At 58.1% G+C, this 136,465-nt stretch overlaps 7 protein-coding genes and 1 pseudogene across 8 annotated transcripts in view; 4 read left to right on the plus strand and 4 right to left on the minus strand.

Moving 5' to 3' along the window:
* Window positions 1–919: 919 nt before the first annotated feature.
* Window positions 920–9,618, minus strand: Eps8l1 (EPS8 signaling adaptor L1). The gene is made up of 18 exons (XM_077105875.1): window positions 9,492–9,618; window positions 8,858–8,916; window positions 8,165–8,326; window positions 7,724–7,873; window positions 7,170–7,252; window positions 6,559–6,820; window positions 6,179–6,305; window positions 5,961–6,049; window positions 5,797–5,871; window positions 5,556–5,704; window positions 4,840–4,981; window positions 4,719–4,747; window positions 2,597–2,729; window positions 2,383–2,514; window positions 2,092–2,194; window positions 1,749–1,923; window positions 1,312–1,444; window positions 920–1,200 (listed from the first exon to the last, which is right to left on the minus strand). Exons 1-18 carry the CDS (start codon window positions 9,616–9,618, stop codon window positions 1,114–1,116), a joined length of 2,217 nt encoding a protein of 738 aa, XP_076961990.1. The 3' UTR covers window positions 920–1,113.
* Window positions 9,619–20,608: 10,990 nt separating this feature from the next.
* On the plus strand, window positions 20,609–34,064 carry Rdh13 (retinol dehydrogenase 13). Of its 2 annotated transcripts, XM_077105724.1 has the most exons (7): window positions 20,609–20,759; window positions 24,275–24,393; window positions 25,441–25,596; window positions 29,148–29,252; window positions 31,310–31,522; window positions 32,318–32,419; window positions 33,144–34,064. In XM_077105724.1, exons 1-7 carry the CDS (start codon window positions 20,695–20,697, stop codon window positions 33,386–33,388), a joined length of 1,005 nt encoding a protein of 334 aa, XP_076961839.1. In that variant the 5' UTR covers window positions 20,609–20,694; the 3' UTR covers window positions 33,389–34,064. The 2 variants fall into 2 exon arrangements, with proteins under 2 accessions (XP_076961839.1, XP_076961840.1); XM_077105725.1 differs by lacking the exon at window positions 24,275–24,393 and having other exon boundaries at window positions 20,677–20,759.
* A 7,030-nt stretch (window positions 34,065–41,094) lies between these two features.
* Window positions 41,095–45,240, plus strand: LOC143638191 (leukocyte-associated immunoglobulin-like receptor 2). The gene is made up of 3 exons (XM_077105876.1): window positions 41,095–41,162; window positions 41,355–41,390; window positions 44,849–45,240. The coding sequence occupies exons 1-3, from the start codon at window positions 41,135–41,137 to the stop codon at window positions 45,238–45,240; spliced, it is 456 nt and encodes a 151-aa protein (XP_076961991.1). The 5' UTR covers window positions 41,095–41,134.
* Window positions 45,241–45,344: 104 nt separating this feature from the next.
* LOC143388192 (leukocyte immunoglobulin-like receptor subfamily A member 3) lies at window positions 45,345–80,163 on the plus strand. Its single transcript, XM_077105877.1, has 12 exons — window positions 45,345–45,372; window positions 46,254–46,541; window positions 48,730–49,029; window positions 70,903–71,175; window positions 71,539–71,826; window positions 76,214–76,549; window positions 76,851–77,138; window positions 78,804–78,923; window positions 79,011–79,053; window positions 79,147–79,184; window positions 79,386–79,426; window positions 79,504–80,163. The coding sequence occupies exons 1-12, from the start codon at window positions 45,345–45,347 to the stop codon at window positions 79,648–79,650; spliced, it is 2,190 nt and encodes a 729-aa protein (XP_076961992.1). The 3' UTR covers window positions 79,651–80,163.
* Window positions 60,206–60,885, minus strand: LOC143388189 (S-phase kinase-associated protein 1 pseudogene; annotated as a pseudogene).
* Window positions 80,164–83,354: 3,191 nt separating the features above from the next.
* Window positions 83,355–97,352, plus strand: Gp6 (glycoprotein VI platelet). Its single transcript, XM_077105878.1, has 7 exons — window positions 83,355–83,388; window positions 84,892–84,930; window positions 85,033–85,290; window positions 87,650–87,934; window positions 90,903–90,956; window positions 96,870–96,932; window positions 97,117–97,352. The coding sequence occupies exons 1-7, from the start codon at window positions 83,355–83,357 to the stop codon at window positions 97,350–97,352; spliced, it is 969 nt and encodes a 322-aa protein (XP_076961993.1).
* Window positions 97,353–100,839: 3,487 nt separating this feature from the next.
* On the minus strand, window positions 100,840–113,518 carry Nlrp2 (NLR family pyrin domain containing 2). Its single transcript, XM_076842123.2, has 9 exons — window positions 113,467–113,518; window positions 111,788–113,381; window positions 109,355–109,525; window positions 107,720–107,884; window positions 106,146–106,316; window positions 105,676–105,846; window positions 104,348–104,518; window positions 102,484–102,654; window positions 100,840–100,978 (listed from the first exon to the last, which is right to left on the minus strand). Exons 1-9 carry the CDS (start codon window positions 113,516–113,518, stop codon window positions 100,840–100,842), a joined length of 2,805 nt encoding a protein of 934 aa, XP_076698238.2.
* Window positions 113,519–133,343: 19,825 nt separating this feature from the next.
* Window positions 133,344–136,465, minus strand: part of LOC143388190 (leukocyte immunoglobulin-like receptor subfamily A member 6) — a 23,061-nt gene continuing 19,939 nt past the window's right edge. Inside the window, exons 12-15 of the mRNA XM_077105879.1 lie at window positions 136,149–136,427; window positions 135,942–135,992; window positions 135,259–135,306; window positions 133,344–133,993 (exon numbers count right to left, since the gene is read on the minus strand). Of these exons, the coding sequence (XP_076961994.1) occupies window positions 133,770–133,993; window positions 135,259–135,306; window positions 135,942–135,992; window positions 136,149–136,427 (602 nt within the window). The 3' untranslated portion in view covers window positions 133,344–133,769. The remainder of the gene's footprint in view (window positions 133,994–135,258; window positions 135,307–135,941; window positions 135,993–136,148; window positions 136,428–136,465) is intronic.

Genomic DNA, 136,465 nt, shown 5'->3' on the forward strand with positions numbered 1-136,465 from the left:
AGCTGGCCGTGACCCCTGATTTTGGTGGCGCCATCTGGTGGCTGAGGCAGAAACAGCTGGAGGGGAGGGGCCGTGGTGCTTGGCAGTGGGTGTTCTGGGGACGCAGGGCAAGTGCCACTCAGCCTAAAGTTGGAGGAATGTCCTTCTGAACAAGGGCGAGATCCAGAGAAAACCAGACCTCACAGCCCCCAAACAGTGGGGACAAGCTGCAGGGCTGCGGGAGAGAAAGGAGCTATTTTTAAGGGCGGGAGGTTTGCAATTAGAGACCATCTACAGGACCCACAGGCATGCGCAGGAGGCAGCTCTTCTCCATGGCTGGACTGCTGGCAGGACGTGGGGACAGTGCACAGAAGCAGGTGTTGGGGGAGTAGCCGGGGGTGAGGCCGGCTTCCCAGAGCTGGTTCTGGAGCTGAGGCAGGAAGGCGGCTGGAGTTCCCCAGCAGAAACAGCGAGCGCAAACCCGTGGTGGGGGGCGGGTCGCCAGTGGAGAAGGGCCAGGCAAAGACGGCAGGAAGGAGGAGGTGAGAGGGGCTGGCCCGCCAGTGGGTCCACTCTAAGCCTCCCGGGACTGCGATGAGGCCAAGGGCGAGGGGAGCCGGGATGGATGTGGAGCCAGAGACAGGTGCTCGGAAGATGCTCCTGGGCAAGCTGGAGGGCAGACTGGAGGCGAGGAGGTCAGAAGGAGCCCCTGCCACGGAGCAGAGGGTTCAGAGAGAAACTGAGCGTGGGACATCGCCTAGATGCCGGGCCTCCCGTGACTGGTGAGGGTGGGTCCCTGGAGCCGGTTAGAGAGGACACTGCCTGCTTAGAAGAGGCTGTTTATAGACCGGGCTGCATACGACAATGCCGTGCTCAGGGGCGCCCCCTCCAGGGTGTTCCCTCTCCAGTGGCCCAAGAGCTCTCCCTGCTGTCCATCTACTCCCTCCGGACTCCTGGTGGCCCAGGAGGAACTTCAGCCAGGACCGTCCAGTCTGTCCACCCGGGCAGGGGAGACCAGGGCCGGACTGGGTCCGCGTGCTTCAGGGACTCTCTTCCACTGAGGGGGAAGTCCAGCGCCCTCCCGCAGGGCCTGGGAAAACGCTGTCTCATTTTTTGCTAAGGGGCCCCGAAGGGTCAGATGATCTCTGTTTTCATCTCGCCTTCCACCTTCTTCTTCTGCTTCTCCATCACTGCCTCCAGCTCTGACACCTTCTCTTTGTCCTGGAGAAAGGGGTGGAAATCAGGTCCTTGGCGTCCCAGCCCTCCGTGCCTCGCCCCCCCCCACGCCCCCTCCCCTCCGCCGGGCCCAGTCGCAGCCCGGGCTGGGCTCACCTCCAGCAGCGCACGCTGCACCGTTAGCAGGCTGTACACGCGCGCCCCCTCCTCAGGGCTCACCGCCCGCAACTCTTCTTTTTCCAACGAGAAAAGCTGCGCGCCGGACAGTAAGCCCAGCGCGGTCACCGTCCTGAGCGAGGGCGGCGAGGCGCGGTCAGGGCTATCAGCCAATCACAATCCAGCCCCTCCAGCCCCGCCTCTCCAACCAGAGCGGCCTCCTAGCTCCACAGGGGCCAGCACTGCCGAAGTCCCCACCCACCAACCACAGCGCGCCTTCGGGCGGCCGGGCTTCCCTGGGAATTCCAACCGCAGCCTGGGAAAGAGGCTAACTGCAGCCAGTCATTCGGCCATCCCACCAGATCTCACCAAGGGCCCCCCCTGCTCCCCGAGTTCGCACGGCCCCCGCCGGGCCCAGCAGGCCGGACCCCACTCACCCCGGACTGAAGCCCTTGGCTTGCAGCCAGGCGCGGACTTTGCCGGCGTCTGAGTCCCGGCTGAGCTGCGGCTCCTGCGCGCGGGGACCGGGGGCTGCTCGGCCCGGGCTCGCGCGTCCCTGGGCTAGGCGCGCTTGCAGCTCCTCGTTGACACTCAGCATCTGGGAGAATTTCTCTGCAGGAGGGATACTGGGACTCAGGGAGAGGGCTGCTGGGCCGCATCCGGCCTTCTAGGGTCCCCAGGGTGGGTGTGGAGAGTCCCTTTGCTCTTAGTCTCGGTTTCCCTACCTGGAAAGCCACGACGAGATCGGGGCGCTCCCAGGAGGGGTGCCCCACCACTCACCCTTCTCACTGGGGTCCAAGTTGTTGAGGCTGTCGCAGCTGTCCCAGTGGGGCCTACCCGGAGCAGGAGCCGGGGCTGGAGGGGGAGGGGGAGTGCTGTGCTCCTAGAGGATGAGAGGAGGTACCTGAGTCAGGAGGAGACTCAGAGTCCCCGCCTTTCCCCTCTGGAGACACACGTCTGAACCTCATCACCTCACCCACCAGTACCCTTGACACCCAGTTCCTCACTCCCAGGACCCAGAATCCAGCCCCAGCTTCTCCTCCAGGGAGACCCAAGTCTGCTCTGACTCACCAGGCTTCGGGCAGGGCTTTGGCTGTGGTCCCTCCGGGGTCCTCGGTGGGGTGTCAGGATATTATAGGGCACATATCCCTCTTGGCCCTGTTGGTCCCTCACCTTCCACCACTTGCGCCTGTCATCCAGGACCTGAGTGGGTGTGAGGAGGAGTTTCTGGGTCTGGGTCTGCAGCTCGTGCTGGCCTGGCCCTGCAGATCCCCACACCTCTCACCTCCAGCACATCCTGCTGCTTGACGGACAGCTCACTGCTGTTGCGGGCCTGGAAGTCATAATTACACAGGACCCACTTTCCTGCTGGCTCCGGCTCCTGCTGGGGCTCAGCTTGCAGCTCTGGTTCTTGGTGACTGAGGAGAGTTGGAAGGTTGGAGATCAGGAGGCAGCCAGCCCTGCTGGTCTGCGCAGTAAGGTGCTGGTGTGAGCTGGGGTTAGAGCCAAGCAGGGGGTCGCAGCAGGGCCAGGTTAATAATGTTAATGGAGATCTGAAATGGGGATAATGGCTCAAATATATTGTGCTCCTTTTCTTGCCTGGCTGTGAGCATATGGTGTGGGTATATCATCTCTCACCATATAGGTGAGAACAGCGAGGCTCAGAACACATGGTTAGGAACAGCTGCTATTTATTGAGCATCTGCAGGTATTAGGTATCCATAGGTATCATGATAGCTCATGAGCAGTAAAAACGATTGCAAACACTTACATAGCCCCATACTGTGCAACATACTGTGCAAAGTCTGTTACAGATAAGGCTGATTGATCCTCCTGACCACCTTGGTAGAACCATGAATCTGGACCTCCCTTGGTTCCTTCCTTCCCCAGGGACCTCATTATCTCTGCTTTTACAGGTGAGGAGGCTGAGGCACAGTGATGTAAAGTTTGGGAGCAAGAGAGGTAAGGCTGAGCCGGGCATGGTGATGCACGCCTGTAAACCCAGCAGCTCTGCCTGCAGGCTGAGGCAGGAGGATCGTGAATTCAAAGCCAGCCTCAGCAAGAATGAGGCACTAAGCAAATCAGTGAGACCCTGTCTCTAAATAAAGTACAAAATAGGGCTGGGGATGGGGCTCAGTGGTCGAATGCCCCTGAGTTCAATCCCCAGTACCCCCCCACCGTTTGACCCCAGCAGTCAGCCTTGGTAACTGCCCACTGTGTGTGCAGTGGACCTGAATGGAGCTGGGCTAGCCTTGGGCTCTTTGCCAGCTGACACATCACAGACTTCACCCTTCCACGGAGGGCTGATCATTTTTCCTGTTTTCCTTACAAAGAACTCGAGGCTGAGAAGGTAAGGGAAGAGCGGGAGGTGCTGAGTTCAAGATTTAGAAGCATGGTGGGGGAGGAGGGCATCTGCGACACCAGGCAGCTGGGGACAGGTTGGATATGACCCCTAGAGAGAGGGACCTCAACCCGGATCAGGCCTACCTGTGCAGGGAAGAGGGGGGGTCTTCTGGGCCGCGGCACCCCCTGTGTGGGGCTGGCGGCTCCCAGCATGCAGTCCCTGCTGAGACCTCTGCCCTGGCCCTCACCCAGACCCCTGTCATCTTGAGCCTCACCACCCTCTCATCCACGTGGTTTCCTCCAGTCTGCCCAATACTTGCCCAAAGACCTTCGAGTTCTGGTCTTTCCTCCCCTGGGACCCAAGACTCTGAGACCCCAGAGTTTTGTAGAACCATGACTTTGGACCCCCTACTTCTTTAATTCCCAAGGATCCAGAGTCCAGGTCTCAAGCTTCAATCTCCTCACCTTTTAGCCACCCCCCTGCGAATCTCTACGTCTACACCCCAGGACTTGGACTGTTAATTTAAGACCTTTGGGAAACCCAGGGTCCAACCCCCCTGTCTTTGCCTCTGCCAGAGACCCAGAGATACCACCACTTCCTGACTTCCCCAGAAACTTTCTTCAAGCCCCTGAAGCCTCACCTGGCTCGCCCCCAAGCACCAGACCTGAGTTCTTCCAAACCCATAAGTCTAATCCCCAGCCTCTTCCTTCTAACACCCAGGGCCCTGTCCTCTAGAAACCCAGACATGAACGCTTCCCAGGCCCTGGAGAGCCCAACTGCGTTTCCCTGGCCTTTTGAGGACCCAGGGGCCTAACCTCTTGGACATACCCATTCCCAGCCCCTTCCTCCCTTGGCCCCAGGACTCTGGGCCTCCCTCTGCCCTGGGACCCACCCCAACCCTCCCTGCTGCCCCACCCCGTGCCAGCCCCATCTTGTCACCACCTCACCCACCTGCGAAGAGCCGGGAAGACAAGGGAAAAGAAAAGGGGGCGGGGTCAGCGCTGGGAACCCCGGGCCGCACCCCTTCGGGACCCCCCTTCCCAGGCCCGGAGCGGACACTCACCCATTGACAGCAACCTGGGGAGCGCTTTGCTGCAGGAAGTAAGAGAGCCTGGGTCAGGGGGGCGCGGAGCTCCCAGCCGGGTCCGCCCGCCGCCTGGCTCCGCGGGCAGCCCCCGTCTAACCTGCCGGCGCCGCCTCTCGTGCTGCAGCTGTTTCTCCACTGGGTCCTCCCAAGCGCGGCCCTGAGGGTCAGTGGCTGGGGGCTCCCAGCCATTGTAGAACTCGGGGCTGTATGGGGGTCCCTCCTCCAGGGGCAGCTCCAGCCTGCGACCAGGAAAGGGCTGGGACTTAGTGTCATCGACCTCACTAACTTCCCCTCCCCTGAGCCTCGCTCTGTCGCGAGGACTCTAACCCCACCCCGTCTCTAAGTGACTTCAAATACGTTTCTAAACACGTTGATCCCACTCTAAGGCTCTGGTTCCAGCCCGAAACCTCTAGCTCCTTTCATCCTGCCCTTTGACCCAAGCTGGGCCTCTGGCTCTGCCCCTACCCCTAAGACCCCAAGACTTCATCCACGCTTCAAGTCTGTGGGCCTCACCTCCCTTAAGCCCCGCCTCCCCGTGTAGTCCCTCCCCATTCACCTAAGCCCCGCCCCCGCCTTGTAGTCGGGTATTATTCCTCTAAATCCTGCCTTTTGTTCCCATGCAGTAGCCTGGCCAGAGCTTCACCCTCTCCTGCACTCTGGTGTCTTAGCTTTTCTCTAATCGGATGTAGCACTTGCCCTAAGTTCGGGCCCTCATTAACCTCTTTACCCTCCTGGTTGAGCCCCATCTCCAGCCCTCTCTGGTCCCCCTTCTTCCCAGTCCCCACGCCCTCTGCCCTCCAGCCCTGCACCAACCCCGGGCGGGTCCACGAGTCCCCCAGCGAGGTCCAGAGAGCGTTTTCACCGGGAGTCACACTGTCCCGAAGCAGCGCCACCGCCTCGGATGTCAGATGCGGCCGCCTGACACTGCTGGCGAACTCAGGGCCCCCAGACGTGTTCACAATCTGCAGGACGCAGGAGTGGGCATGCCATCCACCCCTCTAAGTCCACCCCGATTCCTCCTGCTGGGGGCCTGCGGCCTTGGGAGCAGCCTCACCATCTGCAGAGGTCCGAACAGGAAGTGCAGCAGCTCTGGGGAGGAGGGGTTGGCGATGTTCCCGCGCAGCCGGGCCTGGGGGAGGAGGGCCGCTGGCATTGGAGCACGGGCGAGTCAGGGTCTCTGTCCCCTCGCCCCGAGCCCAGGGGCGGACGCGTCCTCACCAGCAGGCTGAAGGCGTACTTGATTTTCTGAAGCACGTCGGTGTACTCGGCCTCCGAGGGCGGCTTGGCCCTCAGCGTCAGCAGGCCCTCTGTGGGTGCGGACAGGCGCGGGGGTGGAGGCACAGGGACAGACACCAGCGGGTACCGTGAGAAGAGGACCAGGCCGGAGGCGGAGGGAGACCCCGGGGAGATAGTCCCACCCCGCGGGCGCCCCTTACCCCCGGCCGCCCGGCGCCGCGTCCTGCGGCCGCGTTCGCGGTGCTCCAGCACACGGGCGGCCTCTGCCGACTTCTGAAGCCTCGATACAAAGGTCTCCACGTCGTCGAAAATGTGGTTCAGGATGTCCTGCGGGAGGAGGAGGGAGCCGCGTGGGCTCCTGGATCCCAGACGTTCACCCGGCGCCTGGACACGCATCCAGACCAGGCCAGTTCCCGACCGAAACCGCAGGTGGCCGCTCCAGCATTCTGGTCACGCTCCAAGAACCCAGCTCCTCACCTCCACAGCCAGCCTCCAGGATCCCAGACGTTTCCCCAGCCCCCAACCCAGGAGTTTGATTGACGTCTGGGCCCCCAGTCTCGGGCTGGTGGGAGCCACTCACCACTTCTCTCTCCGCCTGCAGACCTGCCAGCTCAGGACCGCGGGGGCCCAGGTCTGGCGAGGCCGGGTCAGCGACGCAGGCGGTGCGCTCCGGGGCCGGCCTTGCCGCGGCCTCCACCTCCGGAATAGGCTCCACCCGGGGTCGCCCTTGGCCCGCGGGTGGCTCCGCAGTGCCGATCACCGCGCGGACCGACGGGCGGCGCTGCAGGGGCGGGGTCTCGGCGGCGGGCGAGGGGCCGCGCTGCAGCTCCTCTTGCGTGGCCCTGCGGAAGGAGAAGGGGAAACTGAGGCTGGACCCACCGAAGGGACAGGGGCGGTGGGGTCGAGGACATTGAGGCCGCAAGGAGTCCAACCCAGGCTTGGCATCTCATAGGGAGACAGCTGTCACGCGGAGCGAAACCGGGGCGGGAAAGGCGAAAGCAGAACCCTGGAGAGGGCCCCCGGGAGGCCCGCGAGGGCCTGACCAGGGTTTGCTAGACTCCATTCAACCCTTGTTCTGCTCCTTGTTGGTATCAGCTCATTTCTTGGATGAGGAAACAGGCCCAGAAAGGGGACATCCGCTCCCCAGAGAGCCCAGCCCTCCCTCCGGTGCTTCTAGTCCAGCTCGCTCACCTGAGCGCTGCTGCCCGGCGCTCCCCGCGGCCTGAGCGGTAATTGTGCAGAGCCCCTTGGATGTCCTCTCGCATCAGCTCGGCCTGTCAATCATGCTGTCAGGCTAGGCATCCCCACGCCCCAGCCGCTGCCCTCCCAGGTCTCGCCATGGACACTTTAATTGCTCAGCCCTGGTCCCCCGCTGCTGTCGCTCACGCCTGTGGACCCACGCACGTCCACGCCTGGACTCGAATTCTCGCCCAAAGTCTGTCCCTGCCCTCGTCCACGACCCAGTCGTGGAGACCAGTCCGGCTCTTCGTCCTGGACCACATTGCCCAGCATCCTCCTTCTGGCTACTCCCCAGACCCTCTGAATTCGTGAGCCCTCAGCCTCACTCTCCATCTCACGCTCTGTCCGGTCTTGGTCCAGAAATCAACCTGTCTGCAAACACCACTCCCTCCCAGGTCCTCGGGCTCAGGTCACGCCCCCTCCCCAGGACCCCTGCCCCACCTTTGCTTCAGGCCCCGCCCCATCACCTAGAGACCCCGCCCATTTCTGCCTCGGCTGGGACTCACCCCCAGGCGCAGGCCCTGGAAGAAGTGCACGTCTGGCTGCGCACGCTCTGGCTCCTGACACACCAGGAGCAGCAGCGAGCGGCTCCGGCCCGGTGGCATCACCGCGTCGCAACGCACGATGGCGCCCAGTGGGTAAGACTCCAGCTCTTCCTGTGAGGGGGGACGGCGGGGTACACTGAGGCCCTGGTCGATAATACTATCAACCGGTGACATCAGTGCCCAGTTGGTGCAGGAGCTGGCTCAAGAGGTAACGGGATTAGGGATAACAACCCCGTTTAATAGGGATGGCCAGAAAAGGGGCGGGGCCTTGCGCCCAGTTCCCAGAGGAAGGACGTGTGGGAGCCCAGATTCACACTCAGACCCTGAAGCTCCAGGGGCAAGCTTTCCGTGTCTCGGCAGGCTCGGGCCCTCCACTTTCCCCACCCATGTGCCCCCTGGCACCTTGGAGACTGGGTCCAGCAGGGTGACGCGGTCAGGGGACACTCGAAGTAGCATCTCCTGTGCCCAGACACGGCCCTGGCTGTCCATGACGGCCAGCTTCCTGGAGGCATCCTCCACGGTGTGCACGCCATCCTCCTCGCCCAGGCAGAACGTCACCAGGTGCTGGCATCCACAAAGAGCCAGCTGAGTCCCGGAATGAGGTCGGGTGGGCGGAGCCCGCGGGAGCCACCCGGCCAGCCTGAGGCTGACCACTCCTCCAGGAAGCCTTCCCGGAGCACCTGCGCCCCAGTGGTCACCACCCAGCCACCCAGAGCCGCGGCGCCTCTTTCCTCCGAGGCTAGCACGGGGGGCTGTCTTCTCCCCAAGACTAGCGCCCCCTGAGGGCGGGAGCCAGTCGGAGGGACAGCGAGTCCCTGTAAAGGCCTCCCCTGGTGTCCCTCCCATTAGAGCCCTGGCACTCAGCACTCTGGTGCCATGTACCCTCTCTCCTCCACATTGCGGCTCTGAGTCCAGCACAAGAGCTGGTCACAGGCAATGTCCGCAGATCTGATGGAGCTGAGGCCCATGACTGATTAATGTCTGAGGCCACTACAGAAAGCCCACTTTGTGGGTGACTAGAGGACTTTTTCCTGCTTGATGACCCTGCCCTTCAACTGCCCAGAAGAGTCCTGTGCAAACAGACCCCAGACTCACATTGACAGGGTACTGGGAAACATCGGCCATCACCACGGTGGAGTAGTGCTTTCTCTGCTCTGCGGGAGGGGAGTGGCCAGGATGGGAGCCCAGGCCCGCCTCAGAGCAGGAGGAGAGGCCAGCCTCCCCCTCAGAGAGGAGGAGAGCCCAGCCTCCCCCTCAGAGCAGGAGGAGAGCCCAGCCTCCCTCTCACACCAGAAGGAGAGCCCAGCCTCCCCCTCAGAGAGGAGGAGAGCCCAGCCCCTCAGAGCAGGAGGAGAGCCCAGCCTCCCCCTCAGAGCAGGAGGAGAGCCCAGCCTCCCTCTCACACCAGAAGGAGAGGCCAGCCTCCCCCTCAGAGCAGGAGGAGAGCCCAGCCTTCCCCTCAGAGAGGAGGAGAGCCCAGCCTCCCCCTCAGAGCAGGAGGAGAGCCCAGCCTCCCTCTCACACCAGAAGGAGAGCCCAGCCTCCCCCTCAGAGAGGAGGAGAGCCCAGCCTCCCCCTCAGAGCAGGAGGAGAGCCCAGCCTCCCTCTCACACCAGAAGGAGAGGCCAGCCTCCCCCTTCAGACCCAGAGGAGAGCCCAGCCGCCCCCTCAGACCCAGAGTTCTGGGCCCCCAGTCCTCTTCTCCCAGGAACCTGGGCGCCACACTCACCGTAGATGGACTTGGCACTCGGCTTGGGGGCAGCTTCTGGGCTGGTGAAGAAAAGAGGGGTGAGAGGGACTGCGGGAGCTGGGAGGGGATCCTGGAAGAATGGCAGGCAGGGCAGCAAGGACTTCATTGTGGGGGCAAGGGGGAGCCAGGGTGGGTACCAGGCAGGGAAGGGCAGGACCAAGGTTGGTTTTAAGAAGTCAGGTAGGTGGTAGTGGGCGGGGACAGGGAGAGTAGTGTCTGGGGTCATGAAGACCTGGGTTCCAGTCCCCTGTGCTGCTTCCTTGCCCTAGATCCTGGGCAGGGACTTGGTCTCTCCTGCCTCAGCTCCTGGTGTAGGAGAGCATCGACCTGCCAGGGCTCTGGGAAGGTGCAGTCAGGGAGGCGGGGAGGAGGTGCAGCTCAGTCACCATGACGTCCGAGTTACGGTGAGGCAGGGACTTTGGGACACAGTAGTTGCTCAATACGTGGAATGATACAAGGACACAAGCTGCACCTGCAGCAGACTCGGCCTCCCGGTCACCCACAGGCAGGCTCCTCCCAGGGCCCTCTTGCTCCATCTCCTCCCGGCCCAGCCCCTCTCCAAGTCACTGCCACAGGAGACCCTGTTGTCCCAGGTCCTCTCTCTGCTGCCGGCCAGCCGTCCCCACAGTGTGATACCCCGAGCTGCAGAGCTCGCTACTTCTCATGGCCAGGGCGTCCCCTGGCTGTCCCTGCTCACTGCAGGAGGCTCAAGGGTGCACATGTGTGGGACAAGATCCTGCAGAGGCAGCGGCAGTCCCCGGGGGGTCCTGCAAGGGGTCACTCGGTCAGCGTCACTCTGTCAGTCCTCAACACTGTCCGCTTCACAGAGAGGGGCTGGGCTCAAGTGGGCGAAGTCCCTCTGCAGGTCACCCACGGCTGAGCATGGACACCGCTGTCTGTGCCTGGCCAGGGCTGGACACGGAGGGATGTGGCTCTGGCTTTCCCCTGAGTGTTGGCCTGGCTGCTGCAGAAGGGTCCACAGCTGTGGCAGGTGTGGAGTGTTGGGGGCCGGGGGGCACTTACCCAGGGGTGCTCATGGTGCTGGGTGGGGGGCTGCAGCCGCTTGGAGGCACCTGGGAGCCACAGAAATGTGAGCCTCCTGACCAGCCCCAGCCTCCTCCCTCAGACCCAGGGTCCAGGCCCAGCCCCCTCCCTCAGACCCAGGGTCCAGGCCCAGCCTCCTCCCTCAGACCCGGGGTCCAGGCCCAGCCTCCTCCCTCAGACCCGGGGTCCAGGCCCAGCCTCCTCCCTCAGACCCGGGGTCCAGGCCCAGCCTCCTCCCTCAGACCCGGGGTCCAGGCCCAGCCTCCTCCCTCAGACCCGGGGTCCAGGCCCAGCCTCCTCCCTCAGACCCGGGAGTCCAGGCCCAGCCTCCTCCCTAGGAACCAGGGGTCCAGCCAGCCTCCTCCCTCAGACCCAGGGTTCCAGCCAGCCTCCTCCCTCAGACCCAGGGTCCAGGCCCAGCCTCCTCCCTCAGACCCAGGATCCAGGCCCAGCCTCCTCCCTCAGACCCAGGGTCCAGGCCCACCTCCTCCCTCAGACCCGGGGTCCAGGCCCAGCTCTGCAGGGCTCAGGCCTCCTCACCTGCTCGGTCAGGCTCTGCTGTGCTCTGAGCCCTCAGCCTCTCTCCCTTCCAGCCTCAGGCCCCACCTCCTGCTCCCTCCCTGGCCTTCCGCCTCTGCATACCTGAGCTGCTCACCTGGCACTGCCCGCTGAGGTGGCCTGGGCGGGGCTGCAGACAGTCCTGGGAGGGGGCTGGGATGGCCTGGGGAAGCCCGGAGACTGTGCCCATTGTAGCAGCACAACAGTGAGCACAACAATCACACCTGACGTCCAGTTCCTGGCTCTGCATCAGAGCTCCACCTCCTCAGCAGTCCCCTGGCCCTGGAGGACGCTGGCCCCAGGGAGGGCAGCGGCTTGTGGCCCTGCCGCCAGCGGGTCAGAGGGCAGGGGTGCAAGGGAGTGCCCAGGGCCACGGTCTCACGGCTCTGTCGCTGGCCCAGATGCCTCCTGTCTGTTCCCCCTGGGCCCTCACCCCACCACCCTGCCCTCTTTCTTTGGAAATTTCCCTCAATAACCCTCATGTGGCGTGTGACAAGGATCTTAAGAGTTAGGTCATTAAGTGCCCTTGTGCCCGACAGGCTCCGGGTGCGTCCCTAGAACCTGCAGGTCTCCGGCCTAAGAGCTGAGCCTGGACCCCACGCCTGGCCACGCCAACCTCACTTGTCCCCAGCACCGGGGACCGGGTACCCCCGGGAGCTGAGGAAGCAGCCTGGAGGGAAGGGACGCAGCAGGGCACACTCCCACCCTCAGACCTGCCCCAGCGCTGCCCAGCGACCGTGGGGTCAGGGAGGGACGGCCTCTGTGGAGTGCCGTGCTCCTTCACCCAGCACACCTGGACCCTGAGGTCCCGCTGGTGACGCGGGAAACCCAGAAGCTCCTGTTGCCCCCAGTGGACGGCGAGGAAAGAACCCAGAGAGACCCGATGCGGGGCCAGGGTAAGTGCAGGTGAGTCCTGTCTGTGCCAGCAGCTCCTGTCTCAGGACATGATGGACAGGCGTGTGCGATCCCACTGCGCGCTCTGCCGCTGCATGGGGAGGCCGAGGCACGCATAGGCGAGTGGTCTGTCCCCGTCACAGCTGGCGCGTGGAGCAGGGGCTGATCCTGCCACACCCGTGGGACCTGCGTGCTTTGGTGCTACCCTGGGTTGCCTCTCTGCGACCTGGGCAAGCTGCGTCACCTCTCTGTGCTTCCGTCCCCACTGCAGAGTGGGATTGCCACCAGCGAGGACAGGATGAGAGTCCCCAGAGCTCTCAGCACTGTCCTGGCAGAGGGCGGCCGTCATGGGGACCATGGCCTTTCTTCCCTCCTGTGCTGTAAGGGGGCACAAAGGGCCCATCAGATGCGCCCAGCAGGCTGCACCCAAGGGTGAGTTTGACAGCCGAGGGGCCCAGAGGGTGGGGGTGCTCCAGGCCCTGCCTCTGCCTGAGCAAAGGAGGGAGGTCAGACTCTGTCCCCAGGGTGGGGGCGTGTGCAGCAGAGCAAGCAGGGTCCGGTCTCCTGTCAGGGGTGGGGCTCTAGGAGAGGCGCATCACCCACCTCTCACCCCACGCACAGAGGAGACCACATGGACTCAGGGTGGACGCTGTGATCCGCCAGGGTCACAGAGGCCCTGGGCTGTGACATAAAGGCAGGATTAGCTGAGCCTGCCCCCTTTTCCATGTGCAGATGGAGAAAGTGTCTCATGGGGTCCTTGGTATGAGCCAGGGCTCTGGACACGGGTCTGAGAGACCAGGCTGGGCCTGGACCCCGGGTCTGAGGGAGGAGGCTGGGGCTGGGCTCCTGGGTCTGAGGCAGGAGGGACTCTGGGGCTAGCTCCTCTGCAGGGGGACAGTGGAGGAGGCCCGCTGGCCCCCTTGACCCATGGGTGGCCGGCTCTGGAGCAGCCTGTGAGAGGGAAACCTGAGACTCCGCCCTGACCAGGCCAGCAGCCTCCTCCGCCTTCTGTGGCAGCAGAAGTGGCCCCTCCCTCCTCCAAACCACGGGGCGTGGTTCTGAAATACCAGGACTGGACCCTTGCAGAGCCCCAGCGGTGGTCAGATGGAGGAGGTGTGACTCTGTGCTGCAGACCCCCAGGGGTCTGTGCCCTGAGAGTTCCCTTCCTGCGGCCTCCGTCCTGAGGATGCACAGTGCGGGTCTGCGTTTGGCTCCTTCCCAAGGTGGTGCCTGTCGCAGGGAGCTGGACTGGTGTCCGCTGGGTTGGGAGGCTCCCCTGGGTGTCCTGTCTGGACCCACCCCCTCTTCCACTACCCCACCTGCACCCCACCATCCAAACCGCTTGGCTATGCTGAGGAGTCCGCAGCAAATGGCGGGGTGGCTGTGGGGGGCTATGCAGCGTGGGGGCTGGGCCTCAGGAGGCCGGGACTCACCCTGTGTGTACATCCAGCAAGTCATTCAATGCGCAGCTCCCACACCTAAGTGTCTCACCATCTGTCCCTCAAGAAGAAAGTCTTACTGAGGAAACGGACCCTGCTGACATTGGCAGTCATGATTCATGGTGATGCGTACAGTCATGGAGAGGTGCAGGGCATTGAGTGTCCCCAGAGGAAGCCTTTAATGTGGCCTTGCAGGCTGGGTGTGTGGGGGGTCAGGTGGTGGAGAGGGGGAGTCCAGTCAAAGAAGCCATTTTCGGTTGTGAAATCTGGACAGGGTTTTGAGGGATGAATAGGAGTTCTTCAAGGAAGATGTGAAGATGCATTCTAAGCATTGGGAGTGGCCTGTGCCGAGTCTTGAAGTCATGTAGAAACAAACACTTAGGCTGGGAGGAGGAGGAGGATGAAGCTGGGCCCCGTGATACTGTCACCACTGGTGTGGTGAGGACATGGAAGATAAACAGAAGATATGACAAGACTTGGGATTCTGTACGGGCTCTGGAGGGCACAGTGAAGGGACAGTGCGGGCCGGCAGGAGCCACTCCTCAGGCCGGTGGTCAGCTGGGCTTGGAGAACGTGGGGAGGCAGAGGTGAAGTGGGAGGGTCCGTGGACTGGGGCACGTCAGCAGGCTCCCGCGGGGTGGGGACCAAGGCGGCTGCCTTGGTGGCAGAGGTCATTCAGGCGGTGAGGAACCGGCTGGGTCGCCGAGCGTCCTGGGACAGGTTCCCCTTCCCCGGAGACGGCCTTCCAGGGCGGGGCAGCTGCTCTCCAGGGTGGGTCTGGAACCGGCCGGGCTGGTGGCTGTTTGTTCTCTGGGAGGGACGAGGGTGGGGCGGCCTGGCAGCCCCTTCCTGAAACCCGAGCCGCGGGCTCCCGGGGCGGCGCGCGGGCGCAGGGTGCCTTTCTCGCGCGCCCCGCGCCTCAGTTTCTTCCTCCGTAAAGTGGGCGCGCGTCCTGGGACCGCCTTCAGGGCTGCGGGGAGGGTGTGCGGGTGGCGGGCCGAGGAAACTGGGCGCGAACGCGGGTGGCCGAGGTGACCGGCAGCGCGCTCCTCCCGCAGTCCTCGCCCGGTGCCGTCTTGGTGCCCACCACTGGGCAGGTCACGGTGTGGGCAGCCGCAGCCCCGGGCAGGTCCCAAAACGTCTGCACCACCGCAGGCCGCCGCCCCTCCCGGGCCCGCCTTCGCGGCCAACGGCTGCCCCCCAACCCCACGTGCGTCTCCTCCAGGGGGTCTCCAGGCCCAGGCACAAGGCGGTCCCAGATGATTCGGGCTTAGGGAAGAAGAACGCAGGAGCCCGGGCACCGGCCGCACCCCAAGGCCGCAAGCCAACGGGGGGGGGGCAGTGGGCGGGGCTGCCCCTCTCAGGCCTTTTCCCGTGGCGCTGACTGGGCGGACCTGATGTCCCTGTACCCCAAACGCTTGCAGTGTGTTTCCTACGGACAGTGTCACCGTGTCACAGTCCCAGTGCACACGCTGCTCGCCGTGCGCAGGGCTCACTGAATTTCCGATTCCCTTAGTGATGGCCCCACAGTGAGCCGGCTGCGGTTCTCTCTCCCCAAGACTCATGCCTCTGGGTCCCGGGGCGTGCAAGCACATGCACCCCCCTGAGGCAAGCCCGGCCTGGGCTGAGCTTCACGAGGAGCTGCTGGATTTGCCCTGTGAGCAGCAGTGTCGCCGGCCACCTGAGCTCCCCTGGGGGGACCGGGTGTGCTGCACGTTCCTCCCCACATGCCGGGTTTCCATCCCTTGGCTCAGTAGTTAGTAAGCATCTTTTGGGGAGATGCTGTGAGACCTTATCAGTGTCCTGGTCCTTCATAGACCCTCCCACCATTACTTTATCAACCGATCAGCCGAGAGACTGGGGGCGAGGGCAGGGCGAGCTGAGGGACAGGCTGGGAGGCTTCACCCTACCCCAGGAGCTGGGGCTGCTGGCGGAAGAGCTGGAGGACCCAGGGAAAGGGCCCAGGGCAGCCCGTGTTTTGGCCTCAGTGCTGTCCCTTTCTGGGATGGGGAGGGAGGACTCTGGTGTAACAGGGACCCAACTGGCCGTTGCTTAAACCAGGCGGGAGTTGATTCCTCACACTTGTATTTGTGGGTTGGCACCTCCCGGACCTAGGACCAGGCTCCTCCCAGGTCACTCTTCTACCAATCCACTGGGACCCAGCCCCCAGGGATGCCTGCAGGCTGCTCTGCCCTGCACTTACCCCGCGCCCCCCCCCCCCCCCCCCCCCGTGATAAACTTTGACCTTTTATTAAAGGAAGTGCTCCGTGGCTTCTGTCTGGCATGTCTGAATGTGTGTGGGGGACATTGAGTTAGATCCTTGAAGCTCTGTGGTGCTAACCAAGCAGCTACCCAGGACCGACAGGTGGGCAGTGGACACAGAGTGGATGTGCTGGACAAAGGGAGGATTCACGACCTGGGCAGGGTGGCGCAGGGTGGTTCAAGGCTTCATCATGCTGCACAGGATGATGTTCAGTTTAAAACTCACAAATAGTTTCTTTCTTGAATTTTGGACGAAGTAACCCAAACTGTGGAGTGTGAAACAATAGGGAAGGGTACTGTATAGCTTCCAACCCAAGGACTAAGGTGACTGCTCCAGCCCTGCCATCGCGTCTGCCTTCCAGCCAGGAGCAAGGAGGGAAGGGGGAGGTGTCATTTCCTTTTAAGTGCCCACATGCCATGGATCAGAATCTAGACGCATGGCCACGCCTGGCTGCAGAGAGGCAGGGAACTTAGTCTTTATTCTGGGTGTTCATGTGTCTGCTGTAAAGAGCAAGAAGGGGAGACGGGGCCCAGGGAACAGTGAGTCGGCTTCCCTGAGGGGAAGTCCCTGATTCGGGAGCTGCTCTTCCTACATCCTTCCTACATCCCCTTTATCTCTCAAGTCCAAGTTCTAGCCAGAAAAAAAGAATTTTCTATAAACACACATCTGCTCAGGACCCTCCATTGCTCAAACTCTCCTGTGGCTCCCCAGTACAAAGCCATGCTCTGGGCTACTCTTGCATACCCCACCCCTGGGGCCTCTGCCTCCTCCCGCATCTCCCAGGCTTTGTGCAGGGCTGTTCCCACCGCCTGGCGCTCCCTGTGACTGACACCCCTCTCTGCAGGAACGCCTGGCCTCCCAGAGAGGGCCCCAGTCCCCTGGCAGGCCAGGTCACCAGCTCTCCTGCTGTCTCGTCCCCTCCTCCTGCCCTCCTCCTTTCCTCCCAGCTGCTGAGCACAGTGTGCGGCCCTGGTGGCTCTACTGACAAAGATCCGAACAGAACACCGGGTGGCCCCTGCTGCACCATGTTCCAGGCGGTTCCGACACTGTGGCTTTAGACGTGGACTGGGTCCCCTTCCCAGGAATCTGCGACCCGCACAGGACTTGGTGCGGCAGCCCACTGCTGCTGCATCTGCCGACAGTGAGGGCTGACCGGAGGCTGGGGCAGCACCTGGGCTGGAGACACAGACGGCTGGAGTCAGGAGCACGGGCGTCCGGGCCCCCTGAACTGATTCCCAGTGACCGTCCAGCACGGCTGCTCGGGGGCACGTAGGTAGGCGTCTTTCTCACACCTCAGCAAAGGGCTCTCGAGGTGTGGCTGGGAGGACACACGGCTTTAATTCATGGTCACCTGTTGGCCTGCATGCTCTCAAGGGGAGAGGACACCATGGAGGAGGCTCTGGGTCACATCATCAACCATGCGGTTGGGACATACACATTGTCACCACCCTCAGAAACCCAACAAGATGGGCTGGGGTGTGGCTCATGGGTAGAGCGCTCGTATGGCACACATGAGGCACTGGGTTCAATCCTTAGCACCACATAAAAATGAAATAAAGATTCTGTGTCCACCTGCAACCAAAATAAATAATAAAAAAACAAACCCACAAACCCAACAAGAGCCTGTGCATCCTGTCATCCCAGCCACTCAGGAGGCCAAGGCAGGAGGACTACAAGTTCAAGGCCAGCCTCAGCAACTTAGTGAGACCCTGACTTAAAAGTAAAAATTAAGAACAACAAAAAAAGAGCTGAGAAGTAGCAGAGTCAAAACACCCCAGGTTCAATCCCTACTGCCCAACCAAACAATAACAAACAAACAAACTCCAATCTGGCACAGAGCCGGCACGGAGCTGCTGCAACCCTGAGATGTTCCAGGAGTGTCCAAGAGCCCCGCGTGCTTCTTAACAACCCCGGTGCCGTCCCCATGGGGACGGGAGACCGAGGCACCGAGGAGAGCAGCTAGCTCAAGCACAGCGGGAGGCTGCAGAGCCGGACTCCCCTGGTCTGTAGCTCCGGGTGTGCACAGTTCAGCCCCTCTTAGGGCCCAAGGTGTGGACACTCCCTCATTTTAGGAGCTGCTTTGGGGCAGCTGGGTGCAGAGTCTACGATGAAAGAGCAAAGACAGTGGCAGAGCCCTCTCAGCACCCAGGACAGCACCCAGCGCTGCTCAGGGTGCACCCTGCCTGGAGTCTGAGGAGACATTCCTGCTGCTTGGGAGTGTCTGGGAGTCAGGTGGGAGGTCCTCAGGGAACTTCCATGCCTCGCCCTCCTTCCAACACCCACGGTGACAGCCAGAAATGTTCCCGCACTCGCTCTGGGTTAGGTCCTGGTCATGACTCACTTCATGTCATCTAACAAATTCTATGCACTTGTTTTTATAAATAAAGTTTTATTGGAACACAGCCAAGCTCATTTTTTGCATATGTGGATGCTTCCAGGGACAGTGGCAGAGTGACAAGTTTGGCAAAGCTGAATAGCACCTTTTCAGAAGACATTTGCCCATCCCTGCGCTAGAGGTAGTGACACCAGATCCCAGTTTGCAGAAGAGGAGGGGCAGGCCCCAGGAGGGCACAGCTCTGCTCAGGTCCAGGGAAGAAGCATGTGGACTGGTGCCCATTCCATTTCGACGTGTTTCTTTTCCTTTCCTTTTCTTCTTCTTTCTTTCCTTCCTTCATTCTTTCTTTCCTCCTCCTGCTCTTCCTCCTCCTCCTCCTCTTCCTCCTCCTCCTCTTCCTCCTCCTCCTAGGTACGAAGAATGGAACTCAGGGGAGCTCTATCACTGAGCTACATCCCCAGTTCTTTTTATTTGTTTTTGTATTTTGAGACAGAGTCTCACTAAATTACTGAAGCTGGCCTTGAATTTGTGATCCTCCTGCCTCAGCCTCCCACATCATGGGGATTACAGGTGTGTGCCACTGAGCCTGGTCATATTTGCCTTTTAGTGACTGGCTTATCTCACTCAACACTTCTCCAAGATGAACCATGTTATAGCACATGTCAAAATGTCCTTATCAGGTTGGGAATATTCCATCGCAGCATGTATAGACCGTATTTGTTTATCAGGGGACACCTGGGCTCCTTCATGCCTGTCATGGGCTGGTTTCACCTACACCCCAAGAAACTGTCATTCAAGAACAATGGAAAGATGTAGATGATCAGATAGAACCACCCACCACTCTGCCTGGCAGAGAGCCGCACAGAACACAGCGGAGGCTTTTCTTGTTGCACCAACAATATACAGTGCTCCTGTAACTTAGCATCCTGCAGCTTGCTCAGAGCCTGCCCTGGGGGTAAATGAAGGAACTCAGGGGCACAGCCGGATGAGCTGGGGGTAGTCGGTCCAGAAACACATATAGATGAGTGCCATTTTACTTTTGGTGTCAGGTGGTCTATGAGGACAGCACCCTGTCTATCTTGCTGCTGAATGCTGTGCCTAGCTTAGTGACTGCACTCAGTAGGCACTGAACGATTGTTGGAAGTAGTGACTGAGCGCTGGTGTTCAGGCTGATTTTATTTGATTCTAGCTTCTTGCAATGAGGCAGAGGCAAGGTTGTGAGGCAGCTTTTCCTAGGTCTGTTTCTCTCTGAATGACTGACCACACCTTAGCATAAGTCCCTACAGGGACTGGCTGGGTCAGACTTGTGCTGGATGGGCTTGGCTCAGAAGGCTGGTCAGCCTGAGGGGAAGCTGTAATTGACACTCCCACCCACAGGGAGTGCTCCCCACCTGCCTACACTGGGTATTACCCTTTGTTTTTGTTTTTGTATTGGGGATTGAACCCAGAGATGCTCTACCACTGAGCCACATCCGCTGTCCTTTTTGTTTTTTATTTAGAACAGAGTCTTGCTAAGTTGCTTAGGGTCTTGCTAAATTGCTGAGGCTGGCTTTGAACTCCCGATCCTCTTGCCTCAGCCTCCTGAGCCTCTGGGCTCACATGCATGTGCCAACACCTCCGGCTTTTTATCTTTAATTTAATATATTTATTTATTAGTATTGGGGATTGAACCCAGGGGACCTTAACCACTGAGCCAAATCCCAGGGATTTTTGTTTTTTATTTTGAGGGTCTTGCTAAGTGGTTTAGGACCTTGCTAAATTGCCACTCTGCCCAGCTATCTTTTATTTTGAAAGTTGATGTTTCTCAGCTGGTGCATTATGCTCATACATAAAAATGGAATTGACTGTGACATGTTCCTTACTCCCCCACATAGTTTGATTAATTCCTTTAAGATATTCCCCTTTCCATCCCTCCTCCCTCTTCCTTTTTCCCTGCCCTCTACTCCATTGTTCTTTAATTTTTTTTTCAGGTCCCACTTCTCCTTTTAGAATTTATTCTTTCTGTCTGGCTTCCCCATGTAAGGGTAAGCCTGCAACCGTTGACTTCCTAGGTCTGACTTAGTCCACTAGCATGATGTTCTCCAGATCTAGCCATTTACCAGCAGAGACATAATTTCCTTCTGCTGTATGGCTGAGTGAGACTCCACTGTGAGCGCACACATTTTTATCTATCTATTTTGAGCACAATCTAATTTCATTCATTCATCCTAATTAGGTATAACATACTAATTTTATTTTTTAAAGAAATTTTTAATTCTTTATTTTTTAAATATTTTTTAGATGTTGATGGAGCTTTATTTTATTCATTTAACACACTAATTTTAGACGAGGAAACGGACCGATACCCACAGGCAGTCACAGTCTTGCAACTGTAGCGGCGCCTTTTTGTGGGTTGAGCGTGACGTCATTGGATCCGGCGTCTAGCCCCGCCCTCAGCCCCGCCCCCGCTCCTGAACCACCATTCCCAGCGGTCAGAGCGCTGGGGGCCCTTCCTCATAGGTCGCGCCCTGGAGGCCACGCCCCGGACCGCGCCACGCCCCCTGCCCAGTTCCGGGGCCCGCGGCTGGCGGGGCGGCACTGCCGCACGTGGGTGGACGCGCTGCGCGCTGGTTTTCGGGCCGCCTCGGCGGAGCCCGCTCCTCGCCGGGCATGAGCCGCTACCTGCTGCCGGCGTCGGTGCTGGGCACCGCGGTGGGTGGCGCCGTGCTGCTCAAGTGAGTATGTGCCGCTCGCGTGCGCGCGTCGCAGGCCCGCGGGCCGCTGGAGGCCAGGGAAGGCCCGGGAAGGGGCACCGACCTCTCGGCCCCGGAGTCCCCGCTCCCCCTGGGCAGTGCCTTCCAGAAAGTGAACCGTAAACCAGGGCCGCGGGCGCCGGTCGTCGGCCCAAGGTCACCCAGAGCAAGGGCGGGCCGGGTCCCGGTGTGCTTTGGGCTCTTTCCTTCCGTATTTGTGATTGATGAGTTGAGTCGTTTCCCCTGTCACCCGCTGGCCTGGACCAAAGAATTAAAGAAACAACAGAATTGTTCAGCTCATAAACGGAAAGGTCCTGTTCAAAGGAAGTGTACGTAGAAGTTTATTGCCTTTGTCTCTCCCTTCCTCCCTCTTACTCTCTCCTTTTCCTGCGAGATTCGGGACGGTACTGACAGCAGAGTAGTGACACACCACGGGGACAGCGCCATTCCTCGTTAACTCAGGGGAGTCGGGGAGTGGGAAGCTTCCGGTTCCTGGCATCTGACTCAGGAACCCCAGTCTTCCCAACACCTTGTGCTTGGAACCCTGTTTTGTTTCTACCTTTGAAACAAAGGGTCCGTGTTCATACCTGTTTTTTCAGACTGTCATTTGGAAGCTGTAGGGTTTCATCCTTAGGCTACATTGTCACCCATCCCTGTTTACTGACTGCTTGCTGTCTGCAGGAAGAAATACCTGCAGAAAAATGAGGAAGAGTGGCATCCTGGATACATACCAGCACTTTAGGATAGATGTCTAGAAGAGGGTGGGAGGGGATGCACACATTTATGGATTTGACACCTAAGATTAAGTCACCATCCTGGAAGGTTTAGCAGACTCTCCTGTGAGTAAAGCTCTAACTCTGGGAATTATTGTTAAAAAATAATAATAAATTGTGCTGGGCATGATGGCACAAGCCTGTAATCACAGCTGCTAAGGGGGCTGAGGCAGGAGGATTTCAAGTTCCAGGGCAGCCTGGGCAATTCAGCAAGACACACATACACACACACACACAAAAAAAAAAAAAAAAAAAAAAACCCCAAACAACTCAATGAAATCAAAGGTAAAAGAGTGGTATTTCCTATTAATTTGTGTTTCTTTAGTTCCTGTAAAGATAGCCCCTATTCGTAAGCTCAGCTATTTCCCAGGCTTCCTCCATGTTCACCCTGCCCAGGGTGCAGGTGTCCAGAGGGACAGAGGTTAACTGTGCAGGGCTTTGTGCTTGACAGGGGCTGCAGCTTTCGCAGAGTTCTGAACACGTCTGAACTGTGCTCTGTGAGGTCTGTCTGGCCAGGATGTGCAGGACAGGGTGGAGGGTGAGTGGCAAGGGTGCTCCGAAGGTGACTGGGTGAGGCTGACCGTGGGGAGGTGGCGACACTGGACTTGCTGGAGGTGGGCTGGTGTTGACAGTGTGATGAAGGGTAACAGATGAGGTCCCTAGTGGAGTCGCATTCATAAGCGGGGCTGGAGGGTGGCGAGCGGGGAGTTGCTGTTTAAAGGGGGCAGAGTTTCAGTTTCACAGATGAAAATTGTTCCGGAGATGGGTGGCATCATTTTATGATCATATTTGGTGCCATAGAACTGTCCCCTAGAGAAGTGGTCATGATGGCAAATTGTGGGTGTGCTGTGTACTTACACACAGAACCAAAGCCAGGAAAATAAAAGTGAAGATGAGAAGAAAAAGGGAAGGAACAGACAGCCTACTGCAGTGCCGGTGGGGTTAACTGGGGCCTGTGGGAGGGAGACTTCAGAAATTCAAAAATTTGATCCACATAAGTATATTTCTTACCCAAAAGCAAACAAGTAGATCTGTTGTACAGCATGGTGGGTGTGGTTAATAACAATGTATGTATTTTTAAACATCGCTGAGAATAGATTCTATGTTTACTCACCAAAAAAATAAGTAGTGAGGTGATGTATATGGCCACAGGCTTAATTTAGCCATTCTGTAGTGTGCACATGTTTCAAAATATGCTTAACATGATAAATACATATAGGCTTTATTTGTCAAATAAAATATATCCACATACAAACAAGAATTTTTTTTTTTTTTTTTTTGTGTGTGTGTGTGTGTGTGTATTTTTTTTTTTTTTTTTTGGACCAGGGGTTAAACCCAGGGGCACTTAACCACTGAGCCATATCCCAGCCCTTTTTGCATTTTATTTAGCAATAGGTTCTTGCTGAGTTGCTGAGGCTGGCTTTGCACTTGTGATCCTCCTGCTTCAGCCTCCCAAGCAAGAATTTACTAAATTAAAAAGATAAACAAGGGCTGGGTTGTGGCTCAGTGGTAGAGCGCTTGCCTGCATGTGTGAGGCCCTGGGTTCGATGCTCAGCACCACATATAAATAAATGAAACAAAAGATTCATTGACAACTAAAAAAAAAAAAAAGAAAAAGATAAATAAAACTTTAGGTTGGTAGTGTGGACCTAGTGTGGCATGGTCAGGTAATCATGATGGGCTGTGGTTGTAGGGCTGCGGCCCCAGTAGCACATGGGCTGGTTTGAGATCATCCACCCTGTCACCAGACTGACCTGGCTTTGAGTCCTGACCCTTTCTGACTGTGAGGGCTTTGCCTTTCCCACCTCCTGGGGTTGCCAGAGACACCTGATCAGAGAATCTGTGTGCTCTGAGTCCCCCTCCATCTCAGCAGAGTCCCTGGGTGGGGCAGTGTTTCCCTGAGCTCGCTCCGTGGGCCGGGCCCTTTGGAAAGCATGTGCTGTGGCTTCACTCGGGACTCCACAAAGCCCGGTTGAGGTGTCTGTTTCTGTGGTGTCCTCGCGGCACAGTGCTGGATCTGCAGGCTGTGACCCCTGGCCACACCTGGCCACTGCCCCTCCTGGTGAGTAGGTCTGATTAGAACCAGCACGTCTTTACACATTGCCTGTGGCTGCCCTGTGTGTTGGCGGGGGAGGGAGAGCTTGGGACAAGGACTTAATTAACTCACACAGAACTTAGCCTCAGGTGGCTGGTAGCAAACTGTACGGTGGCCTTCCCAGTGTGCACGGTGGCCTTCCCAGTGTGGACGAGGGTTGTGTGGCCAGCCCCCTCCTGCGGATGGTGGCTTGCTCCTGTGCACTGTGAGGGTGGCAGGCGGAACAAGGCTCCTTCGAGATGCCCAGACCTGCCAAAGGGCACTGTGCAGGTGGGTCTAGTGAAGGGCCTTGAGATTGGAGGTCATCCTAGACGGCAGCCCAGCGAGACTTCGGACCTGCAGAACCGTAGGACAGCACTCTGTGGGGTTTTCAGCCTCTAGGTGTGTGGGCACTTGTTACGGTAGGCACAGGACACTCGGGCAGTGCGTATTCATAGCATAACAGCTCGCCTTGTGCAGGCCTCCCTGCTCCAGGTGGACCCCTTGCTGGGACACCAGAGCGTTAGTGTAGTTTTTGACTTTCGGTTGGCGTGAGCTCAGGGTGGACTGTCTGGTACCACCGTCAGGGGCACATGGGGTCAGAGTGGACAGCCAGAACCGACCAGGCTGTTTCTTTTCCTTGCCTTCAGGGACTATGTTGCTGGTGGGACTTGTCCCAGCAAGGCCACCATACCCGGGAAGACAGTCATTGTCACGGGAGCCAACACAGGCATCGGGAAACAAACTGCCTTGGAACTGGCCAGAAGAGGTAGAGGCCTGCCTGCTTTCCTGTTTCACAGAGATTCTCGCAACCAGTGTTCACGGCAGCCCGAAGGCAGCTGTGGAAGGCCACCCACAGCTGACCATCAATAAGATGTGGTCCAGCCATACAGTGGGCTGTGATCCAGCCTCAAAAGGAAGGAGATTGTGCTGGGTGTGGTGGCGCATGCCTGTCATCCCACTGGGAGGCTGAGGCAGAAGGATCTCAAGTTCTAGGCCAGCCTCAGCAACTTAGCAGGCATGTTGGGGGCAGGCTGAGCAGTGGCTTGGCGCATTCTTTTTTTTTGGTACTAAGGATTGAACCCAGAGGAGCTTAACCACTGAGCCATATCCCCAGCCCTTTCTATTTTTTTATTTTGAGTTATGGTCTTTTCTCAGTTGCTTAGGCCTCGCTAAATTGCTGCGACTGGTCTTGAACTTCTGATCTTCTTGCCTCAGCCTCCTGAGACCCTGGGATCACAGGAGTGTGCCTTTTTGATAGGCAAGCGAGGTGCATTTTCAGCTTCTCCCATTTTCAACCTGCAGTGGGTGTGGGGGTGGAGACCCATGGCGAGTAAGGCCACCTGCACGTCACACCACAGTCCACCCCTTCAGTGTGCAATGCAGTGATGTTGAGGACATTCAGAGTCGTCACCACCTGTCTTAAGACACTGTGTCACCCTGAAGTCTAGATACCTTGGTTGCTCCACCCGTCCTGGCTGATGCCCAAGCCACCAGCCCTAGGAAGCTGAAGTCCTCCTTTGGTCTGTGGCCTCGCCTGTTCCGGGGGCTCTGGTCAGCGGCAGCGACCGATGTGGTGGCTCCAGGGTCCCCTGCACTCGAGGCAGTGTGTCCTTCTCTTTTTGGGCTGAGTAACCCCTGCCACAGGCTGGACCACAGTTTGGTCATCCTTGGCCTGTGGCGGGCACCCAGGTCCACTTTTGGCCATCGGGAGCATGCTGCTGTGAATACTGGGGGAGGTGGCCGTAGCCTTCTGTTTCTGGGACCCTGGGGGTGCTCTGTTTGCTCTATTTTCTCGTGTCCCCCCGGGCTTCAGGAGGCAACGTCATCCTGGCCTGCCGAGACATGGAGAAGTGCGAGGCCGCCGCCAGGGACATCCGTGGGGAGACCCTCAATCACCGTGTCAGCGCCCGGCACCTGGACCTGGCTTCCCTCAAGTCCATCCGGGAGTTTGCTGCGAGGGTCATTGAAGGTAGGCCGGGGACGCTGGCCTCGCGGGCCAAGGTCTGGGTGGCCACTCGGGTCCAGCTCTGAGGAGCCGGAGCTGGGCAAGTCCTGGAGCAGGTTGCCCACACGACCGCGGGCAAAGGCACCTCCTGTGGCGGCCCAGCTTACGGTGGGTGTTGAAGTCGTACTTTACACTCTCATATTTACATATGTTCATTTCAAAAGATTGGGGAAAAACACGTGAAGAGTGATAGCTTCTGACATGAGAACTGTTTGGAACCCGGCACGGGCCGTGCACGGCTTGTGCTCCGTGTGCTCCGTGTGCTCCATGTGCTCCATGTGCTCTGTGTGCTCCGTGTGCTCCGTGTGCTCCATGTGCTCCATGTGCTCCATGTGCTCTGTGTGCTCCGTGGTGCTCCGTGTGCTCCGTGATGCTCCGTGTGCTCCTTGGTGCTCCGTGTGCTCCGTGTGCTCCGTGGAGCTCCGTGTGCTCCGTGTGCTCCGTGTGCTCCATGTGCTCCGTGTGCTCCGTGTGCTCCGTGGAGCTCCGTGTGCTCCGTGTGCTCCGTGTGCTCCGTGTGCTCCGTGGAGCTCCGTGTGCTCCGTGTGCTCCGTGTGCTCCATGTGCTCCGTGGTGCTCCGTGGTGCTCTGTGGTGCTCCGTGGTGCTCTGTGTGCTCCGTGTGCTCCGTGTGCTCCGTGTGCTCCGTGTGCTCCGTGTGCTCCATGTGCTCCGTGGTGCTCCGTGTGCTCCGTGTGCTCCGTGTGCTCCGTGAGCTCCGTGTGCTCCGTGGTGCTGGGGCGAAGCTGCCCCCTTCCCTCCCCTCGGCTCTGCAGGAGCGGCCTGGCCAGGAGGAGTGACGGTCCGCATTATGGTCGGGTTGTTTTCCTTGATGGTGTAGGAAATGCGCTCACCATAGAGTCTGTCAGATACCGAGGAGTAGGAAGAAGACCGCGGACACAGCTACTCCAGCCTGATAGGGGACAGTTTCCTTCCATGTGGCGTTTTCTGTTTTTGTACTGGGGATGGAACCCAGGGGCACCTGACCACTGAGCCACACCCCAGCCTTTTTCATATTTTATTTTGAGACAGGGTCTTGCAAAGTTACCTAGGACCCAGCTAAATGCTGAGGCTGGCTTTGAACTTGCAGTCCTCCTGCCTGGCTTCCTGAGCTGCTGAGATTGCAGTGTGCGTCATAACTTGTCTTGAAGTGGGTGTGCGCTGTGTTTGGCTAAACAGAGTCATTAACAGGAGCCACGTCACACTTCACCGTTTTGTGGTGGTGGGGTGGGGAGAGCATTTCAGACCTACTCTCTCTGGTTCTGGGGATGGAACCAGGGCCTCCCGTGTGGGCAAGCCTTCCATCCTGAGTCCCATCCTCAGCCTTAAAATCTGCTCTTAGCCGTGTTCAAGAATGGGCACCCTGTAGTGACTGTGGCCTGGTGAGCCCAGCGGGCCTTGTCTGCAGGAGTGCTGGGCCTCGGGCCGGGACTTGGCAGGTCCTGCTTTGGTCCTTCAGCTTGTTGCCCATTTTCCTCTGAATATAAGGCCTTGGGAGCTGTACCTGTCCTCCCCCTGGGAGCTGCACTGAGCCTATTTGTCTCCTCTCTAGATGGCTCTGGGTGGGCTTGGCGGATGCCAGCACTCCCCAGCCAACAGGAAGCTGCCCCTTAGTGGATGAACAGAGAGGACGGAGTCTCATTCACTCTACGGACATTTTCTGGGCCCAGATTGGGTCCTGGTTGGCAGGGAGATGAGTGGGGAGTGCCGCTGCCCCGTGGGGGTGAGGTGACACGGGGTAGTGCGGGCGCAGTGGGAATGGACGTTTATTAAACACCTTCTTTGCACCCTTCATGCACATGGCCCCAGCGGATTCCTCCAGGAAGCTCCTCTTCCCACTTCCAGCTGTGGACACTGGTTCCCAGCGCAGGGCCGGGGCTGGCCACGCCCAGGACTGAGCTTCCCCTGAGCCTCTCGTCCCTCTTTTGGGAGCTGATTAATACGTCCTTTGTTCTGTGGGATCTTTGAGGACCGTGACGTGTGTCTGTGACCTTGGGAGGTCAAGTGTCGGCCTCTTAGCATCCCCTCAGATCACCCGTCAGGGACAAGAGGCTTAGAACCGAGCGGGTGGCACGTCTGTGTGTCTTAGAGCAACAAGAAGGAGGCACAGCGAGGCAGGCACTCCCAGGTGCAGGGGGAGGCCGGGGGAGGCTGGAGGACGCCTGCGCGGGCGGTGGAGCCCCCATCCAGCCCTAGACCTCTGCCGCGCTGGGCCCTGCCCGTGCCCCCTCCGGGATCCGCACAGGCCCCGTCTTGCCCCAGCCTCAGCTCTGGCCGGCTCTGGGCCTCCTCCAGCAGCGTGTTCTCTCCTCACCCCGTCGCTTCTGCCAAGCTCCCTCCGCGGAGCAGTCTCTGTTCCGGGTTTGGCTCCTCGCGGCACCGGGACGTCCGTCCTGGGAAGGCGAGGACTTGACCGTCCTGTTCACCCTGAATTTCCAGGCCCCACCGGTAGGCTCAGGACGTGCCTGTCACGTGAGTGACAATTACACGTCTCTACCAAGCAGGGACTATTATCCTTTTTAAAAAGGTGGAAACTGAGTCACAGAGAAGCTATGTGACTTGTCCAGGGTCACACAGCTGATGGGGATGGAGCCAGGTCTGATTGCTGGTCTGTCTGGACCCCAGCGTGTGACCGCCTGGGGACAGGTCTTTAAGAGGTCATCCCATTACAGTGAGGTCATTAGGTGACCTACCTGCAGCTGGTGTCCTCATGAGGGAAACTCGGGCACAGGGACCGGTGTGCACAGAGGGAGGCCGCCTGGGGCGGGGAGAAGACGTCCCTGCAAGCTGAGAGGGGGATGGAGGCAGCTCTCCCTCAGCCTCAGCAGCGCCAGGCGGTGGCGTCTTGCCCCTGGGTCTCCAGCCTCTGGAACCCAGACCACAGAGTTCTGCTCTCGGCCCGGCCTGTGGCACTTGGCCGCGGCAGCCGGGGCAGATGAGCGTGTGTGGGGACTCTGCTCTTCACCCACTAAGGACAGGAAACCGAGGCTCCAGTCTGTCTGAGCCAGGTGCTCGGGCATGAGACTGCCACCCCCTGTCCCAGGGCCCGCGAGTGACCCCGAGGTCCCTGCAGGGAAGACTTGTGAGTTTAGACGGGCCTGTGTGCATGAGCGACCTGGTGCCGTGCCACACAGAGCCACAGCCCGGGCCGGGACGCCTGAGGGGAGCCCTCACTGGTGTGCAGGGGCCCGAGCCTGGTGTCCCCAGGGCCGCCCTCCCTCTGGACGCTGGGCCGAGCTCCTGCCTCTGCAGCTCTGGAGCTGCTGATCCAGGAGTCCCCCTCTCTCACCCAAGGCCGCCCTGTCTCAGCCTGAACCTGTTTCCCTTAGGAGGACCCCAGTCTTGTTGGATCAGGGTCCACCCTGATGACCTCGTCCACATGGGGGTGGACACCTCTGTGGGGACCTCATTTCCCAGGGGCTGGAGGTGGACAGGAGTGCATGGGGACATGGCTAGCCCCGGGCAGGGGTGGAGTCAGCCCTCGCCCTCCTGTGTGTCCTGACCCCTGTCTTCCAGAGGAGGAGCGGGTGGACATTCTGATCAACAACGCTGCCGTGATGCGGTGCCCGCACTGGACCACTGAGGACGGCTTCGAGATGCAGCTTGGCGTCAACTACCTGGGTGAGCTCGGGGCGGAGCGCTGCTGTGGCGGTTTGGCCCAGGTGACAGTGGGAGTTGCCTGTGCTGAGGGTCCTGCTGCGGTGTGGGGCAGCCGGGTGGCCCGCTGGGCATCCTCGGCAGCTCCAGGACCTGCCTGATAATGCTCAGGTGCTGGCCTGTCCTTCTCCGCTCCCCGCTCCTGGCCTTGCGCCCTCTGTCCTGAGAACCATGTTTCCATCTGCCTGTCTGTCCTTCATTTCTGTCAACTTTCCATTATTCTGTGAGTCTGTCCATGTCACTCTCGATGAAATGCTTCTGTTTTTAGGGGGAGGGGAGGTGGCTGTTGCGGGGCAGCTGGACCCTGCACAGGCCTGCAGCTTAGGAGGAGTGGGGTGGTCCCCATGGTGCCCCAGGCCTGCAGCTTAGGAGGAGTGGGGTGGGCCCCACGGTGCCCCAGGACTTCAGCTTAGGAGGAAAGGGGTGATCTCCATGGTGCCCCAGGACTGCAGCTTAGGAGGAAAGGGGTGATCTCCATGGTGCCCCAGGACTGCAGCTTAGGAGGAGAGGGGTGATCTCCATGGTGCCCCAGGACTGCAGCTTAGGAGGAAAGGGGTGATCTCCATGGTGCCCCAGGACTTCAGCTTAGGAGGAAAGGGGTGATCTCCATGGTGCCCCAGGACTGCAGCTTAGGAGGAGTGGGGTGATCTCCATGGTGCCCCAGGACTGCAGCTTAGGAGGAGAGGGGTGGTCCCCTCTGTACCCCAGGCCTGCAGCTTAGGAGGAGTAGGGTGGCCCCCACGATGCCCCAGGACTCCAGCTTAGGAGGAGTGGGGTGATCTCCATGGTGCCCCAGGCCTGCAGCTTAGGAGGAGTGGGGTGGGCCCCACGGTGCCCCAGGCCTGCAGCTTAGGAGGAGTGGGGTGATCTCCATGGTGCCCCAGGACTGCAGCTTAGGAGGAGAGGGGTGGTCCCCTCTGTACCCCAGGCTTGCAGCTTAGGAGGAGTGGGGTGATCTCCATGGTGCCCCAGGCCTGCAGCTTAGGAGGAGTAGGGTGGCCCCCACGATGCCCCAGGACTCCAGCTTAGGAGGAATGGGGTGATCTCCATGGAGCCCCAGGCCTGCAGCTTAGGAAGAGTGGGGTGGGCCCCTCTGTACCCCAGGCCTGCAGCTTAGGAGGAGAGGGGTGGTCCCCTCTGTACCCCAGGACTCCAGCTTAGGAGGAGAGGGGTGGCCCCCTCGGTGCCCCAGGCCTGCAGCTTAGGAGGAGAGAGGTGGCCCCTCGGTGCCCCAGGCCTGCAGCTTAGGAGGAGAGGGGTGGTCCCCTCTGTGCCCCAGGCCTGCAGCTTAGGAGGAGAGGGGTAGTCCCCTCTGTACCCCAGGCCTGCAGCTTAGGAAGAGAGGGGTAGTCCCCTCTGTACCCCAGGCCTGCAGCTTAGGAGGAGAGGGGGTGGCCCCTCGGTGCCCCAGGCCTGCAGCTTAGGAGGAGAGGGGTGGCCCCTCGGTGCCCCAGGCCTGCAGCTTAGGAGGAGAGGGGTGGCCCCTCGGTGCCCCAGGCCTGCAGCTTAGGAGGAGAGGGGTGGCCCCTCGGTGCCCCAGGACTGCAGCTTAGGAGGAGAGGGGTGATCTCCATGGTGCCCCAGGACTGCAGCTTAGGAGGAGAGGGGTGATCTCCATGGTGCCCCAGGACTGCAGCTTAGGAGGAGAGGGGTGATCTCCATGGTGCCCCAGGACTGCAGCTTAGGAAGAAAGGGGTGATCTCCATGGTGCCCCAGGACTGCAGCTTAGGAGGAAAGGGGTGATCTCCATGGTGCCCCAGGCCTGCAGCTTAGGAAGAGAGGGGTAGTCCCCTCTGTACCCCAGGCCTGCAGCTTAGGAGGAGAGGGGTAGGCCCCCTCAGTGCCCCAGGACTTCAGCTTAGGAGGAGAGGGGTGGCCCCCACGGTGCCCCAGGCCTGCAGGTCAGCGATGCAGGCGCAGTCGCAGTGGGGAGGAAGGGACTCACAAGGTGCTGCTAGCAGCGCCATTGAGATGGACGAGGTGCTGACAAACAGCAGTCACACGATTCTGTCCTTCCTCAGGTCACTTCCTCTTGACGAACCTGCTGCTGGACAAGCTGAAAGCCTCGGCGCCTGGGCGTGTGGTCAACCTCTCGTCCCTGGCCCACGTCGCCGGGCACGTGGACCTCGAGGACCTGAACTGGCAGAGGAGGAAGTACGACACCAAGGCCGCCTACTGCCAGAGCAAGCTGGCCCTGGTCCTCTTCACCAAGGAGCTGAGCCGGCGGCTGCGAGGTACGCAGCAGCCACAGGCCTCCCCTCGCGGGCCTTGCCTCGTGGTCCTCCCGCTCTGCCCCTGAGCCGCTCCAGACAGGAGTGGAGCCGGCACCCCAACGTGCACCCCCACCGCGCTCCGTGCCGGTGCCGGTGCCGCTGCAGACTGACCAGTCCCCGCTGCTCTGAGTGCCCCGCAGTCCCGCTTGGCCTCTGCCTTTAGGCCTTTCTCCCTGCTGATCCTGGACAGGCACTTGAACCTCCAGGACTCTGAGGCAATAGTTCTGAGCTGCAGAGATTTTGGCTGCCCAGGGGACATGTGACAATGTCTGCAGACATGATTGTCACACCTGGGTGGAGGGCTGCTGCTGGCACCTGTGGGTGACGCTGGGAATGCTGCTCGGCACCCTGCCGTGCACTGGGTGGCTCCCCGTAGCCCCACGCGTCCAAGGAGCTGGCTAGAAAGCCGCCCTGGGTTTCTGCTTCTCGCGTGCGGCATGGGGGCCGCAGCGCCAGCCTCCCTGGAGCTGGCCACAGTGCTGGAACCCCAGACCCCACCCCACGCCCCTGCTCAGACTCTGGTGGGGCTGGTGGGTCAGTGCTGTGGGTTGTCATGCTCCAGGGGAGCTCTGCCCTGCAGCCATGTGACAAAGCTGCCTTGTAAGATGGAACCCTTGAGGCTGAGGGCGGAGGTGACGTGGGTTTCCGGGCAGGAAGAGCACAGGACGGGGACCCCAGGCTTGGCCCTGGCTGTGGCAGCCTGCCAGCTGGGGAGTGAGCTGCCAGCCTGCCCCTGCCCGTCTTTCTCTTCTCTAGGCACGGGTGTGACCGTCAACGCGCTGCACCCTGGTGTGGCCAGGACGGAGCTGGGCAGACACACGGGCATGCACAGGTCCACCTTCTCCAGCTTCACACTCGGTGAGTCCCTCCTGGTCCAGGTCTCTGCAGAACCCTCTGGCCCTGCTCTCTCGGCCTGGGCCCAGGACCCTCCCTCAGGCGGTGCCTGGTGTTACTTCCCGACCCCCCGTCTTTGTGGTATGCAGAATGAGTCCCTCCTCTGTTGACCTGGCCTGCCAGCCTCAGAACAGCCCCAGGAAGCAGCCGGGGCCCACTGACCCACAGGAAACCACGTCTTGAGGGGAAGCGGCTGAGCGGCCTGGAGTCAGTCTGTGCTCAGGGCCAGGCCAGCTTCCCCCAGCCTGGCTGAGCCGTGTGGGGACACGCCTCCCCTTTTGAGCCTCCGTGTCCTCACCTCCTCAGCGAGGACCCCTCAGTCCTTGGAAGGGTTAAATGGTCCCACGGGGAAAGGCCATGTGCAGCACCTGGCCCAGAGTGGAGCTGAACAGAGCTCCGTGCCTGGGGTCTGAGACCCTGGGAATGTCTGGGGGTGGGCTAGGCCTCAGGAGCCTAAGCTGTGACTGCCCCAGATGCGTCCAGTGAGAGGAGGTTCTTTAAGGAAGGGTGGGAGGGTGAGGACAAGGCTGACGGAGAGGAGTAAGGCTCGTTCTCCTGGGGAAAGGCAGGGAGCTTCCGGGGTGGACAGAGCACAGGGCAGAGCCTGGAGGTGGGCGCTGTGGGACCCGAAGGCGGGGCGGGGCGCTGGGGTCCAGTGTGTGCCCTGAGTGCTCTGTGGCTGGTGCAGGGCCCATCTTCTGGCTGCTGGTCAAGAGCCCCGAACTGGCAGCACAGCCCAGCACCTACCTGGCCGTGGCAGAGGAACTGGAGGGCGTTTCCGGAAAGTACTTTGATGGATTCAAAGAGAAGGCACCAGCTCCCGAGGCTGAGGATGAGGAACTAGCCCAGAGGCTTTGGGCTGAAAGTGCCCGCTTGGTGGGCTTGGACATGTCCCATGGGTCCCCAGTGAGGGGACGGTCCCTGTCCAGGTAACCTCTGGAGCAGGTTTGAAAGCCACTTGGGTCTCCAGGATGGAGCTTCAAGATCCAGGATGCTGCCAGCCTTGCCTCTATCATTCTCTAGGGGACAGTGTTGGCACCATGTGAGCCTCAAGACCAAGGGCACAGGCTGCCACACCCTCGCCATCCTCCAGGGGGCCCTACCGGCCCCCTGTCCGTCAGCGGCCCACAGTGGGTTGGGCTGTAGGTGAGCACCTGCTGGGGCTTGCAGGAACCATGTGCCCTGCTGACAGTGCGTGAGCTGGGCCATCAGAAGCCTGTCTCTCTTTGGGAATCAAACAGCAGGGAGGAGTGGTGCTGTGGAGAGGCACGGTGCCCTGTGTGCTCCAGGCCTGGGCGCTCACCTCAGGTCACCTGGCTGAGGGAAGGGCCCAGTGGGCATGCCAGACACCTCCACCAGGATGGCCTGGGCCCGCCACCCTGCTCCAGGGCCCGCCTCGCTGCGTCCTAGATTCAGTCCTCTGTGGGGAGGTGCCAGCGAGCGCAGGATGGCTGTGTCCTTACTCCTTTCCAGGGACAGACCCTCTGCCCTCGCTGAAGCCTGGGGTTCTTGTGAGACTAACGTGTCAGAAATGGGACGGGGAGGGGCAGAGCGCCCGCCCAGCACGTGTGAGGCCTGGGTTCCGTCCTGAGCACCACATAAAAATAAATGAACAAACAAAATGAAGGTGTGGTGTCCATCTACAGCTAAAAAATAATAGGGGAAAAAAAAGAGATGGGATGGGGATTTGGGTGAGGCCAGCAAGGTGCGCGTTGGGGCTCAGACGTGGCGGGGCTCCGCAAGCTCAGAATCAAGGTACGCATCTTGGAGAATCGCGGAAGCAGCGGTGCCACTTAGTGCCCTACCCCACAGAACAGGGTGGGGTGTGGCTCCGTGGTGGAGCCCAGGGTCAGCAGTGTGAGGGCAGTGCAGGGACCAGCCACTGGTCACGGTGTCATAGGTGTGGTTCATGTTCTTTCTGGGCCACGTCGTACCAGATGGCAGAGGGTGTGCTGAGATGAGCTGGCTCTGGGGGCAGCTGCCCACACGGCCCTGGTGGCCCCTCCCTGTGTTCTTGCCCTGGGTCGTCCTCTTCCTTGGGGACTCGTGTCTGGGGATGGATGATGGACTGGGAGAACAGGTCAGGGGCTGACTGCGGCAGGCACCCTTGCCCTCTGGTGGCAGCTCTGATGGGTGCCGTGGGCTGAGCTGCTCTACGGAGAATCCAGAACTGAGGGCCACGCCCGACGGCTGCCAGGGACAGCCGGACGTGCAGAGACCGAGGCAGGCCCACAGCCACCTGGGTGCCCTGGCTGTGCTCCGTCAGAGCGAGGTGCAGGTCAAGTGGAGAGGAGCAGGCTGTTCCTGGGCACAGCCAGGAGCGGGGCGCATGGGCGGCCACCCCAACACCACAGACAGATGGTGGGGCTCCCCGGGCTCCATGGTTGTGATGCGACTCCTGCAATAAAGCCCCTTGCAGGGGTTCCCTGTGGGGCTCCCTGGGGAAGGGGCTCCCTGGGGAGGGGGCTCTGGGAAGCCGTGGGGGCTGTCTGTACCATGTACCCTTGGCCTGCTGCCCCTTCCTTGCCTTCAAAGCTGCTGTGGTGACCGAGTCCTCGGACGCCGTCTCTGGTTCTGACTCTGCCTCCATCTTCCCCACATGAGGACCTTGCAGTCACTTCTAGTCCACCTGGAGAATCCGGGCCCATCTCCCTGTCAGCTGTCCAGAAACCTCCCTGTATCTGTAGTTGGCCCCCCACTGGCCGTGCAGAGCAACCTTCATGGGTTCTAGAGAGGAGGATGTGGACACCCTTGCTACGCTGCCCCGGCTCCTCAGATTTTCCAATTCCTGTTCTGTTTAAGTTAGGCAGAGTCGACGCCACCAGTGTTTGCGGTCTAACAACTGAAATGCACAGGTTTCTGTCACTTATTATTTCTACTCCTGGTGTCCTGGTAAGAGGGGTGATGGAATTCAGGTCATCCCAAAGCCCTCTGTCTCGGGGGTCACGTGTCCAAGTTATGGTGCAGCCCGGGCTACCAAGCTGCTGGTCACACGGGGTTTGTCTCATAGGCCGACGTGTCACTGTGGCCGATTCTAGCTGCGAGTCCTCGTGACCTGCTTCCTCCCCCAGGTGCCACAGGCATCGACTCATTGACATAGTGACAGCTCTGAGGGTCTCGCAGACCCAGCTGCAGCCTTGAGGGAGATGAAAGATGGGAAACCTACCTGGGGGTGACCCCAAAACAGAGCTGAGAGCAGACCCGTGAACAGCAGCAGATGAGGAACCAGCGGAGAAGATACTCTGGTGGTGGGCGCAGCACAGAAAGGGAGCCAAGTCCACCAGACAGCTGGCACTGGGCGGAGCTGGGCACTGGCTGCCTAGGGACACCCGGGGTGTAGGTGGCTGGTGTCAGCTGGCAGGCTCTGCGGCAGCTCCGCCAGTCGTGAGATGTGCAAGTGCTGTTAAGTGCACTGGCTGAGAGTCCCTGTCCTGGGACCCCTCCTCAGGCCTTCCTGGGCCTCCAGGACCCAGCACCTAGCGGTGAGTGCCTGGGACCTGGTGAGCCGGTCCAGCCCTTTGCCCAGCCCCTCTTAAGCCCGGCCAGGGCCCCGGGTGTAGACCAGCTTCAGCATCCAGAGGTGGGTCAGGCCTCGGGTTCTGTGACCTGAGTCTTCCTGACTGACCATTGCCAGGGCTGACCTCAGTCCAAGGCTGGCTCTCTGTCTTAGGTTGAATGGTGGCTCTTAAAGGGTGGTGAAGTCTGAACCGTCGGCACCTGGGAAAGTGACCTGGTGTGTGAAAGGCTCTGCCGATGTCATTCAGGACCTTGAGGTGAGGTCATCCTGGGTTACCTGGGCTGTCTGTCCAATAGCACGTGTCCTGAAGAACGACGGAAGAGGAGAGAGACGGAGCAGAGCAGGAGCGCGTTGGTGACGAGGGCCCCTGGGCCCCAGCAGCCGCGGAGGGAAGAGCAGATCCTCCCCAGAGCGGGTGGCCTGCCGACACCCTGACTTGGGTTTCTGTCCTCTGGAACTGTGAGAGGACAGACTTATGTTGCTCAAGGCACCGAGCTTGTGCAGTCTGTCATGGCAGCTAAAAAGGGACACGGCCTCTTTGGGGTCACCGTGTGGCCGTCAGGGCCGTCAGACTGCTGTGCTGCTTCTGTCTCTGCAGTCTGATCGGGTCATCTGGGCTCATGTGCTCATCTAAAACTGCAAGACCTCCCCAGTGGACGCCAAGAGGGAGGGACGCAGGCGGGTTTCCCAGCCTGATGGGCACGCAGGGTGTGGGCGGCTGGCCTGTGCATTAGAGGGTGGTCAGCAGCACCACGGTCTCCACATTCTAGATGCCAGTAGCTGTCCCCTCCCAGGTGTGACCGCCAAAATGGTCCCCAGGCATTGCCAGTGTCCCCTGGGGGTGGATTACCTTCAGTTGAGAACCACTGTACGGCAGGATCTGTGTCCGTTTCTGGGGATGTGGGGCAGGCTTCCGATGGCAGACCTTACCTGAGAGTGACCTGGTACCCCAGAGCCTGGGACCTGGGAGCTGGTCAGGTGACAGCTGATTTCTAGTCTATGACACACCGTGAAATCCAGAGGTCTCCATATCACGTAGAAAGGCACCTTTTGGACACTATGGGGTGAAAGGTTAAAAAAAAAAAAAAGATAAATTTAGGATTTTACAAAACGAGAGAAAAAACAAATCAAAACCCAAGGACCCACAACTTCTTTCCCTCCTGCACAGCAAAGAGTCAGCTAGTTAAAAGCTAGTTTGGTATATTGACAGAGGATTAAACATGTAGGAATAAACTGAACAAGAAATGTGCAACTCACCCGATAGCACCAGTCTGGTTTAACAGAAATACTAGTAGGTGCCATCAGTCTTCATCTGCGGATACTGATCAAAAACAACACTGAAAAGGAGAATCCAAAATTCAATCTGTAGGTACTTGACGGGGAGGGCCAGGTAGGCGGTGACCACGTTTCACATTCTACATGCCCACCAGCAAGATAATGTGACCTTGGTCTCCAGCTCAGGGACAGGACAAGCCGCCTGGGCCACGCCCCTAGGCTGGTACTGCTGCGACCAGCGCTGCCAAACTAACGGGTTCCTGTGAGGGGCGATGGGATATTGGGAGAAATAAAGTCAACACATGCAGATCTTGAAGATAGAACAGCTGCTCTCTGATGGAGAAGCAGGTCTAAGGAATCACCCCAGCAGCCTTTATTATATATGTCTCTAAATCAGGTTAAAGATTGTGCAAGCATTATTCTTTGTATTCATGAAAGTTACAGAGTTAGCAACAGTATGCAGCTATTTCCTCAGTTACATTGTACAGTTGCAACGTGCAATGTTAGGAGCATTGTGCAGCTCTCAAGAAAGTCCGCTGTTTAAATTTACTAATTCGCGGCAGATTCAGGAGCAGCAGAACTGGTGAAATATTGTGGCTATCTTAGCCAGGAAGTTCCTTCATTCCCAGGAGCTGCCCTGCCTGAGAATAAGGTCCAGGCTGATAAGATCATCTTATCATCTCCATGTCGTCATATGGACATCTCCATAGCAACCGGGCATCCTATGTCTATGCACAGAAACTTTCCCAGTCACCAAGTAGCCACAGCCATGAAGTCATCAGGGACCCCAATCTCAGACACTGGTCTCCCAGGCACTGTCACCGCTCTCCACGTGGTATCTGACAAGGAACCAAGAAAGGAAACCTGCCTGGGGACCGCAGCCCTGGAACCAGGCCACCCTGGGGCTGTTGGAGGGACACGAGGCTGTGTTGCACTGTGTGCTTCTCCAACCCACCCAGAGCACCCTCCGCCCAGCCTTTCCGTCCTGAGTATATTCTCCATCTCCTGAAAACCAGCGAAAAACCTTCTCCCCAGTCACCGCCGTGGGTGAGGCGCACACCCGGAATCCCCGCCCCTTTGAAGGCTGAGGCAGGAGGAGGGCGATGGGAGGTGGGGGAGCTCAGTGGAAGAGTGATTGCCCAGCGGGAGCCAGGCCTGGGTTTGATCCACAGCACTGAAAGTTAAAAAGAAAAAGGCTGTTTGGCTGAGGCTCTTCGTTGAAGCAGTGCACCCCGGGGTGGCGCAATGGCAGTAACCCTTGGCCTTAATCGTGAACTGTGGCTTAGAGGCTTTCCTGTCCCCCACACTTAGATGCATGGATTGTGCCTCTTGCTGTCCCATCCCCCAGCCCACTGGGGATGAACCCGGGGTGCTCGACCACCGAGCCACACCCCGACCTTTTTATTTTTTATTTTGAGGCACCTCTGGCTAAGTTGCAGAAGGTCTTACTGGGTTGCCCAGGCTGATCTCAAACTTGTGATCCTCCTGTCTCAGCCTCCCAGGTCCCTGGGATCACAGGCACATACTACCTGTGGTGGCCCTAGAGTCTTTGTTTTTTGAACACAATTTTGCTGCCAAAAAAATATAAATAAAACACCAAAGGCCACAAAGCAGAAAGCCAAGTCAGAACGAATCAGGCAACCAGAACTGTCCCCACAAAGCTGGCCCCTCAGTGGCAGGGGACCACTTGGGCTGAGGCTGGGTCCGGGCCCTTGCACAGGTTCTGCTGCTTTGGGTTCTGTTAGGCTGCGTGTGTGTGGGCACCTCCCGTGTCCCACCCATCAGTGTGGCTCCCAGGCTCCCTGGTCTCTGGTAATGACGTGGTGACGGGCAGGACCCACGGGCAGAGCAGGCCTGGTGGGCCAGCCAGGGAGGGTCTGCACTCTTTCTTGCCAGTCCCAGGACCTGAAGAGATGCCCCGCCTGGGCCCCTGCCAGCCCACTTCTGTCTGTGGAGCTGGGCTCCTGGTGGGCTGGGTGGAGGTGGCCCGTGTCCTGCCTCTGACCCTCCTGATGTGGCTCTGAGGGGCTGGGCACACCGTTGAGCCCTTCCTTCCTTCCCCAGGGAGGCTCCTGAGGGCCCTGGGGGGCCGTGGGCCTGCCTAAAATGAACACCGGGGCAGGAGGAAGTCTCCTGCACACCCCACTTCCCTTCCCCTGGGCGCGTGCACACAAGAGTGCCTGGCTCAGAGGCTAGGCCTGTCGCCAGCTTCCCGGAACCTCCGTCCTGTCCTGGCCATGGCTGCCCATGGCACCTCCCCAGGGCCTGGCTCTTGCACCTGCAGAAGCAGCGGGGATAGCGGGGGCAGCAGGGGCACAGCAGGGGCAGCAGGGGCAGCAGGCAGCTTGAGGGCACCTCCCCAAGGTGGTCGGGACCTGCCTTCTGACTCCGTGATATCCTTGGACTCTATGAATTATATTCATATAATCTATAATTTATATCATGCTGGCACCTCAGCCTCCACTAGCAGCCTCCATTAGCGTCCTCCAACTGCTGGGGTGGAGACATGGACAGAGGCCCAGGCTGGGGCCGGTGGAGTGGAGGGCGAGTTTGAGAAGGGGGAGAAACGGCCGCTACAGTGTGAAGGTAAGGAGTGCTTCATCTTGTGGATGGTGGGAGCCGTTGGGGAGGGACATCAGCAGGGCCCCAGGCGGTCCCTACCCCGCCTGCTCCCGGTCGGCTGCTGCCCTCTGCCTTGGTGCACAGGCTCCTTCCCTCATCTGGCCAGGCCTCTTCTTAGGCTTCTGGCTGGAGGGCCAGGGCACTCTCCACCTCCCGGCGCTTTGCAGTGACCTTGTGACCGCCTCATGAGGGAGGTGAGCTGCCCGTCAGAGCTGACAGCCGTTAGTGGCGCAGTCTGAAGCTGTGGACTGTCCAGCTCCACACCAGGGCCCTGACTTTCCCGACTCTGAGCTCCTGGGTTTGAGGGCTGCAGACGGTGAGGTTCCCACGGGCAGGGCCTGGGGCTGAGGCCGGCCTGGGCTTGCCTTGCCCTGAAGGGCTTGCGGGAGAGCAGGGCAATGTGCAGAGGTGTGCTCCGTCTGGGTCTTTTGTGTTTACACGTATTAAATGGCATCATAAGTAGACAGGTGTCGTGTTTTATCCTAGTGAAGGGAACATGATGTGATTTACATGATTCACTGCGGTGTGAGGTACACGAAGGTGAGGTTCACCACGTCCCTCGTTAGGTCTGAAGCTCAGTGCATCCAGTGTGTCCACACTGCGGCTTGGCCATCCCCACTGTCCCCCTCCAGACCCCTTCATCGTTCCAAGCAGAAACTGTCCCTGTTAGATGCCAGCTCCTGTCCCCTCCCCCTCGCAGCCCGGAAGCCTCTGCTCCACTGTCGCCAGCGTCCTGTCCTGGCCACGGCTGCCCATGCCCCCTCCCAGGGCCTGGCTCTTGCACCTGCAGAAGCAGCAGGGGCAGCGGGGACAGCGGGGACAGTGGGGACAGAGGGGACAGTGGGGACAGAGGGGGCAGCAGGACACAGTGGGGACAGCAGGGGCAGTGGGGGCAGCAGGCAGTGGATCTCCAGGAATTCGTTCCCTTCTTGTCCCACAGGGGGCTTGGTGTTGGTGCCAAGCCTCTGGCTCAAGGGACGCCCAGGTCTCCAGGGGAGTTTGTGGCCAGTCTGTGTGGGCAGAGTCAGGCGGACTCCCGGGGTCTTATCTGACGTCCTATCAGGTGGTCCAGTCCCCGGGTCTGTTTCCCTGACCACATCGCAGAATTGTGAAATGATGCGGTTGGCCACCCGGGGGTGGGGCTGGGGCCACCAGTGTGCCTTCCTGTGAAGGCCTCATGTGACATCCAGGCACAAAGCCTCTTCCCGCAGACCCGCCGTCCGTCCTTCTGGGCCGTCCTGTCGTCTGCTGGGCCCAGCAGAGCCATGGCCCTCATCACACTGTTCTACCTCGGTGAGTTCTGGGAGGGACAGGGGCGGGAGGTGGGAGGGTGGCCACCTCAGGTCTGGCCTCTGGTCCTGCCCAAGTGGCCAGCTGTCTCCTGCTCCGGCTGCAGGCCTGGCCCCTAAGGCCCTGGTGTCCAGACCAGTCCGGGCTGTGAGCGGGGCCTGAGGAGGAAGCCCCACTCTTCTCTCTCTCTCCCAGGACTGTCTCTGAGCCCTGGAATCCAGGCCCAGCATGGTGAGTCCACCTCCCAGGCTCCCTGGGCCCTTCTTCTCTCCAGACAGCTCTGGCCAGTCAGGCATGCTGCCATCTATGTCCTTGTCGTCACGTGGGCAGTGCCTGGTCAAGACGTGGAGGAGACCTCCTTCCTCCTGAAGCAGGGCCATGCCCCAGTGAGTTCAGGGGCAGCAAGTCTGAGGCCGACACAGCAAATAGGGAAGTGCAGGGCTTTGCCCAGACGGCTCGTCGGGACTCGGGGACACCTGCCTAAGCGGGTGCAGGCCCGAGGCCAGACGTAGGTGAAAGTTGTGCCTCTACCCTCTGCAAGCCGCTGTGCTCAAGGGACACTCAGGAGTCCTGTCCTGGAGTCCTGTCCTGCGTTCCCATGGTGGCAGGTGCCATCTGGTGGTCACAGTGTCCTGGTGGTGCTTGTAACCCTGTCCCTCAGCTCTGGAAATCAGGCTGTAGGGAATGGGGTCTGGGATGGAATGGCAGTGACAGAAAGGCCTAGGACCTCAGGGTCACCACAGGGCTACAGCCCAGGGCGTGTCCCGTCTGGTGCTGCTCTTCTGTGTCACCCATGGTGTCTCCGGTTTGCTGGGATGAGGCTTCTGTTTTTAATTCTGAGACGGGGTCTTGCTGAGTTGCTGAGGCTGACTTTGAACTCGGGCTCCTCCTGTCTCACCTCCCAAGCTGCTGGGGTCACAAGGGTGTGCCAACGTGCCCAGCTTGCTTCGTTTTTAAAGCCAGCTGTCGGGGACTGTGAACTCTGCAGACGTGTCACTGTGCTGTGTCCTGGGCTCACACAGACATCAGGAAGTGTGGCTGGAACTGACCAACGTGAAAGCCACTGGACAGGTGCTGCCTTTCCGGGGTGTTCTTTGGGCAGCGTGCCAGGGTGTCTCTGGAGGTGTTGGGGCTCAGTTGTTGGAGTCGGTCCTCTCCATTTTGGGGGTGGTGACGGCAAGCGTGAGGGTGCTGTTGAGTTCACAATAAAGTGTTTAGAACACAATGATCACGTGGTGGCCGTGCCCGTCATCCCGGTGACTTGCATGTCTAGGCCACTCAGCAAGAGCCTGCCTCAAAGTAGAACATAAAGAGGGCTGGGATGTGGCTCAGTGGGAGAGCACCCTGGGTTCCCTCCCCGGGAACACACACGCGTGCACACCCAGGACTGAGCGCCTGGCTCGCTGTTCAGAGCAGGACTGGGAAGCCACCAGCCCTCAGGAGACACACGGAGACCGTCCACCCAGGAGGTTGGAGCCTCCTTGGGAGAGTGTAGTGACCTTGGTGCGGCCAGCCCGTGGCCAGGCCTCTGAAGACTGGCTCTGAGATGAGTCCTCTCCTGCTTCTCCCGTGGATGTTCGTTTGGCACGTCAGCTTGTCACTGTCATTGCAGGTAGCTTTTACTGAGAGTCAGTCACGTTCTGGGCACCGTGTTGAGCCCATCCCATTCAACTGTCCTTCTTGGTTTGCTTTATCCCAACGAGGTCCTCAGCACCAACTGACAGTCTCCACCTTTATACCCGCGAGTGTGCGAGGGAGTCCAGGACCAAGCGCCTTCCTGCGGGGAGCCTGGTCCTGGTGTAGGCAGATGGCGTCCAGGAGATGGCCCAGGCTGTGGTCAGTGTTGCTGCTGTGGAGAGGGGCGCCGTGGGGGAGGCGCTGGTGAGCCCAGGGGTGGAGCCAGCACCTCTGAACGGGGCGCCCAGGACGTGGTCCCTGAAGATGCAGCAGCAGGCCACACAGCGAGCTGGGGACGGTTCTGGGAGAGGAGCAGCGGCATGTGGCAAGGCTGTGCCAGGGGCTGGTGCTGCCCATGGCTGGGGCAATGGCACCACTGTGAGAAGAAGGGCCCTTCTAGTTCTCCCCTGGCCTTCCCGTCCCTGGGGAAAGAGGCCTGCGTGGCCGAGGGCTGTCTCCCCTCCTACCTCGGGGTCTCACCAGGAGCCCGGGACTCCCGGCCCATAGGCCACAAACATGCTGTAGGGTCCCTCCCCTGCTGCCACGGGCACATGCCTCCGTCACGACGTGGCCTTGGGCAGTGGTGTGGGAAGGGCTCGCACACGTGGACTTTGGGTTCCTCTGCTTGGGCACTAAGCAGGCTCTGGGATGAGGGGGCCGTGTCTTGGGTGGCCGCCTCCTTGTGGGGGACCCTGCACACCATCACGTGCTCTGACCTGGACACTGCTCAAGACAGGGAGGCCCTGGAGGCTGGTGGCAGAGTGGGGACAGGATCTGGTGGGTGTGTTAACAAGGACTGCTCTGCACCGGGTGGGGAATGGAGAGGCTGGCCGCGCCCGGCCCAGGAGGCTGGCTGGGTGGTGACTGATCATCCCAGACAGAGGGCGTGGGCGCTGGCCACCACTGGCTGGAAGAGCCCTGTCGGTTCTGGGTCAGGGAGAAAGGCCGAGGTGGACTGATGGCCAGCGTTGGCTTGGGGGTCTGTGGTCTGGCGGGGGCTCCTCCTTGCCTGTGGGTGGAGAGGAGAGAAGCAAGCTGTCCCCGCCTCTTCCCCAGGGAATCCATCCTTCCATGGAGGGCTGTCCTCACGCCCGGTTACCTCCCTACCCCCATCTCCCTGCCGTCCTGCTGGGGATCAGTTCACAGATGGCTTTTCAGGGACAGTACACAGAGGCGGGGCCAGGTGAGATGCCTGCTCAGCATGGCCTTTGCTGACCCTTCAGGAGCTGGTGGCCGGTCACCGTGTCTTGCACTGGGATGAGGTGTCTGGGTCGCTGGATGTAGGGGACCTGGGAGAGGTGGCTCTCCCCAGAAGGGCTGGCATCTCCCCAGCAGCCAGGGTGACAGGCCTTTCCTTGAAGGGGACCTGGGGCTGTATCCGGTGGCCGTCAGGGTGGGTCGGCCCCAGCAGGAGCTCTGGCCTGATGGTCTGAGATGCTGATAGACACCCAGTAGTGAGATGCACCGGGTTGGTGGCATGAGTCTTGAGTTTAGGGCACGAGTCTGGGACTGGATATAAGCTGTGACTCACCAGCCTAGAGATGGGTTGAAACCCGGGAACCAGGGAGACCACATGGTGGCCAGGAGAGTGCCCAGCTGCAGTCTGAGGACAGTTTTTGAGCTGCTGCACAACTTGGAGGTTGGGCAGAAGAGAGTGCAGAGATAGAGAAAGAGCGTCCACGGGAGGATGAGGTGGGCCAGAGGCAGGGCAGTGCTTGGTGGGGGACGGAGCTGGGGAGCCGGGGGCAGGGCAGTGCTTGGTGGGCGATGGGGCTGAGGGGTGGGGGGGTCAGGGGGGCAGGACAGGGCTGAGGCAAACCCCACTGGTGCACACAGGGTCTGCCTTGTCCCTGTTGAGACGTGGAGAGTCACAGAGGCCCAGCCTGGCCAAGGCCATGGACAGGAAGTGGACGTGGAGAGCTCACTCCCTGGGCTTCTGGGCCTCTCAGGCGAGCACGAAGAGGGGCTTCCTGGCACCTGGACCCTCTGTCTCGGTTCTGTCTCCCTTCTAGGGTCTCTCCCCAAGCCCTCCATCCGGGCGGTGCCAGGTCCAGTGGTCCCCCAGGGGAGCCCTGTGTCCATCTTCTGCAGAGGTCCTCCCGGGACAGCTCAGCTGTGTCTGCAGCAAGTGGGAGGCTCCCGCGTGTGGGCTGAAGAAAGCCTGGGAGACGCCCAGGCTGAGGCCGCGTTCTCCCTCCAGCGTGCCACGCCCGGCCACTCGGGGACGTATGTCTGTCAGTACAAGACGCAGGACAGCTGGTCCGAGAGGAGTGACCCTCTGGAGCTGCTGGTTGTGGGTGAGGGCCCCTCCCATTGTCCCTCCGGGCCCCGTCCTCCTCTGTCCACCCCTGCCCTCTGCTGTGCTCGCCAGGCTGCCTGCTGCCGTCCCCCACTGGTCACCTGATGGCTCAGCCCCACCCCAGAACAGGGTCAGAATCTGGGTCTTGGGCAAATGAAGAGAAGGTCGGGGAGTCTCCTGGGCCACTGTGGCCCTGTTAGCGTCACAGCATGGACGGCAACGTCAGCATCACCTGGAGTGTGTGAGAGGAGAAAATGCAGGTGTGGCCTCGGAGAATTGAAGTAGGGACCCACACGTCCACAGGCCACGTGCTCCCCAGGGACTCACCAGGCCACAGGTGGCGTGGTCACCAGGGCAGGTTTCCAAAGGGTGGAAACAACCCAAGTGTCCCTCCGTGGACTGAATGGAGAGGCAGCCTGTGGCCTATCACTCAGTGGATTGTCACCTGGCCACTGGAGAACTGCACACTGACACGTTACGCAACGTAGCGGCACCTCGGTGACGTCAGTGCTGGTGGAAGCAGCCAGACACAAAAGACAGCACGCTGCCTGGTTCGGTTCACGTGAAACTCCCAGGTGGACGAGTCCACAGAGACGGAAAGCAGATGAGTGGTCACAGCAGGGGCAAGGGGTGACCGGGTGACAGCTTCCTCTGTTGGAGCTGGAGAGAGGAGGCGATGGCCCAGTTTTGTACACGTACTAAATGCTTCTGAATCATCACGTTGAAATGGTTAATTTTACGTTATGGGAATTTCACCTCCATTAAAAAAAGAGAGAAAGGTGATGAATGGACCCTCCCCACACCAGCCACAGAGACGGGGGCCTGGGCTTGGTCCACCTGCCTTCTGGGGTCTTGGGCAGGGCCGTGCCATGGCCGTTGTCCTGGTGGAGACAAGAGGCCGGCCCAGGCTCTGCAACCCGACTCTCCTCTTGGCCTTGATGGGAGCCTGTGGCTTCTGTGGCTCCTTGTGGCTCCTCGTGGCTTCTGTGGCTCCTCGTGGCTCCTTGTGGCTTCTGTGGTTTCTGTGGCTCCTCGTGGTTCCTTGTGGCTTCTGTGGCTTCTCGTGGCTCCTCATGGCTCCTCATGCTCCTTGTAACACCAGGGTTCTTTTCCGCCAGGTGTCTCCAAGGACAAACCCACCCTCTCGGTCCAGCCCGGCCCCTTGGTGGCTTTAGGAGGAAGCGTGACCCTTCACTGTCACTTACCAAGCGCCTATGACGTGTTCCTTCTGTCCAAGGGAGCAGAACTGGCCTTGCCTGCAGGCTCCATCCAAGGTGGCCAGGGAAAGTTCCTCTTATCCCCTGTCACCCGGGCCCACGGGGGGACCTACAGGTGCTATGGCTCTGTCAACACCTCCCTCCACGAGTGGTCAGCTCCCAGCAACCTCCTGGAGCTGATGGTCACAGGTGAGGAAGCTCTGTCCAGTGCCCGTGGGAACCAGCCCTGGGGGGGCGGGTGTAAGGAGGGACAGTGGCTGGTCCCTGAGCAGTCCCACCACCCGCTCACTCCTGCACTGTGAACAGGCCCCTGCCCAGCTGCGAGGCCCCAGGAGACTGGCCTGGGCACAACATGGCCTCCCAACCTTTGTTGGACACCTCTACTCTCCCCCACCCGCTGATCTTGGCTGGGTGGTGCTGGCTGCTGTAAAATGGGGGTCTCATTATTACTCACGTGTTGTGAGGCCACAGATCAGGAGCCGGTGGCCAGGGAGAGGCAGGGCCAAGGCCCGGAGCTTGCCCAGATGCAGGGCCAAGAGGAGGCAGAGCCGAGAGGGCAGGGCAGCGGTGTGGGCTGGTGGTTAGAGTGGGCTCAGCGGCTCTGGTGTGGGACTGCTGGCTCTCGGGGCCGGGCAGAGGGCTGCCACCTGCGGGGCGATGCCCAGGAGGAGTGCTGGCCGCCAGGGCTCTGGCTGGCTTGGATCTGAAGGGTGTGCTGTGGGCCCTAAGAATCATCAGGCTGGGCAGGGTGGTTTCCCTGCGGGCAGCTGGTGGGTGGAGGCACAGGACAATGATCTGGTCCTCTGCCTAGTGACACGTTTTGTGGACGCGAACTAGGACTTTGCACTCAGCTCACCAAGAGTCCTTCAAACCCGGGGGCCCTCCCTCCCCTCTCGTGGGCGCCTGGGGCTGGACTCTCAGCGCAGGCCTGGGGTGTGCTTTGACCCTCCCCTCTCCTTCCACCCCGCCACATGCCCGCTCGCTCGGGGTTCTCCTTCCCTGGTGAGGCTCCGCGAGCCATCCTGCTGACGCCCTCACCCCGCTCAGGGCGCAGGGACCTCTGTGGACTCTGCGGGTATTTGTTACTAATGCTCAGCGGCTGGGGTCCTGTGCGCAGCCCACATCTGGGCCCTCTTGTCCCCTGGCCCTCAGGGACTCAGCCCGCAGAAGCCGGCACCTGCAGGCCCACCACCTGTGCCTCTCAGGCCCTGGCTTTACAAACAGGGTATCGTTGTCTTGTGTCTCAGAGTTGTGGGTTCATATCTCGCTGTCTCGTCCATCTCCATCCAGTGACTTTGGACTGCGCCCAGGACAGCCCGGGGCCAGGTCCACCCACCGTCTGCGCAGCCTGGGCACCAAATGTCCTTTGTGCCTTTTCATTTGGGTTCTGGGAATTGAGCCCAGGTCCTGGTGCACTGCAAGCTTGTGCTCTACCACTGAGCCACACCTGGTTGGAAAAAGGACCAAGACATAGAGAATAACACGGGTGCCAAGTGTGAGTTATATGGAACGCACACTTTGTTCCCGTGGGCGGAGTGTTAGTGGAACCTGGCCACGTGTGGTTGAGAGCTGAGAGGCGGCCACGTGTGGTCGAGAGCTGAGAGGTGGCCACACGTGGTTGGCTGCTTTCTTGCTACGAGGGCAGAGCTGAGAGGTGGCGGCAGAGCTCGCCAGGCCTGTGAAGCTACCACCTGGCAGTTTCCAGGAAAACAGGCCACTTGTTCTGGAACTTTCCACAGCACACATGGCACCGTGAAGACATTTTCATTTCTACTAAGGCTTTCAAAGGTTCTTTTTGAAATTTAGCTCCTTAGTCCATTTTAAGTTGGTTTTTGAACAGGGTGTGAACTAGGGATCACGATGAGTCTTTCCCCTGCCACAGAAGGGAGCCGCAAGTGGCCAGCTGTTGACAGTCCATGCCACCTGGTGGTGAGGCCCAGGAAGGAAAGCCGGGCAGGGCCAGGCCCTGGGGTTGGAGGGCAGGGTGTTTCAGAGCCTTGGTAGAAAAGACCCCATGCAAGGTGGTCACTGAGCATTCAGGGAAGGGCGGCCAGGCAGAGGGGACGGTGTGGGAAAGGTCAGGAGGGTGGATTTCCATACAGAGAAGGGATGACAGTGTGGGTGGAACAGAGTGTGTGTGGGTGGAACAGAGTGTGTGGGGGGTGGCTTTCAGGAGTCTCGGCACCCTGGGCTCATGGAGTACAGGACCCAGATGGAGCAGGGTCGTGGTGGCCATGGGAGAACGGGTTGCCAGAGGATGGCAGAGGGAGAGGGGAGGCCAGCGCAGGAGCCTGGGAGACAGAGGGCCCGTGCAGGGTGTCGAAGGCTGGGTGAGGGGAGGGCCACACAGGCACTCACTGTGGCTTTCTCCCTCTAGGAGTGTACAAAGAGCCTCAGCTCTCGGCTGTTCAGGGCCCCTCTGGGGCACCCCAGCATATGACGACCCTGCAGTGCCGCTCAGAGATGTGGTTCGACCTGTTCCTTCTGTCCCAGGAGGGCAGTGCCAACGTCACCCAGCGCCTCAGATCTCAGTATAAACGCGGGTTCTTCCAGGCCAACTTCACCCTGAACGCCAGCGAGCAGGCCCGCGGGGCCACCTACCGATGCTACGGTTCTCTAAGCTCCTTCCCCTCGCTGTGGTCAGACCCCATTGAGCCCCTGAGGTTCTCAGGAAGAGGTGAGCCCCACGGCCCACCTTCTCTGCAGGATAAGGGTTGGACTGTCCACTGCCTTGTGTCTAGCACCCCCAGTGCTGAGGGGGTGACCCAGAGCCTCTGGGGACAGGGCAGGGTCCTGTGGGGGTAGCAGCCCCTCAAAAAAAACAGAGAAGATGACCTTGGCAGACCAGCCCCTGGAGAAGATGGTCCCTTAGGTCCTATGACTTTATCTGGGGCCCAGTCCTTCAGACAGGCAGGTGGCCAGCAGAGGTTTGGCCAGACTTCAGCACCTCCTCACCATCTCTGCCAGGTGCCCTTGTGCAAGGGGCCACCTGCATAGCCACACACACCTGGGAACCGGGACCTCAATTCCCTGGGCAGCTGGCTGGGCTCACAGTCCGCTCTGTGTGTGTTTCTGGGGTGTGATTCTCCATCCCGGAACCCCACCCCACCCATTTCTTCTCTGCAGGGTCTGCTGCCTGGAATTCCTACAAGGTGAACATGCTCAGGCTGAGCCTGGGTGGTGTCATCCTGCTGATCCTGCTGGGGTTCCTGGTGGAGGCCTGGCTCAGCAGAAGGGACCCCCGGGGAGCAGTCGAGAGGCCCCCTGCATTGCCAGACGGGGGCAGAGTCCTGTGATGGTGATGCTGCGTGGGCCTCCGGGGCCATGGGTGCCCACAGGAGCCTCACTCTGGGTGGATCTGTCACTTATCCACGGACCCTCCCAGTGGTGGGCATCATCCCGTCCACGGAGGGCCCGAGTGGGGCAAGAGGCAGAGGAAAGGGCAGTCCTGCCTTTCCTGCTGCCTCTCTGCTGGATCTGGAGCATCACCCCCCCGGCTCTCAGACCCCTGGACTCGGGCAAGTCACACCACTGGTCGTCCCAGGTCTCCAGCTGGCAGAAGGTAGATGATGGGGCTTCTCAGTCTCCATCATGCCTGAGCCAATTCCTCATGACAAATCTCTCCGTACCCTATGGGTTCAGATTCCCTGAGGACCCTGTAATACAAGCCACACGATCTTATCGACTGATGTAGAGAAGGTGTGTGACAAAACCCAGCACTTATTCACGAGAAAAGAAAGTACCAGCAAGCTAGGAACAGAAGGCATCCTGCAGCTTGATAAAAGAACATTCCGCATGGTGGGAGACTGGATGCTTTCCCCTGGAGATCAGGAGCAAGACTGGGAGGCCCTCTATCCCACTTTGTTACTAGAAGCACTAGCAAGAGCAATCGGACAAGAAAAAGAAACAAGGCACATAGATCAGAGAAGAACTGAAGCTCTCTCTATTGCAGATGATGCAATGCACATGTCGGAAACTCCAAAGACCGCAAGCCCTCAACCTGCAAAAATTAGTTTCATTGCTTTACACAAAGAACGGCTTATCCAAAAAGGAAAGCAAGAAGACAATCCCATTTGTGATGGCATCAAAAATACTCAAGACTAAATTAACCAGGAAGTGAAAAATCTGTGCTCTGATGATTACAAAACTAATGAAAGAAATGGAAGAAGACAAAAATCAGTGGAAAGAGACCCACCTTGAGTTGATTTTTGTAGGAGGTGTGGGATTTGAGTTTAAGTTATTTTATTGCATATGGTCATCCAATTCTTTAATCCCATTTGCTAAGTAAATTCTCCATTTTCCATTGAATTTTTTTGGCTCCTTTGTCAAAAAAATAATTGGTCATATTTGTGTTAGTCTCTGGGCTCTCTGTTCTTTCTAGGTCTGTGATCATCTTTTTACTAAAACTGCACTGTCTTGATTTCTGTGAAAGTTCATAGTATATCATTTATAATAGCCAGAAAGTAGCAATAATTCACAATAGCCTCACTATCAATTAACATTTGATTGCATCAGTTGAATAAGGAAACAAATTTCAACATATCCATACAGCTATATGTTATTAGACAATAAAAAGAAATAAAACTTTCCTCAAAAAATTCAGAATGGAATTAAAGGCCAGGTGTGGTGGTGCACATCTGTAATTGCGGCTACCCCAGAGACGGAGGCAGGAGGATCACAAGTTCAAGGCCAGCCTGGGAAATTTACAGAGACCCTGTTTCAAGATAAAAAAATAAAATGGGAGGTAGCCATAGCTCATAGTACAGCAATTCCACTTCTGGTCATATGTACAGACAAACTGAAGGCAGATATCAAAGAGGTATTCTACACCCTCGTTCATAGCATGACACTCAGGATACCCAAAGACGGGAACAGCCAAATGTCTACCACAGATGATGGATGAGCAAAATGTGGTAGAGATGCATGAGGGAATGTTCCACCTTAGAAAGGAGAAGACCCTGCTATATGCTGCAGGTGGGTGGGCTTTGAGGGGTTATGCTAAGTGACACGAGCCAGTCACAGAAAGGGAAAGAGACCACAGAGACCGCAGGAAGGATGGTGGGCCCGTGACTGTGGAGGGGTGAGCGGGGCGTTTTTGGATGGGTGAGTTTTCAGGGTGCTTTTTGTGGTGCTGGGGACGGAATCCAGGGCCTGCGCCTGCAGGGAAAGCGCCCTACCACCGAGCCACACCCCAGCCCAGAGTTTCAGCTTTGTGAGATGAAAATGGTCCTGGTCCTGGAGGTGGACGGTGGAGACGGTTGCTGGGCAGCGGGAGTGTGTTTGGTGGCAATGCGACGTGCACATTTTATGTGATGTGCATTTTAAAAAAGAGGGACGGAACACGCCACAAGAGGGCACCCTGAGAACCCTGGTGGGAGAGGCCAGTCAGGAGTGGCCACGCTTCGAATGACTCCTTGAGAAGGAAACGGTCAGAACTGGCAGGTCCGTGGAGACAGCCGAGGAGGAGCTCCTTCTCTTTCAGTTGACCACTTTGGAGTGGGGCTTCCTCTTGCTGTTGGGACCGAAGTCGCGTCCCCAAGTCTGACTCACAATGGAGGGTCCCCTCGTCTCCCAGAGTTCCCAGGAGACCTGGGTGGGCGGAGAACAGGGGCTTTCTTGGAAATGCACCTAAGAGAAAAGAGACCTGGTGTTGAAAGGATGTCACAGATGTGCAGTGACATTTCAAATGTGCTTGTGTTCAGACTCAGGGGCCTTATGTCCAGGAAGGCATTGCAGATACACCGGAGCAGGGACACAGCCCTGCCATGTCCCCGTAGGAGAGGTCGGGCCTCCACCAACACAGGCTGCGTTGCTGCTGTCTAACTATTGCTTTAGTTGTACATGTTTACAGAGTACTATGTGACAACTTCATATACACTGTGGGTGCTGATCAAATCCGGGGAATTAACATTTCCATCTCCTTAAACATTCAAATAATTTTGACCATCGCATGATAATTGCTCATATTTACCCGACACAGTGTGGTATTTCAGCACCTGTGCAGATCAGACCGGAGGGACCACAGCACACTGTCGGGTATTTTGTGCATAACTGCAGGAAAGGGACCAAAGCCCCCAAACACACAGGAACAGCAAAGAGGTGGAACTGTTAATTATGCCTTTTAAAGCCACGACCATCTCCGTGGACATGCAGGCTTCGGGTATTTATTTATTTATTTATTGGCACCAGGCTTGGAGTTTTAAGCCCTGAGTATCCTGGTCTCCTCTCAAAGCCTGTCTTGCACTCCCGAGGCCTGGCTCTGCGGTTCCACGCACGGGCACCAGAGGGCGGTATGGAGCTTGGTGGCTCTCAGCCACGGGCCTCCGTGAGCAGTTGCTTTGTGACCCTGGCGCACTCAGGTTGCTGGCCAGGTCACAGGCCCCCACAGAAGGGCTCTGGCGAGCCCCTAAAAGCGTAGCCCTGTGGCCCCGGATCCTGCTGTGAGAAATAGAAGTCCGGGTGTCCATTTTCAGAATGTAGCATTCAGCCTTAATTGGGAAGTAAGATCAAATTGTAGCCATTTTAACTATAGCCCTTCCCTTTGCCCACTCCCAATTTCAATGAGCCATTTTCAGATTGTGACCCCAGCTCCTCCTGTCAGGGCCAGGGGCAGCGCTGCGCGGTGGCTTGCTGGCTGGGTGCCCTGCCCGCCCACCTCGCGGCCGGTGCGGGTTTCTGGCAGCTCCCACTAGGTACGTCCAACACTGCCACCTGCTGGAGACCTGCTTCAGGCCACCCCACGGCTCTGCGGCAGCGTCCTTTAATAACTGACACAAATTCACTGCACCAAGTGGATCCACCCACTTCAGGCAATCCGACTGAGTCGTGCCACCCTGGCTAGAATCCAGTTCTAAAACCTACAAAGACCCCTCCTGCCCGTTTGCTGTGACCTCCACACACGACTGTTTGGGTGAGGACCAGCCTCCAGCCGCGGCCTCCGTGTGGCATGGCACGTCCTGCCGGGTGCTTCCCCCAGGTGGGAAGTTCCCCAGCCTGGCCTGCCCAGGGCGCACCACTGGTCCCGCCTAGGTGTCTCCTCCTCCAGGTTTCCCAGCCCCACAGCAGCCACACCCTGTCCCAGTCACTCAGGTGGACACTGTTGAGAGCCACAGCCCAAGGGGCCCCAGCAAACTTCCAGCTGCCAGCAAACTTCCAGCTGCCAGCTGATGATTGGCTCACAGCGGCCCCAGCAACTTCTAGCTGCCAACTGATTGGCTCCTCTGCGGTGATGCTCATTGGGCTGTTTCCCTGCCCTTTCAGACCACGGAGCTGCTCATTGGGGGACTTTTTTGGCTCCACCCACACGACCCAGCCAATCGGCCTCAAGAGCAGGAGGATTGTGGGAGGTGGAGAGGCTTGTGGGAAGCCGGTGGTGGCAGTTGGGCTCTGAGGGTTTTTCCTGAGGAGCTGTTTTGTTTGGCGTGTGTGGTTCTAAAAATAAAGTTAGTTTCTTTTGACAAGTGGCTCCTGAATTGTTCCCAGCCAGACTGCGGCATTTGGTGGCTCCGCACAGGGAGCGATTGAGGTAAGTGATAAGGTAAACTGCTCGCCCCTGAGGGCAGGGTGAGAGGATGGGGAGCCATTTAAGATTCCTCTTTTGTTTTGCTTCATTTTTGTTTTAAGTTGCCTGTCTCTGGAGATGAGTGAGACGGAAGAAAAACCGCTCACATCTGAGGAACAGATAGGGATAAAGGACGGATGGACACTTCAGGAGGATAGAAAGGCTGATAAAATGATTTTGTGTGGTTCCCTTTTTGTTTCATTCTGTCTCGGTTTTGTTTGGCGTCATCTTGTTGGGTTGTATTATAGTAGAAATACGGGATCAGAAACTAGTAAAAAACAAACCGAAAGAGTGTTAAGTAAATTGTTAGAGGAAGGAGGCATCTCAGTAAAATCAAGAGCAGTCAGGGCATACGTTGATACAATACAAAAATGTAGCCCATGGCTTTTTAAGGAGGAGTTGTTAAGTATATCATAATGGAACCATCATGGTGAAGATTTAAAAAGAATAGAAAAGAACAGCCCAGGAACTCTGCCAGCTGGCACATTGGCATTGTGGACGTTCGTATCTGGTTTGCTTAGTTCAAAGCCTTCAGTTCAGATAATGATAGAGGAAGGAGAAGACATATTGATTCAAGTAAAAGAGAAGGTCTCTCAAGTTAGTCAGAAAGAGGAAAAGATTCAAGTAAAAGAGAAGGTCTCTCGAACTAGTCAGACAGAGGAAGAAAGCTTAGAGCAGAAAAAGCCATCAGGGGAAAAATTACAACAGGAGACCGCTACTAACACCTTTCTATCACCAAAGAGCGTTAAGTGTCCAACCAACAGCACAACCTCCATATGCTGGGAGGCCCCCAACCCCTGCAGTTGATAGTTGGGATCCTGAGACAGGATCTCAAATATTAACATGCCTTGTATTTGAGGTAGGAGGGCAGCAAATTCAATATGCTTTAAATTTCAAGACAGTGAAGCAGCTAAAAGAGGCTGTAACAACCTATGGTCCTCAAGCACCCTTCACTGTAAGCTTGGTTGAATCCATTAACAACTTGAACATGATGCCAGCAGATTGGGCTAATATGTGTAAAGCTGTGCTAAATGGAGGACAATACCTGTTATGGAAGGTTGCCAATGAGGAATTTTGCAAGGAGACGGCTAGGCAAAATGCAGCAGCTGGTTATCCTCAGAGAAATCTAGATATGTTGTTAGAAAAAGGACCTTATGAGGGTCAGCAGCAACAAATTGCATATGATCCTGGCATATACGCACAAATTGCTGTAGATGCAGTTAAGGCATGGAAGACTTTACAAGGACATGGAGGTTTACCAGGTCAATTATCTAAGGTAATACAAGGAACTAATGAATCTTACACTGAATTTGTAGATAGGCTTATTCAAACAGCTACCAGAGTTTTTGGGAATACAGAACAAGCAATGCCATTAATAAAACAACTGGCTTATGACCAAGTGAATCATTGGTGCAGAGAAGTCATTAGACCATGGAAACATGAAGATTTAAACACATACATTAAATTATGCAGAGACATTAATGAACAAGAGCAAGTCATGGCAGCTGCAGTAAAACAGGTTTTAGATGCCAGAGACATTAATGAACAAGGGCAAATTGTGGCAGCTGGAGTAAAACAGGCCTTAGATGCCAGGCCAAGAACATGCTACAATTGTGAACAAACAGGACATTTTAAAAGGAATTGCCCCATAGGATGAGTGTTTAACAAAACTAGGTTTCAAAGGAGTAGAATACCAGATATTTGCCCACGATGCCATAGAGGGAGACATTGGGCTAATGAATGCCGTTCTCAAACCACCATAGAGGGTACTCCCTTATCAAAAAAACGAACAAAGACCAGGTGTTTATCCACGATATCATGGAGAAAGGCATCAGGCTCCATTGCCAGAAAATGAACAGGGGGGCCCAATGCTCTGGGGCCCAAAACCACAAATATACGGAGCAGTGGAGGAACCCAGCAACCCCATCAGGGTAGTGCCCAGGACACATTGTCCATCAGATCCCTCATCAGACAAACCAGAGGGAGCACAGGGTTGGACATCTGTGCCTCCGCCAGAGCAGTACTAACTCCAGAGATGGGAATTCAAATCATTCCCACAGGGGTAAAAGGACCTCTTCCCAAAGGAATAGTAGGCTTATTATTGGGACACAGCTCTTCTACTCTAAAAGGACTTATGATAAGTCCTGGGGTAATTGATCCTGATTATGAAGGTGAAATAAAAATTATAGCCAGTTCTCCAAATGGTATATCAGTAATTTCACCAGGAGATAGAATAGCACAGTTACTAATAATACCAAGCCTACATGATAAATTTTCCAGTCGTGCTGTAGAAAGAGGTTCCAAGGGATTAGGCTCCACAGGTGTAGATTGGGCTATGCTTTCTTTAAATTTAGATTCTCGCCCCATGCTAAAACTAAATATTCAAGGACATGAATTTAATGGGCTACTGGATACAGGTGCAGACCTTAGCATCATCTCTTATCAAGAATGGCCAAAACATTGGCCATTACAACAAGCCACTCAAACGCTTCGAGGCCTAGGAGTGGCGACTAATCCCCATAGAAGTGCAATGGTATTAGATTGGAAGGATCCTGAAGGATGTGAAGGAACTATACAGCCATATGTATTGGATCATCTTCCTATAAATTTATGGGGACGAGATGTCCTAGATCAATTAGGTTTGACATTAACAAATAACATCAACCAAAATGCACCCACTATTATGACTAGACAAGGTTTTAGGAAAGGAAAAAGATTAGAAAAACAAGAACAAGGTATAGCAGCACCAATACAAATAGATCAAGGAACGAACAGACATGGGTTGGATTTTCAGAGAGGGCCACTGAGACAATAAAAATTACTTGGAAATCAGAAAGACCAGTATGGGTTCCTCAGTGGCCCCTGACTAAAGAAAAGATACAAGTAGCCCATGACCTGGTCAAACAACAATTAGCGGAAGGACATATACAACCTTCTGTATCTCCCCATATTACTCCCATTTTTGTCATCAAAAAGAAATCTGGTAAATGGAGATTATTGCAAGATTTAAGAGCCATTAATAACGAGATGGTTATTATGGGACCTGCTCAATCGGGGATTCCTCAATTGTCTGCTTTGCCAAAAACTTGGTATGTTTTAGCTATAGATATTAAAGATTATTTTTTTTCAATTCCAATTCATCCTGAGGATAGTCCACGTTTTGCATTTACTATCCCTGCACTGAATCATGAAGGTCCTGATCAGAGATATGAATGGAAAGTACTCCCTCAAGGGATGGCTAACAGCCCAACTATGTGTCAAATTTATGTTAACAAAGTAATCCAGCCACTTAGAAATAAAAATCCTGAACTACAAATATTTCACTATATGGATGATGTATTATTAGCACACAAAGATAAAAACACATTGCTAGAATGTTATGCCACACTTACAAACTTATTAAAAAATTATAATCTAGAGATAGCAATAGATACAGTACAATTAAATTTTCCAATTAATTATTTAGGAGTTCTATTATCCTCAACCATGGTCTGTCCACCAAAAATTCAAATACACTAGATCAACTTAAATCACTTAATGACTTTCAAAAGTTATTAGGAGACATAAATTGGATAAGGCCTTATCTAGGTATACCAACAGGAGAGTTGGGACCTTTATTTGATATCCTAAAAGGTCCATCAGATCCAAATTCACCCCGAATGTTAATGCCTGAAGCAATAAAGGCATTAAAAATCATTGAAACATATATGGAAAATATGCATTTGGATAGAATTGATATAAGTTTGCCTTTATTATTTATTGTACTACCAACAAAAAATATTCCTACAGGAGTATTTTGGCAAGAAGGTCCATTATTATGGATACATTTATCTTATTTTCCTAACACTATTCTTATTAGGTATCCTGAGGCTGTAGGACAATTAATACTCAAAGGAATAAAAGCAGCAAAGGGAGTGTTTGGAATTTCTCCCAATAAAATTATTACTCCATATACTATGAATCAAATTGATGAGTTAGCTAATGAGTTAAATACTTGGGCAATAATCATGTGCAAATCTAATGTTTCATTTGATAACCACTTAACCATCTAATCCTTTATTATCTTTTTGGTCATCGCATCCTGTAATTTTTCCAAAAATGACAAGAAAAACACCTATCATGAATGCTCCAAATACATTCACTGATGGGTCAAATTATGGTACAGCAACAATAGTTACACCTGATCAAACTTTTACATTTTTAGTACCCAAACAATCAGCTCAAAAGGTAGAGCTTAATGCAGTATTACAAGCTTTTGTGATGTTTAAAGATTCTGTATTTAATTTATTTTCTGATAGTCAGTATATAGTTAATGCTATAATATCCCTTGAAGATGATGGTAGGATTTCCCCTTTCTCTACTGTTTTCTCTTTGCTTTCCACTATACAAAGTCTAATCTGGGACAGAAGAGATCCATTCTTTATAGGACATATCAGGGCACATACAGGATTGCCTGGAGCCCTTACTTTGGGCAATGATTTAGCAGATAAAACTACACATGACATACATATTTTCTCTACATTAGAAGAAGCTACAAATTTTCATAAAAAGTTCCATGTCAATGCTAATACTTTACAAAAGCATTTTAAAATAACTAAGGAACAAGCTAGACAAATAATAAAACAATGTCAAAATTGTGTGACCTTTTTACCACAAGGTAATCTTGGAGTCAATCCTAGAGGACTGATACCTAACCATATTTGGCAGATGGACATCACACACTTTCCAGAATTTGGAAAATTAAAATATTTGCATGTTACAGTTGATACTTCTTCTGGATTTTTGATGGGCTCCCTTCATGCCGGAGAAAAAACTAAAGATATTATAGCTCATTGCTTACAAAATTTTGCCACTGTGGGCATTCCAAAACAGATAGAAACAGATAATGTCCCTGGTTATACTTCTACCTCTTTTAAACAATTTTGCTCATCATTTGGCATTACTCATATAACAGGAATCCCATACAATCCACAGGGACAAGGCATAGTTGAAAGAGCTCATCAAACTATTAAAATGTACTTATTAAAACAAAAAGAAGGAATTGGGAAGGGGTATAAATTCCCCAAAGATAAACTTAAAATAACCCTTTTTACTCTAAACTTTTTAAATTTGGATTCATCAGGGCTTAGTGCTGCGGAAAGGCATGTGTGTCCAAAAAATGTGCATAAGCCCAAGGTACTTTGGAAGGATATTCTAACAGGACAATGGAAAGGTCCTGACCCAGTAATTGTCTGGAGTCGGGGGTCTGTTTGTGTATTTCCACAGGGAGAACAGCAGCCGATTTGGATTCCAGAGAGATTAACTAAAGTGATTTCTACAGACCAAAAAGAAGATGATTTGGCTCAAATCCATAAGAGCTGATATCCAAAACTCCAGTTTGGCTATCCTTACATCTGCGACAGAACCAGGATGCTTTTATCAATATCTACTTTATTATTACCCTTTCCCACATCATGAAGCTCTATTTTGTTTTTTGAGCTCATATAGACCTAGGTTAATGTTTTGCTGATCAGTTCTGTTTTTTGACTATAGAGTTTTTTTTTTTTTTACTACCTACTACATAACTTACTTTTTATTGAAAGTATCTTGCACTTATGATGTTTTCTGGATTTTGCCACACATTTCAATGTTAAAAGTTACTTTTTACATGCAAGTAGTATGAATAGTTTTCCCCATATGGGAACACTGATTTATAAAAGATGACATACCACATGAATGAAGTATCTATCTAGTTACATGAATTCTGGTGTTGGGGTCTAAATTCGCTCCCTACGAATTTAGACTATCAAACTATCTAGTTACATTTCTCCCCTCCAAATCCACAAACTGGGTAATAACTGAGTCTCTAGGCAACATATTCAAAGCTGATTAAAAAAAACAAAAAACAAACAAAAACCCCGAGTCCTTCGGTCCAATTAAGGGAATCCTGCTACATACAGGCAAATCAATCCCAGTGGTACTGCTCGACTCCAGGAGGCTGGAAGAAATCCTAACAACCCCAACTCAGAACATTTACTTCAAGTAGTCTTTTTCCAGTTTCCAACTCATGAATAAAGATAATATTTTGTTAATTCTATTTCAGAAAACTTTTGCAAGTTGTTTTATTTACAACGCCAACTTTTAAAAGCTCACTAAAGTTAACTGGACAATAAACTAGGCAGAAATCGCTTTACAAAAGGAGGGAAAGCCCAAAATGCCACTTTCTACAGAGAACCCACAGTTCAGTTTTATTCAGAGTAAAGAAAAAAAGAAACTTTCTCTCACACTAAAAGAAATTCAGCCATAGGTTTGGAGTCTGTACTCAAACTACACATGCAATAAGGACAATATTATGCTAATACAATTGATTTGCTGCTGCATTTGTCTACTGTTTGTCTAATATTAACAATTATAAACAGAGCAGTGCAACTAGTATTTGGAACAATCCTTATAGTGTTACAGTGTCAGGTACAACATTTCACTTCTCTTCACACCACTGGTTCTCTTTGCGTACCTGGGCTTCCTCCTCTTCAGTAAAGTCATTTTTGATATTGAAGGTTTTGCGAATCTCCTCAGGAGTTTTCCCCTTGATCATATTGGCAACAGTCTTGCACATAACATCAAGCAAACCTTTGATGTCTAAGTAGTTTGCAGCCAGAATAAGTTCAACAAGTGTTCCTTGGTCAATTTTCAGGAATTCTTGGTCCCAAACAGGGATATCGTCTGTTCGCTTTTCTTTGTTCTCATCATCCTCAGGAGGAGGGGGGTCATCCTTGTGGTGTGTGCACCACTGAATGACCTTTTTTAATATTGCTGCATTAACATTTGGTAGAGGAACTGGGTCATCATCTCCTTCATCATCCATTCCCAAATCTTCCAACATGGTCTTGATTGTCACAGATTGTTTGGCAATTTCTACGTCAACTTCAAATATCTCCCCATCAGAACTCTGCAACTTAATTGAAGGCATGGTGTTTGGTCTCAAGAAAAATGGCGGTCTGGAGGCTGAAGGGAGCGGGGTGGCGACTGACCGGCAAACTGACCCTCCTTCAGCATCACTGTTCGCTGTCAGAAAGACACTAACGTCACACCCAGCCTCGGCGACGTCCTAGTGACTTTGGCACATATTCTCCTCAATTGAGGATGTGTCCCTTCATAATGTGGACTCATGACACCGTCTTCTCTCAACACCAGCATCCGCCACACCCAGGGAGGAAGCCCTGTTTCACGAGGGAATGCCGCCCACGCAGAGGGCCCCGTGGAGACCCCCAGAGCCGGCTTGTGGGTAAGGCCTCCTGTGGTTACAGGAAAAGGGGTGCTTGAGACCAAGGAATGACCAACGTGCCTCACAGATGTGACCGAGGCCAGCAGGCACGGGGTACAGGGAGGGACCCCTGCGGGCACTTGGAGATGCTGTCCTTCCAGAATCTGTCTGCTCCATCTCCAAACCCGCCTTCACAGGTCCACCCCTCCCCCACTAGTCTTTCCACCTCAGGAGCTTCACACGGAATAAAGCCCTCCGCCTCCGAGCTCCGGGGCCCTGCTCCTCCCAACCTTCAGAGACCAGGCTTGTTCTTGAAGCGACAACCAGGGCTGCCGTTCTGCTTCCTCTCCTGGCTGTGGATCCACAGCTCCTGGTGCCACACACCGTCCTGTCACTCAGGTGGCGCTGTGTTTGGGGATGTGGGTGACGGAGCCGGGGCTACGACCCGTCCTAGTGGCCCGTTTCCCGTCAGAGTCAGCACACGCCTCCCATGGAGATGTGACCTGAGGTGTGGGTCATTCTGCAGGACTCAGTGGCATGTGCGTGTCCTGCAGCGACTCCACACAGCGCCTTCCTAACGCCCTGGAAGCAGGCAGGGAACAGACAGCTCCTCCCAGGTGTGGCTGAACTGTGCACGGGGCGGGTGGACCTCCTGTGGAACAGAGCTCGCTGGTGGGACGGGACGCCCCGTTCCTCCTTGTTCCCCGGGGAAAGAGGGGATGGCAGCGGATGATGCCTGTGGGGGGGCAGTGTTGGGTCCCCATCTGGGTGGTTAGAGAGACCCGATGGGTGCCTTGAAGGACGGCTGTGAGGGCGGAACCCCATGGGGGAGGCTGTGGACTGGGGGGGCAGCAGGCTAGCCTGTCCGCATGCTGAGGTCGGTGGGGCACGGGAAGGGGCCCCTGCCAGAGGGCAGCCTCACGCATGGCTGGCTTCCTCTCAGAGTGAATGGGACACGCCTCCTCCGCTGCAGTCACACGTCAGGAGGAGCGCCTGCTTCTCAGAGCAGCTTGCGTATTTCTCATAGGGTGTCCGTGAGGTGGCCTTGGTGATGCGTTCCAGGCGCAGGCCCGGGCCAACCCGGTTCAGTCCTCCTCCGACTTCAGCACTAGGGAAGGGGACAGCTCCCCCTCTGTCTTGTGCTGGTCTCAAGGGGACACAGAGGGCACTCGGATGCCTCTGCTCAGAGGGCACAAGTCATGTCTGCTCCCATCTCCTAGGAAAATCAAGCCACAAGGCTCTGGCCTTGGCACCCCACCTAGAGCCCAAGTGGGCTGGTGGAGGGCCGGATGGGTCAGTGAAATTGTGGGACTTGTGTATCACAGAGTCTTGTCCAGCCTCAGGAGGGCAGCAGGTGCAACGTCCACCCCAGTGTGGATGGGCCTCGAGGCCAGTGTGCTACGTGAAATAGGCCAGTTGTGAAGGACTGGTGAGGGATCCACTTATCTGAGGCACTTCGAGGAGTCAAATTCCTAGGGATAGGGGCTGGTCTCCAGGCTGGGCTAGGCTGGGCTCGGGCAGGTATGGTGGAATGGGTGCGGAGATTCCCTGGGGAAGAGGTGACGTTGCCTGGAGCAAGTGGGGTGTGCGTGTGTGTGTGTGTGTGTGAGAGGGTGGGACGCAGAGAAGAGACGCTCAAGTCTGAGCGCTAAGCCAGAGGCTCGGACACCAACTCCAGGAAGCTCGGGAGGGCCCTGCAATGTCCTGGTCACTAAGGATCCGCGCAGGTGAGGAACCGAGGGGAGCCCACCTGGGAGGCGGGCTAATGTCATCGGTGCCCTGACTCCGAGCAGGTCTGACTTCACTGCTCACAGGGTCAGGAAGCCAGTGGCTTCCCCACACCCACGCCTGGAACCTGGGCCTCGGACTTCAGGATGCTTGGTAAGCGCAGCTCTGCTCCAGTGACCGTCAGGGAAGTTCTGTGACCTCCTCTGCAGAGCCTAGATGTGACTGTTAGGTCTGCATAGAGCAGACATCAGAGAGGGCCCCCGGGGAGACCAGGAAGTGGGCGAGGTCTGCCTCCAGGGGGTTCCTGTCCATGCGGGGGCATCCTGCTGGGCGCATGGGAAGAAGGGAGCCTGGCCACGGTGTGGTGACCCACTGGAGAGGGTGGACAGGTGAGGGACAGCTGGCCCCACAGGTGTGCCCAGCACAGACCTGCCCTCCGTCTCTGCTCCCTCTGCCCCGACACCTCTTGGGACAGCACTGATTCTTCTCATTCTGGGTCACAAAAAGTAAGAAGAGAAGTTTGGTTTCTGTCCTAGTGACTCCTAACCTGGGGTTAAACTCCCCTTGACTCTGTCCTCCCTCTCTCGGGTCAGACCACAGGACGGTGACATGGGCACGGCTCCCTCCTAACATATGAGGAAATGCCCTGCCCATCTGCTCAGCCCAGGTCCCTGGTGGCTCAGGGGGACAGGTGGCTCTGCTCTGTCACACAGCTTATTCCTATGACGTCTTCACTCTGTGCAGAGACAGAGCAGCCTCCCTGCCCCAGACCTGCTCCCACCAGGCCCACAGCTCGTTCCTCATGTCCCCTGTGAGCCTGGCCCCCGGGGGCACCTACAGGTGCTCTGTCTCCTCCAGGGACAGACCTGGCCTCTGGTCTCTGCCCAGGGACCCCCTGGAGATTTTGGTCTCACTTAATGTCCCTGACTGCAGCAGCGTCTCTGTCCCAGGTGAGACTGAGGAGGATGTCAGCACAGGTGTGAGGGACCTTCTTGCCCTGTGGGACACTTGGGCCATATGTCATGTGGCCCCTCATCACATCCAGGGTGGGTGCTGAGCCATGAGAGTCTCTGGGGGAGGCCCGCTGAATCTGGCCACGTGGCCGTGTGTCACCTGCACCCAGGGGCTTCCTGAGCTGGGCTGTGAGAGCGCTGAGGGCACCCACCCCCTGCGTGGTCCCCCCACACCTGCCCGGGCCTTGCTGCAGCTGGACGGCAGGAGGACAGGGAGGTGGCGGGGCATCTTCACCCAGGAGACGTCTTGGTGCGCCCCCCTCTCTGCCAGCAAGCTGGTGAGGAGCACCCAGGACAGGAGAGGGGTGGTCATGGGATCGACGTCCAGGGTGTGTGGACATGCCCGGGACCCTGGGGCCACAGCGGCGCTTGGTGCTTGGGGCTTGTAATTCCAGGAAGGGCGGACAAGAGTGTCCCACAGCCAGGAGGCCAGTGAGCGGGAGGAAGGGGGAGGAGGGAGGGGGTCCAGGAAGGAGTCAGCAGTGAAGGTCCAGCAAGGGACCTCAGCTGGCACAATGTGGGGACTGGACGGTGAGACTGGTCCCTGGAGGGGCTGTGCAGCATCTGCCATGCCTCTGTGGACATGCAGGTGGAGCCCAGAAAGCCCCCCGAATTCCCGTTAGCACTCACAACTGTGCATCTGCATGTGTGGACCTGCAGGTGGACGGCCATCCCCGTGCCCCTAGAGCTGCAGGTCACCTGGAGCATCCTGTCTACTTCAGTGTGCCCTGAGCCTCACCCTGGTGTCTGGGGTCAGCGATCTGAGCAGACAAACCCACTGTCCATCCTATTTGGTTTTTGTTGCTACAACAGGTTCCCAGATGCTGGGAAACTTACTGTTAAACCACGATACAAAGAAAAGACCACCTACTCCAATTTTAAATCAAATTAAAGCAAGCCTGTAATTCTGACCAGCCGGGGCTGTCCCTCTCCCGAAATCCTTGGGTCAGAGAACAGCACCCCAGCTCTCCAGGAGCGCAGCTTTATAGCACAGAAAGTTGCAAAAGGCGGGGTGTCTTGAGAACTTACAGACAGCAGGATTCTGACCTAACACAAAGGCAGGTAGTAGGTTAGTGGTCTAAATGGTTCAGCACGTAGGGAGCGAATTTAGACCCCAACACCAGAATTCATGAGCCATTAAGGTTCAGAGAGGGTTGTTATCTGCCAGGGGAGCCAGGCGTGGGTGAGTTCAAGGCACGGGCAGGCATTCCAAGCAAGTTCAGAAATCGCAGTGATTTATAGCAAAACAGAAATCACCTTTTCACGACTTTGTGATGAGATGGCTTCCAATCTTAGGAGGGGATTAGGTCATCACTTACAATGCTACAAAGGTTTATGGCTTTGTTTGTTTATTCTGGTGGCTGGCTGGGGGCATGACGCTGGTCCTGCCTGGGGTCTCCTTGGCTGTGTGGCAGCTTGCAGAAGTGCAGAGGGAGCTGGCTCCAGGCAGAGGACCCAGCCCGTGGGTGGCCTGGCTTTTGGCAGTCTCCTAGGGCTCGCTCACTCCCGGGACCAGCCACTGTGGGAGTCCAGCCAGTCCACCAAGGAGGCCTGAGGGTGGGCTGGAGATCCGCTGTTTCCCAGAGGTCCCGCCCCTTAATGGCTCAGCCCTGCCACAAGGAGACCAGTGTCCAGCTTGTGGACCTTGTAAAAGCACGTCTAAGCCACAACGTCATCTTTTTTTTTTTTGTTCATTCTTTTTAAAATTGATTTTAAAAATAAATGACAGCAGAATACATTACAATTCTTATTACACTTATACAGCACAATTTTTCATATCTCTGGTTGTATATAAAGTATGTTGACACCAATTCGTGTCTTCACACCTGTACTTTGGATAATAATGATCACCACATTCCACCATCATTTCTACCCCCCGTCCCCTGCCTTTCCCTCCCACCTCTCTGACCTATCTAGAGTTCGTATATTCCTCCCATGCTCCCCCTCCCTACCCCACTATGAATCACCCCCTTATATCAGAGAAAACATTTGGCATTTAGTTTTTTGGGATTGGCTAACTTCACTTAGCATATCTTCTCCAACTCCGACCATTTACCTGCAAATGCCATGATTTTATTCTCTTTTATTGCTGAGTAATATTCCATTGTGTATATATGCCACATTTTTTTTTATCCATTCATCCACTGAAGGGCATCTAGGTTGGCTCCATAGTTTAGCTATTGTGAATTGTGCTGCTATAAACATTGATGTGGCTGTGTCCCTGTAGTATGTTGTTTTTAAGTCCTTTGGGTATAGACAGAGGAGATGGATAGCTGGGTCAAATGGAGGTTCCATTCCCAGATTTCCAAGGAGTCTCCATACTGCTTTCCATGTTGGCTGCACCAGTTTGCAGTCCTACCAGCATATGTGAGTGTGCCTTTTCCCCACATCCTCACCAACACTTATTGCTGTTTGTCTCCATAATAGCTGCCATTCTGACGGGAGTGAGATGATTATCTTAGAGTAGTTTTGATTTGCATTTCTCTAATTGCTAGAGATGATGAGCATTTTTTTCATATATTTGTTGATTGATTGTATATGCTCTTCTGAGAGGTGTCTGTTCACCTCTCAGATTGATTGGGTTATTTGTTTTTTGGTGCTCAGCTTTTTGAGTTCTTGGTACACCTAGAGATCAGTGCTCTATCTGATGTCTAAGGGGTAAAGATTGGCTCCCAGGATGTGGGCTCTGTTCACCTCACAGATTGTTTCTTTTACTGAGAAGGGTCCTGGTCCTCTGTTGGTGGGTGTGTAGATAGGGTAGCCGAAAACAGGTGGGGCTCCCCAAGACACTGAAAATGGAGCTGCCACAAGGCCCAGCCACCCCTCTGCTGGTGTAGCTCTAAAGGACACGAAGCCACCACCACCAGAGACGAATGGGCCCCAGGCTCTTCCCAGCACCCCCATCCCCCGAAAGCCAGGATTCGGAAACAGCCAAGAAATCATGACACGCACCAAGACTTCATGCAGATCCGGCCATTGGCAGTAGGATGGATGAATCTGGGGGACACGAAGCAGCAGAGTATCCTGACCAGGACAGCAGATGCCGCTGGACCTCATTACGTGGGAACCTAAGGAGCAGGTAACAGCAACCAGGATAGCGCGCCCCGCACACGCAGGCAAGAGTGGGAGAGAGGCCCCTGTTCTTCCTCACTAGCCGCCCAACCCATGACAGAAATGTGGGGGACACCCTCACCCGGGAGCTCATGCCCACCAGGATCCAATGCGTCAGGCACACTGGCCCACGGTGACGCTGGCTTCGTGGTGACGCTGGCTTTGTGGTAGTGAGGGCTCCTCCAGGGACTGGCCCTGCCTGGTTCAGAGGCCCCTGCTCCCTGTCACCCACAGCCTCGGGCGCTGTCCTCCTGCTGACATGGACCCTTCCTCTCTTGGTTTCTAGAGAGGCTCAGCCCAGAGGCTCCTCTCCACGCTCCACATTCAGAGGCCCTGGTCAGCGCCCAGCAGCCACAGAGGGGCCCAGCTGAGACCCCCCAGCTGTGAGCGCCAGGGCTGCCCTCGCCTCCCTGTGGCCCGCGGCTCCCGAGAGCCCCAGCTCTCCATGCGCCTGTCCCTTTGCACACAGCAGGTGGACACAAGGGGCTGGCTGTGCAGGCCTGGTGCTGTGACCCGCTGTGGTGAGTGAGCAGCAAGTGGCCTGCACAGCGGGTCCCTCTGTCCTTGAAGGACAAAGGGTCACGTAGTGAGGAGGGTGACAAGGGAGACAGGAGGGGGTGAGGTGCTTGGATGGTTGGTGCTGGGCACAGTGACCTTGAGAGGTCCATCAGCTGGATGCACCTAGAGATGTGGTAGCTGCATCTCTGTGTGGGTGCCACCAGAGAGCCACCAGGTGGTCCCCAAGACAGAGATACAGGGTGACCATTGGCTGACTCTTGGGTGTGCAGTGAGGGGGGAGGAGGTAGCAGCTCAGCAGCTGGACCTCAGGAAAGGCCTGGAGCCATCCACCAGGAGGCGTGGTCTGTGTGGGCGAGGCGGAGCCCAGGGTCACCTTGGCTGCAGAGGGAAACCCAGCGTTAGGGTCTGCAGTGTCCCGAAGCCTCCTGCGCTCAGAGGTGGGCTTCTGGGGACCCAGTGGACCCTGAGGACTCGGTGGACATCTGGGGGGTGGGCACTGGCTGGGTGGACACGGGATGTGTCCTCAGGGGACTCGCTCCCACACCTCCTCTCTCCTCCCTGGCTGCCCTGAGCCACAGTGTCCTCTGCTCCCGTCCACCACGTGTCCCGCCTCACCTGAGGCCCGAGCAGCGGCTCCCTGCCCAGAGCCTGGAACCTCTGAAGCTGGACCCAGGCCCCTCTCCTTCCTCAGGGGCTGTCCCTGGGTGTGTGGTCCCAGCAGTGAGAGGCTGGCTGTCACCGCCCTCCTGGGCCCCACAGGCCCTTCCTGCACAGTCCCAGAGTGGGGTCGGCCTCAGCCCACCCAGAGTCCCCAGTCTTAGGAGGAAGCAGGGGCCTCCTCCCCCTGAGCAGGCCGTGAGCCCTGGTCAGGGCGTGGGCACCCCTCCCACGTCTCTGAGGCCCGAGGACCAGAGGAGGAAACCCTGGGAGGAACTGAGACCCAGCCTGAGGGGTGCTGGCTGGGGCAGAGCCCGTCCTGCGCCAGGAGCCCTCCCCTTCCTGTGTGGCAGCCAGTGTCACCATCGTGTGAGGAGGGGCTCCAGCCCTGGGTGTGTCCCATGAGGCTCCTGAGCGGCCAGCTGGGTGTGAGGGGACCTGGGCCCAGGCTCGGCCATGGCCACAGGGGTCTCTGTGCTGCTGGGACTAGGTGAGCGCGGAGGGGACGAGCTGGGGTGGGAGGGTGCAGCTGGAGAGGCCCGGCCTGGTCCTCCTGGGGACTCCCCCCGGGTCCTGGCCAGGGGCTGGCCGGATCACCCACGGCCCAGCGTCTGCAGCAGGTCTGGGCCCGAGCTCAGGGGAGGGGTCCCGGGTCCCGGGCGCTGCCCTCTCACCAGGCCCCTGTATTGCAGTGCTTTTCCTGGAGCAAAGGACCCAGGCCCAGGAAGGTGAGTGTCCCCTTCAGCCCTGGGCAGCTCTGGGCCTGGCAGGGTGGGCCTGGGGGGAAGTGGAGCCTCGGACTCCTGCCAGGGTCCTGCCAGGTGCTGGGTCCACAGTCTCTGTTCAGGGTAGTCTTCACTGAGGTGTCCGTCTTGAGGGGGTCTCTCCTGGCATCCAGGGATCTGCCTGGCTACAGCAGAGATGGACATGGACACTCAGGGCCAGGGCTAGGACTTTGCCGGGGACCCACTTTCTCCTGAGAATGGGCCCGTGATGCTTCCTGTGTGTGGTGTCCTGCTGGGGTCACCTGGGCAGCGCTGGCTCTCTGCTCTCTGAGAGGTCAGCTCAGGGCCTCTAGCTCCGACAATGCAGAGCGTGGCCCTGTGTGGCTCTGGGCCTCTGCCAGCTCCTGCCCCTGTCCCCGACTGCAGCTCCTCTCCCTCTCGGTGCCTCCCCTGCTGGGCTGAGCTCTTCCTGATGTCACCCACTTCCTGATTCTGGGTCTCCTCCTGGGTCAGGTCTGGTAAGGCCTTGGGCCTGCACCAGGATGTTGAGGGCTGACCTGAGCCTCCGTGGGCTTCCAGCAGGTGCATGGTTTCTGGTCTGATTCCCAGGTCTGAGGTCCACATGAGGTGACTGTGCAAGGTGACAGGTCGGGTCTAGTTCCCACCTCCCCATGTGGACAGCCCGTTGTCCCTGCACCCTTGGTGGCAAAGGCTGCTTTCCTGCCCTGTGTGTCCTGGGCACCTTGGTCCTCATCAGGGGACTGTGTCTCTGTGGGTCTGTCCTGTGTCTTCTGTCCTGTACCAGGTCTATGAGCCTGTTCTTGTGCAGTTTGGTGCAGTTGTGTTCCTGTAGCTCTGGGCGTGGTTGGGATCAGGTACTGGGATGACTCCAGTGTTGCTCTTCCTGCTCAGGACTGCTTTGATTATTCTAGGTTTTTGCCCAGAAGATGAGGTCTTTGGATTTGAACAGAAGTTCAATTTAGGTGTAATTAGTTGAACCTTTGCATTGTGACTGGTTTACAGTGGGGCTGACTAGTCTGGGGTTCAGGTGAGTGGTTTCAGGGTGCAGGTGTGTGTGCATACGTAGATGAAGAGTCAGGTGAGCATACTCAGGAGATACATGGATGGCAGGTATAGCTAGTGATGATGACTGACAGGACTCTGTGGGTGGATAGTGACAGATGATGGACAGAGACTCACTGATGGTGGACAGGTGAGACTCATGGGTAGGATATAGACAGGGGCCAGGGGGACTTACGGAAGATACACACACATTTATAAAGAGAAAGCTGGGCAGGTGGGACAGTGACCTCTGGTGGAGGAGCAGTGACCCTGAGCCAGCACACATGTTGACTATACAGGGTTCATCTGTGGGGCAGCTCCTCCGCAGCACGGAGGCTTGAAGGTGGCAGAACTTGCAATAATTGTGGTTCTGCTTCATGCTCAGATTCCCCTCCCGGCAGCCGGAGTCTGAGCCTCAGGTCCACAGGGTCACTGCTCTGGACCTTGGCCCACAGCTCTCTCAGGCAGGCATTCCCGAGCTCCTGGGGGATCCCTCAGCAAAGCCCAGCCCCAGATGTGAGGGTCCGACCCTGGTCAGGGGGCTTTCCACCACCAGGATGTGAGGATAGACAGAGAGACTGCAGGACGGAGCCTAGACACTCTGAAGCCTCAAGTTTGCCAAAGACAGGAGGCAGCCCAGGGAGGGAGGCCACTCTTCAATGGAGACTGGAGTGGAGCTCCAGGGGGCCAGGGAGGGTCTCGGGTCACAGGCTTGGTGACGTCCTGTTGAGGGCAATTTAGGTCTAATAGACGACCCTCCTTCCTGGTGGGGGGTGGAGGTCCCTCCCTGCCCAGGACACCACTCAGGGAGGCGTGGCTGGATTCACACCCAGGTCACCCTCTCGCCCCCCAGGATGGGCTGGGGCAGAGCCCTGGATGGGGCCCTCCTGACACCAGGTCACAGGTGACGGGGCTCTTCTGCTTCTCCCAGGGACGCCCTCCATCTGGGCAGAGCCAGGATCTCTGGTTCCCCACGGCAGTGCTGTGACCATCGTCTGCAGGATTCCTCCAGGGGTGACACAGTTGTGTCTGTATCATGTGGAAACTAAGTTGTGGTGTGACAGAGACCCACAGGGAGCCCCAGAGGTGGCCCAGTTCTCCCTCCAGCAGGTGACACACAACCAGTCAGGGACTTACCACTGTGAATACTGGACGGAAGGACGCTCATCTGGACACAGTGACCCACTGGAGCTGGTAGTGACAGGTGAGGAGAGCCAAGGACACTGTCCCCAGCCACACACTCTGCCGCCCACCTCACTGGCCCAGGTGTGCCCAGCACAGACCCTGCCCAGGGTCTCTGCCCACTGTGTGGGTCCCCTCCTGTGTGCTGACTGGGGTCCCAGCTGCCCAGAGAGGGGCTGCAGGTCCTGGGGGTGCTCAGCCTCCCTCCATGTACAGCCACCCCCGTCCTGGGTCCTGAAAGTGGGAGGAGTTTGTGTTTTGTCCCCTGATCCCTGAAGTTCATCCAGGTCAGCAGCTCCTGGGTCATCCCCCTCCTCCGACACCAGAGCAGGGGAGCAAGGGTCCATTTCACGGTGGTCTTAAAGCTGGATCTGTTTTCTTCCAGGAATGTACAAGGAGAAGCCCTCCCTGTCTGCTGAGCCTGGCCCCCAGGTGGCCTCAGGGGGACAGGTGGCTCTGCTCTGTCACACAACTTATTCCTATGACGTCTTCATTCTGTGCAGAGACAGAGCAGCCTCCCTGCCCCAGACCTGCTCCCACCAGAACCACAGCTCGTTCCTCATGTCCCCTGTGACCCTGGCCCATGGGGGCACCTACAGGTGCTATTTCTCCTCCAGGGACAAACCCCGCCTCTGGTCTCTGCCCAGTGACCCCCTTGAGCTCCTGGTCACAGGTGAGTGCGTGTCTGACCGCTGTGCCTTTGCCCTGGACAGGGGTGTCTCGAGACGTTCAGGTCGTTCCCCACTCTGTGTGGTGGTGCCCTCACCCGGTCCTGGCCGTGGTCACTCTGTGTGATTTCTGGACCCTGAGCACTTACATATTCATTGTGACAATTTGGGGCAGATGTGAGTAAGTGGCTGGGGCCGAGATGTCCTTCCCCATCCATGGGGAGATGCTCCGTGACCTAGTGGCAGGCTCGTGGACCAGAGTCCCCAGCGATGGGGTGGTCAGTTGGTGCCTGTCACCTCCTGCAGTCCCTCCCCTCAGTCCCTCTCTGTGTGGGGACAGTCACCATGTCACTAACTGGTGACACACATGTTACAAATGTCTCTGAAGTTTCTTCAAGTAGGTGAATTTCTGGGTCCCCTTCTGTGTGATGCTGTGACAGCCGTTGTACCTCAGAGTGGCCATTTGTGGGTGGACACAGTGGATGGTCATCTATGCAGGATGTCCAGGATGGACTTATGTCCAGGACCCTGCAGGCTGGCCAGGGAGGTACAGCTCCTGCCTTTGCTCCGGTGGCCGAGTCCCCAGGCCTTCCCCTTTCTGGGCAGCTGGGACTTCTCAGGTGTCAGGGAGGGGACATGCTCCAGCCAGGGGTGACCCAGGGGACACGAGCACAGAGGGGTGAGAGACCCTGCTGGGGCCTTCTGACGTGACTGGTCAGTGTGACAGTGGCCTGGGTTAGGGTGGACATGTGCAGCTGGCCCCCAGGAGGAGGGCCAGGTCAGTGGAGGAGGAGATGGAGATGGCTGGTGCTCACGTCTGGCCACTGGGGACAGGAGCGCTGGGCGGGGACAGCTGAGTAGGTTAGTCTCCATGGACGCCCCTAGCCTCATAGCTCTAGTCAAAAAGAATCCTGTGGCCTGCAGCACACGTCCAAGGGCTGTCCTTCTCTGACTCCAGTGGCCAGCCGCAGAGCTCCTGACGGACAGGTGTCCAGGCCTCCTCCCCGGCCTCTCATGGAAGCAGAACTCCCCTGCCCTCGCTGGAGGGCGCCTTCAGGGTCATCTTGCCTGGTGCCCACAGCCTTATCTGCCAGTCTTGACACCCTCAGTTCTCCGACCATCACACTGTCACACCAAGGTGACCTGTCACCTGGTCCTTGTGATTTTCCCTCACTGGCCTCTCACTCCACCCAGCACCAGGGAGCCAGGCCGAGAGCCACAGCTGTCCGTTGCTGGTCGACCCCCTGGGGCGGGGGTGCTTAGACCTAGAGGTGCTCTGTGGCCTCCGAGGTCCCAGCACTGCCCTGGCCAGGCTGAGCGCTCACGTCCAGGGCCTCCCTCCCTCACACTGTGGAGTGCTGTCCAGGGCCACAGAGCTCCTCCCCTGAGCTGGGGGAAGTGTCCCCTGGCAGAAGCACTCCCTGCAGGGTGGAGACCTGGGTGTCCCTCCCCTCAGGGCTCAGCTCCCCTCACAGGGCCTCTGTGGTGCTGCTGTGGGTGTCTGTCACAGCCTGTCCCTGGGGGAGGCCAGGCTTCACCTGTTGCTTGACAGCCTTGGCGGGAGGGTTCACTGCTGTCCCCTCGAGGCCAGCGACCCTCCGTGGAAGGTATAGTTTAGGGGTGATCAGTGCCGCAGGTGCAGGTGGATCCTCACTGTGCGTGAACCCCCAGGTCCACCTAGTCCCCTTGTGGTTGGGGTCTCGGCCGCCGCTGCTGTCCTCCTGGGCCTCTGCCTCCTCCCCCTCCCCTCCTCCTCCTCCCCTCCTCCTCCCCCTCCTCCTCTTCCCCTCTTCCTCCCCGTCCTCCTCCTCCTCCCTCTGCCTGTGCTGATGGTGCTGATGCCTGTGTTGGTCTTCACTGTGGTGTCCATGATAAAGGGTCTCCCTGGCCTCAGAGTCCTGGATGGAATCAGCAGACATGGACACGGACACCCAGGGAGAGGCTGGGACTTTGCCCGGGAAACCGTGTCCCTCTGAGAATGGTGGCCATGATGCTTCCTGTGTGTGGTGTCCTGCTGGGGTGACCTGGGCAGCGCTGGCTCTCTGCTCTCTGAGAGGTCAGCTCAGGGCCTCTTGCTCCGACAATGCAGAGCGTGGCCCTGTGTGGCTCTGGGCCTCTGCCAGCTCCTTCCCCACTGCGCCCAGTTCCCCTTCCTGAGTGGGGACAGGGGCTTGAGGGAGAGCGCAGGCCCAGGGCTCATGGAGGGGGTGGGCCTGCCCTGTGGGGTGAGGCCAGCCTCCCAGGGCTGAGGGCACTCCCTGCCCCGCCCCCAGGACCCTCCTCAGCTCCTCATGGACACACGCATCTGGGTACAGCTCCTCTAAAGGCCTCGTCCCCTCCTGATTCAGACCCGGGGCCCTGGCTGTGAGCCCCGCGTGGTCCTGTGTGCTGGGACAGTCTGGGTGTCCCCAGCAGTGGCCCTGCCCTGGGACTGAGGCAGAGCAGCGCCTCCCCTCCCCTCCCCTGCCCCCCTCCTGCACTGGGAGGGTCTGTTCCTTGGCGTCTTTCTACCTGGGGCTCTGCAGACCCAGGGGAAGGTAGACCACGTGGTGCACTCACTCTGCTCACAGCAGGTCTGGTCCCTTCACCCCTCAGCCCCTCCCTCTAGCCTCCTCCCTGGGTCCCCTCTCTTGTCATGGGGACCCCCCTTTCCTCCCTTACTCTGCTCTACCTCTGCATAGAGAGAAAACCCAGGCCCTCCCTGTCTGACTGGCTCTTTCACTTACATAATGGTCTCCACTCCCACTCCTCCACAATGCCCTATCTCCTTCTTCTTGATGGCTGAGTAATACTCCTCTGTGTATATTCACCGTCTTTTCTTCTTCCATCTGCTCATGGGCACAGGGCCGGTGACGTGGCTTGGCTAGTGGGGACTGTGCTGCCATAAACACTGAAGTGGCTGTGTCACTGTCGTGGGCTGATTTTAGTTCTTTGGGATAAATACCGAGGCGTGGGCAGCTGGGCCCTGGAGTGGTTCCATGGTAGTGTTGTGAGGACTCTCTCAGTGTCAGAGTCCCAGGGCAGTGTGCGAGGGCCCCTCTTCCCCACCACCTGGCAGCATGTCTCACTGCGCCCTTGGTTGTTGCTGTTCTGATTCCGGGAGGAGGAGACTTGGTGTCGTGGTTTGCAGTCCCCTGGTTGCCAGGCGCTGGCTGTCCCCACATTCGTTGGCACTTGTATTTCTTCCCTGTCCCCGACTGCAGCTCCTCTCCCTCATGGTGGCTCCCCTGCTGGGCTGTGCTCTTCCTGATGTCACCCACTTCCTGATTCTGGGTCTCCTCCTGGGTCAGGTCTGCTAAGGCCTTGGGCCTGCACCAGGATGTTGAGGGCTGACCTGAGCCTCCGTGGGCTTCCAGCAGGTGCATGGTTTCTGGTCTGATTCCCAGGTCTGTGGCCCACATGAGGTGACTGTGCAGGGTGACAGGCGGGGTCTAGTTCCCTCCTCCCCATGTGGACAGCCCGTTGTCCCTGCACCCTTGGTGGCAAAGGCTGCTTTCCTGCCCTGTGTGTCCTGGGCACCTTGGTCCTCATCAGGGGACTGTAGATGTGGGGGCTTGTCTCTGTGACTTCCAGGCTGTCCCATCTGTCTCTGTCTGTCTTGGTGCCAGGACCAGGCCCTTTGCTGTAGTGAGGTGAGGACCAGGTGTCTTGGCGCCTCCCACATCCATCTTCTTGCTCTCGATTGCTCTTCTCATTCTGGGGTTAGCCAGCGATGAGGACTTTTCAATTCAGAAGGAGCTCACTTGGGCCATGGTCAGTGAACCTTTCTCTGGGGCTGTTGACAGTGGGGTGAACTCGCCTGGGGTGCAGGTGAGCAGGTTTAGGGAGCAGGCGTGAGTGCAGACGTTGATGAGCATCTGGGGGTGTAGACTCAGGGGACACATGGGTGACAGGCATAGCTAGGTGGTGGATGATTGACAGGAGCTATCTAGGTAAACCCTGGTAGATGGAGGTGACAGGTGACAGTGATAGTGATAGGAGAGACAGTGGTTGACAGTTGTGGGGTGCCCAGGAGTGGGAATATGCAGGAAAGGGGGACAGACTGGAGGATGCAGCCCAGAACCCTCCACGGGCTGCAGTTTGCAGATCACGGGAGCCAGCCCAGGACGCAGCTTGTGCTGGGCAGACGCTGACGGGGCGCCAGGGGGCCAGGGAGGGTCTCGGGTCACAGGCTTGGTGACGTCCTGTTGAGGGCAATTTAGGTCTAAAAGATGACCCTCCTTCCTGGTGGGGGGTGGAGGTCCCTCCCTGCCCAGGACACCACTCAGGGAGGCGTGGCTGGATTCACACCCAGGTCACCCTCTCGCCCCCCAGGATGGGCTGGGGCAGAGCCCTGGATGGGGCCCTCCTGACACCAGGTCACAGGTGACGGGGCTCTTCTGCTTCTCCCAGGGACGCCCTCCATCTGGGCAGAGCCAGGATCTCTGGTTCCCCACGGCAGTGCTGTGACCATCATCTGCAGGATTCCTCCAGGGGTGACACAGTTGTGTCTGTATCATGTGGAAACTAAGTTGTGGTGTGACAGAGACCCACAGGGAGCCCCAGAGGTGGCCCAGTTCTCCCTCCAGCAGGTGACAGAGGGCCAGTCTGGGACTTACCACTGTGAATACTGGACGGAAGGACGCTCATCAGGACACAGTGACCCACTGGAGCTGGTGGTGACTGGGGAAGAAGAGCCAAGGACACTGTCCCCAGCCACACACTCTGCCGCCCACCTCACTGGCCCAGGTGTGCCCAGCACAGACCCTGCCCAGGGTCTCTGCCCACTGTGTGGGTCCCCTCCTGTGTGCTGACTGGGGTCCCAGCTGCCCAGAGAGGGGCTGCAGGTCCTGGGGGTGCTCAGCCTCCCTCCATGTACAGCCACCCCCGTCCTGGGTCCTGAAAGTGGGAGGAGTTTGTGTTTTGTCCCCTGATCCCTGAAGTTCATCCAGGTCAGCAGCTCCTGGGTCATCCCCCTCCTCCGACACCAGAGCAGGGGAGCGAGGGTTCATTTCATGGTGGTCTTAAAGCTGGATCTGTTTTCTTCCAGGAATGTACAAGGAGAAGCCCTCCCTGTCTGCTGAGCCTGGCCCCCAGGTGGCCTCAGGGGGACAGGTGACTCTGCTCTGTCACACAACTTATTCCTATGACGTCTTCATTCTGTGCAGAGACAGAGCAGCCTCCCTGCCCCAGACCTGCTCCCACCAGAACCACAGCTCGTTCCTCATGTCCCCTGTGACCCTGGCCCATGGGGGCACCTACAGGTGCTATTTCTCCTCCAGGGACAAACCCCGCCTCTGGTCTCTGCCCAGTGACCCCCTTGAGCTCCTGGTCACAGGTGAGTGCGTGTCTGACCGCTGTGCCTTTGCCCTGGACAGGGGTGTCTCGAGACGTTCAGGTCGTTCCCCACTCTGTGTGGTGGTGCCCTCACCCGGTCCTGGCCGTGGTCACTCTGTGTGATTTCTGGACCCTGAGCACTTACATATTCATTGTGACAATTTGGGGCAGATGTGAGTAAGTGGCTGGGGCCGAGATGTCCTTCCCCATCCATGGGGAGATGCTCCCTGACCTAGTGGCAGGCTCGTGGACCAGAGTCCCCAGTGATGGAGTGGTCGGTTGGTGCCTGTCACCTCCTGCAGTCCCTCCCCTCAGTCCCTCTCTGTGTGGGGACAGTCAGCATGTCACTAACTGGTGACACAAGTGTTACAAATGTCTCTGAAGTTTCTTCAAGTAGGTGAATTTCTGGGTCCCCTTCTGTGTGATGCTGTGACAGCCGTTGTACCTCAGAGTGGCCATTTGTGGGTGGACACAGTGGATGGTCATCTATGCAGGATGTCCAGGATGGACTTATGTCCAGGACCCTGCAGGCTGGCCAGGGAGGTACAGCTCCTGCCTTTGCTCCGGTGGCCGAGTCCCCAGGCCTTCCCCTTTCTGGGCAGCTGGGACTTCTCAGGTGTCAGGGAGGGGACATGCTCCAGCCAGGGTGACCCAGGGGACACGAGCACAGAGGGGTGAGTGACCCTGCTGGGGCCTTCTGACGTGACTGGTCAGTGTGACAGTGGCCTGGGTTAGGGTGGACATGTGCAGCTGGCCCCCAGGAGGAGGGCCAGGTCAGTGGAGGAGGAGATGGAGATGGCTGGTGCTCACGTCTGGCCACTGGGGACAGGAGCGCTGGGCGGGGACAGCTGAGTAGGTTAGTCTCCATGGACGCCCCTAGCCTCATAGCTCTAGTCAAAAAGAATCCTGTGGCCTGCAGCACACGTCCAAGGGCTGTCCTTCTCTGACTCCAGTGGCCAGCCGCAGAGCTCCTGACGGACAGGTGTCCAGGCCTCCTCCCCGGCCTCTCATGGAAGCAGAACTCCCCTGCCCTCGCTGGAGGGCGCCTTCAGGGTCATCTTGCCTGGTGCCCACAGCCTTATCTGCCAGTCTTGACACCCTCAGTTCTCCGACCATCACACTGTCACACCAAGGTGACCTGTCACCTGGTCCTTGTGATTTTCCCTCACTGGCCTCTCACTCCACCCAGCACCAGGGAGCCAGGCCGAGAGCCACAGCTGTCCGTTGCTGGTCGACCCCCTGGGGCGGGGGTGCTTAGACCTAGAGGTGCTCTGTGGCCTCCGAGGTCCCAGCACTGCCCTGGCCAGGCTGAGCGCTCACGTCCAGGGCCTCCCTCCCTCACACTGTGGAGTGCTGTCCAGGGCCACAGAGCTCCTCCCCTGAGCTGGGGGAAGTGTCCCCTGGCAGAAGCACTCCCTGCAGGGTGGAGACCTGGGTGTCCCTCCCCTCAGGGCTCAGCTCCCCTCACAGGGCCTCTGTGGTGCTGCTGTGGGTGTCTGTCACAGCCTGTCCCTGGGGGAGGCCAGGCTTCACCTGTTGCTTGACAGCCTTGGCGGGAGGGTTCACTGCTGTCCCCTCGAGGCCAGCGACCCTCCGTGGAAGGTATAGTTTAGGGGTGATCAGTGCCGCAGGTGCAGGTGGATCCTCACTGTGCGTGAACCCCCAGGTCCACCTAGTCCCCTTGTGGTTGGGGTCTCGGCCGCCGCTGCCGTCCTCCTGGGCCTCTGCCTCCTCCTCCTGGGCCTCTGCCTCTGCCGACACCGAGGGCAACGTCGGGCCAGACGCAGTATGTCCTGGGGCTAAAGGTGAATCGGGGAGGACTGTGGGCCGGGGCTGGCCGCTCCCTTCCAGACTGACCGTTGTCCCTTCCTAGGGGTGACTGACGGTGGGACCAAGAGCCCAGTGTGGGACGTGAGGTAGGACCGTTCAGACTCCCCCAATAAAAACCTCAGAGATCCTATGAGTCCTCTCCGGGACTTTCCATGACACCCCTCCCCCCTTCCCCTCAGCTCCAGCCCTGCCTCTGACGTCCATGGGGAAGATGAATGTGAGTGGACGGGAGCAGGGCGGCCCTGTGGGGCGGGAGCCAAGCAGCTGGAGGCCTGGGGCAGGGCAAGACAGGAGCCAGCTCCACCCTGCTGGGGTCATTACTGTCCCCTGGAGAACGTATTGCTCCGATATCTGGGAGGTGGGCCGGGTCGTTGAGGACTGTGGTGTAGGAGGTCCACCCTCTCATCTTCCCCTTCAGATGACAATGAGTACAGGGAGCATGGACAGCTGGACACACAGGTGAGCCCTCCCTCCATTGCCTGTCCTCCCAGCCCACGCCCAGCTGCCCGCTCCACACGTGTGCCTCCCCGTGGCAGGTCCGTGCTGCAGAAGGCCCACAGGAGGTGACCTATGTCCAGCTGCACCCAAGGACCCTCACCAGGAATGTGGGTCCACTTCCCTCCCGAGCGCCCCAGGACGGGTCAACACAGCCCTGTGTGTATGCCACCCTCACCTCGCCTTGAGAGGACAGCAGGGCTGGCTGAGTGGACGGCAGTGCCCAGGTGCCGCTCCGTGTCCCTCAGCGCCAGCCTCCAGGGGGGAGCCCTGAGGCTCGGAGAGAGAAGCTCGTGCACTGCCGCGAACCCCGGGGGCTCTGGCGCAGTCCCGGCTCCTGGCATATTGTCACCAAGTGTTTCAGAGGAGCCTGCTTGGGCTCACGTGGGGAGGGGCGGGTGGCCAGGCAGGCCTCCTCTATGGGACTGGCTACAGCTGTGGGAGGCCAGCCTGCCCTCCAGCCCTCAGGAAGCGGACGAGTGGCCTGAGGAGGACCCTGAGTCTTCCGCAGCTGGACGTCGTGGGTGGCGCTGCAGCAGGCTGGTCCCGGTGCCCCCCGGGGGGCCAGTCCATTCTGCCCACTGTGATCCCAAGGGGGGCCCTGGCTCACGCGGGGGCTTGGCCTTCGACCCCTTCCAGCCCCCGTGGCTCTCCCCGTGGCTGCAGCCTCCACAGGCTCAGGTGCCGGGTCCCCTTGTCACCCTCCCCCACATGCCCAACTCCTCCGTGGCATCTCGCAGTGGTCACTGATGGGAGCACCTCTTTGTGTATCTATCGGCCATTCGTGTGAGTCACAGAAATAAACAAGATTCAGGTCCTTTGCTGGTTTAAAGATCAGGCTATTTGTGTTTCTGCTGTCGAGCTGTTGGGACGCCAGCTCCGTGGAGAGTGGACATGGGGACGTCTCTGTGCACATCGCTCAGTACCGCTCAGCCTTTAAAGAGAAGGGCGTCCTGCAGCTGCCACGGCAGGATGGACCTGGAGGACGTCAGGCCAGGACAGAGCAGCCGGGCGCAGAAGGCAGAGGCTGCACCATCTCAGGGATACGTGGCACCTGAACAGACAAGGACGGGGGCTGGACACACAAAGGCCGAGCGTAGAACAGGCGTTATGAGGAGCAGGGTGGGGAGGACGTGGGGAGATGCGGACGGTCAAGGCTGAGGTCCAACGTCCAGTGTGAGGACTGGAGTGAACAGCACTCAACTGGGTCAGGATTTTTGCCAAGTGGTTAGATTTTATCGCTGTTGCCACACACACAAAACCGTTGACTGTGAGATGGCTGGGCGCAGCGAGCCACCCCCCAAGTCATTGAGGGCCCAAGTCAGTGGATTCCATATTCTGCAAAAGGGAGCTTATCCTGGCGGGGCTTGGACACACCGCCCTTCAACACAGCGGGGACCCCTCCTGGGGTGCGGCTCTCCTCCAGGAACCAGGGGCGGGGCCGCATTGTGAGGAAGAGCTGCAGCTACCTTGGGAGAATGAGGCAGCTTCCAGGAGCCCAGGGGCCCCCACAGCCATCAGCAGAAACCTGGGGCCCTCAGCCCCAGAACCACAAGGAAGCAAAGTCCTCCAACAACCCGGAGCTCGGGAGTGCATTCTTGCCCCAGGGAGCCCTGAGAGGAGGAGGTGGCCCTGCTGAGACCAGTGCAGGCCTGAGCCCCTGAGGGCCTTGCTTCCTCGCTAGGCTCCTGGGAATCCACTGCACAGCCTCAGAAAACAGCATGCTCTCCATCTGCCCTGCCATTGCCCAAGCTCCTCGGGCTCCCTGAGTTCCGTACCCGGGGGCTGCCCCATGTGCAGCAGGTGCTCAGTAGATAGTTGCTGTTTTGGAATGAACAAAATCCATGACAGTGTGTGAACAGCCCAGTTGTCAAAAGGTCGGCCTGATGCAAACCCACCTGGTCCCCCCGAGGCGCCAGCGGACACTCCCACACGAGGGCTTGGGGGGCACATGGCCTGCGCCCTGGGTGGTGAAGGAACCGCTGCCGAGTCCTGCTGGCCACTCCTCTAACCATGGCGGGTGGCCCACGGCCTGCCAGGCTGTCTGTCGGGTGGAAGTGTTACTGCTCCGTGGGGTTCACAGTCCTGCTGTGGACCTTGGGTGTGCGTGGTACCACGACAGAGCCAGCCGTAAAGCTTCGACTGCGGTGTGACCTGGGAGGGAGACTCTGCGCCCCCAGACACCCTGGTGGGGGTCCTGGCCTCAGGAGTCTGGAGCTGGGCAGATCCTGCTGAGGGGACGTTCTGGGTGCTCAGCCCACCTCAGAGGCTGCGCTGTGCTGGGTCCAGCAGCGGCATGGCCTCCACACTGAGACCACAGAGGGCAGCAGCTCCTGCTCCCTGAGCCTCATCATGGCTCTCGGCCTCTGTGGACTCGCAATTCAGAATGGAGAACCCCAGACGACCCCCTGCATTTCTAGGACCTCAGAGAGAGCCCCCCTGCACCATGTGCTGGTTTCTCATTGGTGATCTGACCGACGATGATACAGGACGTCTGGGAGAAAGGTCCGGTTCTCAAAGACACTGCAGAATCCAGAGGAGGGGCCCGGGCCAGAGGGGAGGGGTCAGCTTTCCAGGAAGAGGTCCTAGTATTGAAGTGGACTCCAAGTCCCTGGATGGTCTGGGTTCAGATTCTGCACCCTTGGTCCCTCCCCAGAGAACTCTGGCAACCTCTGACACATTGTCTGTGGCTGTCCCAACCGGAAGGGGACTCCTGCTCACAACACCTAGTCGGGGGGCTGCGGCTGTCACTCAGCAGCCTGTCTCCAGGAGGCCCTCTTGGCCCCAACAGGGGTGCCCTGGACAGTAGTGCTGCGGTCAGACACCCTGATGTGACCCCTCCAATCTGTAGGCCCAGCTCTGTGCTCCTCAGTTCCACGCCCCTTTTCTCAGGGCCTTTGGGGATGCTGTCCTCCACGGGGCTCACCAGCAGGCCCAGGGCAGACGAGATGACGAGGCTCAGGGTGGAGAGGCCCTACACCACACCGGCTGTTGTTCCTCAAATCTCTCTGCCACCTGCCAGACCCCAGGCATCCCCACTTCCTATCAAAGCGCCCTGAAGCCTTCCTATCAGATGGGATCCACCAGCACCTTGTGCTTGTCCCATGTCTGCATTCCACCCTTGGCAGGAGTGTAACGGGCCCAGCTGCTGTGGGGGACAGCAGGAAGGTCCTCAGACAATCAGGAATGGGATCGGTCACAGGCATGTTTTAGGTAGACAGGACGAGTAGGTTATAGCAGGTATTAGAATGTCATTCCTGAAGGCCAAATCATAGACCAGGCTATCTCTATCTCTGCCTGTCTGTCTATCCATCTGTCAATCATCTAGATATCCCATTTTGCTTACCCAAAATCTGTGCATGGACACTGGGTTGCTTCCACCTTTTGGCCACTGTGAGCATTCTGCCATGAACACGGGGGTATAAATACCTCCTCAAGGCCCGGCTTTCAACCCTTCCGGGCTCGTGCCCAGAGATGGACTTGCTAGATCACAGGAATCCCATCTCTGTCTGCCCCGTCACATTCCTGCCAGCAAGGCGGGCACAGGGCTCCATGTTCTCCCTCTCGCCATTTCGTAAGTCACAGCCATCCTAGCAGGTGTGCAGTGAGACCTCATGTGGCCTGGATTCGCGTTCCCCTGGTGACAGCGGGAGTATGGGACACAGGCCAGGCCACAGCAGGCCGGCAGGGATGGTGGGGCAGCAGGCTGGCAAGAGGAGATAAGGGGCCTCCTTGGAGCCTGTGTGCAAGTCATTCTCCGGAGGAGACAGCTCAGCCTGATGAGCCTCAATTAGGAAACCCGGGCTGGGAAGGGAAGGGGCCTCTCTGTCCTCACACAGCCTGAGCCTCTGCTCCCGCCTCCAGCACGGAGCTCTGCCCAGGCCCAGCAGCCATGTCTCCATCCTTGACTGCTCTCTTCTGCCTCGGTGAGTCCCCAGGGGTGACTGGGCGAGGCCAAAGGGCAGGCACTGCGCCCCTGGTGAAAGAGGATCAATAAACCCCGCGAGATGAAGCACCCCTGGGGAGCGCGGGGCTCGCGGGTGCTTTCCGACTTGGTGCTTCTCCTGCTCTCCACCGGCTGGTGCTGGGCACCTGGTGCCATCATTTCCTATGGCTCAGCCCCGAGAGGCTAAGCAGGCAGCGAAGGACTGTGTTCCAAGGACGAGGGGCAGCCAGGGCCCTTGACTTGCTCCCGCGCTGGCCCTTGAGCACACTCTCACCGCGGGTGACCTGCTGTTCTGGGTTGTTTCCTTCCCTTTCTAAGACACTGAGCCCTGGAATCCTCCATGGCCCCATGAGGCAGGCCCTAGAACCTCCCTCATTTTACAGTGTGACTGGGACCCGAGGATTAAGTGACTTGTCCCCACAGCAAGGACTCAGATACAAACTAAGGAATTTTGCCACCAAATCCAGGCTGGGTTTTAACTTTTCCCCTTATATTTGACGGGGGTGACGGGCTGAGCGTTTCTTGCTGACGACGACTGCATGTGTCGGTAGTGCACAGCATTATGGTGTTTCCATACACGAGCCCCTGGGGGACTGGCGGACTCGGGCTGATTCACATAGCCATACCTCTCAGCTGAATTTTTTAAATAGTGAGAACATTTAAGATCTATTCTCAGGGATTTCCAAGAGTCAACCCGTGGTTAGCCCTGGGTGGTGGGTGCCCTGCAGGGGGTCTTCCCCCACCTCTGACCACCGTCCCCCAGCCCCGGGGCCCCAAGCTCTAGTGTGCTGTTTCTGTGGGTTCCCTGACCCACGTTCTTTACCACTAAACTATGCTGCTGGTGTTAGGATCTGTCTGCCACCGGCTGGGGACTGTGGGCAAGACCCTGCCTCACTGGCCTGATAATGACACAGGGCAACACTGGTGCCCAGCACTAGCACCCTGGGGGCTCAGTGCCCACCTTGGGAAATTGGCACAGCGCCTCTGCTGAGAAAGTCAGTGCCCAGCGCCCCAGACCCTGACAGCAGGGGTCAGTGTGCACCCAGTCCCCGCAGCTTTGCTCAGGGTCTGGGAGGGGTTGCCCAGGGTGGGCAGAGTCCATCTTTGACTTAAAATTTTAATTGTGGTCGAATGCACATAGCTCAGAGTTTCCCAGGAGTGACATTCAGTATGTTCAGGGTGTCGCAGACCAGCCTCTGGTTCAGAGACCTGTGCCCCTCCCCCAGGAAACCCCAGCCCCAGGGGATTGCCCCGTCCTCCGGGTCCTGCCCACAGGGCCCTGGAGGCTTGAGTTGGTGGATTTAGTTGTTCTGGACACTGTGCACTATCATACTATCATCCCCAGAGTGTGTCCTTAGGGACTCGGCTTCCTTCGCGTAACAGTGACGGGTGGCTTTGGAGAAACTGAAATACAGTGAAATGTGAGTGGGCGTGGGAGGCGTCCGCCAAGGAGTCCCCAGCGCGGGTTCTCTTCTCTCCCCAGGGCTGTGTCTGGGGCAGCAGGTGACCGCAGCGCAGAGCGGTGAGTGCTTCTCCGCAGGCCCTGTGTGACGGGTAGGCACAATGTGGGGCCCAGAGGGGCCTCTTGGTTCAGCCACTGACCTCCGTCACGCATCCCTTCCAGGCCCCCTCCCCAAGCCCTCCCTCCGGGCTCTGCCCAGCTCCCTAGTGCCCCTGGAGAGGTCGGTGACCATCTGGTGCCAGGGGCCTCCGGGCGTGGATCTGTACCGCCTGGAGAAACTGGGATCCAAGAAGTACGAGGACCAGAACTTCCTCTCCATCTCGGCCATGAAAACGAGTCACGCGGGGCGCTACCGCTGCTCCTACCAGAACGGGTCCCAGTGGTCGCTCCCCAGTGACCATCTGGAGCTGGTCGCCACTGGTAACTGGAGGGTGGGGGATGGAGTGTGGATTCAGGGCCACCTGCCCCGGTCTGAACTCAGAGGGTGAGAATAGGGGGCGGGCCTCTCAACACCATCCCATATGAAGATCATTTCCAGGATTTCGAGATATAATTCTAATTTCTAAAATACCTTTATTTATTTATTTATTTTCATGTGGTGCTGAGGATCCAACCCAGTGCCTTGCAGGTGATAGGGGAGTGCTCTGCCTCTGAGCCACGACCCCAGCCCCTGCATGCAACATATTTTTAAAAAATCAAACATTCATGCAGAAACGCCCATGATGGACAGATATCACATCTGTAGGTGGACGGCCCGACCCGGCAGGGCTCTGGCCAAGCCTGCTGCAGGCGGAGGCCACAGGAACAGCGGCTGGCCTCCCAGCCCAGCGCAGTTCTTAACCACACTTCTCCGGGGGTGGGGAGGGGGTTGCACGTTGCCTGGAGCTTGCTTCCAGGACAGCCCGTCTGAAGATGAGAACCCCTTCTTTGGGGCGAGGTATAAACAAACATTCAAACTGAGAACGATGTGGATCTTAATGATCTACTTGATTTTTCAGTATTTTTCAACCTGTTAATCACTTGGACAAAATCAAGATTTGCCCCTGCCTGGGTGCCGGCTGGCCGTGTGCCTCCCTCCCCACGTCCCCTCCTGCTGTCTCTGCCTGCCTCTAGGTGCTGTCTCTGCCTGCCTCTAGGGCCCGCCAGCCGGGCCTCCTCGCCACTTCTTTTGGGGTCCACCTTGAAGGCTGAATTCCCCTTAAATATTTCCCTGGCCCCTACCTAAACTGCACCGTGACCTTGGAGGGCACCGGATGTGCCACGCATCGGCCAGTTTGCCTTAGTTGTTCTCTAGTTTTTATTTGTTAGAACAGACACGGGATCATCGGTTCAGAGATAAAGAGCCGGGTGTGGAGGCGCACGCCTGCGATCCCAGCAACCTGGGAGGCTGAGGCAAGAGGAGGACGAGTGGGAGGCCAGTCTCATCAACTCACTGAGGCCCTCACTCAAAATAAAAAGTAAAAAGGGCTGGGACGTGGCTCCGTGGTGGAGCGCCCTTGGGTTCAATCCCCAGCATGACCTCCCCCCTGAAGAAAAGGAAATAACACAGAAGTGTTGAAGGGGTGAACGGCCCAGTTACCAGGGTTGTTCATTGCTCTTTGCCTTCATGATCCTGTGTGCCAGGCATGTGTCACCGTGGTGTGTGTCGTCACCAGGGAGGGCAGAGCTGGCAGCCCACACCCACGGGAGCACTACAACTCGTCACCTATTGTCCTGTGATCTTGGACAAGTTATTGATTTATTTAAAATTCAAGACAATTTCAGCTTTATTGACTTACGTTTGACAGATGAAAATCACATGTCTTTCAGGCACTCAGTTCGATGTTTTGAAACAGGAATGTGTTGTGAGGTGATCACCATGATGAAGCGATTGCCATATCTACCACCTGAAACACAGCTGCTTTTTTTGATTCGGGGTCTCGTGTGCTGCCCAGGCTGACCTTGAACCCCAGGGCCTGAGGCTTCCCCTCTGACTCCTAGGTAGTTGGGACTACAGTTGTGCCCTACCACACCTGGCCCTATAGTCACCTTTTGAAAGCATTTTTGTTGGCTGAGGAGGTGGAAGAAGGTGGATCACAAGTTCAAAGCCAGCCCCAGCAATTTAAGCCCTAAGCCACTTAGTGAGACTCTGTGGCTGGGGGTGAGGCTCAGTGGTCAAACAGCCCTGGGCTCAACCCCAACCCCCAGGACCAAAACCAAGACCCAAACAAGCAGTTTTGGGGTGAGACACTTAAGATATACTCTTTGACAATTTCAGCCTATAGTGCAGAGTCGTTACCTAAGGTGGACAAGTCACTGTCATTTCCTTATGAAGTAGGGACGTTAATAGTGATGAGTTGACGACAGGTTTTGTTCAGTGAATTGGAGTCTTGCTTTGGAGTGGCCCGAAGCTGGTGCTTCATACAGGTCCCACGGAGGCTGCAGAGCACCGTTACCACGCCTACGTCCTGAACCATGCTGCTTGGCCACTCCTTCAGGGTGAGGGCTTTCCCTGCTGGGCACTTTGATCACTACTGGTCTCCTTCAGCCACACCCATCTCACAGCAGTGAAGTGGCCTCTGAGGCACAGATGTGGAGGGACGCTTCTCTCCAGGAACACAGGGCTCCTTGGTAGCAGAACCAGGGTTTGACCCAAGCCCTGTGATGTGACCTGGACGCGTCCCTTAACCACTCTGTGACCCCCCTCCCTGGGCTGGGGCAGGGAGCGGCCCCTCCAGGAGGGGAGAACTGAGGTAGCTGGACCTGGCCAAGGCTCTGACCCGGTCTTCTCTCCTCCCAGGGGTCTTCGACAAGCCCTTGCTCACTGCGCATCCCAGCCCCGTGGTGCCCCCAGGGGGGGATGTGACCTTGAAGTGTCAGAGCCAATACGGCTTTGACCAGTTTGCTCTGTATAAGGAGGGGGACGCTGGGTTCTACAAGAGACTTGAGAAGCGGTACCTTGCAGATTTCCCCATGGCCCCGGTGACCACTGCTCACAGCGGGACCTACCGGTGCTACAGCTTTTCCAACGTCTCCCCGTACCTGTGGTCCAGCCCCAGCAACCCCATGGTGCTCACAGTCACAGGTAAGGGGTGCAGACCCCACTCTCCTTCCTCAGCCTCCAAGGTGCTCAGGGCCGTTCCAAGGGGTGCATGGGAGGGCAGGGAACCCCGCCAGGTGGCTTTGGGGGATGTACGAGTTTCTTGTTGCTGCTGTGACAAATTACCCCAAAGTTCCTGATTGCACCCACTCGAGCTATCACCTATGGTTCAGGAAGTCAGAATTTCTTTCACTGAGATGAAAGAAATGTCCACAGTCCTTCCTGCGCATTTCCAGCTTCCAAGGTGCCACAGTCCTTGGCTTCCTCCATCTTCAGAGCCAGCTCTGCAGCACCTTCCAGTCTCTGACTGTCCGCCTCCCTCTCCCACCTGTAAGGCCCCTCTGATAGTCACAGGTCCAGTCTCTGACTGTCCGCCTCCCTCTCCCACCTGTAAGACCCCTCTGATGGCCACAGGTTCAGACTGTCTGGGTTTGGGCAGTGAGTACAAGAGTCTTCACTGTGAGGCCTCTACACACAGGTGCGCCTCAAGAGCCAGACTCCTGCTTCAGGCTCAGCCTTTCAGAGACTGTGGGGCTGGGGCTGCAGCTCAGAGTGGCCCAGGGCTCAGTCCCAGTATCAAGGAGGGGGGAGGAGGGAGGGAAAGAGAGAGGGAGGGAGGGGGGAAGGAGAGAGAGTGGGGGAGGGAGAGAGAGAGGGAGGGAGGAAGAGGAAGGGGGGAGGGAGAGAGAGAGGGAGGGAGGGAGAGGGAGGGGGAGGGAGAGAGAAAGGGAGGGAGGGAGGAGGGAGGGAGGGAGAGGGAGGGAGGGAGAGGGAGGGGGAGAGGGAGGGGGAGGGAGAGAGAAAGGGAGGGAGGGAGAGGGAGGGAGGGAGAGGGAGGGGGAGGGAGAGAGAAAGGGAGGGAGGGAGAGGGAGGGAGGGAGAGGGAGGGGGAGGGAGAGAGAAAGGGAGGGAGGGAGAGGGAGGGGGAGGGAGAGAGAAAGGGAGGGAGGGAGAGGGAGGGGGAGGGAGAGAGAAAGGGAGGGAGGGAGAGGGAGGGAGGGAGAGGGAGGGAGGGAGAGGGAGGGGAGGGAGAGAGAAAGGGAGGGAGGGAGAGGGAGGGAGGGAGAGGGAGGGGGAGGGAGAGAGAAAGGGAGGGAGGGAGAGGGAGGGAGGGAGAGGGAGGGGGAGGGAGAGAGAAAGGGAGGGAGGGAGAGGGAGGGGGAGGGAGAGAGAAAGGGAGGGAGGGAGAGGGAGGGAGGGAGAGAGAAAGGGAGGGAGGGAGAGGGAGGGAGGGAGAGGGAGGGGGAGGGAGAGAGAAAGGGAGGGAGGGAGAGGGAGGGGGAGGGAGAGAGAAAGGGAGGGAGGGAGAGGGAGGGGGAGGGAGAGAGAGAGGGAGGGAGGGAGAGGGAGAGAGAGAGAGAGGGGAGAGGAGGGAGAGAGAGAGCGCGCTTATGTACTTTCCCAACATTTGAAGCCAACATTTTTGTTTAAATGTCCCAGTGTAGAGAAGACTAAAGATCCTATTAGCAACAAGACAATTCTGCTCCTAATTTACAGTGAGTTAAAAAAGCCATAGCTAAGATGAAAATGTGTATGTATTCAAACTTATTTTCTTCCAAATCCAGCAAGTGAGGTCACTGTTGAGTAAAGTCACCTTCCATTACTTTTTAAACTTCTTTTTTCTTTTGTTTTGGTACCAGGGATTGAATCCAGGGGTACTTAACCACTGAGCCACATCCCCAGCCCTTTTAAAAAATATTTTACTTAGAGACAGGGTCCTGCTGAATTGCTTAGGGACTCGCTAAGTTGCTGAGGCTGGCTTTGAACTCGCAATCCTCCTGCCTCAGCCTCTGGAGTCCCTGGGATTACAGGTGTGTGCCACCGTGCAGGGCTCGAGGTTCTCATTAATTTTTTGTTTTTTTATTGAGCACATTTAAAGAGTGTTCCATGGGGGCTGAGACTTCTCAATACACACACACACACACACGCACACACACACACACACACACACGCGCACGAACGCACGCATGCACATGCACAGTTACTGGCAGAGCAAACCTGTTTAATAGACGGTGCACCAGCACAGGTGTGACCGTGACCGAGGCAGGCCCTGGGAAGCAGAGGTTCACTTGACAGACCCCTCAGGGTGGTCCAGAAGGCTTCCTAGAGGACACCTTGTCCAGCTGGACCTTAGTGGTGAAATGGCGGGGTGCTGCGGGTGGGTGGGACCCTGGGACCTTGTGCCCTGAGGTGGCAGGTGGGAAGGGAGTGTGTCTGCCTCTTAGAAATCCTCTCCTCGCCACGGTCACTCCTACCCTCTCCCTGAGCTCAGGCGGTGGTTCCTGCGGCCCGGGGGACCAGAGCCAGTCTTGCTCCAGAGATGAGCAAGGATGTCAGTGACAGGGACCCAGGAGAGGGGCAGAGGGGGTCACGGGGACCCAGGAGAGGGGCAGAGGGGGGCCACGGGGACCCAGGAGAGGGGCAGAGGGGGGCCACGGGGACCCAGGAGAGGGACAGAGGGGGTCACGGGGACCCAGGAGAGGGGCAGAGGGGGTCACGGGGACCCAGGAGAGGGGCAGAGGGGGTCACGGGGACCCAGGAGAGGGGCAGAGGGGGTCACGGGGACCCAGGAGAGGGGCAGAGGGGGTCACGGGGACCCAGGAGAGGGGCAGAGGGGGTCACGGGGACCCAGGAGAGGGGCAGAGGGGGTCACGGGGACCCAGGAGAGGGGCAGAGGGGGTCACGGGGACCCAGAAGAGGGGCAGAGGGGGGGCATGGGGACCCAGGAGAGGGGCAGAGGGGGTCACGGGGACCCAGGAGAGGGGCAGAGGGGGGGCATGGGGACCCAGAAGGGGGTGGAAGGTGTATGGGACGAAGTGCAGGTCCTTCCGTCAGCGGTGCCAGCTTCTCCAGCCCATTCCCACGGGGACAATGAGGCAGGGCACTGCTTCCTAGTGGCTCAGGGCCACGGCCACCGATGGAGCACAGACTCCTCTCCTTGTTGGTTTCCCAGGCCCCTCCGTGACCCCCAGCCAGCCACCCACAGAGGCAGCCTCCTCCACGACAGGTGGGTCCAGGGCCCTGGTGCTGGGGTGGGGCATGTGGACCCCTTCCTTCTCCTGGGCCTGGGCTCCTGGATTTGGCCAGGGGCCTCTTCCACAGGTGCGCGGTTTATAGGAGCCTTTACTTCAGCCTGTGGTGAGGTGGGAATCACAGGCCCCTGGACCTGCTGCCCACGGCCTCCCCGTCCCACTGGGCGATGGCGGGGAGGTCCCAGGTGCAGCGAGGCTCAGGCAGCCTGTGATACTGCAGAGCCTGGACCTGGCCTTGGAGCCTCGATCCCAGCCCTCAGCGGTTCTCCAGCTCCTGCGGACCTCAGAGTCACCTGGGGGCTTCTTAAAGGGACTAATCAGCCCTGGGTTTCTGAGTCCTGGGGTGTGGGCTGGGTTCCGCCATTTCCCACAGTCCCCGAGAAGCCAATGCTGGGTACTGCCCTGAGGGAGGCTCCTGTGTGCGGGGTCTCTGTTTCCAGAGGCCCCTCGGCTGAGCCCGGTGCTCACAGGGAGTGCGCCAGGCGGCACCGCCCCCTTCCCCGGGTCTGGGGGGGTGGGGGTCAGGCACCAGGCACCACACACCCTGTTGAGAGGAGCCCAGGGAGGCAAGAAGGCCAGCAGCAGGGCCAGCAGCGTGCGTCCTGTGTGCCCTGAGGATTGCTTGCACTTCCCACTTGTTAAATCATTTTTTCTATTCTATTTTTTTTGGGGGGGGCAGGAATACCAGGATTGAACCCAGGGGCACTCATCCACTGAGCCACATCCACAGCCCTTTTTGTATTTTATTTAGAGACAGGGTCTCACTGAGTTGCTCAGTGCCCTGCTCTTGCTTGGGCTTTGAACTCTGGGTCCTCCTGTCTCAGCCTCCCGAGCCGCTGGGATTATAGGAGTGTGCCACTGCACCTGACTTCTACTCATTAGGAAAAAAAAAAAGCATGTGTGTATACACACACACACACACACACACACACACACACATTTAGTTCTAGATGGACACAACACCTTTGTTTTGTTTTAGTTTTTTTTAGTGTGGTGACCAGAGCCTTGCACATGCTAGGCCAGCGCTCCACCCTGAGCCCCAGCCCAGCCCTCATTCACTTGTACACCCTCTCCCACGTCTCTGTCAGTGCATGCGTCACAGTCAGCCGCACGTGACAGATGTGTAGCTCCCCGCACTGCCCCTCCATCCCCCGTTCCACCCCTCAGTCCCTTTCCTCTGCTGACCGCCCTTTGACCTTTAGGAGGTCCACCACTTGTTTTCCTTTCCCCTCTGTGGCTTCTGCATGTGAGAGAGCCCACAGGACCCTTGACCTTCTGCGTTTACATGATGGTCTCTAGTTCCCCCATCTTCCTAATGCCGTGACTCCCTTCTTCTTTATGACTGAACAAGTCTCCGTTGTATGTACCTATCAGATCTTCTTTATCAGTTCATCCACGGATGGACACCTAGGCTGGATCCGTAGTGTGGCTACTGTGGGCTGTGCTGCTGTGAACACGGGTGTGTAAGGTGACTTTGAACCTTCAGGATAGACACCGAGGGGTGGTAACGGGTCACAGGGTGGCTTCGTGCCTGGTCTTTGAGGAGCTCCATGCTGATTTCCGTACTGATTCACAGTCCCACCACAGTGTGGACGTGTCCCTCTTCCTACACACCCTCTCCAGCACTGGTCATCCATATTCTTGATGCCTGCCCTCCTGCCTGCTGTGAGATGAGATTGCAGTGCAGTTCTGATCTGCATTCCCCTGATGTTAACAGCCTTGGACATTTTTTGTGTATGTGTTGGCCATTCTTATGAGAAGTGTCTGTCTGGTTCACTTGCCCATTGATTAATTGGGTTATTGAGTTTTTGGTGTACGGTTTCTTGGGTTCTTTAGATATTCTAGATACTGATCCTCCCTTCTGTGGGTTCTCTCTGCACCTTCCTAACTGCTTCCTTTGCTGTGCGGCAGATCTTCTATTTTAAAATAATCGAGAGTCGTGGGAAGTTTGCAAGGACAGCACAGAATGATCCTGTGTCCCCTTACCCACCTCCCTGATGGCTCCATTTTACATAATTAAAACACATCACAAAGACCAGGAGTCTCGCATTGGCATGAAGCGTGTATATGGCTCTGTGTCCATCTGTCCCAGGGAGATTCACGTGGTCACCCCTGCCCTCACGCGCAGGACTCCTTGTCCCCCACAAGGCCTCCCCTCGGCCACCCCAACTTAGTCAGCCAAAGACCTGACCAGAATGTGTGGAGGAGGAAGAGTTGGTTTGGCTCTGGGTTTCAGAGGCCTCAGTTCATAGATGGCTGACTTCATGGCTCAGCCCAACGTGAGGCAGGTCTCCTTGGCAGAAGGGCATGGTGAGGAAAGCAGGTCAGAACCCGGCACCAGGAGGGGGGTGTGGGGGAGAGGGGGGGGAGGGAGGGAGAGAGAGGGAGGGAGAGGGAGGGGGAGAGAGAGGGAGGGAGGGAGGGAGGGGGAAAGAGAGGGAGGGAGGGGGAGAGAGAGACAGAGAGAGAGGGAGGGAGGGGGAAAGAGAGAGAGGGATAGGGAGGGAGGGAGGGAGGGGGAGAGAGGGAGGAAGAGGGAGAGAGAGAGGGAGGGAGGGGGAAAGAGAGAGAGGGAGAGGGAGGGAGGGAGGGAGGGGGAGAGAGGGAGGAAGAGGGAGAGAGAGAGGGAGGGAGGGGGAAAGAGGGGGGAGAGAGGGACAGAGAGAGAGGGAGAGGGAGAGAGGGAGGGAAAGGGAGAGAGAGGGAGAGGGAGAGAAGGAGGGAGAGGGAGAGAGGGGGAGAGAGAGGGAGGGAGAGGGAGGGAGAGGGAGAGAGGGGGGAGAGAGGGACAGAGGGAGGGGGAGGGAGGGAGGAAGGGGGAGACAGGGACAGAGGGAGGGAGAGGGAGGGGGAGGGAGGGAGGGAGGGGAGAGAGAGAGGGAGGGAGGGAGAGAGAGAATGGAGAGGGAGGGGGAGAGAGGGGGGAGAGAGAGAGGGACAGAGGGAGGGAGAGGGAGGGAGGAAGGGGGGAGAGAGAGGAGGGGAGGGAGGGGGAGAGGGGGGAAGTGAGAAAGAGGGAGAGGGAGAGGGAGAGAGGGGGGAGAGAGGAGAGGGAGAGGGAGAGGGAGAGGGAGAGGGAGAGGGAGAGAGAGAGGGGGGGGAGGAGAGAGAGAGAGAGTGAGCTGTGTGCAAAATATAAACCCCAGCCAGGTGAGGTGGTGCGTGCCTGTAATCCAGTGACTCAGAAGGCTGAGGCAGAAGGATTGCAAGTTCGAGCTCAGTTATTTAGCAAGGTCCTCAGCAACTTATTGAGACACTGTCTCAAAATGAAAAAATAAAAGGGGCTAGGGGAGTGGCTCTGTGCTTAAGCACCCCGGGTTCCAGTCCCAGTACCCCATGTGTGTCTCCCAAATGCACACCAGTGTCCCACCTTCCTGAGCCACACCCTGCCTGCCTACAGTAACCCCCGCTAGTTAACGCCCTCATAACCCAATCACTGTTTCCTCTGTAAACTTTCTTGCATTGTCATACACAGGAGCTTTTGGGGGACCCTCACATCCAAACCCTAACACACCCCCTTCATATTCCATCCACCCCTCCCCTCCCCACCACCCCAACACCTGCACCTACTGATTAGTTCTGTGTGTATATTTTGCGGTTCTAGAGCAGGTGATGGATGGCACCACCCAGTCTGTGACCGTGCTGGTGGCCTTTTCCCCTGGGCACAGTGCCCTGAGGCCCTCTGGGCTGTTCACCTTCCTTGATTGCGGAGTGGTCTCCTGGGAAGGCAGCGCCACGCACTGTTCAAAAGCTTCACTAACTAATCTCGCGGGAAGAGAAGTGGCCCCGAGAAACCCAGTCCCATGACAACAAGAGCTGCATAGGACAGGTGCAGACGGAGGGGCTTCAGGAGTATTTGGTGGCCAGGTGAAAACGAGGGGAGGTCCCTGGGTCAGCAAATGGCCTTGGTGGAGGGGCCTCCTGAGCTCGTTCCGGGGGCTGGTGAAGACCACCGCTGACATATTCGTGTCCCTATGGAATTCACCATGCCCACTAGGATAGTTAGAAAACAGACAGACAGTGTTGGTGAGGATGTGGAGAAGCTGGAAGCACCTCCGTTACTGGTGGGGTGTAAAATGGAAAGCAGCCTGCGGTCCTTCGAGGAGTTAGACATAGAGTTGTCCCATGACCCAGCGATTTCACTCCAGGGTTTGTACCAAGACAATTGAAAACCTAGGTCCACACAAGGTCCGAGTGTGACGGCTACAGTAGCATTACGCACAATGGCACCACAGCGGACGCGGCCTGAGCGTCCACCAGCTGACCATGGGATCCGGTTCTCTCCAGAGAGGTGGATGCTAAGACTTGGGGCCTTTTGACTTTGTCTCTCCTCAGAGATAGGGGTTCTGGGCAGCCGCTGCCTGTTGAGGGGTCTGCAGAGAGGGGCCCTTGGGGAAGAACTGACATTATCCATGTCATTATAATCCCTCTGCTTAGAGTCCCCCGAAGCCTCCAGGAGACTGATCACCTCACCCAGGAACAGAGCCTTGACCACCGGTGAGTAGCCAGACACTTGGAGCCCAGCAGGGAGGCGTGTGGGACCATCCTGTCCTCTGGGCTTTAACTCATGTCGCGAGCCCTCCCCTCACCAAGACAGCCCTGGGCTGAGCATGGAGGCCTGGGGGCTGGCTCGGAGGCCAGCAGAGGAGCGTTGTGGGGAGGGACGCCTGTCCCAGGATGGCGCTAACAGGAAGACCATCGCCAGTCTCTACGGGAACTTGTTCCCACACCCCACCCACTGTCCCTGCACGGCACAGGTCCTACTCCAGTCCTCTGCAGACGCACTCCAACTGCAGCAGTGTCACGGGTCCTCTGAGGACAGGTCAGGGGTCCCCAGGGTCCCATGCCGCTCTGGCTGTCTTTAGGCCCCTGTCCACCACATTGACAGGGTTCTTCCCCTCCTGGGTTCAGAACTTTCCGGTGCCCTCAGGACGCAGCAGCTGGCTGTTGGGTGGGCGTAGATGTCCAGCCGCTCTTGGCCTCCGGGGTCTGGCTGCGCGGTCCTCTCCCGCCTCGCCCAGCCGCCTGCTCGGCCTTCCTCCTGCTTCCTGTCCCTGTGGTTCCTCCAGGAAGCCGTTCTCGACTCTCCAGGCTGCATTGGCATTGTCCCGTGAGCTCAGTGTCCCGAGAGGTACCTGCTGCAGAAATGCTAATAGCATGTCAAAACTGTCACCTCACTTCTTGGGCTCCTCTAAAATCCGGGAGCCCCACGCGGGCAATGTCTGATTAACCTCGAGGTCCCTGTCACCCAGCACGACGCTGAGCGCCCGGAAGTCTCAGGGAGGACTGAGGACTAAGCGGAGTTGGCACATGGGTGCTTCCCCTGTATCTGTGACAGCTGAGTGACCCTCGTCTGACGCGCTTGGGCCCAGAGGGGCTCTGGGTTTTGGAACACTTGCCCACGGATAGGGAGGTGTCTTGCCGACGGGACCCCAGTCCAAATGGGACTCATGCTGGGCCTCGTGCCCTACACACGGGGCCTGAAGGCAGTCCCACACGGCAGTTTTGTGCCCCTGTGTTTGACCGTGACCTGTCACGTGGGGTCTCCCACTTGGGGGTGTCATCAGTGCGCTCAAAGATTTCAAACTGTGCGAGTCTCGGGATCAGGATGTCACATTAGGGAGCTCAGTCCGTGTGGATCTAACTCTCAGAACGTGGTGTGAGCAATGCCATCCCAGCCTCATGGGGCTGGGCATGGGGTCACATCTGGGCAGCCGCCTCCGTAGTTCCCGTCCTCCCCAGGGGCGGGCAGGTCCCATTTGCCCACACTTGGCCTGCTTTGATTCCTAGCCCTGTCCAGGAACGTCCCAGTCTCTCCAGAGGGGTCCAGCGCTCCAGTTGGTAAGCCGTCCTCTCAGACCGCCCCTTCCCCCTGTTCTCGCCCAAAGCAGACCCTTGTAGCTCTCCTCTGCCCCGGGGAGGTGACAGTCGCCTGCCTGAACGTGTGGGAGGTGAGACAGTCTGTCCTACGCGGCCCCGACACGGGTTGTGGCGCCCTAGGGAGGAGTCGGGCATCCCAGGGGGTGGAGAATAACAGGGACCCAGATCAGGTGGCACGGTGAGAAGCCCAGATAGGGCCTGGGGTGTCCTGGGGATGGGCTCTTGTCCCCTGCTCCCACCCCACCGTTCCCCCAGGTCTCGCCCGCCAGGACCACACCCAGGGGAACCTGGTCCGGATCTGCCTCGGTGCCGTGGTCCTCATTCTGCTGCTGGGTGTTGTGGCAGAGGACTGGCACAGTCAGAGGGGAGCCCCGCGGCCCAGGCTCAAGCAGAGGCCCCTCCCGCCCCTCCCACAGACCCAGTGTGGCTGTCAGGAGGAACACCTCCGTCAGAACCCTGGTCTGGCCGCCTCCAAGAGCCAGATGGTGTGAAGGCCTGCGGAGCTCAGAGACAGTGGGAGGCCAGGCTGTGGGCGGGAGGGGGCTGGGCCTCTTCAGCATGAGCCGCAGAGCCAGTGTCTACGGGGCGCTGTCCCCTTGGCTGTGAGGAGTCCAGTGGAGGCTGCGTGTCCTAGACACCTTCACATGTGGTCACTAAGTCCCTGGACAGGCACCGACGGCCTTCCCTCGCCCTCCTAATACGGGCTCCACATCCATCCCCCACTCACGGCTCACTGTCCACCCTGTGCCCGGCCTTCCCCGTCTCCTGTCCTCAGGTTGGCCCTACCCACCCATCTTCAGCTGTGGTCCGATAAATCTGTTTTTAGAATGGTCCTGGTTCTTTCAGGCAGTGGATGCGCTTCTTGTTGTCATTAGCACACAATAAAAGTCACAGTGCCCCCCGCCCCAGGAGGGGTCATCCTTACCCTGTGTGTCCACACTGAAACCACGGACAGAGCCCGAGCCCACACATGATGTTTCTCTGAACACACTCTGGGGCCTTGGAGCCATTAGGGAAACTCAGGGTGACCTGAGCACCGTGACGCCGTGACAGAGGACCTGATTCCAGCGCACCTGCTAAGTGACCTTATCCGCGGCCTGTTTCTGGAATTTTCCATTTGATATTTCAGATCGAGGTTGACTGCTGGTAATGGAGCTGTGGAAGGCACCCATGTCTGGGGGCAGGGAGAGAGCCTGAAGGTCTACAGGCCCTGACTGGTGCCTCGAGGTGGGGGCAGCGGGGAGGGGACTGCTGCAGAGTGGGGTTGTCCTTTACAGAGTTGAAAACTGGAACAGACAGAGGGACGGCGGCACACACTGTGACACACTGGAGGCCACCATCATGCCTTTAAGACGTGCAGGTGACTGTCGACAACAGTGTGCTGTGTCTCAGAAAGCCAGGAGGAGGGATCTGGATGTCGTCTCCATGAAGAAACGTTGAGGGACAGCCGTTCCCTCTGCCTTGAGCACCACTCGGCGTGCGCGTGTGCTGGAGCGTCACGTGGTCGACGCGCACAACCCCTGTGTTTTCATATCCGTGAACCATAGATCCAGGGGAGGTTAACTTGATGTTATGTGAACTCTACCTTGTCTCAGGTGGCTTTTGCCACTGTGACCAAAACACGGGACAAGAACAATGGGGGGGGGTAGTTCATGTGGGGCTGTTCCAGAGGCCTCAGTCCACGGGTGACCGACTCTGTGGCTCTGGGCCCAACGCGAGGGAGAAGCTCACGGCAGAGGGTGTAGAGGGGGAAAGCCACTCAGGGCAGGGCAACAGGAGATGCCCCATTCACCAGGGACCAAGCACACACCCCAGGACTCGCCCCGGTGACCCACCTCCCCGCCACACCCCACCTGCCCCAGTGTCCACCCGCTAATCCGCATGGATTATCACATCAGCCCACATCCACCCCAGCCTCCATGGACACGACCCCTGAATGCACGGAGCTCCAGCTCCCGCCAGAAGGAACCTCGAGCCAGGGGACCCGGCCCGGGGGGTAACTGCCCCGAGGTGAGCTACGCTCCTGGTCGGGTTTGGCCTCAGGCGCTGCCAGAGAGGGACTGGAGTTCACATGGCATCTCCGCGTTTTATACCCAAACTCAAGCCTGGACCAGATGCCGGGGGAGAGGAGTCCTAACCAGAGTCACCCAGGCAGGTGACCAGGATGTGGATGACTCGGCCCTCTGGCCACCCAGCCTGTCCTCCACAGTGGCCTCCTCCCTGGGGCCTGGACACAGGCAGCTCTTCCTTCCCTGGTTTCTGGACACCTCGGCCCTCATGGACCCATGAGTCCCTTATGTCCCGGGTGCCCTCTCTCTCACCTGTGAGGTCAGCCACGTGCACCACGGGAAAGTAGAAGCTTGCAATTCCACCTTCCATTCACAGATAGGGAGCGTCCCCGGCAGTTCCGTGACAGCCCAGGTTCAGGCGGAGAAGGGCACCCGCAGCCTGAGGACAGGAGAGTGCTTGTGGGCCGAGTCAGGCGGGTCCGGGGAGCCTCGGTCTTGAATGGTGGGGCGTCCAGGGGATGATGTGCACTCGAGGGAGGCTGAGGAGGTGAGCATCAGGGGTCGCTGATGGACAGGGTGTACGGACGGCCCGGTGCGCAGTGTGTGGAAATGACAGCCCCTCAGGAGCCCCACGTCCTGAATCGGTGCTTTCCCAGGCGAGTGGTAGGTGGCCTGAGTCTTCCATGACAGTGCCCCGCTCCTGCAGCCGTGGGAGGAGGAGGGGACTGCGAGGCTGTGGGGGCTGTGTCAGGGGCACACAGGTGGTTTTGACGTCCACGGCTTCCGCTGGGCAAGTCCGTGGGGGCAGCAGTTTTAGGAGGAAGCATCACTTTGCAGGAAGCCTGAGGGACTAGCGCCAGGCAGGCATGGACCTGGAGGTAGGGGGCGTCCAGACAGGAGGAGCCGCAGGGCAGCCACCAACGAGAGAGCAGCAGCGGGGACAGTGGGGGCACTGTCACGGCTCAGTGCTGTGCTGTCTGGCTTTCAGAAAACCAGGAGGGGCCGGGACGTGGGTCAGCGGTGGCTCTTGCCTCGGGTGCGTGAGGCCCCACACTGGACCTCCAGCCCCAAACAAAAATCCCAGGAAAGCCGTCATTTGCAGAGGCACGGCTGAACCTAGAGGACACTGCTGAGTGACATAAGCCAGAAAGAGAGGAACCCCACACAGGCCCCGTGTTTGGGCCCCAGGTGCTGGGCCCACGGCGGCAGAGCACGGCACGTGGCTATCAGAGGCTGGTCCCCAAAGGCAGGAGGGCAAGTTCCCTGGTTCTTGTAGAGCAGCTAACGTGGCCGCCAACGACGTGTAGCTCATACCCGCTAGGTCACTGTGTGGGGCTCCCCCTGCTGAGTACCACCTCAGGTCCTTCCAAGGTCACGTGACGTTCGTGCCACAGCATTTGTTTACCCACTGGCCATTTATCAAGGGTGGACTCTAGTTCTGTTTTCACTGGGTGACTTTCGGGGGAGCCTTGCACACGGAAGCGCTCACTTAACCACCGACTACATTCCCAGCCCCCAGACATCTCTTGTGTGGACTGGACTTCCCAGCATTGTGCAGAGGAATCTGTGCCTGTAATACTGTGGGGTCGGAAGCTGACCTAGCCAGCTCAGGGCCCCGCGGCCAGTCCTGAGCCCCAGCCGACAGCGGATCCGAGCAGAGTGGAGCAGGGCCGCAGGAGCCCGTGCACAGGACACTGCCTCCTCGCCTGGTCCCGGCTCTCCCCAGACAGAGCAGCTCTTCCCTGCTCTCGAGAGCCACCAACACAAAGCTGCCATGAATGCTTTCACCTTTATTCCTCCACACCGTACACCGTGACACCAACCAACGCTCCGCAGCTCGGGGTGAGCGACGGCGCATGCTCGTGTACACCGCAGGGCCGCCCAGCCCAGCCGCTGCCAATCACCCGGGAGGCACCCGACAGCCTGAAGGCCGTGACGCTGGGAGGGGGACTCTGGGGCGCAGGGAGGTTCAGAAAAGGAAGTCATCAGCAGAGGGTCTGTGTCTCTGGGGGTCGCGGCGGCTGCCATCGATGGCCAGCCGCGGGTTGCTTTCCTTGATCTCTCTCAGGAGATTCTGGATGTCTGTGTCGGATTCGTCTATTTTCAACCTGGGGCACGAAGCAGGAGAAAACGCTGGTCACTTGATTCCCAAGTGCCCGAGGGCCTTGTGCTTGAGGGGTCCACAGGCCCTGGCCGCCCTCTCCAAGGGTCTGTGCTGCACAGGAGAGGTCATTAGGCAGTGGCACAGGGTGGGCAGCAGCAGTGTGTGCCTGGATGGTGCTGGCACGGCAGGCACATGTGACAACTGATGCCACCTCAGTGACCCCTGGTGGACCCAGGAGCACCTGTCCCTAGGGACATACACCTTGGACCAACCGAGGTGACCGCCTCTTGTCTGGGCCAGCCCCTCGGCCACCGCACTGGTTCTGTCTCATTTCTAGGATTCACCCTGAGGTAATCCCACTCAACCATATGAAGGTAGACGTGGGGACAGGGGTCAGGGGTCCCTGAGGGCGTCCGCTGCCAGGTTGCTTGTTGGCAGTGAGGCCCCACTTGCCAGCACATCGTTGATTCGGGCTGGGGCTCACGACTGGCCGCAGGGCCCCAGGCTGCCTAGGTCAGTGTCTCATCAGCAGCCTGAAGCACTTTGGCTACCGCAGGCCCAGCTAGCACCGGGGCGGACTGAGGCGACCCTCCAGGTCAAGGGAGATTGCGGGAGCTCAGTCACAGTCCGCCTAGAGGACAAAGCCAACAGCCAAACCCAGGGCTTGCCCACCCGTGGGGCGAGCGAGAAGCAGGTCCAAGACCCACACCCGAAGACCAGGGTGGCCATCAGGATCTTTGGTGTCCAGCACAGAAGGTGTCACTAGTCCGCCTGGGAGTCACTGGAAGGTTGGGTGGCCGATAGAATCTCAGGGCCCAAATCCACGCTCTGGAAGGGCAGGGCCTGGTGCTCACGCGGCTCTAGGATTGGAGCCAGGAAGAAGCCCTCACCCGGTCACTGTCCTGGAACTCCAAGACCCAGCAGGGCGCGTCCGACTGTCCAAAGCAACAGCCCACGCTGCCTTTTGGGGACCTCACCGACGTCGGGGACCGTGGGGGGTGACTCATGAGAGTGCTTGGTAGGGAGGCAGGGCTTATGGCCCCCGGGTCCTGACCCCTGACAGGGACTCCGGGTGGAGCTTCCCGTGAGGAAAGCGTGCAGTCTGCTTCCTCCCCGTTTCACGGCCGTTTCCAGAGCGCCTACGAAGGGGCCTGCAACAAGCAGACCGCAGAGCCAAAGGCAGCTCCCCCCAGCGGGCAAGCTGGCTGCTGCTGACCCCAAGGGCACCTTGGAGGCAGCCTCGCTCTGGACAGCTTCTGTCCAGGGCTGACCCAAGGAGGTGATGGCCGGCCTCGGCAGCCCGCCCTCACATAATCCTGGCTTCTTGGCCTCCCACAAGTGCTGGTCTCCTCTCCGACTGCCCATACAGTGGACGGGTCAACAGGAGGGCTCTCTGGTGACCAGTTGCCCAGGCAGGTAGCTGCATATTGGCAAGGGCTCCTATGAGGGAATCCTAAGGCTTCTGTCTCACCTCAAAGCCCGCCTGGGGGACAGGGCCGGGGCCCGTACCTGAGGGTCTGCAGGGGGCAGTTCTGAAGTCTCAAGGCGTCACACAGCATCTTGACTCCATGGAAGCCCAGGGAGTTCTGGCCCAGGTCCAGGGTGACGAGGCTGCGGTTGCAGCTGAGGGCGTAGGAGAGGTCCTGGCAGCTGAAGGGAGTGAGGGAGCAGCCCCACAGCCTGCGGGGACACAGGAGCAAGCGAGACCCTGGACGGTGCTCCTTAGGCCTCCAGGGGGCCTTGGGGATCCGACCTGGGGCATCAAGCATCAGGGCCTGTCCCCTAACAAGGGACAGAAGAGCGTGCCCCATAGTACACAGGGGGGCTGTGAAGACGGCCGAGTGGCTGGGGCGCCAGCTCAGGTTGAAGGCGACCTGAGTGAGTGGAGACCTGGAGGAGGAGCTCCGGGGCAGAGAAGCGCTTGTGCAAGGGCCCTGAGGTTGCAGATGATTATCTCAAAACCAAAGGTCAAGGCACCACACAAGATGGCAGGGAGGATTAGGTACAGGGCAGCTCGGCAGAGCCCAGGCTGCCATCATCCTCGGGTCTTGCTTGGGTTGAGACGGGTGCCCCCTTGGGCCCTGAGAGGGAGTAGGAGCTACACCTTAGGTATTCTTTTTGCTTGAGTGGAAAGCAAAGACATCTGACCTGTTTGAGGGCACGTAACCACCCAGGTGTCACCAGTTTGGGGAGGTGTGTGGCCAGAAGCCAGACACCAGGAAGAGGGCAATGGGGTTCCAGGGTGGATGGGACTTGGAAGAGGAGGAAAGAGAAACTGGAGGATTCTGTTCTGACTGAAATCATCTGTCCAGAGATCCCGTGGGCTCCGAGTGTCCAAAAGTCCTGGTTTAAGACTGCATCTCATTCCCTCAGTGGCCAACCTGCTCCTGCTGGTGTGAGTCTGGCTTTTTAGATGCCCGTCACCGCAGCTGTGCCGACTGAGGGCTCTGTTTGGGATGGGGTCTGAGCGCTCCATGGCTGGCCTGCTTGGTGGCGCGAGCGTCTGCGCAGACACGATGCCTGGCTGCTGGGCAGCGCCCTGCTGAGGCAGTGTGCCAGTCTTCCCAGCCTCGACCTTGATCTGACACTCGGCTCGGGGAATAAAGGGGCTCGTCAGACAGCCAGGGTTCCCCAAGCTGCGCTGCGCCTGCACCTGTCCACTAACAGTCACACCAAGCCCCTGACCTTGCACACTGCAACTTAGTACCAACCGGGGGGTCAGCTGCGTCCCGCTGCCAGCTCTGCACTGCCCAATGACACAGTGAACAAAGGCACCCCAGATGCCAGTGACCTGGTGGAAATCAAGCTGGCCGCTTGGCCAGTCTGCCTCTGCATCTCGTCTGTTTCCCTTACACTGACGATGGCCAAGGTAGGAAACCAAGCAGGTGTCCCCAGCAGAGGAGGATGGAGAGGGGAACAGCAGGTGGTGGCACAGGAGGCAGTGGCCCTGGCATTTGTGGCCACTGGATGAACCAGGAGGACGCTACACAGGGCAAGAGGAGCGGCAGGACAGGCCCCGTTCACGTGTGGACGGCGCCTGCAGAGACCCCCGTGTATCTGGCCGAAGGGACCCAGCCCTGGCAGGACCTGTAAGGTGGCCCCCAGGGGCACCCACTCACTGGCCTCTGGGGTGTGTTCCCAGGTGCCGCTGGTTCCCACCTCTCTGGACACTGGGACTGGGCAGCAAGGGCTGCTTCTCAATGTCTAGCATCACGGCTTCTAAGTTCCTCCTGATGACCTTTGGCAGACTAGAGCCCGTTCCCCTGAACGTCCTGGTGACTTTTAAGATACCTCTGGATCCCCACGGAGCCGCCCGCTCCGGTGACACCTCCCTCCCTGGCCGGGAGGGTGCAGTAAGTAAGGTGGAACTCACCACAGACGCTGCAGGCCGCACCGCGGTGCCTTCAGAGCCTCACAGAGCGCCTTCAGGCCGGAGACCCCAACGTGGTTCAGCCCCAGGTCCAGCTGCGTCAGGCTGGACCCTTGGCGGAGGACCGTGGAGAGGTGGCCACAGCCCTCGCTGGTTATGCTGCAGCACCACAGCCTGGAGGCAGCAAGGAGAATGGACCGTCAGTCCTTGGGGGCCACCTGAGCCAGGACCCTCACCCTCGGCCAGCTGGGACGAGGAGAGGGAGGGCAGCCACGGCGTCATCTGGATGGCGCTGACCTCGACCACCACCAGACTAGCCTACAGGCAGGGCGGCGGGGAGGCGGCTTCTCGCCATGGCGCTCGTTTTAGTGTTCGGAGGCTTACTGTGCGGACAGGGTCCTGGCACGTCACCTCTGTCCCGCAGACTAAGGGCTTCGATAGCGAGTAGATTTCAGATTCCACCTAGAGCGTGTCCTAGGTGGAACTCCAGGAGAAGCCGACACAGGGTGGGTGTGCGAGACTGTGTGTGTGTGTGAGACGACACTGTGTGGGTACGAGAGGGTGACCGAGTGTGACTGAGTGTGGAGTGTGTGAGTGTGTGACTGTGGGGTGGGTGCCCAACAGGCCCTGCGTGTGTAAGCCTGTGCTCCTCCCAAGTCACGTCCCTAGAGCTGAGCGAGCAGTTTCTCTGCCGGAGGTGACTTCCCGGACAGCAGAGCCGGCAGTGCTCGACAGTCTCTGAATAGGACCAGGGACCACAGCCCCAACTGTTGGTGCTGGGACGGAGCCCAGGGTGCTTTGCCACCGAGCGACCTCTCCAGCGTTTTAATGAACTGTTATTTTGAGGCAGGGTCTTGCTAGGCTGCGGGGGTCCCCCAAGTTGCCCAGGCTGGCTTGGGGCTTGCAATCCTGTGTCTCTGCCCAGGGTTGCTGGGACGACAGGCGTGTGCCCGGACCTGGCAGCCCCTTTCCTCTCTAAGGCTTTGTCCTTGGTGTCAGATGACTTCCACTGTGCCCAGTTGCATGTGGCCTCTGTGACTCGGTTCTAAAAACCGGACCTGGGCACCCGCCACACCCCGCAGGGCCCCAGCGACACTTCTTTCTGTGCTGGGACCACACCCAGGGCCTCATGCAGGCTAAGGGTGCGTTCCACCCTGACCTATGTCCCTGGCTGGCACCAGTTTTCTTTGTCACCATCTCCCTGGTCTCGCCAGTTACAACTGCTAGTGTCATACTTGGGAGTTCCGAGGAGCTGTCTGCTGCCAGCAGACCCTCGGGCCTCACGCACAGCGCCCCGCGGGCCTCACGCACGCGGCAGCCCCAGGACTTACACCAGCGCTTGCAGCTGGCACTCGGGGTAGCGCAAGCCCTCACACAGGGTCTTCACCCCGTCGTCCCCGAGGTCGTTCTTGGCCAGGCACAGGTGTGTCAGCCTCTGGCTGACGACCAGAGTGACAGACACTTCCTTGCAACAGGCTTCCGTGAGTTGACAGTTCTCCAACCTGCAGGAGTCACAGGAAAGGCCAGTGAGCGGAGCACCCCACACCCAGTCCTCCCAGCCGCCTCCAAACAGGGGGTCCTAAAGCCCGTCTCAGTTCCTCGTCCTCTTCCCACCCTGCTGGTGACCCCGTGGGGACGGAAAGGACAGCAGTGAGATGCTGGAACTGTTCACCTGGACCAGAGACGGGAGCAGGCGTGGGGTCACTGGGTGGTTCCACAGGGCTGCCTGCATGTCCAGGGCCACCGTTCTTCCCCTGCGTCCCCAGACCCCACAGGACACCCAGGAGGCGGGGAGACTTACGACAGCCTCTGCACGGGGCACGTGGGGTGTCTCAGCCCCGCGCACAGCAGCTTGGCCCCCTCGTCCAGGAGCTCGCTGTCAGAGAGGTCCAGGCACGTCAGGGAGTGATTGAACTGGAGGGTCAGGAACAGGTCCCCCCACTCCGGTAAAGGGGCAGAGCAGGGCCCCAGCCTGTGGGGGAGACGGAGCCCGTCATTCCTGAGAATCCAAGCTCGGTGGGATGGCCTCCCGTCTGGCACTTGGCTGTGCCAGTGCCCCAGGGCCTGTGCGGTCCAGCGCCCTGGCTGTCACGGTTCCCCAGGGCCAGCAGGCCAAACCTTCTGGGAGCCAGCAAGAAATGCAGGTCTGCATCACCCCGCCCGGCTCTGACGCAGAGTCCAGCGTCCCCCAGGGGAGGTGTTAATTCCTGTGCCACGTCCACAGGATGCGACTCAGACCACCTGGGACAGGACCCAGGAATCCACACTTCAGCAGTTCCCAGGAGACACAGTAGCCTCTGGCTGGACCACAGGTCTAGAACGACATTCAGAAACCCCGGGTGGACATCACGGAGCACGGAGCCTTGCTCTGCTCCCGACTGTGGGCAGGAGGAGCCCTTGGCATCAGGCCTGGGCCAGGCTCTTCTGTGGAGTAGGTGTGGGAACGCACCTGCGAATCGGAGCCAAGAGAGCCCTCACGCTGAGGGTCACAGGTCGGTACCCCAACTGGGGCCCAAGGGGGGTGCCTGCCACGTGGCTGAAGTGACTGGAAACCTCAAGAGGAACAACGGAAGACCTTCTCTCAGAGCCCAAGTCACAGCAGAGGAGCCCACCGAGCGGGGGAGCCAGGCGCAAGGTCAGGTGCCTCCGGAGGGACAGGAGGCTGGGCTCGCGTGGCCTCCTATGGGCCTCCAATTTGGGTATCAACTTCCTGGCCAAAAATCAGCCAGTGGTCCAGGTCTCTAGTCACACGACTCTGTCCTTGTTGACCCTCCCAGGAGGGGGCAAGGAGGGTCCTTTGCAATGGCCAATGCGATGGCCATCAAGCGCATGTGCTGGGACCTGGTTGCCCCTGCCCTCTGCCCTGGTGACAGGCTGGCTGCCCCATTTTGCTTTGTTGAAGAGCCCAGCAACCCCTCCCTCAGCAGAGGCTAATGCCCACTGTAGACTGTCCCTGCTGCCACTCCAGGTGGGGGTGGCCAACACCAGCACAACCCTGCAGAGAACTTCCCAAGGCAGATCTCCAGAGTGCTGCAGGAGAGGGCAGCCTGGGCTCCTGGGGTCCTTGCCTGGACAGGGGAGGCCTTTGGCCTCGTGACCCAGGAGGAACGCGAACCCCCAGTGGCCTGATAGGATGCTCTCCAGATTCTGGGTAGCCCTTAGGACTGGGGGCTTCCCTGTGTGGTGGTTCAGGTTACTCAGTGCTCAAGGCAGGAGGAGACGGAACTCCAGCCCATGTGCTATTCTGGCCAATGCACCCCGGGTGCTGCCATTTCCAGTTAAAATAAGGAAGGTTTTCTTCCAATTTATGCAGATTTGCAGGCCAGGTTGCGATAGCTCTGTGCCAGGAGGGGTCTTGGTGACAGAGAGAGATACCTGAGACATTGCAGCTTGCATCTCCAGTGACTCAAAACCTGACGCAACGAGGAAAGCACATCGTCCAGCTCACCGCCTTCAAGGGTCAGATGTGTCAGCGTCTTGTGTCCTCCGAAAGCCAGGCAGAGGTTCTGATAAGCACCAGCCGGGGAAATGTTTTTGAGGCTAAAGAACAGAAAACAAAGATGAGGCTTTGAGTTCTATCCTTCTGCACATGAACAGAAACAGAGTTGCAGGATGGCGACATTTTGGAACCTTTCTTTCACATTAAAAAAATATTCCCTAGTCCCAGCGACTCGGAAGGCTGAGGCAGGAAGATGGCAAGTTTGAGGCTAGCCTTGGCAACTTAGTGAGACTGTCTCCAAATAAGAAGGGCTGGGATGTGACCAGTGGTAGGGCACTTGCCTGGCATGTGCAAGGCCCTGGGTTCAATCCCCAATCCCATCTTTGGGGCATCATTGACAAAAATTATATAATGTTTAAGGTGCACAACCATGTTTTGATATAGGAACATTATGTAAAGTAATTGCCCCATCAAGCTAATTAACATACCAATCATCTCACACTGACCATTTTCTGTGTCTGGGGGTGAGAAGACTTACGAGATACCCTCTCAGCAGATTTTGAGGGCATGATACAGTCTGAACTAAATTCACATTGCCGGCAGGAGGTGTCTGGCTTGCAGCCATCTCGCACAACAGACTCTGCCCCTTGACCAGCATCTCAGATGCTGAGTTCTAGTCCCTTTAGCCACCTTAGGCTGTTGCAGGAGGGTCAGACACAGAAGGTCACTGCAGGATTCGACTCTGGAATCCTCTTGCGTCTAGAATCGGGACCGTGTGGCCAGTGCAGTCCTTAGTGGGCAAGGGCTCCTATTTCCTCCATCAAGAAAGAAAAACAGGATGCCACTTGAGGATGTCCTAGCTAAGCCGAGAGCTTCCGACTGGCCACCTGGTGAGCAGGCTGTGCGGTCCCCTGCCCCACACCACCTACCAGGTGTAGACCTGCAAGACTTCAGTCCCTCGGCCGCGACTTGGCCCAGGGATGCTCTGGAGGGCACGTGTCACTCTGAATGGCAGTACTTATGCAGGTACTATTCCCCACCTGCATAAATGCACTCAGCTCTCGGGCCTGCGCTCCCCGCCCCCCTCCCCATCGGTGGGTACCAGCCTGGTGAGATTCAGCATCCCGGGACACTGGGTGACATCTGGGGACAGTTTTGGTTGTCACCGTCTGGGGAGAGGGTGCTGCTGGAATGTAGCAGGTGGAGGTCAGGGATGCTGCTCAGTGTCCTACAGCGCAACAGGCAGCCCCTCCTTCCAACAAAGAAGCCCAGCCCTGGGAGTCGGCAGAGGCTGAGATGTGCTGTATGTGTGGCCACCGGGGCTCACGGTAGACAAACAGCGCGAGGGGTCTGCACGCTCTCTTCCTCCTGCCCTTTGGAGGAATGGCCAGGTGACATTGCACATGGCATTAACCTTGCTTTATGGGATCCTCCCACTGTACTCTCCAAGGACAGGAGCATCTCGGCGCCTGGTTGGAGTCTGGGACAGGAATTTGAATATTCCTCCAACATCCAACAGTAAGAAGCTTGGCTGTGCCCCTTGGGATGTTAGCCTGGGACAAAGGACTTACACCACTTTCTGGAGACAGCAGTTTGCAGAGGCCAGCTGGTCACAGAGCGTCCTCACAAACCAGCTGCTCAGGAAGCTGTGGCTGATGTCCAGGAAGACCAGGCTTTTGTTGGAGCTGAACACAGAGCAGAGCTCGCTCCAGGAAAGATATAGGTTCTGATAACTCTGGGACCTACCGGAGAGAAGGAAAAAGTCACCGACCCAATGTCACAAAGGAGAAAAATGGACATCTGTCCTTCACAGTCAAGGTGTTCAGGGTCACTCTGGGTGCTCCCCTTTGACACGTGATTTATTAGTCGTTGAGCACCCCATGAGAAGACCCACACTAGAGGCACCACGGGAGGAGAGCTTGCAGGTCCCACGTCACCATTCACTATAGGAGGGGAAGCCAGGGTCCTGCTGGTGAAGGACTGATGGCGACCCCCTTGTCCAATATGGGACACTTGAACACCTGATTGACATCCACAGAGGGCGATTTGGCCATTTCTCAAGCTAATTCACGATGGAATTCGTTCGACTAAAACTCTAAAACGGGCTGCTGCTCAGAGCAGAGTGTACTCAGTGGTACAGTGCTTACCAAGCATGCGTGAGGACTGGGTTTGATCCTTAGCACACTTAAAGACAAAAACAAAGGCATTCTGTCCCTCTACAACTATAAAAACACACAAAACACTTGAGAAAACAACCTGCCACTAGATTCATCTCCAAGTGCTCGGTTTTCAAAGGCGGATCCTCTCCTCCTGTGCTGCCGTGGACGGCAGGACAGGGAGGGACATGGTGTCTGTGATCCCTGTCCTGCTTTAATTTCCCTGCCTATGCACAGTATCTTTGGAATCACAAAAATAGGATTTTGACTTCAAGGAGAGAGAGCCCCTGAAGCCACAGTGCATCAGAGCCCACGGGGTTTGGAGGGGGACCGAACACTTGGAAATCAGACAGTGGTCTAGACGTGAAGGCTCTCAGAGCCAAGAGCAGGCCTGTCGGATGGGACGAGCAGAAGAGCCAGAGAACAGTGCAAGGGAACGGCTCCTGCCCGCGGGGTACGTGGACAGCTGCAGGCTCAGTGCACACGGCCCACGCAGGTGCTAACAAGGGAGGGGAGACCTGCCCACGGCACTCGGGGTGGGAGCTCCAGGTCCCTCAAGACCAGGCTCGGCTTCCCCCTCCTTCGTCTCTGCTTGGGTGGGAGCTGAGCCGACTCCAGGTCAAGGGGAGCATTCTGGAGGGGCACCACCTCGGACCCCAGGGAAGCACGCGTTGATTCCAACCCTGTGTCTAACCATTCCAGAGACCCATTTTAGGTGCCAACCTAGAAGTGAGGAGGTGGCAAGGTGACAGAACCAGGGTGGGCGCAAGAGGCCAACGCCCCACACCAGCAGGCAGTGACTTCGAAGTGTGACCGCAGGACATTATGACCCAGGAGACTCGAACCCTATGCCCAGCCAGGCGTGGTGTTCTGAAGCCAGATGTCCTCCGAACCCGGAGGACCATAGGGAACGGCATGGGGATACCACAGCACTGCTCAGGAGAGCCCTGGTGCCCACTGTGGTGGGCGGGGAAAGCCACAGAGGTCCGTGTACACAACAGGTCGTTCAGCTATGAGGGAGGAGTCATCCTACCATTTGCAACTGAACCAAGGGAGCCAGAGGGCAGTTAAGGATGAGAGGCAGACCCGAAGTCAGGATGGCACGGCCTCACGCACGTCCTCTCCTATGTGAGGCGCAGGGGCCCCCGGAGGCAGCACAGCGATCTCTGGGGTCTGTGGAAGGCTGTGGGCGGGGTCTGTGGAAGGCTGTGGGCGGGGTCTGGGGAAGGCTGTGGGCGGGGTCTGGGGAAGGCTGTGGGCGGGTCTGTGGAAGGCTGCGGGCGGGGTCTGTGGAAGGCTGTGGGCGGGGTCTGTGGAAGGCTGTGGGCGGGGTCTGTGGAAGGCTGTGGGCGGGGTCTGTGGAAGGCTGTGGGCGGGGTCTGAGGAAGGCTGTGGGCGGGGTCTGAGGAGAGCACCTGGCAGGCTCCTCTAGACGCACCACGCTGGACCCACAGATCCACAAATACGTGTGAGCCCTAAAGGAGAACCAAGCTGTAGCTGGGAGCCGACGGAGCTCTGCTGCCCTCACATGAACCCACGGAGGTGCCCCAGTTGTGGCTGGCCGAGGCCATCACTGGCCAGACAGTGGCAAGCAGGTGAAGAAGGCCTCCCTGGTCCTGATGGGGTGGCCTCTCCTGAACGTGGGATTAACTAGCCCTCCCCATGGTGAGGCCAGAGCATGGTGATCCTCCCTCACCTCCTGCAGTCCACCCACGCAGGTCGCCCCCTTGGCCATGATGGCTCATCTCCAGAGAAGAGCCACAGTGTCATGCTTCCCCCCTCAAGGGTTAAACAGGAGGCTCTGGCCTCCTTCCCTGGAGGCCCAGTGGACCGTGGCAGGGCACTCACCTTCCGTCCAGAGCATCCAGCTCCAGCGCTACCTCCTCCTCGGGGAGCACCCCCTTGGCCACCCGCAGCGAGAGCCTCTGCAGGTCCTGGCACTGCTGGAGGCAGAAGGAGCAGCTCAGGAGGTCCTGGCTGGTGGTCAGGTACAGGGATGCGTCCTTCAGAGTGGCTGTGGCTTTGCTCACCAGCTCTGGGTCCTGAGACTCGTAGAGGCAGTGGAAGACCTCCAGAAGGCCCACTGCCCACAGCACGGGCTCCTCCTCCTCCGACGTGCGCTTCAGCAGCTCCTGCCCGGCTTCCAAGGACGCTTGGCAGCCGAAAGTGGCCTCCAGCTCCCTCGCCCTGGCCCCGTTCAGGAGGCCCCACAGGAAGCGGCCGGCCTGGGCCAGCTGGGGATTCCTTGCTCTGGCCTCCGTGGAAAACAGCTCCCGCACACCCCCGATGTCCAACCTGGAGCCCTGCCACTCGCTGTCCCCTGGGAACTGTAGGATGTAGAAGGCGGCCGCCAGGAACTGCTGCATGCTGAGGTGGATGAAGGAGAAGCAGTCCTCGTGGTCCCTGTCCCTCTGGAGGACATGCTTGTCCAGGAAGGGACGGAGGTCGGCCTCTTCCACCTCAAGTGGCTCCAGGTCTTCTGTATCGAACAGGGACACCCGGGTCCACAGGCCCTGGGCAGCCAGGAGACACAGGGCCTTCAGAGGGCGTCGCAGGTGGTGCTGGGGATGGCCGCCGGGCGCTGGCGTGAACTGGTCACAGAGGAACCTCAGGAACAGTGATGTGGTGGTCTGGCAAGCCAAGCCAGGGTCCTCTCCGCCGTCCATCAGGAGCTTTAGACTTGCGCAGAGCAGCTGGCACACGGCGGGCGCAGTGCCCAGGTGGAACAGGGCTGGGCTGTGCTTCACGGTGTACAGAGCTCGCAGTGCCTGGTCCGTGTCCTCAAGGTGTCTCAGGAAGAACAGCTCCCTGTCGGCCTCCGAGAAGCCCTCCACCTCCACCAGCAGCGGCTGTTCCACAAGGAGCAGAAGCTCCCGCAGGGCCTCAGGCCGCGAGGTGACCAGCAGGGTGGCCTTGGCCACCATCTTCCTCTTCAGCAAGTTGCTCAGCAGGACGGGCACTGGCTTCTTCTGGTTCCAGTCACTACAGATGTCATGGATCAGCACCCCCGCCGGCACCTTCAGCTCCTCGAAGCCATCCACCACGAACAGGACGTTCTCTGCTCGGGTCAGGACCTCCAGGGCGACGTCCTGCATCTCGGGGCAGTCCCTGCAGATCAGCTCTGCGAAGGTGCATGGGATCATGCGGTTGAGCTCCCTGCAGCTGAGGTAGAAGGCGCAGTGCAGAGGACTCTGATTGAACTCCGACCAGTCCAGCAAAGTCCTCTTGGCCTGCGTGGTCTTCCCAACGCCTGCAGCACCGTGCAGCACCACTGTGCGCGGCCTGGCCTCAGGGCCCATAAGTGGACTCAAGAATGGTATCAGCTTCTGGTTTCTTTGGGTGACGTCATAGAAAATGTCACTGTCTTCAGGCCAAAATGTACTTTTCGAGGCTGAAGCAGGCTTATGCTCGAGAACACTGGGCTTCCCATCCTCCTCCTCTCCTGAAAAACATAAAATGCCAGGAAGGCGATTTACCTCGTATGCCCTCAAACACCAAATTTGTGGCATCAGAGGGAGTTCACCCACCTGCCTCTTTCTCCAAGGACTCCTCCAGGTCTCGCAGCATGGCGTGCTCCATCGTGAGCCCCTGGGCATCCTCTGTAACACACAGAAGAAGCTGGACTGCGGGGCCATGGGTTCTCCTGCACCAACAGTCAAAGGAGGCAAAGGAGACCTCCGGGACGGGGTCTGCTTTATTGTGGCAAAATGCACAAGACCGACCACTTTCAGGTTGGAGGGACAGCTCAGCAGGAGACTTGGGGTTCAGTCCCCAGCACCATGAAAGATGGAAACGTGTACAACTGGTACTTCCACAGTGTCACGAGACCATCACCACCGTCTGTTCCCAAACTCCTTCCGATCCCTCACACCCAGAACCACCCATCACCCCTCCCCAGTTCCTGGTACATACTGACCCCCATCTCCTCTCCGGGTTTATTTGGTGAGTTTCGTATAAACAGGCTCCTGAGGGAATGGCCTTCTGTGACTCCCTTCCCTGAGCAGCGCTGGCTGCCCTTCTAAGCTGCGGTGTCCTGCCCTCTGTGGCCGGGAATAGCCCATGGCATGGACAGGGATCTCATTTGTCCACTCACCCACAGGGGACTTCTGGTTGTGCCTACCTTCTGGGAATTGTGACTCATGCTGCCAACGTACACTCTCACATTTTCTTGTTTCAATACCCATCTTCAGCCCTTTTGCACATACACCTAGGAGAATTGCCGAGTTAGATGGTGATTCTATTCTTGTGGAACCACCGAACTGCCGGAAAACATGCTAATTAACCAGGAGAAAAATCAGAAGTCTAAAGCAGGCACCATGGACTGAACTCTGTGCACCAGGGGTCCACCCTGAAGCCCTAACCCCAACACACTGAAGGCGAGAAGCCGTGGAGGACAAATGAGGCCGACGGGACGTGTGTCCTGGTAACAAGGGGCCCGGGAGGCACAGAGAGAAGGCAGCTCTCCTGCAAGGCGAGGAGGGGCCAGCCCGCCAGACCTTGATCTGGCGCATCCAGCCCCCAGAATGGTGAGAAAGTAGCTTCTGCAGAAGGCACCGGGTCTGCAGAGGAGACCAGCACCCTCAGTAGCCACCAGAGGCACAGGCCCGGCACTCCTGGGCTTCCAGGAGGTTGGGTTCCCGCTCTCATGAGGCCTCTTGGTTTGACGAGGAACCAAGCCCCATGACACACAGGGGACACCATCAACTGTGGACGGTGGCGGCAGAGAGCACAGGAGCCTGGGCTGTCACTTACACGCCGCCCCAGCCCCCCGTAACATGATCCAAGCCCGTTGCTCCCTTGAGTCATCTTTGTTCTCCTGCAGATGTTTCCAGAGTCTGGGGCCCAAGGGAGCTCTGAAAGTGAGGGCAGTGGGGCTTTTTGTCACAGCACCCCTGAAACGCACACCAGGAAGACATCCTGAATCCGCTTTGGGGGTCCGATCCCCTCCTGTTGCTGGGCCATGATACCCGAGGCTCAGTAATTGATAAAGAATGGGACCTTCTCAGTTCTGGAGGCTAGAAAGTCCAAGAGGGAGGTGCTGGGAGATCCCATCACCTGGCGAGGGCTTCTGATGCTTCACCATGGCGGAAACAGGAGGACCAAAGCTGCTCCCTCCAGCCTTTTATACTAATCCAGGCTCCAGGGACACCTAATACACATTTGGGGGCAGTGTCACTGTGGCACCAGAGCCCATCACTGAGCCCCCAGCATGGGGTTAATGACTTCTGAAGATCAGAGCCGGAGGAACCCCGTTTCAGGGTTCCGGGGCGCCCTACTCTAGAGGGAGCCGTGAGGGAATTCACATGCCACTCAACACCACGCTGGGCGCAAGGAGAAAAGGGCTCAGGGTCCCCTCCACTTTCACAGAGAGGTGACCTGGGCCTGGGGAGGTGCAGGCGGCTGAGCACAGAGGGCAGGGGGGCACACACCGGCGGGTTTTGATGGAGAAGAGTTGAACTTAACGTGGGACTGAGAGGCTCACAGGAGCGGCCGCCTGCCAGAGAGGCTGGCTGCAGGGAGGGCCTGGGGAGGCATCAGCTAGCTCAGGGAGAGATGGACTGGGACAAGGGCAGCAAAGCAGCCCGCTGGCCACCGGGTGCTGCCAGGTCAGGAAGAGCAGGCAATGAACCAGCGCGTCTGGAGATTAGGGAGCGTTCTACAGGGAGGAAGAGAACCAGGGGTGTGGGGGTGGAGAAGGGGGGGAGAACCAGGGGGCAGGGGGGGAGAAGAGAAGGGGGGGACTGGAAGAGGACCAGGGGGCGGGACTGGAAGAGAACCAGGGGGCGGGGGTGGGGGGAAATGGGGGAAAGAGAACCAGGGGGCGGGGGGGGGGGACGGGGGAAAAAGAACCAGGGGGCGGGGGGGACGGGGGAAAGAGAACCAGGGGGCAGTGGGGAAGAGGGGGGGGAGAGAACCAGGGGGCGGGGGGGGGGAACGGGGGAAAGAGAACCAGGGGGCGGGGGACGGGGGAAAGAGAACCAGGGGGCAGTGGGGAAGAGGGGGGGGAGAGAAGCAGGGGGCGGGACTGGAAGAGAAACAGGGGTGGGGGGGAGAGAACAGGGGTTGGGGGTCGGGAAGAGGGGGGGCGGGAAGAGAACCAGGGGTGGGGGGGTTAGAGAACCAAGGGGCGGGACTGGAAGAGAACCAGGGGGCGGGGGTGGGGGAGAACCAGGTGGGGGGGCAGGGGGAAGAGAAGGGGGGGAAGGGGGGGGAGAGAACCAGGGGGTGGGAGGAGAGGGCAGGGGAGGGACTGGAAACAAACTAGCGGGTTGTGATAGGTGCACCTACAAATGTCACAATGTATCCCACTATTGTGTAATTATAATGCCCCCATTTTAATAATTTAAATTATTTTTATATGATTTACATGTTGAAATGATCATATTTGGAACATTCTGGCTTAAATATGATTAACTTTTAAAAGTGTTCTATAGAAAGAATGAAGACAGTGTAATGGAGACAAAGTGCAAATAAAGATTAAGGGAAGATGAAAAGACCAGCTGGTACCAAGTATCTGCTCAGTGGAAGCCCCAGGCCCTACAGAATGTCACATGGGAAATTGAGACTTCCCGTGGGCTGGAAGCGGTCCTCCTGCTAAACAGGAGCAAGGAGGTGACAGTGTCCCAGCCCCCAGCCGTAGGTAAGGCGCACCTACCTGGAGCTGAGATGCCGTCTCACCCACACGTCAGCCCCACACAGGAGCTTTTAGCACTCAAATTCCCCAAGTCCCCAGAATCTCTCTGGGTAGGACCAGAACAGTATTTAGGATTCTCTGATAGCCTGTGCAGATCAGCTGCCCGAGAGCGCGATTGGAAAACTGGCCACAGTCCAGGTGTGGTCTGCCTCTCGTTTTTTTTTTTTAACAGATAACGTCTTATTGGTACAACGTTGCACCCATTTATCACCAAACGCTGTTTTGAAAGTGCAACAGCAGGGCCAGGGCAGCTCAGTGGTGGAGCACTTGCCTCACCCAGGGAAGTCCCTAGGTTCCAACCCCAGCACCACAGAAGACAGAATTGTGCAGCGATTGCAACCCATAAATGGTACAAGAATTAAGTTGTGCAGTTCTAACATAGACCACACGGTGTGAGGCCTGAAATAATTTACTACTGGAACTTTACAGAAGAAATTCCCCTCCTACCCTGGAGGAGATGCTGACTGGACGTTTTTCTTTCAAAGCAATAGAATTGGGTGGAATTTCTTCTATGTGGGAACTGGAACATCCACAGAATACCGATTTAATTGGTAGCTAATTAGGAACTCAATTTTTTTTTTTCCAAGGACACTGAACACACAACTTGAAGGGCTGGGGTCAGCTCAGTGGTAGGTGCTTGCCTAGCATGCATGAGGCCCTGGGTCTGCTCCCCAGTACTGAAAAACAAAATAACCCTAAAACCCCACATAACTCGTGAAAGAGAGAAAGTGAGTACTCATGGCTGGGGAGACATCTTCTTCTAAATGCGCAGGGAGTTCCTGGTTTGGACCTGGAAACCAACACCATGTTATAGTTAAAGCTTCGTCCCGGGGTTTCCCAAACTGACATCCAGACCACTCATGTATAATCGAATCAAGCCTTTATTGAAGCACACCAGTGGCGACTGACCAGAACATAAAGCTGTTCCCGATCAGCCCCTAACAATTGCAAGGGTGCTCCTTACAAGCCTGAAAACTGCAAAAGGGATGTTCGGGGGTCCAGCCAATGCAAGCCAGCCAGGTTACAGAAGCGGGACAGTGCAGTCAAGCAGAGGGAAGCCTAACCAATCCCAGTTAGCCCAGGCACCCCAGTTACAGAAACAGAGCCTGTTACCCTAGTTACAGAAACAATGCCCCATTAGGTAGTCCCGTGTTCTTAAAGGTTACTATAGCAAAAGGAAAAGAACATCTTGCCCCAGTCACGACCCTTCTCCTTGGCATGGTTGTTTTACAGGATGGAGTCACAAAAGCAAATAGAGTCACCTTTGCTTCTACTCTCACAACGTTATTAGGGAGAGGCCAATGAATCTCTGTCTAGAGTTTCATTAACAGCACCATGAAGTTTACTCAGTTTTTGTGTTTAATTTTTTTTTTAGTCGTTGATAGATCCTTATTTTATTTATGTATTTATATGCGGTGCTGAGAACTGAACCCAGTGCCTCACACATGCCAGGCAAGTGCGCTACTGCTGAGCTCCAGCCCATACTTCATAGTTTTGACAAAGGGGAGCTGCAGACATTAGGGGGTGCTGGGTGAAGGGTGCATGGGATCTCTTGGTACCATCTTTGCAACTTTTCTATAAGTATAAAATTATTCCCAAACAAAAAGGTTTAAAAATGTGGAACATACCATCAAAGGAGGTAAAATAAAATCACAAATACTTGTGCAATATAGCCGCAATCATCAAGTTACCACAACAGGGAGAGCGGAGCGGGAAAAGCCTGAGGTAGTCAGAAGGCGAGAGAAACACGTGTGGCAGGATCCCCCAGCGAGGTGGCCCTCACACCTCCTGACTTCAGAGCAGGGGCTGCAAGTTGCAACAACACTCCAGGCGTCACTGAACCCCCTGGGGACGACTACTCTGAGTTACAAAAGCCCAGTGTCCTTACCTGGGATTGGAGACGATTCTGTGCAACTCATCTTTTCCAAGATGTGCAGGTCGCGTTCTGTAGCCAATTGTCTGGGAATCTGTGGATCAGAATTTGTCAGTTTTTTGCTGGTGGCCTCTTCCACTCACACCACAAGGGCCTCTGTAGGTCGTCCTCCGGCTCGGGAGGATCCTTAACGGAGATTTAAAACTCCTTCATTCATCCTCGTTCAGGTCAGCTTTTGCAGAAGGGCCTGCAGGTTAAACTCTGGCTGCAAAGACGCAGGAAGCAACCTGGTTGCTCTAGCCTGGGATGGCAGGGCCCTTGGACAACACCTGGTTGCTCAGCCTTCCCCTTCCTGCAAGCACAGTCCCACAGGTGTGGGGCGTGGGACACAGACCTGTCGCCTTCCTGAGCACAGGTCACCGCCCCCAGCCTCTATGACGCTCTACCCAAGTCCTGGGGGATCAAGATCTCACCATCCAAGTTGTAGACAGGGCACCAGCTCAAAACTACAGGCACAGGCCTCCGCCGCAGTGGCGGGCCAAGGGACCTTCTCTGGGAGGGGCAAATGCTGCCCAATGAGGGGGGAGTTGAAGGGTGTAGAAAGTAAGTTTGAGGCCATTTTCCTAAGCTTTTGTCATGTAAAATCCCAGGCCTCAGCCTGAGCAAAGGAACACAGAGGAACGTCACCTGACTGGCACCAGACCCTCCACCCTAATGGGTCACTTGACGCTGCCAAGCCACAGGGAACTCCCTATTCACATTCCTGTTCCACCCTAAAGGAGGCCTAATAACCCAGACCCTGGCTTCAGCCGGCCGCTATTTTCTGCCCTGAAAATGAGCCATGCCAGGGTCCACAGTTGACTCCGCCACTAAATACAGAATAGAGAAAAGCCTGCTGACCTGAGGTTCGCTTCCCACCTCTGTCAGGAGTGGGCCCTTTGTCCTAACCCAGGTGGTATCTGCTCCACTGCATAAACCCAATCAAAGCTACTCTTCATCTAAAGTGGGTAAACTTAATGGGATAGAAATTTCATTTTAGGGCTGTGGCTCAATGATAGAGAGCTTGCCTAGCATGTGTGAGGCCCTGGGTTCGATTCTCAGCACTGCATATAAATAAATAAAATAGAGGTCCATCAATAACTAAAAAAAATTAGAATAAAGTATGTTTTATAAAACTCAGACAAAACCAATGTTAGGAAAAACTACAGAATCCCTGGGGGCTCTTCTCTCCAAATCTGTACTCACCAGGGGAGAGCTCAGCTCGAGGGCCCTCGCAAATCCTCCAAGGCTCACAGCAATGCTCCAGCCTCAGAAAGTTCCAGGGTCGAATCCCACCGGGAACTGCCGCTCCCAGAGGAGATGAGGAGTTGACTCCCCAGGGCCAGGACCTGCTCCCGCGTGCACCCGGGGCAGAGGATGGGGCTATATGAGGCGCTCCACCAGCCTGCCTCTGCGATTGGCCCTTGGGCGGGTGGGCAGGATTCCTTCCCACCCCAGGCCTTGCTGCTGGGTGGCCCTCACCTCTGATGGGGACTCACAGGAGGCACCTGGCCTGCCCTTGGCCAATCTGACTTAATTGGCCTGGGGGAGTGGGAATCAGGATTCTTGGTCCAAGCCCCTTTCTGGATCCCCTGGGTCCGGTGGGCCATCAGGAGGCAATAGGAGACGTACACTTTGAGCTCTGTGCAGGGCCCCTGGCTCTCTCAAAAGCCCTTTTAGGATTTTTCTAATAGGTGTGTCTTCTGTTAAATATTTGACCTTTTGTCTCCCCCCTCCCAGAAACAGCTCCCGAGGTTGAACACAGTGAAAGAAGCCGGCCACAGTGGCACACGCCTATAATCCCAGCTACGCTGAGGCAGAGGCAGAGCTGAGGCAGGGGAATGGCAGGTTCAAGGCCAGCCTGGGCAATTTAGCCAGACCCTCTAGCAAAGATCGAAAGGCCTGGGGAGCTGGGCGTGGTGGCACTCTCCTGTAATCCCAGCGGCTTGAGGGGCTGAGGCAGGAGGATCACCAGTTCAAAGCCAGCCTCACCAAAGGCGAGGTACTAGGCAACTCAGTGAGACCCTCTCTCTCTAAATTAAATACAAAATAGTGCTGGGGATTTGGCTCAGTGGTCGAGTGTCCCTGGGTTCAATCCCCAGTACCAAAAAAAAAAAAAAAAAAAGGCCTGGGGATGTGGCTCAGCAGAAGAGCACTTGTCTAGCGTGCAGAGAGCCCTGGGTTTGATCCCTGGTCGGTCACACACACAAAGTGGAGATGTCTGTTGCTCTTCCTGAACAGGCTCTATCAAGCGCACCTGAGTTTGTGTTAATGGGTGCTATTTGGAAAGCCCCTAGATAACGTGTCACGGGATGGGGCTTATTGCCAGGGACCAGTGGTAGAAATTGGGAAATTCTGATGACCAATAATGTGGTTAACCAGGCCCACCTGAGGAAGCTCCCCAAACAGGCCTCCTTGCTGGTGAAAACACTCACATGTGTCCAGGAGCATGCAGCCCCCCAACTCCCTGGGCGCAGGGGAGCTCCAGGGAGCCCCTCCCAAGCACCTCAGCCTCCAGCTGTCCACCTGGACCTTAAAACAGCTTTGTAAGAAGTGGGTCTACGGAGCTCTGCGAGCCCATCCAACCACTTAACTGAACACCAGGAGGGGTCACGGGTCATAGAAGCCCCCAGTTCAGAGGCAGGTGGTCAGATCCAGGGCAGAGCCTGGGACACTCGACTGGCATCTGAACTGAGAAGGGGGACGGGAGGGCGGCAAAGATTCTCTGACCAAATTGTCAGGCTCCCGAACCTTCCCCTAGGCACCTTCCCCTAGGCCCCTGTGTGCCTCCCGGGAAATCCAGTTGTAGCAAGTCGTGTAGCCAGAACCCCACCGCCATACCTGCTCACACTCCATGTCCCATCCTCCACCCCCAGGTGGCCGCTGGTCACCCCTGCCTTCAGCAAGAACCCCCAGCCCCACTTAGTGAGGACCCCATCCCAATGCTGCTTCCTGTTTTCCATCCATGCCCACCCCCTGACTCTAATTGCCCCTGCCCGGGCTGTGGTTAACCAGGCAGTGAACCTGGCAGTGGTCCGAGTGAAGGTCTTTCCACATTTTGTTTTTTCTTGCTGGGGATCAAACCAGGGCCTTGCACATGCTGGGCAAGCGCTCTACCTCTGAGCTACACCCCAGCCCTTTTTATTTTTTGCTTTGACAGAGTTGCCCAGGCTGACCTAGAACTTGGGATCTCCTGTCTCAGCCTCCTTTGTCCCTAGGATCATGGATGCACTGGCAAAGTTAGCCTTTTTAAAAGACGTTTTTACTTGTTACACTTTGTGGTGCTAGCAACCCGACCCAGGGCCTCGGCATGCTGGGCAGGCGCTCCACCACCGAGCCCACCCCAGCCTGTGGAGGTTTTAAGATAGACAAATGCATGGAGATTGAGAAGTCATCTTTTGCTTCTTTCTGACTTCTGTTCTTCCCAGGAATCGGGACTGAAATGTCGGGCAGCATCCCCTTGGTTACGTAATTCCCTGGGGAGGATGACAGATTGAAACAGACTTCTGTTGGGATGAGTGGCCTGGGGTGGGTAGACAGAGCCTGCAAAGGTGACCGGCTGTGTGGAAGAGGAAGAGTGTGGCCTGAACAGAGCCCTTGAGGAACTGGTAAGAAGCCACAATCCAAAGCCATCCACGGGGCCGAGGGTGCTCAGCGGCAAAGGCTGGGTTTCCACGCATGGGGAGAGCAGGTCAGCAGAGCGCCCAGGCCACCAAGTTCCCCAAGCTCGGGGCTCCCAGCGCAGGCAGGGGGATGTCTGCCTCGGAGGACCCTGTCTGAATTGGCTGCCTCTAGACAGACTCTGGAAGCCAGGAGCCAGCTCACGGGGCCCCAGGAAACAGCAGCAGCCGGCGGGAGCCCCAAGCACAGCGTTCGGGTGAGACGAAGCTGTCCGCACTGCGTGCAGACACTAGAGGTGTGGGCTGTGCCTGCCTCCTGGGTGACATGGCCCCCTGGTGACCGGTGTGGCAATGGCTCTTCACTTGCGTGGCACTACTCTCTAGGACAAAGCGAGTCCTCGGGTCCTTAACTGTGTCCAAGCGCGTAGCAGGTGTGACGTGTCGGGGGTAAACAGGGGAACAGAGTCCTGAGGTTTTCTTTCCATGCTCTTCTTTGGGGTCTGGAAAGAGCCACTGAGAAGGTCGGAGCAGAACAGAGGGCACCTGAGGAGACCCGCGTCAGCAAGAGGAGGAAGCTGGCCGCGTGTCCCCCGGCTCAGAGCTTCTGGAGGGCAGAGCCGGTGCCTCAGCACGAGAGGTGTGCCACAGGCAGAAATGGACCTCAAGAGTGGCCACGTCACGGTGTGGAACTGCCTCCTCGGGAACCCCCAGTGCAGACCTGTGTTTTATTTTGTGGGGCTGAGGATGGAACTCATGCATGCTACGAAGGCACTCAGCCACTGAGCCACACCCCAGTTCTGTTTAGTTTTTTTTCTTTTGAGATAGAGTCTCACTAAGTTGCTTAGGGCCTCTCACTAAGTTGCTGAGGCTGGCCTTGAATTTGAAATCCTCCTGCTTCAGCCTCCTGAGTACCTGGGATTACAGAGGCACTCCACCACGCCCAGCTCCAGTTCTTTAAAGAGCCACACAAATAAAAAACACATGCACACACAAATAACACACACACCAAAGTGTACAAAAGTAGGCCTTGGAGATGACAGACAGTCATGTACTTGAGCAAACAGAAAACTTCCCTGAAATCGTGCATGTGGTGTGACTGTCACTCACGACTGCACACTTGTGTTCTGTGTCCATCTGTATATGGCGTTGTACATCCATACCTGCTAGACCAGGTGACACACAGCTGTGGACGGAGGACACATTCCTCACACGCAGGACCGAGGTGACTAGTTTTCACGTAATCCTACGCACGACTCAGGTCCGCGCTGTGTGTGGTCTTCCTGCCTTGAAGGTGGTTCTCACGTCACTCTCCCAAGAGGACTTCCCACTACTGAAGCCAGGCGGCAGTCAGTGTAGCGAGGTAAATGGGTCAAATTGAGAAAACAGAGGCCAGTTTGAGTCTGGGAAGTTGGAAATCACCTCTGGGAGGCTGGACCATTTATGTCTCCGAAACCCTTTGCTATTCCACCTGCCACTAAGGTAGGTAGTTAAGCATCTCGGAGCAGAGCGCTGCTGATCTACGCCCCCTGGGCTGCCCACCTGCTCCCCCAGGCCATCCCACACCTCCCCCGGTCACGTGCAGGCTGAGGGGAAACGGATGAGGTAACAGACAAGAATCAGGAGAAGAGGGGGAACTGGGATGTGCCAAGGGGACAGGACGTCCCCCCCCCACGGACTCTGCCTGGGTCCTCGTCTTCCACAGGGAGAAGTCCGTTTGCGATCTCTCCGAGTGTCTCACTTTCTACTCCACGCTTGCCTGGGCGAGCTTCTCTGGTGTTAAACTCCAACACTGGAGGAAGCAGGACTCGTCACCGTCACCGGCAACCGGCGGTCTCAGTGTAAGTAATACCTTCGGCCCTCTCTGGCCCACTCACCTGTTTGGTTCCAAGACCGTCCACGACACCCCCCACCACCACGGAGCTGATCACCTGCCCCATTTGCTCCCAGCTGGATCCCGGGACCGCGTGTGCACCGGGTGGCACCTGGGTTCTAGTGAGTGAGCAGTTCTCTGCCCTCCACAGGCTCTGGGGGTGCTCCCTCACCCCTCTGCACTGTCAGGAGCTGGCATCTGCCCTCGTGAGCAACCAGACGCTGGAGACTCTGGACCTGGGCCAGAACGCCTTGGGACTGAGCGGAGTGACCGTGCTTCTGGAGGCCCTGAGGGACAGCAGCGGGCCCCTGAGGACGCTCAGGTATGGTCTTCCTGCTCCACGTGGGCTTCCCTCGAAGAGATCAGTGCTGCCCAGGAAGGGGAGGCGGGGTGACACACCCCTTTCCCAGCAGCCCCTCGCCTGGGGGAGTCCATCCACTGCCCGCTTCTCCTAAGCGCTAATCTTGGAATCAAGTATTGTCCAGTGTTGTCCAGCACACTCGGTACTGGGCACGCGGATGCCCAGACCCCCTGGGGCACAGGCTGGAGCTTGCCTGTAGGTGCACAGGACTGGCCTGGGCGCACCGCACACCCCAGCCAGGACGCGTGGTTCCTGCTTTTGCCGTCTCCGGGGTCCCAGAGTTGCCTGGGTCCCCGCTGAGCGGAAGCTGGTTCTCCAGGGGTTTCCCTGACGTGGGAACATCTGCAGCCCTCCAGTACCTTGATCTGTCTTTGGCTTCCTCAGGCCTTTCCCCAAAGCCCTCGCAGACGGCTCTCCCTTCCAGCAGAGCAGACCCACATTTCCTGCTCTCGGACCACAGGTGTGCACACTGTCACCAGAGGCCCCGGGGAGAGGAGAGCGGGCCGTCCCCACCTGCCAGGTGGAGCAAGGCAGAGGAGGAGGGATTTATTTAAGATACAGGCAGGACGGGATCTGGCCAGGAGCCGGCCAACCCTGCTCTGGTCCTCTGTGCACCGTCCCCACCTCCACTGCCATCTCTTTTCGGGGAGGATTGGGGTAGGGACCAGTAAGCGGTATTCCTATTTCTCACCCCTTGTAAAAGTTGTGGAACCTGTGACACCCCCGGTGGCCAGCCCACTGTCATTCACTCCTGCTTCCACAGGAATGTCCAAGCTGGCCTCATTCAGGGGCTGTTAGTTGTAGACATGGCGACCACTCAACCTGGTTTGCAGTGCAGGGGTGTGTCGGGGGCTGGAGCAGCGGAGCCATAATGCCACCAAGAAGTATGGTGGGACCTCGAGCCCTGTGGGCTCCCGCCTCATGTTGTGGTCTGGACCTATTTCTGTCCCCTGTTATCCCTCAGCGACACCCTCCGCCATCCCATCTCACATGAGTGGGGCTGGACATGGCGGCCACGTGGACCCAAGCTGATGTTTCACCCTGGGGTTCGCTTTGGCATTCTTGGTTCTGTGAACGACCCCCCACCACTGGGACTCGGGACCAGGGCCCTGTCCACGAGCCACACCCCCTGCCCTTTTCATTTTCTATTCTGAGACAAGTTCTCACTAAGTTGCTTAGGGCCTGGCCTTGAACTTGTGATTCTCCTGCTCCCGCCTCCCCAGCTGCTGGGATTAGAAGGTGCCCCAGCGTGCCCGGCTCTACTGAATGTTTGACTATCCAATATCTTCTTGGCTTTAGAAAAAATTTATTCATTCACTCAAATATTTTGTATTTTAGTAGCACGTGTGTGTGGGGCACAGTATGATAACTGGATAAATGTATAGAGTGTGTGCTGATCACATCAGGGTCTTTAATAATTCTATCTCCTTGAACATTTAAAAATGATTTTAATTGACCTGTAATAGTTGTATGTATTTATGGGGTACAGTGATCATATTTTTTGAGGTGTTGGGGATCAGACCCAGAGGTGCTCTACCACTGAGCTGCACCCCAGCCCTTTGTCTTTTATTTTGAAGGGGGGGTCTTTCCAAGTTTCCCCGATTGGCTGTGTGAGGAGCTGGGATCGCAGGTGCGCCCGCACTGGCTGGCATGACGCTGCACTACACGTATACAGTGAGTGCTGACCCAGTGGGCACGGTTCCCGTTCCCGTCTCCTTATTACCTTGTGGAGCCTTTGGGCTCCTCTTCTAGTGACTCAAGATGCACACTAGGCGCTGTGAACCGCGGTGCCCTCCCTGCGCCGTGGAACGCCAGGGCTGTGCCTTCTGTTTGGTGCTGTCCAGTCTCCTCTGTCCTCCTGCACCTCCCCGCCCTCTGGGAATCTATTCTGCATCCAGATGGACTTCCAGCTTCTGCGCTGGGGAGACGCGTGGACTTGTCTGTCTTAGCCATCCTTCTTGGGAGGTCATCTGGCTGGGGTGAGCGCCTGTCTCTCCAGCGGGCAGCACCTGGGCGGCTCCCACCTGGCTGGACAGGAAGGTCAGTGGGAGCGGCTGCCTGAGGACAGGTGAGCCAGCAGAGGGGACTGGAGCGAGGCTCTGTGTGGTGATTACAGAAAGGACTGCGGCTGGGGGAGCCCGTTGCTGGGTTCCTGGTCTTTGCAGGACGTGTGTCTGCACTTTGACGTTTCTCAGGATCGCGATTTTGTGGATCCAAAAATGTCTCCCGCCGCAAGTGTCCTGAAAACTTCCTGGGCACTTGGGCCATTTGTGGTGAATTTTGGGACAACAGAACTAGCTTTTCTGTAAACGCTGATGTCCTCTGGTCCCCCAGGTTGAAGATGGACGCGTGGAACGCGAAGGTCCAGGAGGTGCTGAGGGAGGTGAAGGAGAGCAACCCTGGCCTGACCCTGGACAGTGCCGTGGGGACGAAGGCTCCCTCCTGCTGCCAGTTCTTTTTCTCGACACCCTGAGTCTTTCTCCCTCCTGGCTGTGTGTCCCAGGGGGGTCTGGTCTCGCTCTCATGGTGGAGGTCAAGGGGCCAGGTGGTGGTGGTCCCTGGGCTGGGGGTCAAACGTAGGCTTGAGCGTCGATTTCTTTCTTCACAGGGAGTTCTGGTCACGGGCACCTCGGGGGGGTAATAAAGGGAAGGTCCTGAGCTTGGAGCTGCCTTTGTCCATGTGCTGGGGGGGTCACAGGGGCGGGGCTGGCCTATCAGCTGGGAAAAGGGCGGCCTGGGAGTGTGCTCAGGACTGTCCATCCTCTGTCCTTGGCCTGATTCAGTCGCTGCCTGGTGACTACAGGATTGGTGTATGTATGTATTTTTAATACTGTTTTGGTTGTAGATGGGCACAATCTTTATTTTTGTGTGGTGCTGAGGATTGAACCCAGTGCCCCACGTGTGCCAGCAAGCGCTCCACCGCTGAGCGGCAGCCACAGGGTCAGTATTGTTGTTATATCCTAACTTGGGATTTGGCAGATTTTTTCCCCAAAGGGCCAGATAGTCACTTTTAGGCACCGAAGGCCACGTAGACCCCGCCACGCTGCTCAGCCCTGCGCTCAGAGCGGGGAAGTGGCCACATGGGTCAACAGGTGGGCAGGACTCTATGCCAACAGGGGCTTGGCCCTGGGCCACAGTGCTCCAACCCCCCGTGCACTTGGGTGACATGTCTACATGTCGTGCAGTGCTGGGGATCACACCCAGGGGTCGTGCGTGGGGCGAACCTCTACCACTGAGCTGCATCCCTGGTCCTTTAAATGTATTTTCGTGGAACTTGGCAGAGATTTCCCCAAAGAGATCTATTTATTTCGTAAGCAAAGGAGGACCAGCACAGAGCCCCTTTGAGGCGGGTGTCCTTGGAGTGTGAACGGATGCCCTTGGGACTGGGCAGTGCTGAGAGAACTTGCTGTTGTCACCTGAGGGGGAGCTGCTGGCGTCCTGCAAAGATCAGAAAGGCGTGCCCACCCCCAGCCCAGAGAGGTCCTTCCCTGCTGTCCTGGTGCTGAGGAGGCACAGGATGTGGGACAGGGCTCTGGACATGCTGGGGCTGAGGTTTTGACAGCTCCTCTCTTGTAGGTGAGAAAAACCTCCTGCCGGTCTTTATTTACCCAGTGGGGAGACTGCGGGAGGGGGCCTTACCCTGGGGACACTGTTCAGGCCAGACCCCCTCACAGGCTTCAGCCCCAGAATGGCTGACACCCAGGGCCAGACCCTCTCAGGGTGGGGTCCCCTGTGCACCAGGGGTGCAGCTGTATCCCTGTTTCCTGCCCACTGGGGCCAGCAAGACCAGTGAGATTTAAAAAGAGAATAGAAAATAGTGAAATGCGTAGGGACGGATGGGTGTTTCCGGGGCCGGGGGAGGGGACGCAGAGTGACTTGCTCTGTGGCTCTGAAAGTAGCTGCCTGTGGTTGTGAGGGTTAAGTCCCGGCCCAGTTCCTCCCCTGAGAAGGTCACAGTGGGAAGTGGGATGTGTGTGTGTTGCCACCACAGCGAGGGCTCCAGGCATCCCAGGTGTGCCCAGGGGCAGGACCCCCAGCCGCTTAGTGCACCTGTGAAAGTGGGCTTTGCAGTAGGAGTGACTCCTACAGGTGTAGAGGTCGCAGCAGGAGAGGAGATGGCGCAGAAAGACGAGGTGCAGAGTGGGAGAGATGGGGCTCAGACGGGGGAGGCCGGGCCACAGCACCGCGACCGGGGGAGGGGCCGTCCTCGGGTGTTTGAGGCATCACTGTGGGGGCTTCGCTTACCTCAGCCAGGAGGGGAGGTGGGTGGCGGGGTGAGGTTGGAAGCACCCCTTCTTTTCCTGAACAGGTGAGAGCAGAGTAACTGGGTGAATGTCTGCATTTACAGCCATCCCAAGACCCCAGTGGGCCTGGCGTGTGGCTGGTCTCCCTGCGCCTGCAGCTCTAGAGAAAGCTGAGTCTATACGTCGGGCCCAGTAGGACTGGCCACCATAAAGCAATCCTGAGGCATGCTGGTGAGCGTGCCACCCGTTCTCTTGCAACGCCTCAAACCGCGGTTGCACCATAGTGAGACTGTGGTTGCCTGCAGGTAACTTGGACTCTGGGAATGAAGCCGAGGACCAGGGTGCTGCGATTATCTGAGGGCCACACTGGCCTTCATCTACCGGGGACAGGGTGGTCTATGGAACAGCTTGTGTTTCCACAGCTGGTTTTCTTTTTCTTTTTCTTTTTTTGGTGGTGGGACCAGGTATTGAACTCAGGGGCACCTGACCACTGAGCCCTATCCCCAGGGCTTTGATTTAGAGACAGGGTCTCACTGAGTTGCTTAGCACCTTGCTGTTGCTGAGGCTGGCTTTGAACTTGAGATCCTCCTGCCTCAGCCTCCTGGGGTGCAGGGATTACAGGCGTGTGCACCTTATGCCCTGCCATAATTGGTTTTCCCTATGGAAGAAAATGAAACAACTTCTAAACATGAACTCATGATAAAATAGGCAGAGAGCACCCAGTTAAACAGGAGGGGTGAAGATGCCGCTGGGTTGGTGAGAGGTTTTAAAGGCTCTGCGGGAACTCAGAAGCCCAAAGTGCTTGGTGGGGCCGGGGAGCTGCCCCGCGGTGGAGCCTCGCATGGCACATGTGGGCCCTGGGTTCCAGCCCCGGCACCAGGAAAAAAAGTGTTCACCAATGACTGCGCACAGAACCTGAGTTGGTATTCCTACCATCTACAAAAGATGCACGGGGCTGGGAAGGCGGCTGGAGGTTACCCGTGTCTGTCTGCCCGTCACGTAAGAGTCAAACATGCCTTGAAAATCTTTACCTAGAAGACATTTGCCCAGGTTGGAGTTTCAAGGTCCCAGCAGACATGACGCTTGTCAGGAAACAGACATCTGTGTCCCTCTGTAAAGTCCTGTGATCGGTGCATCATGATCCTACAAAGCAGTGGGGTTCACGGCAGGTCATGTGACGACACACGCACACTGTGGTCAGTTTCATTTCCCTGTCCCCCTTTCCCTCTCATCCTACCCACTGTGCTATTTTATGAAAACCACTTCCCTCCTCGTTTCCAGCTTCCACAGATGAGAGAGCACAATCAACCCTGAGTTTCTGCTTCACATTTCACTCAGCACGATGTTCCCCAATTCCCACCACGTACCAGCAGGGACATGGTTTCACTCTCCTATGTAGCTGAGTGGAACCACTAATACACACACACACACATATATGTACACACACACGCATGCAATGCACGCACACGCACACACGCACACGCACACACACATGCACACACACACGCACACCCATGCACACCCACGCACACCACATCTTCTTCATCCGCTCATCTGCTGAAGGACGCCTGGGCTAGTTCCATGACTTGTGTCACTACAGGATGTGGATTTGGGTTCTTTGGGGTAAGTACCCAGGAGTGCACGTGGGTCACCTGGAGTCCCACTCCCTATGCACACGATGTGCCACCTGGCCTCTGGTGCGCGTGGCTGGTTTGTGTGGGACCTTCCAGCAGTGGTGTGAGCAGGTGGGTGGGTGGAGAGAGCAGGTGTCACGAGCAGGTGTGGCATCGTCCGCTGGTGAGTCCAGTTGAACGAGGGAAGTGGATGAAGGGCTCTGAGGGCTCAGAGAGCAGCTGGGGCTTCAGTCTTAGAGAAGCGGAAGGCCGGGCGTTGGGTGCCGCCAGCCCAGCCAGCATCCCAGGTGGCTGGACTCAGAACCCTGAAGACCTGCAGTGCACCTGTGGCCACCAGAGAGCCCAGGCAGCGGGAGGGCTGAGAGCCCGCGAGGTGTCCGCGAGGAGGAAGTGGTCAGAGGGCGGATCTGCTGATGGAGGGGGTGGTGACAGCGGAGGAGGCTGCTGCACCTTCCAGGAAGCCCTGCGGTGCTGGCCACAGGAAGTGCACCCAGGAAGCAAGTTCAGGGCCAAGACCCAGGCTGGGGGTCAGCCAGGGCGGGCGGCCCCGGGCAGGGTGGGGTGGGGCGAGGCGGGCCTTCTTCCCCGAGTGCCTCCTGGTCTGGAATCCCAGCCCCTCTCAGCCTGCAGTGGGTCACCCGCTCATCTCAGATGACCCCAGCATGGCCCAGCGGGAGGCGGAGGTTGGGGTGTCTGACCCCGGGAAGGCAGCTGTCCCAGGGCGGACTTTGGGCCTTGGTCCTTACCTCCTGCCTCTGTGGGAAGATTTCCTGTCCTGGTCTCCCCGGTGGCATGGCTCAGGACCACCAAGACTCAGAGGCAACCTGTGGTCGGTCAGCGGGCGAGTGCAAGGGGTGCATCAGCTAAGGGGGAGCGTTCACCGCAGCACTGCTGGGCTGGAGATGATGGCCGGGTGGACAAGCCACTCGAGGACCCTGCAGCTGTCCGCCTTCACCCAGGAACAGGCTTGTGTCAGATTCACCCACGGGGTCCCAGAGCCCCCATCCCAGGTCCCCACCAACCCAAGAACTTTCAAAACTAGGAGAAGAATAAGGGGGGAAAGTTCTATGAGCATGTGACAGGCAGTACGGGCGTTCCTGTGCACAGGGGCTGCGTGATCTCGCACGAGGGATCCGAGCAGCCAAGCTCACAGCAGAGTGGGGTGGCGGCAGGGGACTGGGGCCGTGTGGGTCACAGGCACAACTTCAGTTGTAAGAGGAACAAGTCCTGGGACCGCAAGTATAGCCTGGCGGCTGATGAGCAGCACCACGCAGTTCCCTTGGACCGTGCAGAGCCGATTCCTGGTGTGCCCTCCTCTCCCAGTCCGGCGGTCACCTGTGAGGTGCCGGCACGCTGATTGGTGGTGTCACTACAGTGTCTGTGTGTGTATCCAGTCACCTCATCGCACACCTTGAGAAGGTACAGTTGCTTTCCTGTCCTGGGGGTCCAGTCCAGGGCCTTCATGTGCCCGGCGAGTGCCCTCCACTGAGCCGCCCAGCCTGACACAGTTTGCCCTTGTCCGTCATTCCCCACCCAGCTGGGGTGAGGCTCAAGGGCAGCAGTAGGGGAGGTCAGCTTCCCCTTCGCCTGCCCAGGGGTCCACTCTGTTAGCTCCAGGGACCCTGCCACCTCCTCAGCCGTCCCTCCAAACAGTAAAATATGGTTTCTGTGCCTAAACAGTGTCAGAGGTGACCACTTCTCTGTGCGGTCCCCAACTTCTCCTGGAATCACGCAGGAGCCTCCTAACAGTCTCAGTGAATTTGTCCTTCTCTTCCAAGTGTCCCCCGTCACCTGAGGGATCACCCCCCCATGCCTACATGCAAACATGTGTGATCCTATCTGTCCCTAGAGCCCCTGGTGGCCCCCGTCTGCCCTTGGGAGGAGGCCTAGGCCTTGCTGAGGTCTCGCTGCCCTGGGTGATCTGCTCTCCGCGCATGGTCACACTCCTCCTGCCTGTGGTGACCTCCGGGTGGTGGCTGCGTGAGTCCCCTCTCATCTCCACAGGATCACGAACACACTGTTCTTTCATGTGCCCACAGAACTAGCTCCGGATACGTTCCTTCCTCACTCTTCCGCTAGTTTTGAAAGTTCACGGGTGGCGGGACCTGGGATGGGGGGCTCTGGAGCTCAGGGACCCGCGGGCTTCAGAGGTGAGTCTGACACAAGCCCGTTCCTGGGTGAAGGCGGAGAGCTTCGGGGTCCTTAATTCCCCGAAAGAGCTGTGTCTCTCACCCCTGTTCTGTGACTTTTCAGGATGCTGTGACCCGACAGGGGGCAGCCCCCAGCCCACGACTTGGGCACCCAGCCTGGTGTCCCGCCAGCAGGAGTGGGGGCAGCTCCACTTCCACACAGGGCCAGGGCTGGGGAGGGCCGGCGGGTCAAGGCCAGGCAGGCGCAGGGCCAGGTCCTGTGACGGCTGAGTTGTGGCCCCTCCCCACCCCAGTGTGGCCCCCCAGGTTCCTTGGAAAAGTGATTAAGGTGAATGAGGCTGCTGAAGAGGCCTGCTGCTCTGTGCTCATGTCCTTAAGAGATCAGGACACCGAGGGACCAACTTGGGAGGACACTCCTTGGGAGGAGCCAGCCCTGCCTGACCTTGACTTTGGACTCTGGTCCTCAGAGCTGAGAGCTAAGGTGTTGCTGACCAGCCACCTCCCTGCCTGGACCACCCAACAGACAGTTCTGAGATGCTGTTCGTCATGGACATTGTCGGCATTCGGGTTGAATTTTAATTTTATTTGAATATCATCTAGCTTGGCAACAGAGGTTTTTGGTGCTCTTCCTCCTCACCCTTCATTTTCTGCTGGGATGTAGAGTATGTTCAGGATTTCAAAATGCGTCACGCAACTGTGGCAATTGGGCTCACCCTGTGAGTTTGGGGAGAGATTTTGGTGGGACTGGAGGGGACCCAGGCCTTGGTGGTTGGACCCACATGTAAGCCTCGGGACATAAAACTTGTACCTTATTTTCCCAAGAGTCTCTCCCTGCGGTAAATTAGGATATGAGACATCCGAGTCTCACAAACTCCCTCCAACTAGTCCCTCTCAGCTCGGGATGAAGTTGGTGTGGGGAGACTGCAGTTTGGTAAGAATTTAGAAATTCTTGGACCTTAGAACACCTGGTCAACAGGGACGGAGGAGCAGAGATTCAGAATGGGGACCTGGGAGTGAGGAGAGCGGGTCCCAGCCCCATCTCCATGGTACAGAGAATAGCATCGTGGCCGCCGGGGTAGTGTGACGCTGGAGCTCCGGCTGGGCTGTCTGTCAGCCCGGACTGGACATCTCCTGATATTCCACAGGAAACTCAGATTTAAAAATTCACTGGGTCCTCTCGAGGTGCCAGAACATCTCCCTGAGGAGAGCTCCGGGTGGTCTAGGGGGCGTCCAGCGTCTCCGCCCCACTGCCTGCCTCCCCTGGGATGCCTCGCCAAACCCTGTGCAGTCACCTCCTTGATGCCCAATTCCCGCGATGACCTGTCCTCTGGGGGACAGGCAGAGCTCACATGGCTTGAGGCCCACCAGCCACCTTCAGTGCCACTCGTGGGCACTGTCCCTCGGCCCCTCTTCCAGGAGCTCTGCGTTCTCGGCCTCCGGCCTTCCCAGCTGCAGCCCTCCTCCTGCCCAGCCAGTCTTCAGCCAGGAGCCACGCCAGAGCCACCAGCACCAGGAACGCCAGGCCCATCCGAAGGAGGTTCTGGGCTGTGTGGTCCCAGCGGGTGGGGTCTGGGGGAGAACAGCAGGGGCTGCTGGAGCACTGCAGCAGTGCAGGCCCCTGCCTCCCTCCCTCCCTCCTCCAGGGCGTGGCCATGCCCCTCTGTCCTCCTCCTCCTCCTCCTCCTCCTCCTCCAGGGCGTAGCTGTACCCCTCCCTCCTCCTCCTCCTCCTCCTCCTCCAGGGCGTGGCCGTGCCCCTCCCTCCCTCCTCCTCCAGGGCGTGGCCGTGCCCCTCCCTCCCTCCTCCTCCAGGGCGTGGCCGTGCCCCTCCCTCCCTCCTCCTCCAGGGCGTGGCCATGCCCCTCTGTCCTCCTCCTCCTCCAGGGCGTGCCTGTGCCCCTCCCTCCCTCCTCCTTTAGTGCGTGGCCGTGCCCCTCCCTCCTCCTCCTCCAGGGCGTGGCCGTGCCCCTCCCTCCTCCAGGGCGTGGCCGTGCCCCTCCCTCCTCCTCCTCCTCCTCCTCCAGGGCGTGGCCGTGCCCCTCCCTCCTCCTCCTCCAGGGCGTGGCCGTGCCCCTCTGTCCTCCTCCTCCTCCTCCAGGGCGTGGCCGTGCCCCTCCCTCCCTCCTCCTTTAGGGCGTGGCCGTGCCCCTCCCTCCCTCCTCCTCCAGGGCGTGGCCATGACCCTCTGTCCTCCTCCTCCAGGGCGTGGCCGTGCCCCTCCCTCCTCCTCCTCCTCCAGGGCGTGGCCATGACCCTCTGTCCTCCTCCTCCTCCAGGGCGTGGCCGTGCCCCTCCCTCCCTCCCTCCTCCTCCTCCTCCTCCAGGGCGTGGCCATGACCCTCTGTCCTCCTCCTCCAGGGCGTGGCCGTGCCCCTCCCTCCTCCTCCTCCTCCAGGGCGTGGCCATGACCCTCTGTCCTCCTCCTCCTCCAGGGCGTGGCCGTGCCCCTCCCTCCCTCCCTCCTCCTCCTCCTCCTCCAGGGCGTGGCCATGACCCTCTGTCCTCCTCCTCCTCCAGGGCGTGGCCGTGCCCCTCCCTCCTCCTCCTCCTCCAGGGCGTGGCCATGACCCTCTGTCCTCCTCCTCCTCCAGGGCGTGGCCGTGCCCCTCCCTCCTCCTCCTCCTCCAGGGCGTGGCCGTGCCCCTCCCTCCCTCCTCCCCCAGGGCGTGGCCATGACCCTCTGTCCTCCTCCTCCAGGGCGTGGCCGTGCCCCTCCCTCCCTCCTCCTCCAGGGCGTGGCCGTGCCCCTCCCTCCTCCTCCTCCTCCTCCAGGGCGTGCCTGTGCCCCTCCCTCCCTCCTCCTTTAGGGCGTGGCTGTGCCCCCCCTTTGATCACCTTTCTGGGACCCCGACTCTGTGGTCACCAGGTAGGGGTCGCAGGAATCTGTAGGTGACAGGCAAGGGGAGGCGTGAGGTTGGCTGCCTGGCTGTGCAGGTCCTTTGCTTCCCAGGCCCCTCCCTGCTGGAGGCCCAGTGGCTTCATCTGGCAGGTGGAGCAGAGGAGGACGGACACCCCTGGCCGAGTTGGCCTCCTGGTGAAGGCAATGTCACCTCCCCGCACACAGGCAGGTGCCAACCCACCCTTTCCGCCCCTGGCGCCTCCTTAGGTCCCTCCCAATCCTGACCCCATTGCACTTCCTCCATCACCCTGGCCACCTTCCAGCCCAGAGCTGCGGTCATCCCCTCTCCCTCCACAGAGCTCGAGACCCTCTCCCTCCACTCTTGGGGCATTTCCTCAAAGGCCTCCCTCTGTGGGGACCCTCTGGGCGGTCCTACTCCATCTCGCCACGCCCCCCCCCCCAGTGGCTTTTAACTGGGCCTCTGGCACGCCCTCTTCTCCTCCTGGGGTGATCAGGAATTCCTTATCCATCCTGACTCCCTTCAAGGGATCCCTGGGCCAGGGCTACCCAGGCAAGGCTGTTTGTCCCGGGCTCGCACAGTGTGCTCAGTGGATACCCCGACATGTGCCAGGTGCAGAAGCCTTCGACCTCCCCTTTGCTCAGAAGTGCCGCCACATACCCGGGGAATCTGCGGGGTCTGTGGGTGCAAGACTGCTGTTCTCCGCACCTCCTGGAGAGGGAAGGTGAAAGGTGAGGGGTCTTCCCCTCTGCAGTCCCGGTCATTGACCAGCTGGGTCGCTGAGATATGGAGGTCCCGTGCACATCGCCCCGTTTCTACCTGCGGTTCCCTAGGCTCCAGAAGAGAGGGGAGGTTGGGTGTCCTCACCTGTCACCAGGAGCATCACGGGATTGCTGGGGAAGGACCACGCGTGGTTGTTGTAGGAGCCAAAGCATCTGTAGGTCCCCTGGTGGGCCACGGTCACTGGGCCCACAGGGAACTCTGCCTGGGTGCTGCCGTGGCTACGCTGTGTGCGGCTGGACCTCCCTTCTTTGAGCAGAAAGAAAGTGCTGGTTGCTGTCGCTAGGTGGCAAAAGAAGGTCACGCTGTCCCCCAGGGCCACCTCAGGTCCGGGCTGAACAGAGAGGGTGGGTGTGTCATACATTCCTGGGAGAAAAGGTGGCTGGTGGGAGGACAGCACGCTG

The sequence above is a fragment of the Callospermophilus lateralis genome, chromosome 18, assembly GCF_048772815.1.
Source record: "Callospermophilus lateralis isolate mCalLat2 chromosome 18, mCalLat2.hap1, whole genome shotgun sequence".
Taxonomy (NCBI): Eukaryota; Metazoa; Chordata; class Mammalia; order Rodentia; family Sciuridae; genus Callospermophilus; species Callospermophilus lateralis.

Excerpts from the sequence above, each read along its gene's own strand:
- Gp6 (XM_077105878.1), top strand. The coding sequence starts at position 83,355 with ATGTCTCCATCCTTGACTGCTCTCTTCTGCCTCG. Across the intron at positions 90,957-96,869 it reads GGCAGCCTCCTCCACGACAG|CAGACCCTTGTAGCTCTCCT; the intron begins GTGGGTCCAGGG and ends TCTCGCCCAAAG. Across the intron at positions 96,933-97,116 it reads CCTGCCTGAACGTGTGGGAG|GTCTCGCCCGCCAGGACCAC; the intron begins GTGAGACAGTCT and ends CCGTTCCCCCAG.
- Eps8l1 (XM_077105875.1), bottom strand. The coding sequence starts at position 9,618 with ATGAAGTCCTTGCTGCCCTGCCTGCCATTCTTCCAGGATCCCCTCCCA. Across the intron at positions 4,748-4,839 it reads ACGAGAGGCGGCGCCGGCAG|CAAAGCGCTCCCCAGGTTGC; the intron begins GTTAGACGGGGG and ends TACTTCCTGCAG. Across the intron at positions 1,924-2,091 it reads CTTGGACCCCAGTGAGAAGG|AGAAATTCTCCCAGATGCTG; the intron begins GTGAGTGGTGGG and ends TCCCTCCTGCAG.
- LOC143388192 (XM_077105877.1), top strand. The coding sequence starts at position 45,345 with ATGGACGGCAACGTCAGCATCACCTGGA. Across the intron at positions 78,924-79,010 it reads GCAACGTCGGGCCAGACGCA|GGGTGACTGACGGTGGGACC; the intron begins GTATGTCCTGGG and ends GTCCCTTCCTAG. Across the intron at positions 79,185-79,385 it reads CGTCCATGGGGAAGATGAAT|ATGACAATGAGTACAGGGAG; the intron begins GTGAGTGGACGG and ends CTTCCCCTTCAG.
- LOC143638191 (XM_077105876.1), top strand. The coding sequence starts at position 41,135 with ATGGCCCTCATCACACTGTTCTACCTCG. Across the intron at positions 41,163-41,354 it reads CATCACACTGTTCTACCTCG|GACTGTCTCTGAGCCCTGGA; the intron begins GTGAGTTCTGGG and ends TCTCTCTCCCAG. Across the intron at positions 41,391-44,848 it reads TGGAATCCAGGCCCAGCATG|GGTCTCTCCCCAAGCCCTCC; the intron begins GTGAGTCCACCT and ends TCTCCCTTCTAG.
- Rdh13 (XM_077105724.1), top strand. The coding sequence starts at position 20,695 with ATGAGCCGCTACCTGCTGCCGGCGTCGGTGCTGGGCACCGCGGTGGGT. Across the intron at positions 24,394-25,440 it reads CTTGGAACTGGCCAGAAGAG|GAGGCAACGTCATCCTGGCC; the intron begins GTAGAGGCCTGC and ends CCCGGGCTTCAG. Across the intron at positions 32,420-33,143 it reads CTTCTCCAGCTTCACACTCG|GGCCCATCTTCTGGCTGCTG; the intron begins GTGAGTCCCTCC and ends TGGCTGGTGCAG.
- Nlrp2 (XM_076842123.2), bottom strand. The coding sequence starts at position 113,518 with ATGGAGCACGCCATGCTGCGAGACCTGGAGGAGTCCTTGGAGAAAGAG. Across the intron at positions 107,885-109,354 it reads TGCTGTCTCCAGAAAGTGGT|CCTCAAAAACATTTCCCCGG; the intron begins GTAAGTCCTTTG and ends TCTGTTCTTTAG. Across the intron at positions 100,979-102,483 it reads TGCCCCCTGCAGACCCTCAG|GTTGAAAATAGACGAATCCG; the intron begins GTACGGGCCCCG and ends TTCGTGCCCCAG.